General features: G+C 34.7%; 8 protein-coding genes and 2 pseudogenes across 9 annotated transcripts; 7 read left to right on the top strand and 3 right to left on the bottom strand.

The window, feature by feature from the left end:
• The first annotated feature begins 12,266 nt into the window (after nt 1–12,266).
• LOC110665757 (glutamate synthase 1 [NADH], chloroplastic) lies at nt 12,267–24,603 on the top strand. 2 transcript variants are annotated; one of them, XM_058132777.1, is made up of 22 exons: nt 12,267–13,353; nt 13,465–13,584; nt 13,877–13,990; nt 14,117–14,269; nt 14,628–14,728; nt 14,832–14,928; nt 15,424–15,533; nt 15,632–15,735; nt 15,851–16,030; nt 16,127–16,470; nt 16,567–16,637; nt 16,726–17,195; nt 17,299–18,168; nt 18,450–18,604; nt 18,865–19,026; nt 19,665–21,257; nt 21,591–21,809; nt 21,975–22,243; nt 22,488–22,793; nt 22,933–23,200; nt 23,564–23,821; nt 23,973–24,603. In XM_058132777.1, exons 1-22 carry the CDS (start codon nt 12,964–12,966, stop codon nt 24,264–24,266), a joined length of 6,648 nt encoding a protein of 2,215 aa, XP_057988760.1. In that variant the 5' UTR covers nt 12,267–12,963; the 3' UTR covers nt 24,267–24,603. The 2 variants fall into 2 exon arrangements, with proteins under 2 accessions (XP_057988760.1, XP_057988761.1); XM_058132778.1 differs by lacking the exons at nt 12,267–13,353; nt 13,465–13,584; nt 13,877–13,990; ... (1 more) ...; nt 14,628–14,728; nt 14,832–14,928 and adding an exon at nt 14,997–15,139.
• A 921-nt stretch (nt 24,604–25,524) lies between these two features.
• Nucleotides 25,525–33,842, bottom strand: LOC131171976 (uncharacterized). Its single transcript, XM_058132776.1, has 3 exons — nt 33,670–33,842; nt 26,750–26,883; nt 25,525–25,726 (listed from the first exon to the last, which is right to left on the bottom strand). Exons 1-3 carry the CDS (start codon nt 33,743–33,745, stop codon nt 25,709–25,711), a joined length of 228 nt encoding a protein of 75 aa, XP_057988759.1. The 5' UTR covers nt 33,746–33,842; the 3' UTR covers nt 25,525–25,708.
• Nucleotides 33,843–33,974: 132 nt separating this feature from the next.
• On the top strand, nt 33,975–34,576 carry LOC110665760 (uncharacterized). The gene has a single exon (XM_021826003.2). It carries the CDS (start codon nt 34,089–34,091, stop codon nt 34,467–34,469), a length of 381 nt encoding a protein of 126 aa, XP_021681695.2. The 5' UTR covers nt 33,975–34,088; the 3' UTR covers nt 34,470–34,576.
• Nucleotides 34,577–36,737: 2,161 nt separating this feature from the next.
• On the top strand, nt 36,738–39,913 carry LOC110665756 (putative RING-H2 finger protein ATL21A). Its single transcript, XM_021825998.2, has 2 exons — nt 36,738–37,463; nt 39,288–39,913. Exons 1-2 carry the CDS (start codon nt 36,764–36,766, stop codon nt 39,713–39,715), a joined length of 1,128 nt encoding a protein of 375 aa, XP_021681690.2. The 5' UTR covers nt 36,738–36,763; the 3' UTR covers nt 39,716–39,913.
• Nucleotides 39,914–42,758: 2,845 nt separating this feature from the next.
• LOC110665755 (rust resistance kinase Lr10-like) lies at nt 42,759–45,150 on the bottom strand. Its single transcript, XM_021825997.2, has 3 exons — nt 44,358–45,150; nt 44,165–44,191; nt 42,759–44,091 (listed from the first exon to the last, which is right to left on the bottom strand). The coding sequence occupies exons 1-3, from the start codon at nt 45,055–45,057 to the stop codon at nt 42,980–42,982; spliced, it is 1,839 nt and encodes a 612-aa protein (XP_021681689.2). The 5' UTR covers nt 45,058–45,150; the 3' UTR covers nt 42,759–42,979.
• Nucleotides 45,151–45,787: 637 nt separating this feature from the next.
• On the top strand, nt 45,788–67,281 carry LOC110665770 (rust resistance kinase Lr10). Its single transcript, XM_058132774.1, has 5 exons — nt 45,788–46,169; nt 64,816–65,356; nt 65,657–65,680; nt 65,805–65,834; nt 66,022–67,281. Exons 1-5 carry the CDS (start codon nt 45,924–45,926, stop codon nt 67,152–67,154), a joined length of 1,974 nt encoding a protein of 657 aa, XP_057988757.1. The 5' UTR covers nt 45,788–45,923; the 3' UTR covers nt 67,155–67,281.
• A 110-nt stretch (nt 67,282–67,391) lies between these two features.
• On the bottom strand, nt 67,392–68,980 carry LOC110665769 (rust resistance kinase Lr10-like; annotated as a pseudogene).
• A 452-nt stretch (nt 68,981–69,432) lies between these two features.
• LOC110665754 (rust resistance kinase Lr10-like) lies at nt 69,433–72,950 on the top strand (annotated as a pseudogene).
• Nucleotides 72,951–74,438: 1,488 nt separating this feature from the next.
• Nucleotides 74,439–79,015, top strand: LOC110665768 (rust resistance kinase Lr10-like). The gene is made up of 2 exons (XM_021826009.2): nt 74,439–75,156; nt 77,904–79,015. Exons 1-2 carry the CDS (start codon nt 74,439–74,441, stop codon nt 79,013–79,015), a joined length of 1,830 nt encoding a protein of 609 aa, XP_021681701.2.
• A 9,065-nt stretch (nt 79,016–88,080) lies between these two features.
• Nucleotides 88,081–104,243, top strand: LOC110665752 (L-type lectin-domain containing receptor kinase SIT1-like). Its single transcript, XM_058133185.1, has 7 exons — nt 88,081–88,474; nt 88,832–89,084; nt 94,111–94,174; nt 94,421–94,494; nt 101,118–101,150; nt 101,735–101,764; nt 101,928–104,243. Exons 1-7 carry the CDS (start codon nt 88,081–88,083, stop codon nt 103,033–103,035), a joined length of 1,956 nt encoding a protein of 651 aa, XP_057989168.1. The 3' UTR covers nt 103,036–104,243.
• Nucleotides 104,244–113,030: the final 8,787 nt, after the last annotated feature.

The following is a 113,030-nucleotide window of genomic DNA, read 5'->3' as shown; positions in this document are numbered from 1 at the left end:
ATTTGCTGCGTGTTTGGTCGCTGGTCTGGCTTGTATGTTTTTGTTATGAATCCCAATCAAGCGTTTTCTTTTTAATGCCAATTTATCTATTTTAATTACTAGATGAAGTTTAATTACACTCACAGCCTAGTGAAATTTGATCTATGCATTAGTCAAAATGATTCTACCACTATTATTGGATGCTCCTTTTGTATATATGTTTGTCTAGATCTCTAATTTCCTTTTGGGACTGAATATTGGCTATGAAATAGTGGAATTGTTTTTGGTAAGTTTACACAAGGTTTCAATCGAAACCAGAACTTTGACCGAAGTAAGGAAAATTTCACACATTCTTAGACTCGTTATGGCTGCATGCCTGTGTGCCTGCTTATGCTACTTTGAACTGAATTTATTTTCGACACCCTGTTTAAAAGGTGCCACTAACAAATTATGCATATTATTATTGGATAACAAATCAACACTCTATGGAATTTTCTTTTTCTTCAGGAAAGGGAGCTTTCCTCCTATCTTGAAGATGTTGGACACTTGCTGCTAGAGGAATATCTGGAACAGTGTTCCTTAGGACTGCCTGTGTTGGGCTTGCCTTGCCAATTGCCTGGAACCACTTAACACAATTGAATTTGAGAGTTTCCTACGCTTGTGGCGCTTGAATAAGGAAATGCATATTTAGCAAATATATTTTTTCCTTTTCCAGGTTTTTCCCCTGTGGATCAGGTTGTTAACATATTTGATTTTTGCAAGTTACCAATTTCCATAAATTTCAAACTTTTTTTGGCTTTTCCGTTCCCAGTTCAAGAGCTTCAAGTAGAAGTCCCTGATGTTGATCTTGTAGAATTGATTTTTGAACTTTTCAATACTCAACAATAATCTAAGCATAGTTTTGGCCCATAGTTTACACTTGATGATATTCCTCCATCAAAATGGAGAGATCAGTTAACTGAGTCCAAAGCGTGGTTAAAAGTCCAAATGCTCTGTAAAAGAGCTGACTCTCGTGTTATTCTAAGGAAATTTGTGTCTGAACTATTGGCTCTCTTCAATATTAGTTTAATTCTCCTTAATATGTAAATGCTTTTTAAAAAATATTTAAAATCATATCAATTAAAAATAAATATTAATATATTAAATTATATAATATATTAAACACTAATTCCCAGTTAAATCGATTGAACTGTGATTAAAAAAAATGATAAATCGATTGAACCGGAACAATCTTGTGATACTCAGAATGCCCAATCCAGGGAATGCTGTAGTCTGATAAGTCTTGTACTGCGGTCTGTGATGGCCCAAAATCTGGGAACATGCCCAACACTATGTGGCCTACAAGGAAAGCATTACAGTAGCCTTGGAATCCAGCTAAATGTCTTACAAATGGGCTATCCATGCTTGGGACTTTCTTGTGTAGTTGGGCCTTTAGCCCGTGAAAGGCCGAAACTACTATTTGGTTGATTCCAGTATGGCTAAATCTCGGAAATAACGGCCAGTATTGTCACTTACAGAAGTCAAGACGGGAAGGACAACAAATATATATGTGTAAAAAGAAGAGTTGCTTGGGCCATAAGAGGACGCCGACGATATGACAAAGACGTACATCTTTTGTCCTACCTTGGAGCAGTGAAGGTGTAAGAAGTGAGAACCTTACACCAAACGCATGAGTGGATGAAATCCAACACTCAAACTTACTATACTACCTTAGTGGCAGCTACCTACCACAGAATCTTGAACCACCAAACTTATAGCCCAAGTTCACAAATAGTAGCACCTACTTATATCGTATTTAAAGCAGATGGTCAGTCCTTGTCTCCATCATATGTGAGACCATCCAATTGCTCCCACCATGCCCTACATGAAAACTGCTATTTGTGACCATATCTATAGTGTCTTGTAAATCTAGATTTGACACCCACATGGTGCAAATGCTCTCTTTATGACCCCTTTGAAAATTCACCTTGAAATTGATATGATGCTGCTCTCTAGAGCTCAGTCAGGAGTAGTGCAGCTCCAGCATTGGTCCATTAATGAAGCTACAAACAAAGCTGAGAATTAGAAACCCAACAGTTGTTGTTTAAAGTTTAATTAAACCCAATTGCTATTAATAATTAAAACCGATCGAATTGGTGATAGAAAAACAAACATCACAATAAATGATGACGGATTATGCCAAAACACCAAAACTCCTCCTTTTGCAAGATTTCTTATAATGTGGACACAGATGAAATAATTAAAAAAGGTTTGGTTTTGACTAAGTGGATGGTTAAAGCTTGACAAAAATGAAACTAAAGGGTTGGTGAGAGATAGCAACGCATGATGATCATATGATAATTTAAGAGAAAGAAGCTGGTGAACACAAGCTTGAATGAACATTCATCCCCTTCTATGCATGCATTCCCAACTACCCACTACCAGTGGTTTGCGGGCTACCTATTGGCATTGAGATTTAGGGTCTATTTGACACTATTATTAAAATTATTATTTAAAAAATTATTAATTTAAAAATTTATTATTTTAAATATATTAATCAGAGAGTATTAAATAATAATTTAAAATTAATTTTGATAAATTTTAAATATAAAAATACTAAAATAATAAAATAATTATTTTCAAATTATTTTTTTAAATGATATCTAAAATGATATTTTTATTTATAAAAATAATTTTAGACCTCCAAATGCAATGCCAAACAGACATACCGTGGAAAAAAGCATTCTTCAAAAGAAATATTTTAAAATTTATTATTAAAAATAATTTTATTATTTTGCAATTATCACGATCGAGATATATTAAATTTAAAATTAAATTATTTTTAATATTTTTAATTATTTATGAGAAACAACTTTTCATTTTTTATTTTCATTTAAAAAAATCTCTAAATTTTATTTTTTATGAAAAATATTAAAAATATGTCCACCCATTAATAATAAAAACAATTTGTAATTTGCAAAATGGAAATAAATTATTTATATCCTTTATAATAAAAAATCATTAAAAAAATTGTTTCAAATATATTTTATTTTTAAAAATTTATAATATGTGTTATTTATTTATTTTATAATAATATAATTACTGTGAATAAATATTGTATTAACTAATTATTTAATTGTAGTTATATAAAATTTAAAATATAATTTTGGTCACTGAAAAGTTATTATTTTTTATTTAATAAATAGTTAGAAAATTTTTAATTGTAAAGAAAAATAGTTAAAAACAATGTAAAACTACTTTTTAAATTTTTTAAAAAATTAATAATTGTGTACATAAAACTTTATTTTTTAATCTTTAGAAAATATTTTCAAATTAAAAAAATAACCCCAATTTCCACAAGTGAATATTTGGCACATCAAATTAAAACATTTTAAATGAAACGTGCCTAAAAATTTATATTTAAAGAGTAGAGAGAATTATTGAATATATTTGAAATATGAAATTTTAACATTCTTTACATTCATATAATAAATTATAAAAAATAAATATTATATTTATGAGTAACAAAATAAGGAAATAAACTCAATTTATGCTCTGTATATTTTAAGAATGTCAAATTTAATTCATTTTTAAGTTTTGATTTAATTTAACCCTTCTATTTTTTATTTAAGTTCAAATTGACTCAATTAATATACACGAACCAAAATAAGCTCAATTTGCCATTATACTTTTTAGGTATGTTCAGTTTAATTTATTTTTAACTTTTGAGTCCAATTTAACTTTTTTACATTTGGTTTAAATTCAAATTACCCCTTTTTATTTTTTAATATTAAAATTTTATTTTTATTTTTTTAATTAATTAAATTAAATAATAAAAATAATATTAGTTAACATTAATAAATAAAATGAAAGTATGAAAAAAATATTATTTTATATTTTCATTATTTAATTAAAAATAAATGAACCAAATTGAAAAATGATCATTTTTTAATGTTAATTAAATAATTATAATTAGTTAAATTTTGTTTATTTAAATTTTTAATATTCATTAATAATATGGAAAAAATAATATTTTATATTTTTAATTTCATTTGATTATAATTTTCTAATTTTAATTAAGAAGATAATATAAAATATTATTTTTTATTTTAAATAATTAAAATTAGTTATAATTCATAATTTTTAATTTTAAATTAATTATATGAAAATAAAAATATTTTTTACACTTTCATTTTAATTATTAATATTAAATAATATTATTTTTATTATTTAATTAATTGTAAAAAAATAAAAATAACATTTTAAAATTAGAAAATGATAAAATGGGGTAATTTAAACTTAAATCAAAAGTATAGTGATTAAATTGAATATCCTTAAAAAGTACAGAGAGCAATTTGAGCTTATTTAAAAAAAAATAACAATAACTCACACGCCAAGTGATACGTTAGTTATATATTGAGCCAATTTAAATTTAAATCACAAATAGAATGATTAAATTGAATTAAAAGTTAAAAATAGATTAAATTAGATATCCCTAAAATATATGGGGAGCAAATTGAGTTTATTTCGTAAAAAATAATCTCTTTAATGTATTCGATAATTTGTTGTTGCCTCGTTGCTCAAGTGAATAAGCACCACATGTTAAACATGTAGTTGAAAAGTGATTGTTTATATCGCCAAAAATATAAGAATATTGTCGTTTTGATAAAAATGTGTAGAATTAATGAAAGAGCATTAAAGCTAACGGTGATTGGGGCATGTTGACCACAAACACCGATTTGTGTTTTTTCCATATGCACATACTTAGTAACATTTGATTCTATATTAATTATTAAAAATATTAAGAATATTAAAAAATAATGTTCATTCTCTTACAATAAAAATATATATTTTTATAATATAATAAATAAAAATTATATAATTATAAAAAATAATATATAATAATTTATTGTCTTTGCCATATCATGTAATAGTTTTGTGATTTTGTATCCCAGGTGAGGCAGCTAAATAACAATTTATATATGCTAATCCATCATTAAATTAAGTGATTATTGAGTTTCTACATCCAACTAGCGGGCAACCAACTTAACTATATATTTATAAATTTAATTTCATTGGCGTAATCATGGCATGACCCACTCAACTACCAAGCCAATTTTAACACAAACTCCTTTTATTTTATTTTATTTGTATTTTGATGGTGTTCACATATTTTAATTAATTCATTTTTTTTATATATATTTATTCATGGTATATAAAAAATTAGCAACCATGGAATTAATTTATAGCTCCAATGATCTGGTTTAATTGATTCCTTGAGCTTTGTAATTTAAAATATGGCCATTCTATAATTTTAAACTAAGTTTTGGCCAATTGTGCATTTTTTATAATTAATTAATTAATTAAGAGCGGAGCTCACAAAATTAAATTTGGTGTATGAGACGCTGGCTTTTTTTTTTTTTTGTTTTTTCCTTCTTTAATTTATGGGTTGATGAAAGATATGTGATGCATGGTTGGAATTAGTTTCCAAACCTAAGTTCTGATTCTAGGTTCGGATTGGGTGAAATTAACTTTTACAGCCCACCCATATTAGGTATGGCCAAGGTTTGGTAAGCCGTGAGGTTGGCAAGCAGAATAGTTAAATATTGGGCGGTGGTTACAGATAACTCAAAATTATATGCATAAATTTATTAATTATTTATTAAATTTTTATATTTAAATTCATGTATCATATATATATATATATTTAATTTATTAATTATTAGACATATTTTTATGTGGTTTATTCTTAAATATTAGGATAAATTTTAAAAATTATCTCTGAACTTATCTAGTTGTAACATTACAGTCTCTCATTTTAAAAATATAACATAAAATCTCATCAACTTTCAAATTTTACACAGTAAAATCCATTTAACCTCTAATTATTAGTTTTTCAGTTAGACGTTGGCCTGGACAGTTTCAGCGTGGAGTTTAGTCAGTATTTTCCTTTTCTCTCTCAAATCATGTGTAAATTGAGTCTTTTTTCTCTCAATATACAAAATAATTTTTTATATGTAAATAAAATAATTTTATACTTTGCATAAGAGATAAGAGAAAAATATTGACTAAGTGTCATGCGGGAGCTATTCACATTAATTTCTAACTAAAAAATCAGTAATTAAAAATTATAGAGATTTTACTGTATAAAATTTGAAAGTTTAATAATTTTATTTTATATTTTAAAGTTAAAAGACTATAATATTACAACTATATAAGTTGAAGGACAGTTATTGAAATTTATTTTAAATATTATAATTTATAAGTGCATAAATAAGATGCACAAATTGTAGATTCAGGTTCAATATATATTAAGATTTAAGCTCATTAAACATGATTAAGAGAAGGCCAAAGAACCAATTTGACCTATTAATAATTTAATAATAGTCTATTATTTGTTGATTTTCCTTTAGGTTAGCTGAAAAGTTGCAGGTCCAATGAATGCATGAAATCTTTCTCATATATTATGTTTATGTTTTTATTTTATTAAAAAGAAAAAAGTAAGATGCCTTTATAATATACCCTTTATTATATTTACAAATCAATCAATTTTTGCATCGACTAGGGCATTCCTCAATGAAGAAAAGGAACAAATGCATGAATAATTAATTAAAATCTGAATTAAAAATTTCTCATTCAAACATCAAATCAATCAGAAATTTGGGTTTGATTTACCCCTACAAAAAGAGCCTATAAATTAAAATTGAGTAATATATATAATGTCTTTATATAAATTGAAGAATAATAAATAAAATTTAACTATTATAAATTAATTCATAAATTAATAACTAATTGCAGAAATTTTAAAGACAATTAAATTAAAATCTAATAATTTTTATAATATAAATAAAAATAATTATAATTAATTATTATAAAAAATAAAAAATAATAGTAAAATATTAATTATTTTCTGATACCTAATGCATTGACTTTAACCTTTTAAATATTATTTTAATAAACAAAGACCTAATTTTGTGTTTTCCCTCCAATTTTTTCACTCCAACCAAACTTAATCACCTATTAAAAAAAATTTACTTTTTCATAATTTATTATATATTCAAAATATAAATATATAATAAAATTTATATATATAATAAATAAAATTTTATATATTTATTTTTTAAATTTATTATAAATTAAATTTAAATAAAATTTTTTCTAAGTAAATTATGTAAGAAAAGTCAATAATTGCAGCAAATAAAGAAAACCATTTCTAGAAGAAAAAAAAGACTTGAAAACAAACTTGTTCTTGGTTAGAAAGTATGCTTTAAGATGAAGCATATATAATTTGACATAGAAAAAGAAAGATCAAATACTTATACTTTGTTCTTAGATTTTGATATTGACCCAACGAAGGAATTAAACGCTTTCTTTTGTTCTTTAATTTTCAAGAATTATGATCCCATGTGTTTTTCTTGAGCAATTGGGGTTACATATCCCCCTGCAATTATTTGTTTTGGACTGCTTCATTATTAAAGAATAGCACAACTCCAAGAATCATTCCATTTTTATTTTTCTTTTCCCACAAGCACATTCTTAATATTATAAGCAAAGAATATCCATCTTGTTTCGATCAAAACAGGGAAAATGGGAACAAATGCATCCAACTAGTGTCAATAATACTCCATTCCACAGTAAAAGTTTGAGATATTTTATTTAAGAATTTTTAGAATAATTAAGAAAAAAATGGTGGTAACTAATAAATTTTAATTTATAGACGTTAAATTATTTTTTTTTAAATTATAAAATTTTCAATTGAAGTTGTAATAATATATTTTTTTGAAATAAATAATTTTATTAATAAAAAAAGTTGCCGCTGACAACATCTTTGTCGATTCCAACTTTCAAAATCTGTGATGTCCCCTTCAATTATTGTCAGCTGATTATTTTCATGCACAAACAGACAAATTTCATAAATTTTTTTTAATTGATTAATAAGATAGCTCTTATCCTTCTAGATATCTTCCTTGTGTTTTTATTTTCATTTTTTTTTAGTTTATGAAGTTATTTTTTATTAATTATATCTATTTATTATTATTAATTACAAAAATTAAAATAAAAATATTAAAACAGTAAAATTATTTTAAATGATTTTTTCAACAATTTAAAAATATTAAAAAAAAAACATTTTTCGCTAAATTTTCCAAACCATTGAAAAAAACAATGGCGTTAAGTTTTTACATATGGATGACATCAAAATGACAATTAGTGATGAGAAAATCATGATTAAACAAATTAATCAATGTGTTTTTCTTTGATAAGAAACTTGATTAACCAAGAAAGAAATAATTGGCCACATGGATTGGCTAATCATCATGTCATTGTCTTATCCCTTGAATAATAAGCTCAATCATGGAGTAAAGGTAACAAGAAGTCAATAAATCCAAACACAAGGGCTGGGCTGCAGCCATGTATTTGTTTTTCTCTTCCTGTTGGGACCTTTCATTGCATTGCAAGAACTTTGACAGGTCAGACCATGCTGGTCAATTTCTTCTAGTTATAAGCCTAAGTTGGCCATACCCATTAATTTAATTTGTTTCTATATAAAATAAATTGCAACTAAGAGCACTAATCAATCGACAAGGATGAGCTTTTAGCTCAGTTTTATTTTACTGGTGAATTTCTAATTTATTTTGAATATATTAAATCAATACGAGAGAGTATATTCTTAAAATCAACTTATCATTATTGATATTAGGTATTTAGTATATAAAATATTGTATTAGATGCAAAAAAATTAAAAATGTCATTACCCATCATCTTACATGGAAATAAAATAAAACAATAAACTATTTACAATGATAATTTTTTAAAAGGAAAATCGAATAATTTCATTTATTTATATATTTTTTTTAGATGAATTACAATTTAGTTAATATATTTTAATAAAATTAATTATTTGGTCATTGTATTTTAAAAAATATACTATTTAATTTTTATATTTTACTTTTATTAAATTATATAGTTTATTTATTAAATTTTTCATTATTTCATACTAATTAAATTACTATTTACTCTCTTTATTTTAAGATAATTAATTAGTTGATTATAATATTTTAAAAATTATTATTATTTTCTCTCCTTATTTTATTGAAACTAATTGGTTGATTTATATATTTTAAAAATATAATATTTTAAAAATATTTATTATTAGATAAAAATATAAATTTTATTATATGGAGATTAAATATAAATTTAAATATTTTTAAAAAGTTTCTAATTTATTGGACATCATTTTTATATTTTTTTTACTGAAAAATTAATTTTCTTGATTATTTTAAAATTTAAGAAAAATAATTAATTTTTTTGTGTAAATAATTTATACTATTTTTATTAAAAGATAAAAGCAAAGAGAGAATAAGAGTAGAAGATTGTGAAAAAATAAATACGAAAAAAAGAAATAAAAAAGAATAAAAGAGAAATAAGAGAAGATAATTAGAATAATTTAGGTATAAAGAATAATAATAATGTATTTTTATAAAATATAAGTACTAACTTATTAATTTTAGTAAAATAAAGATAATAAATAATAATTTAACTAGTATTTATTAATAAAAAAATTATGAAAATAAAATATAAAAATTAATATATATATATTAAATAATTAATTTTATTAAAATATAAAAATTAAATAATAATTTTGTAATTCATCATTTCATACAAGATTTTTAAATAAATTATGATTTTATAATATAATATATATATATATATATATTATATTAATTAATAGTTAGATCCATTTTTAAAATTTTTGTACGATTTAGTCGTGTTACTATATACTTAACATTCCCTTGATATTAAATGTATTAATATAATATAAAATTTAAAAAAGAAAAAAAAAAGTCTTCATTGTTCAAATTTTTTTATGAAATAATTTCTGTTAAAAATGAATATTTTATGACAAATATATATATATATATATATATATATTTTTTTTTTTTTTTTGAAGGCATGATGGGTTGTGGGGACACAGACTACCTGTTTCAAATCATTGACCTTAACCTGCACCAAACAATTCTCCACAGTTCATCATTGAGTTAGGTGATTACATACCAACTCGTTTTTCTAGTGGTTTCACCTTCTTTCTTTCTTTCTATCTTTTTTTTTTTTTAATATGTATAATCTAAAATTAGATCTAAGGGCCACGTGTCAGTCAGTTAAAGCCACAAGACCTGAAAAGCGAAAGGAGCGGTGAGTTTAGCCTATTCGGAAATGGACACGAACGCCGGGTCTGTGTTTCTTTAACGAGGAATGCAGAAAGAGTCCGTCCGTACTTTTCTCTTGAAAACTTAAACTTTGATACTAAGGATTCCTTATAAATTTCTTTACAAAACAGTACCTTGACTTCTCCTGAATTTCAATTTTTACCTCAATTTGATGCTGTTTTTTATTGAGAGAGACATGGTAGTAGGTGGCAAGGTAGATCATGTGGGTTTTCAACCATAAAACAATTGATTAAAGCATTTGACCTCATATTTTGTGGGCCACATGTAATTAATTAAGCTTACTTTCCCTTGAATTATTACTAGTAACTTATAAAATATATTATTAATTATAATTATATTGATTTTAATATTCTATATCTATTAAAATTTAAATTGAATTTCAATTGAGATCTAAGCTGTTTCACTGATTAGAGAAAAAAAAAATCATTACTGTACCCCTAGTTAAGCACATGGGGATGATGGGGTTGATGGCCAACTGCCCTGGATGGAGAATCAACATAAATGACATAATTAATGAGGAAGAAATTACTAGTGATTGGAATATACTAATTTAATATTTAATAAAAAACTTTAAAATCATAAAAGGGAAAAAGCACAAAGTATAAAGGTAATAACTTTACAGTTAACATGAAAATTCCACGCATTCAATTTATTAAAATATTAATTTTAAAATTAAGTAATAATTGATAAAAAAAAATTTAACTATAATTTATATTAATTGGCTTAAATTTTCTTTCAATTCTTGTGAAAGTGGGTTAAAAGTGAATTATGTTTCTGTTTTTTCCCCTTTTGACCCTTGAGTGAAGTGTTGTAATATGAAACAAATGAATAAAAAAATTATTATATTAAATAAAAAAAATGCGGAGAAAGTAAAATATTGGTCAAATCTGTATTTGCGTATGTGGGGGGATAATGCCCATTTGGCATGGAGAAGGGAGAGTCCCTATGTAAAGTCCTAAAGGTTAGTTAAGATTGGTTTGCTTAAAAGGGCACACACCACTCCCTTTTATCTTTAATCTAGAAAAAAACAACAAACAATGGGTGCCGCCATCAGTTTTCTTTCATTTTCCATGTGCTATCTTTGTTAATCGCTGCCAAGATAATCTCTGCACTCGAGATCTGCCCAAAAATTTCATTTTCTTAACTTAATTTAAATTCTATCTCTTCTTAACTGACGTAAACCACAACTTGCTAACTGTTGGCCGCGTGTAAACCCGCCGGCGATACTAATCACGTTTACAATTGGCCGCGTACGAATGCCATGATTTCTACTAGTTTCTTTAGCAGCTCGTTTCGTCATTCCTCGCGTCAGATTAAGTGGTCAACTACCCCCCAAACGACAAAACGTTTTTACCTCTTTTGGATCCTGCAAAGCTTTCTGTCATCCCTTTGTGGCCGCCTTAACCCAAGTCATTAATAATTAGAGCAAATAATTATTTCTAATTTAATAAAAAATAAATAATTTAATCTGAGATTTTTTTTTTGCTTATGTGTAGCTATTGAGTCGTTTAATTTTAGAATGCCTCAACGGATTACAAAATATCTTATCCCAACTAAAATAACTGATAAAGAGTTTTTCGTTGAATAATTTCATAGATTTTTTTTTTTTAAAAAAAGAAAATTTGTAGAAACGTGATTGTAATTTACACGCAATTAGGAAGGGCAAATTTGTCAGTACTGGCGAAAAAAGTCCAATTACTAAATACTCCAAAATTTAACCCGTGTAGGATTTGAAGTACAAATGGAAAATTACCGGTAGACCCAACGCGGAGGCCTGGAACCGAGCCTAAACGAGTTTGGATAAACATGAGCAGCTTAGAGCGGCAGTGTAGGAGATGGAGGCTGGTTCGTTCGTGAGTGTGTGTTTATACTTTCAGACGGGGCCCACCATGAGCGGCTGTCGCGTGCCGCATAGAGCCTTTGTACACGTGGCATTTCTTAAATTCCTAGAGCTGTCGCGTCACCTTGCGATGGTGGTGAGATCGCGGACCTTTGGTTAAAAAATTGTGGTCCCCACTTTCTTATCTTTCTTCCATGTCTGCCCTTGCTCCCTATAAATCCATCTCTTCGTCTCCATAGAACACTACTTCTAAACCACCAGAGGAGGCTCTAACGTCGGTGCTGTTCTGCCTCTCGCTTTCCTCGGCTCTTTGCCACCGCTTCCCTCTTCCCTGCAATCAATAAATCTCCTTTGATTTCTCTGCTCTCTCTTTGGCTGGCTTTGCTTGTTTTCTTCGTGTTATTCAATGCTGGATCTTGTAAAATCCGCCTGCATGATACAAGAGGAGATTTTCTTTTGAGCAGTGTTTCATAATTTCGGAGAAATTCGGCTTACATACATGTTTATATATATAAAATCTTAGAACTCTTTCTTTATCCAAATTATTGTTTAAGATCCAGTGTTTTTCCTTCTAAATCAATCAAACTTTCTTCTATTTATATTTTGAATTCAGAATCGCTAGATTTGGCTGCGAAGACACACTGAATCGCTTCAAAATCTCCTAAAAGCTGTAGATAGATAAAGAGCTCTTGCAGATCTCTGATATAAGGTTTCTGATCTGAAACTCTGTTTCATATCTGCTGGAATTTCATATACAGAGCTCAAAAAACAGAGTTCTGATTGATAGAAACAAATTTCTATAAGAAAAAAAGAACAGTTGTTCGAACCCGTAAAGCTCGCCAAATTTTGGGGCTTTCATCTCTATCTATTATCTTTTTTTTTTTTTTAAAAAAAAAAAAAAACCCGGAGCATTTCTGTTAGCCTCCTGGTTAGTTAATAATGTCGACGACATACAACTCTCTCCTCAAGCCCCAAGCTCACTCATCTGCTCTTTCAACCATCAGTAAACCTTCCATTTCGCTCAAATTGAATGTTATTGCTCCCTTATCTCGCCGGAATAACAGAACTACAAGATGCTCCGCTGCCAAGAAATCAACTGTGGTGGAGAAGCATTTCTTCGGAACTAAACTGTGGGCTCCTGGAACGGAGAGGCTTCATTTATGGCAATCGGATGGTCCCGGACGGTCCCCAAAGCTTCGCGTTGTGGTTCGTTCCGCATTGTCCGGAGTGCCGGAGAAACCCCTTGGTCTTTATGATCCGTCATTTGATAAGGACTCTTGTGGGGTCGGATTCGTGGCTGATTTATCCGGTGACAGCAGCCGTAAAACAGTGAGTGTTTTACATAAAAATGGAAAGAACATATGTATTGTGTAACAAAAATAGACCAGGACATCAGGTGGTTTTGGATCTGTATTTTGAGAGCATTTTTTCTTGTTGTAGGTGACAGATGCACTGGAGATGTTGACACGCATGTCGCATAGAGGTGCTTGTGGGTGTGAAACGAATACCGGTGATGGAGCTGGGATTCTTGTCGCCCTTCCTCACGATTTCTACAACGAGGTATCTTTAATTTTAATTTTTCAACTTATTTTTGAATCTTATTATTATTATTATTATTTTTTTCTCAATTTGATCCTGCCTGGTAATTTTGGTTTTATAGCTTCTACATAGTTTTTTTTTTTTTTTTATTTGTAAAAGTATTCGGGCTTTTCAAAATGGAAATTGCCTTGTGTTTAATGGAGAAAAGATTAATGGAAACAGCTACTTCTGATAATATATGCAACAGAAACCGGTTTTTATCGTGTTTAGCTGAGCATCAAGGTGGTACTTTTCGTTGAATTTCCTTTGACAGGTTGCTAAGGATATTGGGTTCGAACTGCCGCCACCTGGGAACTATGCAGTTGGCATGTTCTTTTTGCCCACATCAGACAACCGAAGGGAAGAAAGCAAAAATGTGTTTACCAAGGTAATTTTGAGACGAAAATCTATATTAATGCGAGAGTATTTGCTCTTTTTACTTCATTCTCTTGATAACGCTGGTGAGAAGTGTTTTTTTTTGTTTTTTTAAATTTTTAATTTTTGTGTGTTAAAGGTAGCGGAGTCTCTTGGGCATACAGTCCTTGGCTGGCGACGAGTGCCGAGAGACAACTCAGGATTGGGCAATACTGCTTTGCAGACTGAACCTGTGGTTGAGCAAGTATTCCTCACACCTACTCCTAGGTCAAAAGCTGATTTTGAACAACAGGTAGTTTTCCATCTCTGATAAGTCACGAGAGTTCAAATTGGGACCAAAGATGCTTGTGCATTAGTTTATGATTGTGTAATATCTGTCGGTGCATGGTGATCCAACAATATCTTGTGGGATTGAATTTGATATATGTACACTGACATTTGGGAAATATGTGTTGGTAATATGTAGCTAGATAATTGTGAATGTCAGACCAACTGATTCTAAAAATAGAAAATGAAGGGATCTGTACAAAGTGAATCAGCCGGAGCTTTGTAATTCCCTTACTGTTAGCATCTATCTTATAATAGCATTTTATTTTTACTTCTCAAGTTCTTCAGTTTCATAATTGATGCTTCTTTTCGCTTCTTTGCAGATGTACATATTACGAAGAGTGTCAATGGTGGCTATCCGAGCTGCATTGAACCTTCAGCATGGTGGAGTTAGGGACTTCTATATATGTTCTCTTTCCTCGAGGTTTGTACTTCAGAAATGTGTGTGGCCTTGTTTCTGGAAATTTGTTATCTGTGTCAATCGCATGCATCTATAAAATTGTTAATTTATTTGCTGGTATGTGCAGGACTATTGTTTACAAAGGTCAATTGAAGCCCATTCAATTGAAGGATTATTATCATGCAGATCTTGGCAATGAAAGGTTTACGAGCTACATGGCCCTGGTAAATATATTATCCATTCACTTTACTTCTTCTCCACTAACTTATACTTCAACAAACAGCATGGCAACCACCAGTAACTGAAGATATGCAAGGTTGAGGAATGACTTCTGAGGCATTGAAGTTTGAATGATCTCTTAAGTTCTTCCACTCCCTTGAATTCTTTATGAATTTGGATGCTGGATTGGATACCAACCTTGGTTGAGTTGAGTTGGTAAGGAACCTCATTGTCAAAAGTAAATCATATTTGCAGAAAATTACTGCAGTGCTCTATGATCAGTGGTTTTAGGGTGGAAATCCAGTTGGTGGTTGAATGGAAATTTTTTTTTAGTGAAGGTGCCTTAGGGTTTGCATGCTTCTTTGTTTGGCACATTAGTACAAGGTCTGCTGAAGGGCCTTGAGGACAGTGTAACATGTGTTGTTTCCAGACCATTTCCTCTATTGTGTGTTTAGCGGATTGAATTGTAAAGTGACTATTTTGATTCTTTTTGAGTGCAGATACACTCTCGATTTTCTACAAATACATTTCCTAGCTGGGATCGTGCTCAACCTATGCGTGTCTTGGGCCATAATGGGGAAATTAATACGCTTAGAGGCAATGTGAACTGGTGTGTTGCTAAGCAACTGAGAGATGGTTGTTTTCCATTAGTTTTTATTGGTCATTTTTGTGGTAAAAAAAATTTTAACTGTGAATGTTGCCTGTCAGGATGAAGGCACGTGAGGGTCTATTGAAGTGCAAGGAGCTTGGTCTGTCCAAGAATGAGATGAAGAAGCTTCTACCTATTGTGGATGCTAGTTCTTCTGACTCAGGTGAACTTTTTAAATCCTAAGTTACAGAGGATTGAATTTGCTTTCAGAGTGTATTTCACCGTCGTTTCTTCATTGGCCTGTTTTTCAAATGTTTCTTTTTTTTTTTTTTTAATAGGGGCTTTTGATGGTGTACTTGAGCTTCTAGTTCGAGCTGGGAGAAGTCTCCCTGAAGCTATCATGATGATGATCCCTGAAGCTTGGCAAAATGATAAGAATATGGATCCTCATCGGAAGGCCTTGTATGAATACTTCTCAGCCCTTATGGAGCCATGGGATGGGCCTGCACTTATTTCATGTAATTGTCTATTATTTCATACATGCTCTTTCAGTACTATTATATGCAAAAAAAACCTAGTCTCTAGCTTTTTTCTCATGTGGATGTAATTTACAGTTACGGATGGCCGGTACCTCGGAGCTACACTTGATCGCAATGGACTGCGGCCAGGTAGGTTTTATGTTACGCGGAGTGGACGGGTTATTATGGCTAGCGAAGTTGGTGTTGTGGATATTCCACCTGAAGATATCCTCAGGAAAGGAAGACTTAACCCTGGAATGATGCTTCTGGTTGATTTTGAGAAGCATATGGTTGTAGATGATGAAGCCTTAAAGCAGCAGTACTCCCTAGCAAGGCCCTGTGGGGAGTGGCTGAAAAGGCAAAAGATTGAATTGAAGGACATTGTTGGCTCCGTTCCAGAAACTGATAAGACTATTCCTTCTATAGCTGGAGTTGTTCCTGTAAGTGTTGTATACACTTCCGTGTAATTACTTCCTTTTGTTTCCTGTTTCTTTCTATTAGTAATTCTCATTATGATGTGAACCTTGTAACTTCAGACATCTAATGATGATGACAACATGGAGAACGTGGGCATTCATGGTTTACTAGCACCTCTGAAAGCTTTTGGGTATGTGAAGCAGTACCTGCTTCAAGTATTTTGGAATCAAATATTTCATGAATGTTATATGACAATTTACCTGTCAAACTGTATGCAGGTATACTGTTGAAGCTTTGGAGATGTTGTTGCTTCCCATGGCAAAAGATGGGACTGAGGCTCTTGGTTCGATGGGAAATGATGCTCCCTTGGCTGTTATGTCTAATAGGGAAAAGCTCACTTTTGAGTACTTCAAGCAAATGTTTGCTCAAGTGACAAACCCCCCTATTGATCCTATTAGAGAGAAGATAGTCACTTCCATGGAGTGCATGATTGGACCAGAAGGTGATCTGACAGAAACAACTGAGGAGCAATGCCATCGTCTCTCACTAAAAGGCCCTCTCTTATCTATTGAGGAAATGGAAGCTATTAAAAAGATGAATTATAGAGGTTGGCGAAGCAAAGTCCTTGATATAACATACTCAAAGGACTGTGGTAGGAAGGGATTGGAGGATACATTAGATAGGATTTGTGCTGAAGCACATGATGCAATTAAGGAGGGTTATACTTTATTGGTTCTTTCTGACAGAGGTATGAAATTCTAGTGGTTTGAAATTTTCTTAGCCTCAAATAACTTAACTGAACGATAAATTAATATATAATTTATTTGTTGGTCATGCCTATATGTGTGTAGCCTTCTCATCAAAGCGTGTTGCTGTAAGCTCACTCTTGGCTGTTGGTGCTGTCCATCATCATCTGGTTAAAAAGCTTGAGCGCACTTGTATAGGTTTGATAGTCGAATCTGCTGAACCACGGGAAGTGCACCATTTCTGTACATTGGTTGGATTTGGTGCTGATGCCATATGCCCATATTTAGCCATAGAAGCTATCTGGAGATTGCAGGTTGATGGGAAGATCCCACCAAAATCTACCGGTGAATTCCACTCAAAGGATGAGCTAGTCAAGAAGTATTTCAAAGCAAGCAACTATGGAATGATGAAGGTTCTTGCTAAAATGGGGATTTCAACTTTGGCCTCCTACAAGGGTGCTCAGATTTTTGAAGCTCTGGGCCTTTCATCAGAAGTGATTGAGAAGTGCTTTGCAGGAACTCCCAGCAGAGTAGAGGGAGCAACCTTTGAGATGCTTGCCCGTGACACACTTCATTTGCATGAATTGGCATTTCCTACCCGGGTCTACCCTCCTGGCAGTGCTGAGTCAGTAGCACTTCCCAATCCTGGGGATTACCATTGGAGGAAGGGTGGAGAAATCCACTTGAATGATCCTGTTGCTATAGCAAAGCTTCAAGAAGCTGCTAGAGCTAATAGTGTGGCTGCCTATAAGGAATATTCTAGACGCATTCAGGAGTTGAACAAAGCCTGCAATTTACGTGGGCTTTTGAAGTTCAAAGAGGCAGAGGTAAAAGTTCCATTAGATGAAGTGGAACCAGCTAGTGAAATTGTTAAACGGTTCTGTACAGGAGCTATGAGTTATGGATCAATATCACTTGAGGCGCATACGACGCTGGCTATTGCGATGAATAAAATTGGAGGGAAGTCAAATACAGGTATGTTTTAATTTAACTTATTCTTGACCCTTCTTGTAGTCAGATCAATAGTTGCTACGATATCTGGTTGTTTAGCAGTCTAGGAATCTTTTACTTTAATTATTCATCATATTTTTCATTTGTATTTTTTTGATGAAAATTATTGTATGTTGTTTGTAAATTTCCTTTTAATGACTTGTAATGTTTGAGTTTTATAATTTTCCATGTTTAATTTAGTCTTTTTCTTCATTTGCTTTATATCATATATTTTTACAATTAAAAGTTTTTCATTATTGCTGAAGGTGAGGGAGGTGAACAACCATCTCGCATGGTGCCTCTTCCTAATGGTTCAACTAATCCAAAGAGAAGTGCAATCAAGCAGGTTGCAAGTGGGAGATTTGGAGTTTCAAGTTATTATCTTACAAATGCTGATGAACTACAGATCAAGATGGCTCAGGTATCTTTCAAATACATATATATGGTTCTGCTGTTGATGCTTGTCTGTTCCCATTTAGCCCCTGACTTCCTGTTGGAACAGAGGTTCCTATTGTTTATGGATTTATGTTCATGGCAGATGATGCTGTGTTGCAAAGCACCTGTGGGTGCATTTGCATCTTTAACTGATACGTACTTTGGCATTTGGTGAGGTTAAATATAAATTGAGTTATTTATTAACCTATCAATTGTTTTCATTCTAAGTATGCTCTTCCTTTATAGGGGGCTAAGCCTGGGGAAGGTGGTGAGCTTCCTGGCCACAAGGTCATAGGAGACATTGCAGTTACCAGAAATTCTACAGCTGGGGTGGGACTTATCAGTCCTCCTCCCCATCATGATATCTACTCAATTGAAGACCTTGCCCAGTTGATTCATGACCTTAAGGTATGAGCATTTACTTCTGTAGGTATTCATGAATGGATGACATGTGATCCACAGTATGCTTTTTAAGTTGTTGCAGTTTCTTAATTATTATATCCCAGTTGTGAGGAACTGATAAGAGCAAAGAACTAGCAGATGACAGTAAAGGAAATAAAGATGGATGGAATGAGAACGTATTGGATTAACAAGTTCTGTTACAATGAGAACTACAAATTCATAGCCTATTCTCACTGCCCATGGGCCGCAACAGAACCACAACCAGGAATATCTTCACTGGCACACTGAATAACTAACTTCCTCACTGCCCTCTCTATTCTCACCCAATACTTATTTATAGATTCCCATTCCTTGATTCCCGCTGCTGCCATTGCTACTCCAGCTGCTTGTGTGCCTTCTCCAGCTCATTCACTCTCTAGAAAGTACAAGCAGCGATGCTCCTGGAATGTTCTGGCTTTCAGCTGCCTGCCTTCCTCTATGCCTTGTGTGGATCCTTAATGGTCTCGGCCCATGATGATTCTCCTGCTGGCCTGTTTTCATAACAGGAACTATATAGTCTTGCTTTCTTAGGGACAGTTTGAGTTAGATATCAATTTGTACATTTCATTGCTCGTCTTCCTAAAGTCTCTTACTTCATTTTGCAGAATGCGAATCCAGGGGCTCGAATTAGTGTCAAATTAGTATCTGAGGCTGGTGTGGGGGTGATTGCTAGCGGTGTGGTGAAGGGGCATGCGGACCATGTGTTGATCTCAGGTCATGATGGAGGTACAGGGGCTTCTAGGTGGACTGGCATCAAGAATGCTGGGCTCCCTTGGGAACTAGGTTTGGCTGAGACCCATCAAACTCTTGTTGCTAATGACCTTCGTGGCCGCACAGTTCTTCAGACAGATGGCCAACTTAAAACTGGAAGAGATGTGGCCATTGCTGCACTTCTTGGTGCAGAAGAATTTGGCTTCAGCACTGCACCCCTCATAACTCTTGGCTGCATCATGATGCGAAAATGCCACAAGAATACTTGTCCTGTTGGCATTGCCACTCAAGATCCAGTTCTGAGGGAAAAGTTTGCTGGAGAACCTGAGCATGTTATTAATTTCTTCTTTATGTTGGCAGAGGAGCTGAGGGAGATAATGTCTGAGCTTGGTTTCCATACTGTCAATGAGATGCTTGGTCGCTCGGACATGCTTGAAGTTGATGAAGAAGTCGTTAAGAACAATGAGAAGCTGGAAAATATTGACCTCTCCCTGCTACTTAGGCCTGCTGCTGACATTCGGCCTGAAGCTGCCCAGTATTGTGTCCAAAAGCAGGATCATGGATTGGAAATGGCTTTGGATAAAAAATTGGTAACACTTTCCAAGGCTGCTTTGGAGAAAAGTCTTCCTGTGTACATTGAGAGTTCAATCTGCAATGTGAATCGTGCTGTTGGAACAATGCTTAGCCATGAAGTTACCAAGCGTTACCACTTGGCAGGGCTTCCTGCAGATACTATATATGTCAAGCTTAATGGAAGTGCAGGGCAGAGTCTGGGAGCTTTCCTTTGCCCTGGCATCACCCTAGAGCTTGAGGGTGACAGCAATGACTATGTTGGTAAAGGGTTATCAGGTGGCAAGATTGTAGTTTATCCTCCAAAGGGTAGCTTATTTGATCCAAAAGATAATATCGTTATTGGCAATGTAGCTCTATATGGGGCCACCAGTGGTGAGGCATATTTCAATGGGATGGCGGCTGAAAGGTTCTGTGTACGTAATTCAGGGGCCAGGGCAGTTGTAGAAGGTGTTGGTGATCATGGATGTGAGTACATGACAGGTGGAACTGTTGTTGTACTTGGGAAAACTGGCAGGAATTTTGCTGCAGGTATGAGTGGTGGTATTGCTTATGTTCTTGATGTTGATGGGAAATTTCATTCTCAATGCAATCCTGAGCTGGTAGATCTTGATAAAGTTGAGGAAGAAGAGGATATTATGACTCTGAGAATGATGATACAGCAACATCAGCGTCACACAAACAGCCAGCTATCTAGAGAAATACTAGCTGATTTTGAAAATCTTCTGCCAAAATTTGTCAAGGTCTTCCCCAGGGATTACAAGCGTGTTCTTGCAAACATGAAACAAGCAGCAGCCCTAAAGGAGGTTGCTGTTAAAGAAGCCGAGGAGCAGGATGAAGCAGAGCTGATGGAGAAGGATGCTTTTGAGGAGCTCAAGAAGTTGGCAGCTGCCTCTTTGAATGAGAAATCCAGTCAGGTAAATTCTCATTCTAATTATGGTTTGCTGTAGAGCAGGCGAGTCTGTGAGCATGTGGGGGTGGGGGCAAATGGTTAACTTTTCCATTTCTTTCTTTTTGTGGCCAGAGTATTTACAATTTTTTTTTTTCTCTTGATGAAGATTTCAAAAGCACAAATTTGGGGTTGAATCGGTAATTACATAAGAGAATAAATGAGGTTAGAGTTTTGGTTATTAGGATTCTTGCAAGTGTTGATCACAAATTGTCAATACAGTATTGATTGTCCAGTAGTTTGATGCACAAAACAAGTACGGATTTTCCAATAGATTGATGTGAGATCTTTTAATTTGCAGAAGGTAGAAGATGCTGAAACAGTGAAAAGGCCTACTCTGGTTAATGATGCTGTTAAACACCGAGGCTTCATTGCTTATGAGCGTGAGGGTGTTCAATACAGGGATCCTAACATTCGAATGAATGACTGGAATGAAGTTATGCTGGAATCAGAACCTGGCCCACTTCTGAAGACTCAGTCAGCTCGTTGCATGGACTGTGGTACTCCTTTCTGCCATCAGGTGAGAGTTGGTGCATCTTCTTCCCCCTCCCCTCTCTCTATCTCTCTCTCTCTCTCTCTCTCCTCTCTTTTTAGTTTTAAGTTTCTTCTCTTCTATTCTCTCCTTGATTTTAATGTAATACTCTGATTAAATGCCTGAACATTTTATCTCAATAAAATGATGCAGGAGAACTCTGGTTGCCCTTTGGGAAACAAAATACCTGAATTCAATGAATTAGTATACCAAAATAGATGGCACGAAGCATTACATAGGCTCCTTGAGACAAATAACTTCCCAGAATTCACTGGCCGTGTGTGCCCTGCACCTTGTGAAGGTTCTTGTGTTCTTGGTATTATTGAGAATCCTGTATCTATCAAAAGCATTGAATGTGCCATCATTGACAAGGCCTTCGAGGAAGGGTGGATGGTGCCACGACCACCCCTCAGGAGAACTGGGTATGATTTTTTCTTTTGCTAAGCAATATAACTACAGCCCGTTAATATCTTTCAGCATAGCATCTCTTATACAATTATGATATCTTCGATGTCCCTGTTATTGTTTGGAAAATAAGTTTTTTTCTGGGCCAACATTGACTGCAATGGACATATTTATTAGTTACCCCATGGAAATGTCTCAAATTTTTCAGAATTTTTCCCCAGATGTTTGGGCTTGAAATAATGCAGCTGCTTTTGCTCACAGGAAAAGAGTTGCTATTGTTGGAAGTGGACCAGCTGGCTTGGCTGCTGCTGATCAACTGAATAGAATGGGTCACTGGGTGACTCTGTATGAGCGTGCTGATCGAATTGGAGGACTGATGATGTATGGTGTTCCCAACATGAAGGCTGACAAAGTGGATATTGTTCAACGTCGTGTTGATCTAATGGCTAAAGAAGGCATCAATTTTGTGGTCAACGCTAATGTTGGAATTGATCCTCCGTACTCTCTCGATAGGCTTCGAGAGGAGAATGATGCCATTGTTTTGGCAGTAGGAGCCACAAAGCCGAGGTAAGAGAGGAAGCAGTCTATTTTCATTTTAATGCTTGATCCATATTGTTAGGATCCGGCCCAAGGAAATAATGTGGAAAACAAGAGCAAAACATGGTCACATTGCCTTTTTTTTTTTTTTTTTTTTACTTTGCTGCAGGGACCTTCCCGTACCAGGACGTGAGTTATCAGGTGTCCATTTTGCCATGGAGTTTCTTCATGGAAATACAAAAAGTTTGCTTGACAGCAGTCTAGAGGACGGTAACTACATATCTGCAAAGGGAAAGAGAGTAGTTGTCATTGGTGGAGGTGACACTGGTACAGATTGTGTAGGAACATCTATCAGACATGGTTGTAATGGCATTGTAAATCTAGAGCTTTTACCAGAGCCACCAAGAACCAGAGCGCCTGGGAACCCCTGGCCACAGGTTTGACATTTTGTTTCTTTTTTTCCAAATGCTGCTTGTTAGAATGACGATTTTTGTCACTTTTTTTTTTAAAATGTCAGTCAGTAGTCGGGTATTGGCTTACTCATGATTTTCAGCTGAAATATTCTTGAACTTTATTTGTTTTATTGGATTTGATTGTTAGATTCCTTGAACTGTGCCTTTTGGGACTTCGAATCATGATCTTATGTAGATATTTTGTGTAACCATACAACATCTGTGTAATAACCAATGTGATAATTTTTCTGTATTTCATGTGTTTATGAAACAATTGTGATTTATGTTTGTGCCCATTTGGTTTACATGTCATATTTTAATGATTTTTAATACCTTTCTTTTTTGCAGTGGCCTCGTATATTCCGTGTAGATTATGGGCACCAGGAAGCTGCTGAAAAGTTTGGCAAGGACCCAAGGTCTTATGAGGTGTTGACAAAGCGTTTCATTGGAGATGAACATGGTAATGTGAAAGGACTTGAGGTAGTACGTGTCCGCTGGGAGAAGGATGCTAGTGGGAAGTTTCAGTTTAAGGAGGTTGAGGGCAGCGAGGAAACAATTGAGGCTGACCTTGTCCTACTAGCCATGGGGTTCCTTGGTCCCGAGTCGGTTAGTAATCTATTTTCCCAGTTTCTGAAAATCATGAGAACTTCTAAATGATATGAGTTTTGCACATCAGACATGAGATAAGTGGAGATTCATATTTACAATTCTACTTGGACTAGCGGTCACTGTTTCTCTTGCTATTTGGTTTTTTCAGAATGTGGCAGACAAGTTGGGCTTGGAGCTAGACAATAGATCAAACTTCAAGGCTGAGTACGGCCGCTTCTCTACCAGTGTGGAAGGTGTCTTTGCAGCTGGAGATTGCAGGCGTGGCCAGTCCTTGGTTGTCTGGGCAATATCAGAAGGACGTCAAGCTGCTTCCCAGGTTGACAAATATCTCATGAAAGAAGAGGATGCCGCAATTAGCATGGACACCCAAGATGACCTTGTCAAGAGACATCAAGATCTTACCAGGAGGCAACAAGACAGCAAACACACAGTCGTGACATAGGTGACCGTTGCCTTCATAGTCCTTTGAAAGAAGCAGAATTGATTCACATACTACTCTAAAAAATCCGAAATTGTCACATGGATGATGCAAGGAGGGAAACAATTCTCGGTGCTTTTGTGGCCCTCGTTGATGAATAGTGTACAGTTTTGCTTCATCTTGCAATATGTTTTGGCAAGATTTGCTGGTTTCTTTTTGGTTATACTCCCCGTCCTCTTGTTTTCTCCTTTGCCTCTCAGCACAACGTGAATAAGCTTTATCCACAAATGAACTTCAAGGGACGGTTGATTGAAATGTACTTCCATGGTTCTAATCGATGTGATCTTTTTATTTTTTAAAAGCATTTTACTGCCGGCTATATTATATGTCAGTGAGTGTTGGGCATTGAAAGAGTCGTATACAGAGATGAGAATGTTAAGGTGGATGAGTGGTCATACTAGACTAGACTAGATAAAGTTCGTAATCAGAGTATTAGAGAAAATGAATTGAAGATAAGTTGAGAGAAGGGAGATTGAGGTAGTTTGGTCACGTGAAATGTAAACATACGGAGGCTCCAGTTAGATAAGTAGAGCACATTAAGTTAGAGGATAGAAAGAAAAAGAGGGTAGACTTAAATTAACTTGGAGGAGAGTAGTACAACATGATCTAGAAGCATTACACATTTCTGAGAATTTAATTCTAATTGTTAAGAGTGGATGAAGCGAATTCATATAGTCCATCCCAAATTTTTGAGATAAAGACTTAGTTGAGTTGAAGTGAGTTATATTTTGATATCCTCCCAAGAGCAGTGCATCAGTACCTAAAATATTTTTTCCCATATGATATGCAAATGTCTTTTGGAGTGTAATTATCCAAGTTAAATGGTGAATATTTAAATCATCCTACGATAATTCCTCTGTTAGAAAAGCAGGCAATCATGCCAGAAGCTAGAAATTTGAGTTCTCATTTGAATTTAACGCTGATAGGGATTTGAAGCAGTCCTCGTCGAAGGCAAAAGACATAAAGCTCCTTACGAGATGGCTATTGGCAAATCATCAAATTCATAGCAGAGATTTTCATTTTCAACAGATATGTTCACGTCCCCATCCTCGTCATGATCTGATCAGCAAGCAAGACATTGGCCATTGGGTTATTCACAAATTTATGGTTGCATCTGCCAATTATGATGATATTGATCGAGCACTGAAGGAATATAATATGTTGCTTATCATATTGGGTTCTCCAGCATGTTACACCTGGAAGAGCACACTGGAGAAGTATATTCAGGAATTCTTTGGCATCATATTTGAGAATAATTAACGGTCTCCATCATTTCATTACAACAATTTCATAGATATGACACGAACAAAAGGTGAAAATCAACATTTCATACAGCAAAAGCATGGGCTCAGAAACCAGACAGGAATTTTTATTAGCACTGGCCATAAGCCATATCGGTTGCTGAGTCAGAAGCACCCACCCAGCTGCAAAAGAGAGGATGAAAATCAGCATTTGGCCAGGAAATATATTTGGATGAAATGATATGCTTAAACAATTGAAACTGCAGAACTCTCATATTTTAGTTTAACCTGTACAGCATGGAATGGAAAGGCAACAGATGGCATTATCCTACTTGGGCTCACATATTTTTGAAATAATTGGATTTAGATATACTTCAAATAAATTCTCAGAAGTTATTAAATCTAGTTGGGTCTTTTGCCATGGAACATGGGTCAATCTACTTGACCGCAAAGCGGATACCCCCATTCATAGACCGTGCTAGTCTATATTAGTTTGTTCACTTGCAAGCTGAAAAACAAGAAGCTACCCTTTGGATGTCAATGTGAAATCTCATGATGAACTAAAGCAATCAATTTTTGCCAAAATGAATTTTGTTATCTACATATCAAATAAAAGCTATTTGAATGAAAATTCAATAATTAACCTTACAAAACATAAAGAAGATTGAACAAAATTGAAAATCAACTCTAAACTAATCAAAAAACTTTAATGTCAGAGAATAATGGAAACAAATAATTGCTTTGTATTACAACTTTTTGATATTACAGTGATTTGATTAGTTTAGAGTTGATCTTCAATTCTGTTCATGGTATCCGAGCTCAAGCTTCTTCGTCACTTTATAACTTAATTTGGCAATTTGCCAGATGTAAGCATCACTGTCTTCAAAAATATATTAACATTTAATATGAAAAAGATCATAAATGGTTTGTAATAAAATGATTGCATCAATAAATAAAGTACAACAATAATTGCCTGGAGTACGATAATTAATATGTTGGTTAAGTGAGAAATACAGAGTTAATGCAAAATGGAACTAAAATAAGATTTAAAACCTCATTGCAATGTCCAAAGCAACTCATGTCCCATTCATTCAGATTCTCATTTTACTTGAATTCCAATTTTCTGAGAGGGTTTGGTTTTGCAGCAACAATTCTGAATCTAGAAATATGAATTCTGACTAGGGCACAAAACGATGTTACGCTTACCAGAATGGTCTCTATTTCTCTCTCAGAGACTGGTGTACGCTTAGGCTGAAGAGAAGCTTTGCCTCCTACAGCAGTGTTAGAGGGTGGTGCCGGCACATCTGACCTTGCCATTGCATGAGATTTGGAAATGGAACCTATGCATGAGAAAACAGTGATTCTTCTTGACCATGCAAAATATGAATAAATATTGCAAGGAGTTGAGAACCAGTCTCAAAATTTTTTTTCTTTCCCCTTATCATGTATAGCTGAAATTAGAAAATTGAGAAAAACTCATTTCTGTTTTATCAGTGTAACAAATTGGTTTACATGGACAGAAAATGCATTTAAAGAGCTTCTCTTGCCTATCACTTATTTCGAAGGGACAGTTCCCTAAGAGCGTGTACAAATAAAAGTGGGGATTAGGAAAAATAAAGACCTTAAACTCAAAAGAATACTAAAGCCTCAATTATCCAGGCATCACAAGGTTTGCTTGGCATTGTATTTGTTGGGAAAAACATTATCCCAAAAATATTTATTAAGTACCTCTAAATTTTAATTTTAATCCTAAAAACTCCAAAACAATAAACTACTTCTTTTAACAGCGCCTAAAATAATACTTTTCCAAAAAAAGAGTTTTAAACCAGCGTTTTAGCTTCCCATCTGGAGCCTAAGACCACCACAAGAATTCTGTGCGTGACTCAAATTTGAAGGTGATCATCATTATGAATATATTCCTACACAAGCAGTATAGCTTTCATCCTTCAAAGATAAATACAAAACAGATTCCGACAGCAGCGACAATCAGAAATACTTGCATAAATACAGCACAGAAACTTGTGATTCCCTCGAGTTAAATCATGTAATTTCTGTTGCGCTTGGGTCCCTCCTTTGTGGATAGAGTCCATTTTGTTGAATTCCACAATTATTTTGGCCCATTAGGGCTACATATATATGTTTGCTTTCTGTTGCACTAATTCACACAGCCACAAAATCTCATTTTGAGTGCCCAAACACCAGAGAAGAGAAGTGAGAAAAACAAGGGAAACAGAGCATTCTGCAGATTTTTCAAGGAGGACAGTTCACATTTCTGAGATTTATGAGCTTGTTTACCGTTGGATTAAGCTTAAATTTGGTCTGTAGCATCTTTACATCTGGTTCTTCATTGTGAACAGTGGAGATCTTGTTTGGAGCTCTGGTTGCACTGTTTTTGGTTACTTGAGCAGCTGCTGTTTTTCTTGATTCTGTGCACAGACCAGTTCCATCATTTACCGCAATTGGAAGGCCATTTGTGGTCTGATTGAGCTGAATTTTGGTGGGCACAGCGGGGACACATTGTTATTTAATCTGAATGGTGGAGATCGGTTTTCGACAACTAGAAGGTGGTCAATTTGGATGGACAGCAACTGTGTTTTTGGTGAATTCTCTCTAAAACTTTATTATCTCTTGTTAATTCATTTGAATTGTCTTAAGATTTTTGGTTGATAATTGTTTATGGTGTTTGTAATTGCCGTAAAACTTTTTTGTGATAGTGGAGTTGTTTCAATTGGACCAAGAGAGGTCCCGTGGTTTTTATCTTTCACATTGAAGGAGTTTTCCATGTAAAAAATTACCTTGTTCTTGTGTGATTGATTTATACATCTTTTGAGCAGCCTATTATGGTGATTATTTGCTGCATATATACTCAATTGTTGTTCTTCAAAGGTTCACACAAGTAGGAAGAATTTGTTAGTTTAAATTGTTGTCCATTTACTTCCTATCAAACTGGTATCACAGCTTGGTTGCTTGAGTGATTGCCTACTGTAGAATAATGGAAGTTAATACAAATAGAATGATTTCTTTGAATGGTACAAACTATCACTTGTGGAAAATAAAATGAAAGACCTTTTATTTGTGAAATCACTGCATTTGCCTATATTTGCTAGTTAAAAGCCAAATTCTAAAAGTGATGAAGAATGGGATTTTGAGCATGAGCAAGTATGGGGGTTTATTTGGCAATTTGTTGATGATAATGTTTATAACCACATTTGCAATGAAAAACATGCTAGAACCTTATGGAGTAAGCTTGAATCATTGCATGCTTCAAAGAGTGATAATAACAAATTATTTTTGCTGAACAAAATGATACAGTTGAAATTTAGAGAAGGTAGTTCTATAGCTGACCATTTGAATGAGTTCAGGGGAACTGTAGATCAGCTATTTGGTATGGGCATAAAATTTGATGATGAGATTCTTGGCCTCTGGTTGCTCAATACTTTACCTGATTCTTGGGAGACTTTTCGAGTATCACTTACAAATTCAGCTCCTAATGGTGTTGTCTCCTTCAAAGCTGCTGAGGGAGGTGTTCTAAATGAAGAAATGAGAAGAAGCTCTCAAGCTTCTTCATCACATACAGACGTTTTGGTTACTGAAAACAAGGGAAGAAGTAAAAGCAAGAGTCAAGATCAGAATAACAGAGTTAGAAGCGGGAGTAAATCAAAGTCAAGGTATAAAAACCTTGAGTGTCATCACTGTGGCAAAGCAGGGCAAATCAAAAAATATTGTTTCAAGTGGAAAAAGAAGAATAAAACTGACAAAGGCAAGCAAGAAAGGAAGGGCAATGATGATAATAATGATCCTGTCAACACTACTACTTCAGATGAATTGGTTGTTGTTTATCATGAAAACATGGTTAATGTTGCCATCAATGAAGTCAGTTGGGTATTTGACAATGGTGCTTCCTTTCATGTTACATCAAGGAAGGAATTCTTTACATCTTATACTCCAAGAGATTTTGGGGTCTTAAAGATGGGTAATGATGTAATGTCAAAGGTAGTGGGCCCTGGAACTGTTTGTTTGGAGACCAACACTAGAACAAAGTTACTGCTTAAGGATGTCAGACATGCACTAGACGTTCGATTGCATTTGATTTCTACTAGTAAACTTGATGATGACGGATATTCTGGCATGTTCAATGATGGGCAATTGAAACTCACTAAAGGTTCACTAGTTGTGGCTAGAGGAAAGAAGTCTTCAAGCTTATACTGGTTACAAGCTTCAATCTCTACCAATCTTATGAATGCAATTGAAAGCAATAGTTCTTCAGAATTATGGCATAAGAGGTTAAGTCACATTAGTGAAAAAGGGCTTGATTATCTAGCCAAAAAGAATCTGCTTTCAGGATTGAAAGGTGCAAAGATAAACAGATGTGATCATTGCTTGATTGGGAAGCAAAGAAAGGTCTCTTTCAAACATCATCCTCCTTTCAAGAAAAAGGATTTGCTTAAGCTAGTACATTCAGATGTTTGTGGCCTTTGAAGGTAAAGTTATTTAGTGGTGCACTTTCTTTTGTAACTTTTATTGATGATTGCTCAAGGAAGCTTTGGGTTCGTGTCTTGAAGTCAAAGGATCAAGTGCTTGGTGCATTTAAAGAATTTCAAGCTTCTGTTGAAAGAGAAACAAGAAAGAAGCTGAAATGTATCCGAACTGATAATGGTGGAGAATACTGTGGTCCTTTTGATGTATATTGCAGAGAACAAGGTATCAGACATCAGAAAACACCTCCTAAGACTCCTTAGTTAAATGGTTTAGCAGAAAGGATGAACATAACATTAATGGAAATAGTCAGATGTTTGCTTTCAGATGCAAAGTTGCCTAGATCTTTTTGGGGTGAGGCACTGTACACTGTTGCACATGTAATCAATTTAACTCCTACTGTTGCATTGGAGGCTGATGTTCCTGACAGGTTGAGGTATGGTAAGGATGTTTCCTATGACCATTTACTTGTTTTTGGCTGCAAATGCTTGTGCATGTCCCCAAAGATGAGAGATCCAAGTTAGATGCCAAGACAAGGCAATGCATCTTCATTTGATATGGTCTAAATGAATTTGGCTACAGGTTTTATGATCCAGTTGAAAAGAAACTTGTCAGAAGCTGTGATGTGATCTTTGTAGGGGATCAGACCATTGAAGATATTGACAAGGCAGGAAAGTCAAAGTCTGAAACTGATGGCTTGATTGATTTGGATCCAACTCCTACAACAGATATGCCTAATACAGTTGAGGTTGATGTGCAAAATGATACTCAAAATAATGAAGCTGAGGGTGAACATGAAGTTACAAATGAGGTAGATTCTCCTATACATGAAGTAGTTGATGATCAACAACAGACACCTGTTGTGCAACCTGAAGCTCCACTTAGGAGGTCTACCAGAGACCGCAGGGCTTCTACTCGGTACTCTTCCAGTGAGTATGTATTGTTGATAAATGGAGAGGAACCTGAATGCTACCAAGAAGCTATTGAGAGTGAGCAGAAGGTAGAATGGGTTACAGCCATGAAGGATGAAATGCAGTCTTTGCTCGATAATCATACTTTTGAACTGGTTAAGCTTCACAAAGACAAAAAAGCCTTGAAAAATCGGTGGGTCTATAGGGTGAAGCATGAAGAAAATTCCTCATCTCCACGATACAAAGCTAGATTGGTTGTCAAAGGCTTCAGTCAGAAAAAAGGGATTGATTGGTCAAAATGTCATCAATTCGAGTTATTTTGGGTTTAGCTGCAAGTCTTGACTTAGAAGTTGAACAAATGGATGTGAATGGTGAACTAGAGGAGGAAACTTACGTGGAACAGCCTAAAGGTTTAGTGGTAAAAGGAAAAGAGAATTATGTCTGCAAATTGAAGAAGAACTTGTATGGTTTAAAACAAGCGCCCAAGCAGTGGTATAAGAAGTTTGAGTAAGTTATGGTTCAACAAGGCTATAAGAAGACTACTTTTGATCATTGTGTCTTTGTGCAAAAATTCCCTGATAATGACTCATTTTGCTACTATATGTTGATGACATGCTCATTGTGGGTCCTAACTCTTTCAGGATTGATAGTTTGAAGAAAGAGTTGAGCAAGTCCTTTGCAATGAAAGATTTGGGACCAGCGAAGCATATTCTCGGCATGAAGATCATCCGTGACAGAAAATGGAAGAAGTTATGGCTATCTCAAGAAAAATAGATTGAGAAGTTACTACAGCGGTTCAATATGGCTAAAGCTAAAGCTATAAGTACACCTCTTGCCATATCCTTTAAATTGAGTGACAAACAATCTCCTTCTAGTGAGCAAGAGAAGGAAGACATGTAAAAAATCCCTTATGCATCTACAGTAGGGAGTTTGATGTAAGCTATGGTTTGCACTAAACCCGATATAGCTCATGCAGTTGGTACAGTTAATAGATTTCTATCTAATCCAGGAAAGGATCACTGGAATGCAGCGAAGTAGATATTGAGATATCTCCGTGGTACTTCTAGTTTAAACTGTGTTTTGGAACTGACAAACCTATTCTCACTAGTTATACAGATTTTGATTTGGCAGGTGATATTGATTCAAGGAAGTCTACTTCTAGGCATTTGATCACCTTTGCAAGGGGGCTGTGGCATGGCAATCCAAATTGTAAAAATGTATTACATTGTCTACTACATAAGCTGAATTTATTGCAGCTACTGAAACTTGCAAAGAATTGCTTTGGATAAAGAAATTTTAAATGAGCTTGGATTCACACAAAAGAGGTATGTCTTATTTTGTGATAGTCAAAGTGCTATTTATCTTGGTAAGAATCCTACTTTTCATGGTAAATCTAAACATATTGATATGAGGTATCATTGGATTCGAGATGTTTTGGAGTCCAAATTGCTTGAACTTGACAAAATACACACTAATGATAATGGTTCTGATATGTTTACAAAAGTTCTACCAAGAATAAAATTTGAGACATGCTGTTTGATTGACGGTTTGGCAAATTGCTCCGCATAGTCGGGAGGGGGAGAATTGTTGGGCTTGGGTCCCTCCTATGTGGAGAGAGTCCATTTTGTTGAATTCCACAAATATTTTGGCCCATTAGGGCTACATATATATGTTTGCTTTCTGTTGCAGTAATTCACACAGCCACAAAATCTCATTTTGAGTGTCCAAACACCAAAGAAGAGAAGTGAGAAAAATAGAGAGGAAACAGAGCATTCATCAGAATTTTTCTGCAGATTTTTCAAGAAGGACAGTTCACATTTCTGAGATTTCTGAGTATGTTTACCGTTGGATCAAGCTTAAATTTGGTCCGTAGCATCTTCACATCTGGTTCTTCATTGTGAATGGTGGAGATCTTGAATGGACCTCTGGTTCTACTGTTTTTGATTACTTGAACAGCTGCTGTTTTTATTGATTCTCTGCACAGACCAGTTTCATCATTTACAGCAATTGGAACGTCATTTGTGGTCTGATTGAGCTGAATTTTGGTGGACACAGCGGGGACATATTGTTCTTTAATTTGAACGGTGGAGATCGGTTTTTGACAACCAGAAGGTATTCAATTTGGATGGACAGCAGTTGTGTTTTTGCTGAATTCTCTCCAAAACTTTGTTATCTCTTGTTAATTCATTTGAATTGTCTTGAGGTTTTTGGTTAAGAATTGTTTATGGTGTTTGTAATTGCTGTAAAACTTTTTTGTGATAGTGGAGCTGTTTCAATTGGACCAAGAGAGGTCCCGTGGTTTTCACCCTTTACTTTGAAGGAGTTTTCAGCGTAAAAAATTGGCTTGTTCTTGTATGATTGATTTGTGCATCTTTTGAGGAGCCTATTGTTGTGATTATTTGCTGCATATACACTCAATTGTTGTTCTTCATAGGTTCACACCAGTAGGAAGAATTTATTGGTTTAAATTGTTGTCCATTTACTTCCTATCAATTTCTCGTCAGCATAGTCATGTTTCCAAATAAACTTTTCTTATCTCCTTTGGTGCCCTAACATGTCTTCCGAGGTTTTCAATCCTTTTAAGCACCAAATACATCATAAATCCATATAATTGCTCATGGGTTTTACTCATTAAATCAAAATTTTAGTGCATACAAACAGAAAGCATAAATCAATAAATAAATAAATAATAACGGGGCAATCAAATAAAAGAAAAACAGAAGAATAGAAAAGTGATACCAGAAGATGAAGATTTCGGGTGTCTTTGTGGGAATTTAATCCGTGGAATTCTCCTCATAATATGCTCTCCGGCCATTTTATCGCTTCCAAGTTCCAACTTTTCCTTCCCCGTTTCTGATTCCGCCAGAAGAAACTAGAAAGATATCAAACACTTGCATTTATTGTTGGGTTTGGAGATAACATTTTTAGCCTAACTCAAGCGGTTAAGCCCACATTTTCAGCTGTGGCCCAATTCCAGCATTTATGCTTAGCAACACATTTTTGGCAAGTCGCAGTTTCCAGCCGAAACGACATCGTGGCAAGTCATTTGACAAACGTCGCCTACTTCCGAGGCGGTCCGCTTTTTCCTATTAACTCGAGTGTTGTGTGGTCGTAATAGGGTTTTCCTCTGGTTTTTTTTTGCAGATCCAAGAGAAACCATGGCGAGAAGCAATCTTGGCCGTCTATTTTCAACATTCTTCTTAAATCCCTACAACCCCAAATTAGCAATGCCCTACACCAGATCCATGCCAGTGAGTCGTTCCGTTTGCAACTCGATAAGTCGATTCATAAGCTCATCGGGTCACCAACAGCAACAAAAATCTGAAGAAGGCCTCAAAAGGAAAGAAGAAATAGAAAACGCAATCAAACAGAATCCTGAAATCAAAAGCGGAGAGATTGAAGAAGAAGAAGAAGAAGAAGAAGAAGATGAGGATGGAGTTCATGTGAATAAAGAGACCGGCGAGATCGGCGGGCCCAGAGGACCCGAGCCAACTCGATACGGCGATTGGGAGCGAAACGGTCGCTGCTCTGATTTTTGAGTCTGTTTGAGATGAGAGTTGTTCCTTGTCTACCTTTTGTTTGATATTATGAAATGATAAATTAGGGTTTTATGATGAGAAAGAAATAATTATTTGTGGGTTTTTCATTTGATTTGCATTGAATTATGAATCACCAACATTATTATCCACCATTTTCATCTGTGTCCCTTATCATGGCTCCCAATAACGAATATGGAAAATAAATTCTTCTTCATATTATTTATGATGAGGTGTGTGATTCATGAAGTGAATCATGAGCATTTCGGATGCCAAACATCATCCTAATCCCACCATTGCGATTGTTCGAATTCATTGTTATCATTGATTACCATAGAATCTATAATTATTTTAGCCTGATTTGATCAGTCGAATTGTAAAATCTGTGAATCAAATCTTTAGTTCATCCTTAAAATTTATGTGCAAAGTAGAAATGAATTGACCCACTCAATTTTTCTGAAAAGAACATATATATATATATATATATATATATAGAGAGAGAGAGAGAGAGAGAGAGAGAGAGAGAGAGAGAGAGAGAGAGAAATTCTCCCTCTGTTATTGATTGAAGTAAAGCTATGTCTTCATGTAGATATACATCGAATTTTCACACTATCAAAGAAAATTGAATTTCGCATCAAGGGCTCATAACATGTATTTATATATTTTTTATTACTATAATAAATTTTAAATGCAAAGACATTTTTCTTGGATTTTTATTCATAGCACATTTTGATTACTAACAAAGTGACCATACAATGTTTTGCAAAAAATAAAACTCGTCTTAATTTAATATTATAGAAAAAATTTATTATTTTATAAAATTATTTTCTTTTCCATTCAATTATTATTGTATATTAAAAATTTACATGCATTATTTTTTTAGTAAATAGTTTATTATTGTGTATAATACTTTTTTTTTATTAAATTAAATAAAATAAAATTTTATGACCCCACTAGATTAATTTTCTAATTCCACCTATGCTTGTGTGACATTAAAATCGGCAAAACATGGTCACATGTTCAACTTGTTGTGGGTTGATGGTTTGAGTAGATTATCATTATTCTTATTCGCCTGATTTCATAAAAATGATATAGTTTTAGGGAATTTAAGATTATGCAATTGAATGAGGCTGATTTTCATGCAGAGAAAAAAATTGTAAATTGAATTTTCGAACTGAAACAGTCGTGGCTTGAATATTGAAACCGTAAGAGTTGGGTGTATATATACGCTAATCCTATGCAATTATTTCTAAAAAAATGAAATTAAAAAAAGAATAAAAATTATTGAAAATAAAATAGAAAAATATTGGATACATTCAAAACCTACTTAATTAATTAGTGACTCTTAGCCATTATGTCTCGATCTGTTTAATCCATTATTCTAGTTAAAAGATAAGTATTGCTTGGAATTTGGCTTGACATATATAATAAATTGGTGATTAATAAATGGAGTTATTGTCTGCCAATAGAATGAAAAGTAAAAGATATATTTCTAATAATTATGTTATATTTATTTTTTTAAATAATTATATTATAAAAAATTATTACTTATTGATATTTATATTAAATATAGTGATTTGTATTTAATAATATATGTGGTGATTTGATTTAATTTCAATCATTTTATATATTTATTAATCTTTAAATCAAACTGAGTTTGAAAACCATGATAAGATATAACAGTTATATTTTAAAATTCTCATAATTTATAAATCTAGATGGGTTAATAGCGCTTTTGCAATTAAGAATTGGACTGTAATACGTCAACTTGCTAGAAAATTAATTAAAGAAATAAAATTATGAGAGTTTATGCGGCAATAATTAAGGACAAGCAGTCCTACGCATCCTAATTTGACACCTATATCATAAATGAGCGATTGCCTATTGGTTATGGTGGGGATAGGTTGAAGCATGAGACAATATGTGTCATTTGGCTGTTTCGACTAAAGTTCTGCTTTAGTTTTGATTTTAATTTTATTTTATTAAATTTACTTATTAATTTTTTTAAAATTAAAATTAAATTTATCAAATTTAATCTAAATCAAAATTAATTTAATTTTAAATTAGATGAATTCAATTGTGATTTCAAACTTAACCAAAACCATACGTCCGATGACTTGACTTGTATGCCATGTGGTTTCAAAGTTCAGGATGAGGCGACAGCATATTCAAACGTTTCCCATACTTAGTGGAGCCCTACACAGCATATTCAAATGCTTTAAATACGGCAGCCACCTTGTCCAAAATAAATATATAAATTAGCTTCTCATATCAGTCAAATCTACCTTGTCTACCAAATGAATATCGTCAACCTCTTTTCCTCCTTCCTCTTCATCTTCTTCTTCTTCCTACAAATCGCAGATACCCAAAATTTTTGCCTCAACGCTGCTTGTGCTCGCAACGAGCCAGTCATCCGATTCCCTTTTCGGCTCCAAAATCGCCAATTCAAGTCATGTGGGTATCCAGGTTTCGACTTATCTTGTGATGCTAGCACCAACCGGACACTACTTGAGCTTCCTTTTTCAGGGAAATTCAGCGTCGAAGCGATAGACTATGTTACCCAAGAATTATGGATTAACGATTTCAACGATTGTCTCCCGGAGCGAATTCTCTCTCTTAATCTCTCCAGTTCTCCCTTCGCCGGCAATTTTTATCAAAACTTCACCTTCTTTAATTGTTCTTTGGCCGATTACACCAAGTATCGGCTGAACCCGATTGCTTGCCTGAGTGGTTCGACTTATACAGTTTTTGCGACGTCGTCTTTAAGCGTTATTAGTCTTTTGTCTCAACCATCATCATCCTGTAGGTCATTTGCAACTAAGGAGGTTCCAGTGGAGTGGCCATTTTACGGGCAGATACTGTCCTCGGACCTCAGTGATGATCTCCGTCTCACTTGGGGTGCCCCCGCGTGTGGAAAGTGCGAGTCTCGTGGTGGACGTTGCGGTCCCAAGAGTAATTCTACGCCTGAAATTGTTTGCTCTAATCCTACTACACACGGTAACTTGCTTACACACCCTCTCCTAATTTCAGGATTCAAGATTAGAGTTGTTTTGTTTGACGAGTTTTTTCGATAATGATTGACAAAACATGATGAGTTCTATTATAAATATAATTTCATAAATTTTAATTGATTGAATATATAAAATAATTTATATCTAAATTTCAAATTAATGAACTAATAAGTTAACATAAAAGGGTATATATATCACAGTTTTTAGTGGAGTTTTTGGGTAGATTTCCTTCCATTCTTAGGGAATAATTATGTTGGATACCTTGATTAGGTCTGCCCTGTACTCTTGTTGTTATACCTTATAAAGTATATAGTCAGGGTGATGGTGGCATAGTGTAATATATTAATTTTTAATTACAAATTGACATCAAATACAGAAAGAGGAAATATAGAAAAGGTTATAGCCAAGAGAATGACATTTAGTTAAATACATATATTGAATATTTATATTTAAAAAAATTGATCAAATTTTGAAATTTTTATATAATAATTCATTTATTTATTATCATTATATCACCGTCATTGTCATCATCATTATTGTGATGTTTTCTAAGCTCATATATGCTATATTCTTATCTGCTAACTTAGGAAATTTCTAATAAAAAAATCATAAACAGTAAAGAAGCTTTATGAATGATGGGGTGGCCTATCTTTATTGACTTTATTCATGTTGGTGTGGCTTATTTTTCTCTTTTTTTTTTTTTTTTTTGAGCAAAATGTTATGATTTACTTTAATAATAGTGTTAGCTAGTGATGTGAAGGAAACCCTCGAGATAAGAGTTGACTAAAGGAATCATTTATTATTTGTATGTCTTCAAATATTGGGCCAATGACAAATTAATTTTGACTATTTCCTCACATAGAGTGCGCCCGATCGACCCTTTCCAAATTGTAATCATAGCTTCTTGTTGGGTTGACTTTGACATTCCTACAACTTTAGATGTGAACACAAAGGATGGGAGGTGTAACATTGCAGCTCCACTCCCTTGGTCAGTTGGTCTAGACCAATAACCCGCCAACCCTAATGTGGATTTGGAGCAAGATGGTGCTTGAACACTATATAGCTCTGCCTGTAGTGATTAGTGAACGTTGAACCACTGTAGTCCTTAGCAAAGGAGAGTACTAGTCTCATTGACATTTCAGTAGTTTGAGATTTTCTTTGGTATAAAGACGACACCGTGTATTATTTTCTTAGTTGTTGAAATTAGAGTACAAAGGAGAATAAATTAATCTCGTGATGAATCCAATAAATTATTAATATCTTATTTGAATTGAGGGAAATGGAGAGAAGAGGAAAGAAAAGAAATTTGATTTCTCTTCGTTCCCTTATTTGGATATTAAGTAAAAAAAAAAAAAAAGATGAGAAATAAGAAGAAATGAGGAGAAATGAAAATATCTCCTCTCCTTTGTAGTCAACTCACACCAATTCTCATTCTCTCCAAATTGATGGGAAATGAAGAGAAATGGAAAGAAATTTATAATAATATATTAAAATGTCATTTTACAACATAATAGACATAAGAAAAAAATAATGTAATAGTTATTTGCTCTCTCTACTTTTAAGGGACCAAATGTATTTATCTCTAATTCTAATAATCTATTAAAATAATAGAAACTAAATTAAATTTATTTTCTCTTTATTTTTCTTGTTTAATTTCTCTCCAATTTCTTTGCACAATTAAGACTTTTTTCCTCTTTTCTTGATGAAATAATGCTGCAATGTGTTGATATTTTGGACCGGATTATCAAATCAAATGTATCAATTAACAATCCGTCAGAAACTAAAAGTGTATATATGTATATATGATCAGGAATTCCAAGAAGCGCACGTTACATCATGGTGATAGGCGCTGGAGTACCAATAGCGTTGTGTGTGCTGGGTATATTATGTTTCCTCTGCAGCAGGCTCAGGCACTGCGCTAGGAGAAGGAGCCACCCTCTTCCAGAATTTGCTTTCATAGTTAATCCACAACCCACAGTCAGTGCAGGCCTGGATGGACCCACCATAGAATCCTATCCCAAAATAGTCCTTGGAGAGAGCCGACGCTTGCCCAAGCCTGAGGACAACATTTGCTCAATATGCTTGTCAGAGTACAAACCTAAGGAGACGCTTAAGACTATTCCTGAATGCCAGCATTGCTTCCATGTTGATTGCATTGATGAATGGCTTCGATTGAATGCTACCTGTCCCATTTGCCGGAACTCGCCTCAGCGGTTGCCGCCACCTCTTCCTTCTTGATGAATTCATTGCGTTGCAAACTTTTTTTTCTCTTTTTTTTTTCACTGAAACATTTGTACATATAAAATTTTTATAAGTTGTAGGTTAGTATTTTTTTTTTTTTTCCTTCAAATGTGAGGCACCAAATTGTCGCTATTTTTCCAAGATTCTTAATGTTTTTTAAAAATGAATTATGTCAAGTTTACAAATTTAGATATTATACATATTCATAATTACATAATTCAGTGAATTATTATTTATTTTAAAAATTTAAACTTTTTTAAATAAAGTAATATTAATAAGTTTTGATTTAGTAGTGCTGGAGTGGCATTCGAAATATTCTAATAAGAGTCAATTATATATTAAAAAAAAAAAAAAAGTTGGAGCTCCGTCAGTCAAAGCTCTATATTAAGTTTAAGATGGTCTGTGATAAAGAATCTACGTATCCAGTTGCCTCACCTTCTGCACCTTTATCCCCATCTTTTTGGAATTAAATTTGGTCCCTTCAAGTGCCTGGAAAGATTCGAAATTTCATATGAAGATGCTGTCGCAATTCTCTTGCTACTAAAGAAAACTTATTCAAACGGAAGTGTTCAGACTTCCCTAAATGTCTTTTGTGTGATTGCCCTATTGAGACACAGAAGCATATGCTGTTTTCATGCCCCCATGCAAGAGCATTGTGGTTTGGATCTCTATTCGGATTTTCCCCGACAGATGATGTTGGTTCTCCTATTAATTGGTGGCAATTTCTTTTGGCTAATTTCGGAATTTCAGATCAATTTCATATCAGATTTGCTAGCTTTTTGTGTTGGCATATTTGGAAATGTAGGAATGCTGCAATGTTTCAAGCGGTGGACGCAAATCCTCTTTTAATTATTAGGACAGCTCATAATGATTTTGATGACGTGAAGTGTCTGTCATCTCCACAACGCCATTCTCTGCCTCAATTCAGAATCACTCTAGGGAAAATCTAGCCAATTGGATCTTTCCTTCTCTCAAAGAACTGTTATTCATTTGACTCATCATCAGCAGCAGTAGGAGCCTACGGGATTCTAGTCCGAGACTTCATGGGAAAGCTTCTGGATGGGTTTGAAGCTTTTTTTGTTAGTCATTCCCCCCCTTGCATCAGAAGGAGTCGCTGTTGTGTTTGCTATGTCCAGAGGTTTCAGCCCTTGTGTTATAGAGACCGACTCTCTTCAGTTGTATCAGTTGCTTGTTTCTCCTGTAGCTCCCATCCCTTGGGAACTAGATGTTGTCATTCATGATCTTAAGATATGTCTTCGGCACTTTCCTTTTATCAATACTAGTCATGTATCCCGATCTGCTAACAAATATGCAGATTGGGTTGCTAAAAGGGTTAGATTGAGAACTTTGTTCCTGGGATAGTTTAGCATTGCTGGGCTTGGAATTGAGCAACTATTTACACATTCAGGCCCATCTCTATTTTTTGGTGACCTCCAAGAAGTCAAGCTTGGGCACTATATGTAGGAATTTTTCCCCCTCTGGGCTGGTCCATGTTTTTTTTCTATTTTATATTTAGATCCAGTTATTCGTATTAAAATTTATTATAAAAATTATTTTTTAAATTACTTCTTTTTTATAACTTGAAAAAATAATAATTATTAGAATATTAATAATATTTCTTAAACTATAAAAATTATATTTATAAAAAAAATTACTAGAGTAGTTTTGAAAAATATTTTTTCATAATGTAAAAATTAAAGAGTCTAATAATAATTAATGGCTACATATAGGGATGAAAACTCTTCTCAAACTCTTTTGAGGTGGAACGAGGGAGCAATTCCAGTTCTTAATCCACCCTAATAGGCAAGAATTTAAAAAATTCTTAAATTTTGTATTTTTAAAAATAGAAAATTAACTAAGATATTTTTCTGATGGATAATTTTAAAGAAATATTAAAATAATAGAAATTAGTAATTAATGGGAAGGATAATTGTGAGGATTTAAATCTTGACTTGAAAAAAAAAAAGGAAAAAAAGAAGGAAATATCAAGCATGTGATTAAGAATTTCTCTATAAATAAGGGGCAGTATTAAGTTTCATAGCAATTTCCTCATTATGAAAAGAGAGAGAAAAAAAAAACATTTTACAGCAATTAATATAATAAGAAAAAGAAGACGGGATAGGTCTCACAAAAAGGAGTAATTTTAGTCAACATATTATATATTACATGAAATGATAATATAATTAAAGAATGATAATTAAGTTAAAAAAGTAATTATTATTTAAAATAAATTAATTTTAATATATTTATATAACCGTATTTTATAAAATTTATTATTGCTTGTGTGATATTTTATTACTGATTTATCATTTCACTAATTAGTCGGTTGGGATACAACTTCTCCACCAAGAAAAGTGAAGGCACTAGGCAGAAAAATCTAAAGTATTGTGGGGGCCATTCATCCCCAGGTCGCTGATTGAAGTCGACGGTCAACGTTGATAAGAGTTCCGAAGGAGCCAAGAAACTGCGAAGTCTGCTGCTTCGGTGACCATCTCTTCCTCTTCAAATTCACGCATCTTATCTATTGTCTTGTTGAAAAATTCTTATTGATATCGAAATCAAAATGTATAAACACCAAATTAATAATATATATATATTATATAAAATTTATTATAATTTTAAATAAAATAATAATTATTAATTAATTGAATATATATATTCGAAAAGTGTAAATAAGAATTAAAATTAGAGAAAAATTAAATATTTATATTTACGGGTCGCTGTTTTTTATTGCTTTCATTGTATGCAATAATTTTCCCCAAAGATAAGATTCCATTTCCCTTCAATTTCAACCAACCAATTGAAGCTTTGTGGAAGATACAAGTCTGATAATTTGGAAGGGGAAGGATAAGCCTCAACACTTGCTTTAATTATCAATGATTTTCTGGTTGATATATATATATTTATGATAATTAGCTAAACAATTTTAAAGATAATTTTAATACTATAAAGATAAAACCCATTAATTGATTAATAATTGCTACTTTTTAATATTCAATGTGAGTCCAACCATCACATGCAAACAAAGTGTAAACGAAAATTTCTCATCAAAACACAAACTCGTACTTTATAGCATTAATGGCATTTGAGTTATAACTTAGAAGCAAGTAACTGGGTGGAGGATATGGCACTCTCGAATAGTTCAACATCAAACTATTAATATGCAACTGAGAGAGAAGAATTTCCTCTCTAGTTGGATTAATGCAATTACACAAATTGGCTGGCACAACATGATATACTGCAGACAAGTTGCACGCTAGCTCATTCTAATTCAGAGATGACCCCTAATTCCTGGTGCGGGAGTCTTCCAGGCATTGCATTTGTTCTCTTGGTACTTGTAGAGGCGAAAGGGTTGGGAGGAATGCTTAAAATTTCTCCTTCTTCCAACATGTGAACGACGACTTTCATGGAAGGACGCTGGATTGGATGCCACTGAATGCACCAGAGCCCAACAATTGCAAGTTTCTTTGCAATGTTTGCATCTTCCTCTTCTTCAATATAGATTCTCAGGTCTTCTCCTCGCTCTAAGAGATTATAGATCCATTCTGGAAAATAGATCTGGCATGCATTCTCTGCTGTAACTTCTACATTCTTCCTTCCTCCAACCATTTCAAGCACTAATACTCCAAAGCTATAAACGTCTGACTTATGAGATACATTCCCAAAGTTCCTAGAGAACACTTCAGGTGCAATGTAGCCCTTTGTGCCCCTAGCTGCTGTCATTGAAACTGCACTTTGATCCTTGGAACACAACTTAGCCATACCAAAATCTGAGATTTTCGGATTCAGGTTATCATCAAGCAGGATGTTATGTGGTTTGATATCAAAATGTAGGATTCGTTGATCACACCCCTGGTGAAGATACTCCATCCCTTTTGCTATGCCAAGAGCAATATCTTCCAGCTTCTTCCAGCCAAGAAAACTATTTTTGTTGTCCGCAGAAGAGATGAACTTTTGAAGTGAATTTTTTGGTAAATACTCATAAACTAGAGCTCTTCGAAATCCATCAGCACAAAAACCAACCAAGCGAACTACATTAACATGGTGGATTCTACCCATTGTACCTACTTCATTCATAAACTCTTCCCCATTTCCTATGGAATTATTGAGCACCTTAACAGCCACTAGAATTTCATTGGATAACTTTCCTTTGTATACAGTTCCATAAGCTCCTTGACCCAGCAGGTCCTTGAACTGATTGGTAATTCTCTTAATATCAGCGTAAGTATACCTTGTGGGCTTGAGAGCTTTGTAATCCTCTAAAAATTTTTTTATTCTTTTTTGATTTTCCTTTTCGGCTTCATCTGATCTATGAACATAGTAGAGTGCAATAACTAGTCCGAGCAAAAATGAGCTCAGGGGCAGGACTATACCTGCAAGATAAACAATCATTGTTAATATGAAGATATGTTCAATAACAGAGAAATTAACATGAATAAATTTTACCTATGATCTTCTTTCTCATTGATGCACCTGTAAAGACAATAACATTAAAAACCAATAGTCAGTATATCTACATGGGGTTTCTGGAAGAAACGATGCTGGTTGTATGGAAAGTTGGAAAATTGTAAATCAACAAATAGCCCCTTTTTTTCTGAAAAAAATAAGAAAAATAAGAATCACAAAATATAATATACACCTCTATGTTGTTTGGAGATATCTGAGCACTCAATTTCAGGTTCAGAACTAATCTGCTTCAACTTGCATAACTTTCCTTCTGCTTCGCACTTTCTACAATTTGGTGTGGACCAGCTGAAACTAAGATTTCCGTTTGGAAGGAGCATGTGATAGGGGACTGAAGAAACGTTATACAGCTTGCTGCAAGATAACAGGGACGGCGAGTTTCTGATTGAACGATGAGAATTGAGAGCAATAACATGATTGTCAGAATCATTATCTACGCAGGACATATCGTATTCTGACCACATCCGAGATTCTGTTCTCGAACAACTGAATACTGTAAAGTCTTCTAGTTCTAGATACCTGTATCCTAACTGGAATCGAGAAGCTGATAAATTAAGGTGTGGAAGATGTTTTGGAAGGCAACCATTTGGGTCATATGCAAGAAGCATTTGTGATTTGTAATCAATTATCGAGACGAAGAGCTTCACTGAAGCTGGCAGCTCGAGCACCGTCTCGTTTGTGCTGGTGCAAGATAGATCAAAACCGGGATAGCCACAATCAGGGTGGCTATTTTTTAGACGGAATGGAAACCGGATTGGTGGTCCATGACCATTGCAGTTTGCAGGGCACCCTGTGCCTGCTCCAGGGGCTGCAAACATTACCAAGAACAAAATACAGTAGGAAGAGACCACCATATCCTTTGACCCAGTAGCCATGTCCTTGAGCGCTTTTCCTTGCTCTGTCTTTTTAATTTGGCCCCTTTTCCAACAATAATAATGGAATGAGATTCTAATGTATTTTTGTAGAATGCAAAAAGCCGTGGATTGGAGCTGTAATATAATAGCAACCAGCATTTTTTTTATTTAGACTTAATTTATATGAATAAAAAGTAAAATATATATTATAATTCACTTATTAAATATATAAATCTCATATTTTTTATTTGATCTAAATAAAAATTTTCCGAACAACTAACCTACATGGTAACCCTTTAGTACTGCTAAGTCAATATGAAAAAAAAGGAATATTAAAGAGACATTGAAATGGAATTCAATTCGCGTAATTTTATTCTACTAAAATCTTATATATAAATATATGAATAATTAATTCTTATTTGACAAAAAATAAATTAATTCTAAAATCAAAGGGATAGTAATCCTATACGTAATCAAATCTCCCAACACGCGCCTTGACAGATTCAGATTAATATATTTCTACATTATTTACTACCACAGGTAATTAATCAAGTTGTAACTTGACTGTTAATTTGTCTTTCTAAAAGAAATTATTTTCCAACTCTAAAGTCAATGATCAATACTTTGCAGAGTAAGTCTTGCAGATCTAACCAATCAACAAATGACGTATTAATTAAATTTATGATAGCTCTAAATAAATGTATCTTTTTGATTTTATATCATATTAGTTGACTGCGCTGGTGTCCCTTCCTTTCTCGTGAAAAAAGGAAATTGCTGGGATGTTACACTAACCAGTACACTGCCAAAACACTTGGAGGGGAGAAAAAAAAAAACAGTAACCACCGTACCTGTTTTGGAGAAGAGCCTCTCTTTCTCTCCCGGTCGCCATGTTCAGGGTCTTCTCTGCAAGTTATCCAATCTCTTTTTTTCTCTTTCTTGTTAGTGTAACTTGTTGTGCTAAGAAAATCCATCGCTGTGATAAACCCCCTTCTTGCGGCAATTTACAAAATATTTCCTATCCCTTTGGAATAGAAGGGGACCCAAATAATTGCGGCGACCCTAACTATCTTCTGACCTGTGAGAACAATAACACAGTATTAAAGTTCTCTTCGGGAATATACTACTACGTGCATGTTAGAATTTGCTATTTTGTTTTAGTCAATAAATCCCTATTGCTAAGGGATTTTCAAGTTGTTTTGATTTGCTGAATTATTCTACAGATTTTTAGCTTTTGCTGTTTTTGTAAGGCTATATAAAGCCATCTACTGCAATTCAATATATTATCTTTTTCTCTCATCTGTCTTCTATATTTCTTTTCTTTGTTTTTTAACATTTGGTATCAGAGCCTCCTTGAGAGGTTAGAAGTAGCAATCTTCTGAGATCTTATTTTCAACATGACGGAATCGTCTTCTTTTGTCCAACCAGCCATTCCAAAATTTGATGGGCATTATGATCACTGGTCAATGCTTATGGAGAATTTTCTGCGTTCAAAGGAGTACTGGAGTTTGGTGGAGAATGGAGTCCCTGCAGCAGCAGAAGGAGAGACTCTGACAGATGTACAAAAGAAGTCCATTGACGATCAAAAGTTGAAAGATTTGAAGGCAAAGAATTTTCTGTTTCAAGCACTTGATCGCCTTACATTACGAAACAATTACAAAAAGGATACAGCAAAGGACATATGGGACTCAATGAAGCAGAAATATCAAGGTACAACTCGGGTTAAGCGAGCACAGTTGCAAGCTCTTCGCAAAGAGTTTGAAGTTCTCCAAATGAAAAATGGAGAAACAGTAAATGAATACATTGCCCGAGCTCTTTCCATTGCTAATAAAATGAAAGCAAATGGCGAAGACAAGGGAGATGTTGCTGTGGTTGAGAAAATTTTAAGGTCCATGACTCCTAAATTCAATTATGTTGTTTGTTCCATTGAAGAGTCTAATGATACAAGCAAACTAACCATTGATGAGCTGCAAAGTAGCTTGCTTGTACATGAACAGCGTATGAGCACGCAAATTGATGAGGAACATGCCTTAAAAATTTCTCATGGAGATCAATATGGAGGACGAGGTCGCAGTAGTGGACGAGGTGGTCGCGGAAGAGGACGAGGCCGGCAAAATTTTGACAAATCAACAGTAGAATGCTTCCGGTGCCACAAACTTGGACATTTTCAATGGGAATGTTTGCAGAAGGAAGTGAATTTTGCCGAGGGACAAGAAGAATTGTTGTTGATGGCATATACAACTACAGGTATTGCCAACAATGAAGACACATGGTTTCTTGACTCCGGGTGCAGTAATCACATGTGTGGAAAGAAAGAATATTTCTTTGATTTTGATGCAAATTTCAGAGATTCTGTGAAACTTGGCAACAATTCCAGCTTGCTTGTCAAAGGCAAGGGCAACTGATGCACATATTTTGCATAGTCATTTAGGTCTAATTTCACAATCATTTTATTTGGTTATTAGTCATTTTTAGCTAATTTCATTAGTTATTTAGTTAGTTTTCCATAATTGTCAACTTTGGATTAATTTGTAATTTTTGCTTTGTTTTGTAGGAAAAATGGTGTTTTTGAAGGACTAAAGAGAATTTTGCCATTGAGGAGTGTCTTCTCTGAAAAAGATGCCAAAAGCAAGTTTTCAAGCTAAAATATGCATAGACCAAGCATGCATAACTTATCGCATAAGCTATGCGATTCTGCATAAGGAGGAAGAACAACTGTTCCGAACCAAATTAAATGTGCATAAGGAGTGCATAGCTTATGCACATTCTCACCTCCCTTATGCAGATTCACGAAATTGTGCATAACCTATGCACTAAGTCATGCGACCGCATAAGTGACCCAGAACCAGCAAAAATCGCATAAGGGATCGCATAACTTATGCGATCCACTTATCTGATCCCATAAAGAGTTCATTAATGAGTCAAGTAAGATTCCCTTAATATATTCCTCCTAGAACATACTATTTTAGGGCTCCATGTCAGAAAAATGCTATATATAGTCCCATTTTCTCATTTTAAAGGAGGAGAGGAGCAAAGGGGGCAAGGAGCAAAGAAAGAAAGGAGGAGGCTAAGCAGAATTTGAGGAGTCATTTTCACCTTCCACACCATTTTTAACCAAGATTTGCAGATTTCTTCCTTGCTTTACATTTTTCCATATTTCTAGTGTTTAATTTCTTACTTCTTAGCTTAGATTAAAGCTTTATTTCCATTTAAACTCATCATAGCTTGTAAGCATTATGGATAGTGAGTATTTTACTTTTGATTCTGGAGTAAGGGACGTAATATTTGAGATATTTTGTGGATTTTGATTGGGTAATCCATATTTGTGGTCTTAATGAGTTTTATTCATTTCTTGTATGCTTAATGACATGCTTAATGTAGGATCCCATTGAGTAATGTTCTTAATCCATGGTTGAAGCACCGAAAGGAGAAGACCTTGTGATAGATAATCAGGAAATTGGACTTAATTAACTTAGACCTAGAAATAGGCTAAGGATTAAGAGGATTAACAGATTAATTAAAGAACTTAATGGGTCTTAATTAATTCTAAGTCCACGAAAGTAGGATTAGTTTGATTAAGGCACTCTTTGTCTCACTCGAAAGGGAATTCAAAGGATTTAAGGATTAATCTCCTTAAAACTCATAAGTTTCATAAGATTGGACAACCAATTTAAAATCCCAAAATAGCTCGAATATGAAATCCCGAACTCCGGAATCGCCTTTTTACCATTGTTAATTTCTAATCGAATTTAATCATTTGCCATTTTAAATATTGCCATATTTGAACTTGCTTATTTCAATTTGATGCAATTTTAGTTTAATTAATACATTGTTGAATAGAATATTAAATTTGCACATTTAGATTTCGTACTCCATTACCCATTAATTCATTATTTTAATTTCATAAATACTTCAATTTAGTCAACTTTTATATCAAAAATTCAATCATTAACACAACTTCTCGTGGGATCGATATTTTTCTATACTACTTGTACGACCCGTGCACTTGCGGTTGGGACGCATCAAGTTTTTGGCGCCGTTGCCGGGGAGTTGTTTGCTTAAGATTGAATTCTTGATTATTTTAGTTGTTTATAGTTTTATTTTTTTGTTATCTTTTCATTTTGTGTTTGTTTGTTCTTTTTCAGGTACTTTTAATCTTTTATGAGAAGAGCTAGAAGCTCAAGTGACACATCCTTATTGTTCAATCCTGAAATAGAGAAATTTTGTAAGGCCAACAAGAAAGAAACCAGAAAAAGGAAGGAAGCTTTGAGAGAAACCGAAATTGAAGCAGACATGGCTGATGAAAGAATTAGAATTGGTGTTGGTAATGCTGGAAATGGTCAAAATAATGAAAATGCAGCCCATGGTGAAGAAGTTGTTAATGCTAACGTGCCTAGGGGAAGTATGATGGATCATGCTTTTCCTCGTTTTGATGACTTGAGAGAGAGCATAGCAAGACCAAGGATTGATGCAAATAGTTACAAGATGGATTTTGGAGTCCTTCAAATGATTCAGAATTCTCAATTTGGGGGTCATCCTTCTGAAAATCCACACACACACCTGAAGAAGTTTGCTATGATTTGCGACATGCAAAAACAACCTGGAGTGTCTGATGATGCAGCAAGATTGAAGCTATTCCCATTCTCTTTGAAAGATAGAGCATTGGATTGGCTTGATTCTTTACCTCACAACTCCATTACAAATTGGGAGCAACTAACTGATGCATTTCTTGCACAATATTTTCCACCTGGAAAAACTCAAGAGCTGAGGAATAAAATGAGAGATTTCAGAGCAAGAGAAGATGAAACTCTCTATTATTCATGTATTAGATTGAAGTAATTAGAGAGTTTATGCCCACATCATGCCATTCCAAAATGGATGATAAATCAGAATTTCTACACAAATGTCACTCCCAATCGGAGGAATTATTGATGCTCAAACAGGAGGAGAATTTATTATAAAGCATGAAGATGAAGCTTATGAGTTATTAGAGAAAATTGCAAAGAATACTCATCTTTGGAGTAGTCCAAGAGGACCAGCTCCAACTCAGAAAAGGCAAGCTGCTGGAATGTATGATCTTGATCCATTCAACATGATTAATGCAAAGTTTGATGCACTTACAAATGTCCTTGCTAAGAAGATGGAAGATTTGAGTATGTTGGTTAGTTCAACATCATCAGCTGGAAGTTCACAACAAGTGGCTTATGCAGAGGAAACTACCAGCTATGGAGTAGATTATGGAGAACAAGCAGCATATGTTGGTAATTATGGAAACAAGCAAATGGGAATCCTTATTCTCAAACTTACAATCCAAATTGGAGGAATCATCCCAACTTTTCATGGGGCAATCAGCAAAATCAAGTTCAAAATCAGAATTTTCAACCACAATGAGTCAAGTACCATATCAACAAAATAGGCAACCATTGCCCAATTTTTGTGAGAAAAATATGAACCCTCCACCAAAACAAAGAAGAACGAAATTCCACCACTGAAGCTTTATTGCAATGATTCTTGCCAACCAAAATAAGCATGATGAGGAGATGAGAGAGGTGAAAGCAAGGCTGGAACAAATGCAAACACACAACAGAATCTTTGGAAAACCAGTTGCACAACAAGCATCTTCCTCAAGTGCCAAATCTTTTGGAAAGCTTCCAAGTCAACCAGAAAATCCAAGAGAGCATTGTCAAGCTATTACTTTAAGAAGTGGTAAAGTTATAAATGATGAGAAGAGTGAAAGCAGTGAGAAGAGAGAAAATGAAAAAGGAACAGATGAGAGTGAAAAACAAGAAAGTGCAGAAAAATGTAAGGAGAAATTTGAAGAAAAAGAAGAGAAATATATACCTCCTGAGCCCTACAAGCCACAACTTCCCTTTCCACAAAGATTTCACAAAGCCAAGCTTGATAGGCAATTTGGGAAGTTCTTAGAGGTTTTGAAGAAACTTTACATAAATGTGCCTTTTGTTGATGCTCTTTCACAAATGCCCTCTTATGCAAAATTCTTGAAAGAAATTCTCTCAAACAAGAGAAAACTTGAAGATGATGAAACTGTAGCTTTGATAGAAGAATGTAGTGCTATACTCAAAAGGAAACATCATCCAATGCTTAAGGATCCAGGGAGTTATTCAATTCCATGACAAATTGGAGAGTCTTGTTCTACAAAAGCTCTATGTGATTTAGGGGCCGATGTTAGCCTTATGCCCCTTTCTATCTATGAGAAGCTCAACATGGGAGATCTAAAGCCAACCCACATTTCTCTTCAGTTAGCTGACAGAACAATCAAGTATCCTGAAGGGATTTTGGAGAATGTGCCCCTGAAGGTTGGAAAGTTCTATATACCTGTTGACTTTGTCATCTTGGACATGGAGGAAGATTCCAATATTCCAATTATATTGGGGAGACCCTTTCTAGCTACAGCAGGAGCATTGATTGATGTGAAAGGAGAAAAGCTTACTCTTAGGGTTGGTGAAGAGCAATTAATTTTCAATATTAATAACTCTATGAAGAAGCATCATTCTGAAGCTGATACTTGCTTGAGAGTTGATATTATTTATAAGATTTTTGAAGAACACTTCAGGAAGAAATATCCAGAAGATCCACTTGAAAATTGTTTGGTTCATGGAGGAGGCATAGACTATGACAACCCTCATGAAGCTGCATATACTCAACACTTAGAGGGAAGTCCACCATTCATTTCTGCTCCAGTTTTTCAACTCATACAAAAGGAAAAAGCAGAATTTAAGCAATCATCATTCAAGGAAGAAGATGCACCTAAGGTAGAACTTAAGCAACTTCCTTCTCAGCTCAGGTATGAATTTCTTGGCACTAATAACACTTATCCAGTAATTGTAAATGCAAACTTGAGTACTTTAGAAGTTGATAAGTTGTTAAGAGTGTTGAGACAATTTAGGAAAGTTTTGGGATACACCATAGATGACATTAAGGGAATAAGCCCACACTTTTGCATGCATAGAATCAGTTTGGAAGAAAATTGTAAACCATCTATTGAACATCAAAGGAGGTTAAACCCAAATATGAAAGAAGTTGTTAAAAAGGAAATTTTGAAGTTGCTTGATGCAGGGATCATATATCCCATCTCAGACAGTACTTGGGTGAGCCCAGTACATGTTGTCCCAAAAAGGTGGAATGACGGTGGTCAAAAATGAAAATAATGAATTAATTCCCACCAGAACAGTGACTAGTTGGCGAATGTGCATAGATTACAGAAAATTAAATGTTGCCACTAGAAAAGATCATTTTCCACTTCCCTTCATTGATCAAATGTTGGAAAGACTAGCTAGGCATTCTTACTTTTGCTATTTAGATGGATATTCAGGTTTTTTTCAAATCCCTATCCATCCAAATGATCAAGAGAAAACCACTTTTACTTGTCCATATGGAACCTTTGCTTATAGAAGGATGCCATTTGGGTTGTGTAATGCACCGACCACTTTTGAGGTGCATGATGGCAATCTTCTCGATTTCATTGAAGACATAATGGAGGTTTTTATGGGACGATTTTTACGTTTATGGATCTTCATTTGATATATGCTTGGCTAACCTTTCTAAAATTTTGCAGCGATGTGCAGATACTGACCTTGTGTTAAACTGGGAAAAGTGTCATTTCATGGTTCAGGAAGGGATAGTGCTTGGACATTTGGTGTCTAACAGAGGAATAGAGGTTGATAAAGCCAAAGTTGAAGTGATAGAGAAGATGGCTCCTCCTACCAATGTCAAGGGAATTCAAGTTTCCTAGGACATGCCGGGTTCTCTGACAGACGCTTTATTAAGGATTTTTCTAAAATAGCTAAACCTTTGTCTAATTTGTTAAGTAATGACACACCATTTGAATTTGACCAAGAGTGTTTGGATGCCTTTTGCGAGTTGAAGCAAGCTCATCATCAAGCACCAATCATGCAACCACACGATTAGAGCCTACCTTTTGAAATTATGTGTGATGCTAGCAACTATGCAATTGGGTGTTCTTGGTCAAAGAAAGGACAAAAGGCTTATGCTATTTATTATGCTAGTAGAACACTGGATGAGGCTCAAACAAATTATACAACAACTGAAAAGGAATTTTTGGCAATTGTCTTTGCATTGGAAAAGTTCAGACCTTACATTATTGACTCAAAGGTAGTTATATTTTCAGATCATGCAGCCATCAGGTATTTGCTCAGTAAAGGAGGCCAAACCGAGGCTCATTAGGTGGATCTGATGCTACAAGAGTTTGATTTGGAGATTAGAGATAAGAAGGAGGCTGAAAATGTAGTTCTTGATAATCTTAGTAGGTTGAAATTGGATGGTGAAGAATTGGATGAAATCCCTATTGATGAGTTTTCTTGGATGACCAACTTTTCTCTCTTGTTGCTAAACTACCTTGGTATGCACTTTGTGAATTATCTATCTTGTGGAGTTTTACCTCTAGGTATGACATGGCAACAAAAGAAAAGTTCTTGCATGAGGTGAAGTTTTATAGATGGGATGACCCTTTACTCTTTAGGAGGTGTTGTGATGGTCTAATTAGAAGATGTATTCTGAAGAGGAAATCCAGTATTTTGCATCATTGCCATGCTTCGATTATGGAGGACATTTTGGCATCTCTAAGACAGCTAGTAAAATTTTGCAAGCTGGTTTCTTTTGGCCAAATCTTTTTAAGGATGTGAGGAAATTTGTGTTGGATTGTGATAAATGTCAAAGGAGTGGAAATTTGTCAAAAAGAGATCAAATGCCCCTAAATAATATTCTTGAAGTGGAATTATTTGATGTTTGGGGAATAGATTTTATGGGGCCATTCCCTCCTTCATATGGTAATAGATACATCTTAGTTGGGGTTGACTATGTGTCAAAGTGGGTGGAAGCTATTGCAACTCCAACTAATGATGCTAGAGTGGTAGTAAAATTTTTGAAGAAATTTGTCTTGAGCGATTTGGAGCTCCTAGGGCTATAATTAGTGATGGGGGTTCCCATTTTTGTAATAAGCAATTTGAGAGCTTAATGAGGAAGTATGGTGTAGTGCACAAGATAGCTACTCCATACCATCCTCAAACTTCAGGACAAGTTGAAATTTCTAACAGAGAGCTCAAGCATATTTTGGAGAAAAGCAGTGAACAACTCTAGGAAAGATTGGTCTATCAAACTAGATGATGCTTTATGGGCATATAGGATCGCCTACAAAACCCCTATAGGAACTACTCCCTTTAGGTTGGTGTATGGTAAGTCTTGTCATTTACGTGGAGCTAGAACATAGAGCATATTGGGCCATTCAAACCTTGAATTTTGATCTTAAGCAAGCTGGTGAGAAAAGGTTGTTACAACTTAATGAGCTTGAGGAATTGAGGATGGATGCTTATGAAAGTGCCCGTATTTATAAAGAAAGAACTAAAGTTTGGCATGATAAGCATCTGAGGAAAAAGGAATTCAAAGAAGGTGATTCAGTTTTGTTGTTCAACTCAAGATTGAAATTGTTCCCTGGAAAACTCAAGTCAAGGTGGACTGGTCCATATAGAGTTTCTAAGGTTTTCCCTTATGGAGCAATAGAAATTTGGAGTGAAAAATCTGGGAATTTTAAGGTCAATGGGCATAGATTGAAACATTACATAACTGGAGACCCAATACTAGGAGCAAGCCGTTACAAGCTCTCCAATCCCTCACCTCTTTTCAGTAAAATTCATGAAGAGTCCAGCTAAGGACTATAAATTAGCTCTCTTGGGAGGTATCCCAAGTCCTTTTATTTTGCTTTTGTTGATTTACTTTCATTTTCATTAATTTTGTTTTTATCCTAAATCTCCCCAAATTTAATTTTTGACATTGTTAAATTTTGTCTCTTGTAGATGTAATTCACTGAAGAAAGGCTGGTGAACTATTGGGAAAGTAATTCTTAACTTGAAAAAAATTTTGTCCTTCAAAAGAACTGATAAGTTTTTCTTTGCATAACTGTGAGGCTGCGATCAGTTTATGCAGAGGAATGTACATTCTGCAGCAAAATGGCTTATGTTTTTGATGAAATTTGGATGTATTTAAATGGAGGAAGGTTGGTGAATCGTTATTGCAAAGGAAAACTAAGTACATTCTGAGAGCGAAAAATAGAATCTGCAGCAGAATCACTTGTGTTTTTGGTGAGGTTGGGTGAATAATTTTCTAATATTTGTGCTTCAAATGATATTATGGTGGTAAGTGAGTCATTTTTGCGATTTGAGCTCCTTTGGGGTTGTAGGATTCAAGGTAGAAATGTTGCATTTTTCTTGGCAAATCTTGGAGACTTCATTTCATCATGTGTGGTTAGATGCAACTTCATCAGATTTTTTTTTTTTTGGAGTTTTATGTCTTGAATGTTGATTTGCGAATTTGAGTCAAAATGGCATAGCTCTCAAAGGTCTTTTACGTAAAATCCATTTTACATGCTTGTGTGATGCACTTTTGATGAACTTTGAATATGTTGATGTGTTTTTGATGAAAATTTCTCATGGTATGTGTTTCCTAGAATTATATTTCATCATTCTCGTATTTTTCACACTTGCAATTCATGTTCTATTGCATTCTTGATTTTGTTGAATTGCGCATAAGCAACTGCATAGCTTATGCGATCCTACATAACCAAAATTCTTGCCATTTTTCACCTTTATTGCAAGTGCATAAGGAGAGTGCATAGCTTATGCAACTCTGCATAACCTCATTTTGTCAAATTTCATATCTGTTAAAACTTGCATAAGGTGAGTGCATGACTTATGCATACGCATAACTTCAATTCCTTCATTTTCTCTCTGCCAAGCTTGCATAAGGTGAGTGCATGACTTATGCATACGCATAACCAAAAATCCAAAACTCCAATTCTGAAGGTTGCATAAGCGAGTGCATAACCTATGCACTACGCATGACCAACCCAAAAATCATTCTTGCCGAGGGGTGCATAAGGAAGGTGCATAAGTTATGCACTTCCGCATAACCAAGAACTCCAAAAATACAACCTTGCCGAGACCTGCATAAGCAATGTGCATAGCCTCTGCACTTCTGCATAACCAAAATTCTGAATGTCAAAACACGTGCAGAGTGCATAGCTTATGCACATCCGCATGACCACCAACCCAAATTCAAAAAAATTGCGCGAGTGCATAAGCGAGTGCATAGCTTATGCACATCTGCATGACCCAATTTTCGAAAAACCATTCTTCGAGAGATGCATAAGGAGTGCATAACTTATGCACTCCGCATGACTTCGCTCCTCACCATTTCGAAGTCACCGAAACATGCATAAGGGCGATTGCATAACCTATGCACTTGTGCATAAGCATTTCTCTGAAATTTAAATCCTTTTGAAACATGTACAAAAGTGCACAAAGTTATGCATAAATCATTTTCCCCTTATGCGTCTCCTACAACCCGATTCAAATTCATTTTCAAAGAAAGAACATTCCCACCACCTCCACTTCCCGACTCTTGAACCCCACGACCACCCTTCAACCTTCATTCTTTCCGGCATTCTCGCCGTCTCTCTCCCATCTTCTCCACCAGCGCTCTCATCACAAAAACCCTAAATCCCCCTACATTTTCATTTCCCCCTATCTCTTCTCCAATCGGCCATGGATTCCCCTCCACATTCACGCCCCGCCTCTCCTCTCGAAGTCTCTCCATTGTCTTCGATACACCCCCCTTTCAATCCTCCACCACAAACGACACCACCACCACCTCCACCAACCACATACAAACGCAAAATTAGGTCCAAATCCGTGCGACCCATGTCCTCTGCTCCTCCTCTGTCCAAACGCAAAGACCCACCCACCCCATTTTCGGAGCCACCTCCTAAAAAGCCAAAAGCTCCAGCCTCTACACCTTCTTCCAGTAAAAAGACAATTTCAGCAGCCCCATTTGTATCAAAGCTACCCTGGCCTCTCCCTGATACAATTCAAAAAGCCGCTTTCAAAAGACTCAAAGATAGAAGGGTACAACCTACTAGGTATATATCTGCTGATGCTCTACAATCTCTGGGTTTATTTGACAATGTAGTTGCATTACTTGACGGTATGGGTTGGACAGAATTTGTGCATAAGCAAGAGGTAGTTTATCCAATTCTAGTTTTGGAGTTTATTTCTTCATTCTCTGCTACCCTCAACTTGCATGATGTAGACCATAAGCCAATTATGACATTTAGATGCTTGGGGCAAAATAGAGAGCTGTCATTGGATCAATTTCATAGCATTTTTGGTTTTGCAATTGATGGGTTCTTTAGAGTACCACATACTGGAGTAGAGGTAGCCAATAAGGGCATCTGGAATCCTGCCCAATTTTGGAGAATCATAACAAACCAACCTCAAACCTTCTCTGCTGGTAGGTCCAAAACATCCCAAATCCTTGACCCTGCACTTAGGTTTATTCATAGGCTGATGGCTAGCACCATATTGGGCAGAGGGACTAGTTCTGGTGCTGTGGGCAAATCTGAACTATTTATGTTATGGTGTGCATTTCACAAAGTTAGGGTGTCTCCGGGTTACTTCTTTTGCGAACATGTGCATATTGCCACCAAATCCATTGGTGACATTGTTTTGGGTGGACTCATTACTGTCATAGCCAAGCATTTTGGCTTTAATCCTGCAGAGCACTCAATCCCAGCACTTGAGGACACTTCCTATTTTGATGCTGCACACTTAACCAAAACAGGGTTCCATTTATCATATTTTGATACTGGCCACCCTGCAGCAGAAACTGAGCCTATTGCACAACCAGAAACCCAACCTTTCACACCAGTCCCACAGCACCCTACTACACCTACCCCACCTCCATCACCTCCTCCTGCACCATCATTTTAGCAACATCCTTGGACAAAGGAAAAACAATAGACATAGATTAGTGTTTAGTTTACTTTTGTTCAATCTTGTAGGACCTTTTCTTTGTAAATATGTTCAAACATTTATAGTTTGTTTTGGATTTTGTTGATTTGTTCTAAATTAGTTTCTTTTAAATTCTGTTTCTTTTGAAGTTTTATTGAATAGCTATTACATTAGTCTTCTTTGATTTTTATTGCACTTATTGCCTTTTTGTACATATTTGCCCATACTCTGTCTGTATTTCCATACTTTTACTGCTGGTTGTACATTTCCCCTTGCAAATTCCCATGCAGACTTTTGTATACACTGCATAATGAATTTCCTCATGCATAACCTTTGCATAGCACATGCAACTCTTTCTGCTACTTGTTGTATTTCCCTTATGCAACTGTCCTGCATAGCCTATGCAACATCTATTGCCTCTTATGCAGCACCGCATGGCTTATGCACCTTACCTATGCACATGTTCTGGACAGCACTTAACTCTGCATAACACAGTTTTATGCATCCCTTTAACTTGAATTCTCATACGTAACTCTTTCTTTTTGTTCTTATTTTTAAAATTCATGGTCAATATTATTTGCTTTGAGTTTAGGATATCTACTGTTTGAGACATTGAGGACAATGACTAATATTGAGATTTCGGTAGAACATTTTGATTTTTAGCTTTATTTTTCACATTTTGAGTATAAGAGCATCTCATCCCATTTCATTTACATATATTGTAAATATTTTACATATACATCCATACATACATATTCATTACACATTTACACACACATTATACATCACTTAGAAATTGTACAAATTGCATACAAATAGGCTTACTCCATTTAGTTCATGCATTACTCATTTTAGGAATCATACACCATGCATTAAAATCTTTTGCCAAATCCCTTGAGTATTGAAAATGTGCCTATGAGAGTGATTTGACTCACCTTTTAGTTGGGTTTGTGGATTGAAAGTTTCCTAAAAGGTGCAAGGTTTTGAAGTGTCTATCCCTTGCCTATATCTTCTTAGCCAAAAAGCCACCCAACTAGTCATTTGGAGATGGAAGTGTTTAGAGGGAATTATTGGATATAAGGTAGTCAAATGATGTCTCACCAATCCTAGAACAAATTTTCTAAACCTTTCAAGGCGAAATACCAGCTTGTACTTGAAAAGAGAGATGATTAGGCATTCTTTGATTTAAACCTTCTCATTTTAAACCTTTGGCCCTTTTTCCCAATTAAAATTTATCCTTGCAAACCCCTTTGAGCCTTTTTGTCCCTAATTTTTCTTGAAACCCTTATTACTACCTAGCCAATGAACCAAACACTCCAACCCTTTTCATGAGAATAATTATTCATAATATTAGGAATATGAAATAAAAAAAAAATACAATAAAAGGGAGAAGAAATACTTGTCACCTTGTAAAAGTGCTAGTATATGTGCTTTTCACTATTGCCATTCAAAGTGAAAGAAATCCACCCAAAGTATTAAAAGAAATAAGTTTGGGGGTGGCATTTTTAGGGACAATCATCAAAAGAAAATACAAAATACAAGTTAAAGTATCAAAATGTCCCTCCATTTTTATGTGTTTTGTAAACTATGCTAGCACTTGACAATCCTCATTGTGTATTCTTCTCTCCCATATAAAAAAGAGAAAAAGAAAAAAATATATAATAAAGTGTACCTTATGTTTAAAAATTGAAAATATTCTCATGCTTTGAATCCTTTTTACCTATCTTTCTTCTTAGTCTCATTTTGAACCCCATGGCCCCACTACATCCCTAAAAAGACCTTTGATCTCTTGATAGTACTAGCTACATTAGTGGAGATAGGAGTAGGGAATTTGCCTATGGGATTGAAAAATTATTCATTCATTCATTCAATTCCATCATTCCATATGGAGACACTTTGACTATTGATTGTTCTAGAATTCCTTTTGAGCATGACTCTCTCTTTTGATTGGTTGGTTTGGGGATTTGAATGATAATTGACTTGATGGCTAAGCGGTGAAAGCTTGGATAAGCATTAAATTCTTTGCATTTTGAAGGATGGGTATATGGATTGTTGGTATGGCTAAAGGTGTGTTAAGTTACCTTAATGAGTGATTTTCATAACTCTTTGGATAAGGCACCCTTAAAAACTTTGCACCACATTTTAAAGTTTGCTTGAGGACAAGCAAAGCTTGAGTTTGGGGTATTTGATGCACATATTTTGCATAGTCATTTAGGTCTAATTTCACAATCATTTTATTTGGTTATTAGTCATTTTTAGCTAATTTCATTAGTTATTTAGTTAGTTTTCCATAATTGTCAACTTTGGATTAATTTGTAATTTTTGCTTTGTTTTGTAGGAAAAATGGTTTTTGAAGGACTAAAGAGAATTTTGCCATTGAGGAGTGTCTTCTACAGCAAAAGATGCCAAAAGCAAGTTTTCAAGCTAAAATATGCATAGACCAAAGCGTGCATAACTTGCATAAGCTATGCGATTCTGCATAAGGAGGAAGAACAACATTCCCAGAACCAAAATGTGCATAAGGAGACTGCATAGCTTATGCACATTCTCACCTCCCTTATGCAGATTCACGAAATTGTGCATAACCTATGCACCAAGTCATGCAGCTTCGCATAAGTGACCCAGAACCAGCCAAAAACTGCATAAGGGACTGCATAACTTATGCAGTCCACTTATGCAGTCCCATAAAGAGTTCATTAATGAGCTGGCAGAAGATTCCCTTAATATATTCCTCCTAGAACATACTATTTTAGGGCTCCATGTCAGAAAAATGCTATATATAGTCCCATTTTCTCATTTTAAAGGAGGAGAGGAGCAAAGGGGGCAAGGAGCAAAGAAAGAAAGGAGGAGGCTAAGCAGAATTTGAGGAGTCATTTTCACCTTCCACACCATTTTTAACCAAGATTTGCAGATTTCTTCCTTGCTTTACATTTTTCCATATTTCTAGTGTTTAATTTCTTACTTCTTAGCTTAGATTAAAGCTTTATTTCCATTTAAACTCATCATAGCTTGTAAGCATTATGGATAGTGAGTAGTTTACTTTTGATTCTGGAGTAAGGGTTGTAATATTTGAGATATTTTGTGGATTTTGATTGGGTAATCCATATTTTGTGGTCTTAATGAGTTTTATTCATTTCTTGTATGCTTAATGACATGCTTAATGTAGGATCCCATTGAGTAATGTTCTTAATCCATGGTTGAAGCAGAAAGGAGAAGACCTTGTGATAGATAATCGGAAATTGGACTTAATTAACTTAGACCTAGAAATAGGCTAAGGATTAAGAGGATTACAGTTAATTAAAGAACTTAATGGGTCTTAATTAATTCTAAGTCCACGAAAGTAGGATTAGTTTGATTAAGGCACTCTTTGTCTCACTCGAAAGGGAATTCAAAGGATTTAAGGATTAATCTCCTTAAAACTCATAAGTTTCATAAGATTGGACAACCAATTTAAAATCCCAAAATAGCTCGAATATGAAATCCCGAACTCCGGAATCGCCTTTTTACCATTGTTAATTTCTAATCGAATTTAATCATTTGCCATTTTAAATATTGCCATATTTGAACTTGCTTATTTCAATTTGATGCAATTTTAGTTTAATTAATACATTGTTGAATAGAATATTAAATTTGCACATTTAGATTTCGTACTCCATTACCCATTAATTCATTATTTTAATTTCATAAATACTTCAATTTAGTCAACTTTTATATCAAAAATTCAATCATTAACACAACTCCTCGTGGGATCGATATTTTTCTATACTACTTGTACGACCCGTGCACTTGCGGTTGGGACGCATCAGCAACATACGGTTAGTAATGCATGGAATAGCACAAATCATCACAAGTGTGTTTTTTGTTCCTGAACTGAAAAATAATCTACTGAGCATTGGACAACTACAAGAGAAGGGTCTTGCCATTCTATTTCAACATAACAAATGCAAGGTTTATCACTCTGAAAAAGGCCTAATTATGGACACAACAATGTGCTCCAATCGAATGTTTCTTTTCAATGCAGTCACTCAACCTGTAGACTCTGCTTGCTTCAACACAATTACTGAGGATACAACACAACTTTGGCATGATCGATATGGGCACCTAAGCTTTCAAGGCTTGAATCTTCTTCAACAAAAAGACATGGTTCATGGCTTACCACAGTTCAAAACTCCTTTAAGGCTATGCAAAGATTGTCTAGTGGGCAAGCAACACAGAGATCCATTTCCAAAAAGGAGTAATTGGAGAGCTTCCCGAATTCTACAACTAGTCCATGCTGATATTTGTGGGCCAATCACGCCAATTTCCAACAGCAACAAGAGGTATTTGCTCACTTTTATTGATGATTTCAGCAGAAAATTATGGGTGTATTTTTTGATTGAAAAGTCAGAAGCTCTTGATGTTTTTAAGAAATTTAAAGCTAAGGTTGAAAAAGAAACAAATCAGTTTCTTCAAGGCTTGCGCACTGACCGTGGTAGGGAATTTACATCTCAAGATTTCACTAATTTTTGTGATGTTAATGGTATAAATAGACAATTAACAGCTGCATACTCGCCGCAACAAAACGGAGTCGCTGAACGGAAGAATAGGACCATCATGAACATGGTTCGCAGTATGCTTTCAGGAAAGGATATTCCAAAGAATTTTTGGCCTGAAGCTGTTAATTGGGCAGCACATGTTTTGAACCGGAGTCCAACCTTAGCAGTGAAAAATCAAACACCCGAGGAAGCATGGAGTGGGGTGAAACCTTCAGTTGAGTATTTTAGAGTTTTTGGTTGCATTTCACATGTTCATGTTGCAGATAATAAAAGAACTAAGCTGGACAGCAAGAGTTTTCCTTGCATTTTGTTGGGTGTAAGTGAAGAATCAAAGGCTTACCGCCTTTATGATCCTACTTCAAATAAGATCATTGCAAGCCGTGATGTTGTGTTTGAAGAAGACAAAAGCTGGGAATGGAACAAGAAAAATGAAGAAATTGTTGTACGTGATTTGGAATGGGCGTTGATGAAGAGGAGCTCAATGATAACACGGTGATCCTATTTTAGGAAGTGAATCGATCCTAATGATGCGATTTACTCTCGATTCGAATCAAGTAAGAGCAAGGGTCCCACCGATCTGGATGAGAGATTATGAAGCAGTGAAGGACTTTACGAAGGAGAAGGCGATATGGTCATGTTTACAAGTTCCAATAGCGTTGACCCAATCCATTTTGATGATCTTTACAAAATGAGAATTGGAAACAAGCTATGGATGCAGAAATGGCGACAATTAAAAGGAATGATACTTGGGAATTAATAGATTTGCCGAAGGGAGCAAAAACAATTGGGGTTAAATGGGTCTATAAGACAAAATATTCTGAAAATGGAGAAGTTAATAAATACAAGGCCAGACTTGTCGTGAAAGGCTATGCCCAACAACATGGAGTAGATTACAATGAAGTATATGCACCTGTGGCACGAATGGAGACAATTCGATTGATCCTGGCACTTGCAGCTCAAAAAGGGTGGCCCATTTATCAGCTGGACGTGAAATCGGCATTTCTACATGGTGAGTTAAATGAGAATGTTTTTGTAGATCAACCTTGTGGGTATGTGCTGAAGGGAGCTGAACAGAAGGTGTATAAGTTGAAGAAGGCTCTTTACGGGCTAAAACAGGCGCCACGTGCCTGGTACAGTCGAATAGAAGCTTATTTTTTAAAAGAAGGCTTTGCTAAATGTGATTATGAACACACTCTGTTCATCAAAAGGGAGACTAATGGTAAAGTATTGATTGTCAGTTTGTACGTAGATGATCTTATTTTTACCGGAAATGATGACATGATGTTTGAAATTTTCAAAAAATCCATGAAACAAGAGTTTGATATGACAGATCTTGGGAAGATGAGCTATTTTCTTGGTTTGGAAATTTCACAAAGCTTAAGAGGAATTTTCATTAATCAAAGGAAATACGCTCTGGACATTTTACGTAAATTTGGTATGGGTGATAGCAATTTCTTAATCCCATTGTTCCTGGTTCCAAACTTGTGAAAGATGACGATGGCATCAAAGTGGACAAGACTTATTACAAACAGATTGTCGGTAGTCTTATGTACCTCACAGCGACTCGACCCGATATGATGTTTGTAGTTAGTCTAATTAGCAGGTTCATGGAGAATCCTACACAGCTCCATTTACAAGCTGCAAAGAGGGTGCTGAGATATTTGAAGGGGACAACTGATTTTGGGATTTTTTATAGAAAGGGAGGAGATGATGAGCTTATTTGTTATAGTGACAGTGATTATGCGGGAGACTTGGAAGACAGAAAAAGCACTTGAGTTATGTTTTTATTGAGTTCGAAATGTGTCTTGGTCCTCAAAGAAACAACCTGTTGTCAGTTTATCTACTACCGAAGCGGAATTTATTGCAGCTGCCTCTTGTGCTTGTCAAGCTGTCTGGTTGAAAAGAGTGTTGGAAAATCTGGATTTGGTTCAAGGTAGAACTATTATTGTTCGTTGTGACAATAGTTCTGCAATCAAGCTCTCAAAAAATCCAGTAATGCATGGGCGAAGTAAGCACATTGATGTGCGTTTTCATTTTTTGAGAGAGCTTACTAAAGAAGGCACGGTGAAGCTGGTTCATTGCGATTCAAAAGAACAATTGGCTGATTTAATGACTAAGCCACTCAAGATGGATGCTTTCTTGAAGCTACGTGAGCTCTTAGGAGTTTGCTCCAAGTCTGATATAAACTATGTCGTAAGCCTTTAGTTTAAGGGAGGAATTGTTAGAATTTGCTATTTTGTTTTAGTCAATAAATCCCTATTGCTAAGGGATTTTCAAGTTGTTTTGATTTGCTGAATTATTCTACAGATTTTTAGCTTTTGCTGTTTTTGTAAGGCTATATAAAGCCATCTACTGCAATTCAATATATTATCTTTTTTCTCTCATCTGTCTTCTATATTTCTTTTCTTTGTTTTTTAACAGTGCAGGCAATCCATTACGATAATCGAACCATCCGTGTCGTTGATGCTGGTTTGCAACAGGGAAATTGCACCTCTCTTCCTCTTTTTCCTTTTAAGTTTGATGACTTTTCTTATTATATAAATAGACTTCATTTGTACTATCCTTATGAGTGGTGGTCGTCAGAAAAGGTGACGTTTATGAATTGTGAGAATCCAGTTAACTCTCCTTTCTTTTTGAAGACAGCCCCTTGTGTTGATCAAGTTTTTACTTCGAATTATTCATTGGCCTCCCCCAACAAGAACAAGCATTCATATTCGTATGTTGTGTTTGGGGACGTGGAGTTGGCAGAGATTCCAGATTTGTGCAGGGTGGACTTGGCAGTTGCAGTGTCGTCGATAAATTGCGACAAAAACTGTTCATACTTAGACATCTTCGAGGAGCTGCTATATGGGTTTGAATTTTCATGGCATGATATTTATTGCAAAGAGTGCGAAGGAAAGGGCTACTGCATATTTAATCACGATTATTCCGAGGTCTCAGGATGCTCTGCTTCCTTCAATTTTCTGTGTAAGAATTTTCTGATCCATCTTTCTCTCTCTCTCTCTCTCTTTATTGATTAAACTTGAAGCCCTGCCTGAGTCTAAGAGCAATTTTTAAAATATTATAATTTATTGCAAAAAAAAAAAAAAAATAGAGCTGGCTTTGATTAAGATCAACAGATTATATTCTCATTGGAATAACACAGTGAGTTCATCCCTAGCATAGTTGTCCCTAATTTCCATTTATTGCTTTCTGAGTTTATATCCCTTGCTCTCAGTTTAATTCAATTTTCCCACAAATCGCTGATATATTGCATTTCTTGTGCAGATATGATGCTTTACCTGGCCTACAGTGAGTACTTTCATGTCTTTTACTAATCTCATTTATAATTTATTGAAATAATATGCCTTTTCAAATGATTCATTATATTCTTGACAAAAAAAAAAATATTCATTTCATTTTTTTTTTTTTGCAGTTTTGATTTTTTATGTATTTCCCATCCTCGGTAAGATCAGCTGTCCTTTCTGATTTTTATAGCAATAATCCTTGTATTTGGCATTAAAATATAAACAATATTTGTTTTTTAAAAATACGATTCTAAAAAGCAGTTTATAATTTTAATTTAATTTTTTAAATTTTAATTATGATTAATGTAAATATAAATATTCTACGATTGCACTTCACCTTTGCAGTGTTAAGATGTATATGTGGGACGCCATGCATTGCTACATTCTTAATCATAAAATGGCGAAGGAGACATTTATCGATGTATGACAAGGTTGAAGATTTTCTTCGAAGTAACAATAATCTCATGCCCATCATATACTCTTATTCAGATATCAAGAAGATGACTAGAGGCTTTAAGGATAAATTAGGTGAGGGAGGCTTTGGTTCAGTATACAAAGGGAAACTTGCAAGTGGGAGAACTGTAGCAATAAAGATACTGGGCAAGTCCAAAGCTAATGGACAAGAATTTATCAATGAAGTTGCCACGATTGGGAGAATTCATCACATCAATGTAGTGCGGCTTATTGGATTTTGTGCTGAAAGATCCAGGCGTGCTCTCATATATGAATTTATGTGTAATGGATCTCTTGAGAAATACATCTTTTCGGGGAAAAAAGAAGTTGCTTTGAGTTGTGAAAGAATGTATGAAATTTCTTTAGGCATTGCTCGTGGAATTGAATATCTTCATAGAGGTTGTGATATGCAGATTTTGCATTTTGACATCAAGCCTCACAACATTCTTCTTGACGAGAATTTCACAGCAAAAGTCTCAGATTTTGGGCTTGCAAAACTGTATCCAACAGAAGATAGTATAGTGTCTCTCACAGCACCAAGAGGAACAATGGGCTATATGGCTCCAGAATTGTTCTATAAGAACATTGGAGGTATATCTTACAAAGCTGATGTTTATAGTTTTGGAATGTTGTTGATGGAAATGGCAGGAAGAAGGAAGAATTTGAATGCATTTGCGCAGCATTCAAGCCAAATTTACTTCCCTTCATGGGTTTATGACCAGTTATTGATGGCAAAAAACATAGAAATTGAAGATGCAACGGAGGAAGAAAAGAAAATAATCAAGAAAATGATGATAGTAGCATTATGGTCCATACAAATGAAGCCTTGTGATCGTCCCTCTATGAACAGAATTGTAGAGATGCTTGAAGGAGAAGTTGAGTCTTTGCATATGCCTCCCAAGCCTTTTCTATCTCCACAAGAGCCGCGCCAACTGGATGCTGAAATCAACCTGAAAGCACCAGAATTACCAATTTCACCGAAGGATAGTGCGGATTCTAAAAATTCAGCTGTAAATCCAACCTGAGAGATCTTACATCAGGGGAGTGCCTTTATTAATATTATCAACCAAAGTTCAATTTTCCAATGCAATTTAGGTAGTTACTTGTTTCCTGCATTTAACAAGAATAAATTCCCTCTAGTTTAACTTAGTATTCAATGCTATATCTTTACCGGTTGTTCTTAGCTTAATAATAAATTCATGTTATAGTAGTTGTCTTTGGCAGTTCCGTGAACCGTGAACAAAGAGATTAATTTCATTAAATTAAATATCAATTTTACACTTCTGAGATAAATGGTAATCCTTGCCTGGTTGGTTCCCATGCATAATTGTGCGAGTTCTATGAGAAGTTGTGGAGGCAAAGGGATTAGGAGGAATTGGCAAATTGTCTCCTCCTTCCAACATTTGAATTACATTTTTCATTGAAGGACGGTTCACTGGGTGCCAATGGATGCACCAAATGCCCACAATTGCAAGTTTCTTTGCAATTTCAGAATCTACCTCTTCCACAATGGAGATTCTTAGCTCTTCCCCTTGTTCCAAATGATTATATATCCATTGAGGAAAGTAGACTTGACTTGTGTTCTCCACTTCTACATCAATATTTTTCCTTCTTCCAACCATTTCTAGCAGCAACATCTTATAGGACACATTCCCAAAGTTTCTTGAGAACACTTCAGGGGCCCATTGTCCCCCTAGCTGCAGTGCTGCAGTAATGGATACAGCACTTTGATCTTTGGAACACAACTTGGCCAATCCGAAGTCGGAGATTTTTGGATTGAAGTTGTCATCCAGCAATATGTTATGAGGTTTTATATCGAAGTGGAGGATTCTTTGTTTGCATCCTTGATGAAGATACTCCATCCCTTTGGCCACACCCAGAGCAATGTTCAGAAGTTTCTCCCAACCAAGAACATGTATGTTTCCTTTTGTTGAAAATATGAACTTTTCGAGTGATTCATTTGGTAAAAACTCGTAAACTAGAGCCCTTCTGAACCCATCAGCGCAATAACGGACCAAGCGAGGCACATTGACATGATGAATCCGACCCATGGTCGCCACTTCATTGAGGAATTCTTCTCCATTTCCTTTGGAATTGTTCAGGATCATAATATCATGTGAAAGTTTTCGTTTGATAACAGTTCCATAACCTCCTTGGCGCAATTTATCCTTAAAATCCTTTGTAATCCTCTTAATATCAGCATAAGTGTATCTTGCAGGCTTAAGGCCTTGTAATCCTCCAAAAACTTTTCAATCTTGACTTGATTTTCTTTATCAGCTTTATCTGCCCTGTATACATAGCACAGTACAAGGACCACTAGTACAATAAGAAGGGAACCCAGGACTACACCTGTAACCAATGGCCATTTTGTTGCATCTATTAAGAAAATGTAAATACAAGATCTTTAAGCTTGTCACGTTCACAAAACCTATATTCAAGTAGTATTACTGGAAAGAAAAGGAATGTTATATCCTTTGTATCCCAAATCAATGTTTCTTGGCGTGCAATTGAAGAAGGTATACTCCCAACGGCGATTTTGATTGAATTGGAAAGAAGAGGAAGATAAAGATAAATTGAGGACTGTGAGATATCTTGGCAGACAACAATCGAGGTCATAAACATGAATCACCTCTGACTTGTAATTAATTTCCTTGACAAAGAATTTCACTGAAATTGGCAGGTCCAAGAGAGTCTGCCGGCTTTCTGTGCAAGATAGACCAAATCCAGGGTAACCACAGTAGCTTGGCTGGACAAAAGGGAAATCGGATGATCGGAACATTCTCGCCGCAACTTGTTTCGAAGCGCTCGCCTTTCCCAGCTGCAATCTCTGCACAGCTCATTGCCAAAATGAGGCTGAACATATATGTGAACGTGATCATAATTTCGTAAGAGTTATCCATCTTGGACCTCTAGGCTACTCTATTTGAAATTAGATTAGATGGCTAGTTATTATTAATCAGGTTTAACTCTGGATATTAATATAAAGGACAATATTTATCCTAGTTTTAACCAAATGAATTTCCCTCTTCCATTTGGTACGTTCTTGTACCTTCTACAAAGACATAAACGAAATTCAATACAAAAACAAATTAAAATATAGGACGCATGGAACTCGACAATGAAGTCGAACAATTTGGGTTGGCTTGCCGGCCATTTTCTTATCTAATTTGTGAGAAGGGTAGACAATCCAAGAGCAAAAGAACAAAACAGGCCATGTCAGACAATTACATCCTTGAACATATTTATATTTATTAGTAGATATTATGAATTTATTTCTTAAAATACATTTTAATCATAAAAACTCTTAAATTGTAAAAATAATTTCAAATAAACACGACAATAAACCAGTGGTGGAAAACAACTCCCTCAACCATCACCATGTTCTGGAAAAGACTTGTATTTGCAGGCTATTCTGCCCTTGTTATGCTCCTCGTATTCCAAGTACCCTGCAGCGCCAAAAGAACTCATCGCTGTGAAAATCCTTCTTGTGGCACTCTCACTAGCCTCGCCTACCCTTTTCGAATTAAAGACGATCCACCAGAGTGTGGTGACTCTAACTATGAACCGGTCTGCGAGAACAACCAACCCATTCTGAACTTGTACTCTGGAAAATACTACGTTAAGGCCATCAATTACAATAATTCAACAATCCAGATGGTTGATGTTGGTGTTCAGGATGTGAATTGTTCTTCACTTCCTCTACATACTCTGAACCATTTCAACTTCAACCATGAAGATCCATATTCGCCGTCCTCCATTTCACAGGATGTCATGTTTCTGAGTTGCAAAACTCCTGTGGAATTGAGTGATTACGTGGATACTGCTCCATGTTTCAACGGAAACCACTACCAATATGCTATGGTTTGGGCAGCATGACAGCTTCAGCACTGGAAAACTGGTGTACCATAGATCTAATGTCTATGACAAATCCGCCGGACCAGTTTAGGAATCTTTCATATAGGGACATCCATAAAGCCCTCGCGTTTGGTTTCGAGCTCTCATGGTCTCCCATTCAGTGCAAAGAATGCAGGGGCCAAGGCTACTGCTTTTTTGATAATACTACCTACGTTGTCGAGTGCTCTGAGGCCTGCAGTCCTAATCACATATCGTCCTTCCTTTGTGCGTAAGCTTTCAATATTCTTCTATCAACTTTGATCATAATTGCCTTGAGAATTCGTGTTTCGATTCAACCACAAGCTACTCTGCTTTATATCATACAATGATACTTGCTTTTCGGCCGCCTTCGATTTCAATGTGTGTGTGTGTGTATATATATATATATATATTATTTATTTATTTATTTTAATTGAATGACTTTTATCATGTGTATAATGTAGGTGCCATGATTATTGCAGTCGAGGTTCTAGTCTGTAAGTATTCTCCCCCCATCATAATCATATTCGTATATACTTGATTCATAGAATATAGAATGTGGAATAAATTAAATAGTTATTCCACTTAAAATAATTACTTTCCCTTTATTTCACATTTTAAAATGTGAAATAATTCTTCCATGAAACATCCATTCCACCATCTTTTTTTTATATAGGAAAGGCATCTATTTTACAATCTTAACTTGAAATTTTCTAATATATATATATATATATATATATATATTAGTTGAAATTTTAAATGTATAATCAATCTGGGTAATTAAGGAGGACCGATAAAGTCTAATAGCCTATAGCAAGCTGATCCTTTTGAGGGATTATTGGGTGCTCTTAGAGCATATGCTCCCTCGTGAAAAACATAGATTTCACTTTCTATTAACAAGGAAAAGATGAATATTAGTATATAAGAAAGTACTATTTTTTAGTATTCCAGATATATTTAATAATATAAGCTGTTTCTTCTACTTAAATAGAGAATTTAAGATAACTGGATTCCAATCCAGGCACAAACTTATTTTGGATAACTGGATAAGATTATTTTCTGCTCGAACTGAGACTGTGCTGAGGATAATTAGTTGGTTCATGGCTTGTCTCTCTCTCTCTCTCCCTAGGATACAAATACAAAACATTTCTACCGTTTCCTATCGTTTATAAATTGTTTTCATAATTACATTTAACTGATAATTAGTTGGTCTGATTTTGTTCTTCTTGTGTATTTTTCTTACAGATCTGTTATATTATGGATCCCCTCTAGTTGGTAAGACTCATTTTCTTGTTCATCATCAGCTCTTTAAATATGATTTTATATTGAATGTATAGGCATAATGGCACAAATATGGGCACTTTATTAATTAAATTAAAAAAAAACTTTATTAAATTAATTATTCTGAGAAAAATGCAGGCGCAATAGTACAAATATATGAAAGAAATGAAGCAATTTGCATTAGAAAGATTCTCTCTTGATCCTGCTAACTTTGCAATGCAGCATTACTTTTTGTGGTAAGAACTCTCTGCGGGGCTCCGATTGTCCTCATTTTTTTGATTTACAAATGGAGAAGAAGACATTTTTCAATGTTTGATTCCGTTGAAGAGTCTCTACAAGGTCACAACAATCTCATGCCAATACAATACGGTACTCCTACTCACAAATTAGGAAAATGACTAATGACTTCAAGGACAGATTGTGAGAAGGAGACTATGGTTCTGTATATAAAGAGAAGCTCCGATGAGGCAACCTTGTTGCAGTTAAGACGTTAGGTAAATCTAAAGCAAATGGGCAAGACTTTGTCATTGAAGTGGCTACCATAGGGAGGATTCATCATGTTAATGTCGTGCGACTAATTGGGCTTTGTGTTGAGCATTCAAAACGTGCTCTTATATATGACTTCATGCCCAATAGATCCCTGGATAAATATATTATTTCTCAAGAAAATTCTCTCTCTTTAATTTGGGAAAAAATGCATGAGATTTCTCTAGGAGTGGCTTGTGGCATTGAATACGTACATCGAGGTTGTGATATGCAGATTCTCCATTTTGACATTAAACCACACAACATCCTTCTTGATGAAAATTTCACACAAAAAATTTCTGATTTTGGTTTAGCCAAACTGTATCCAACTCATGACATCATTGTATCTCTCACAGCAGCAAGAGGAACAATAGGATATATAGCACCAGAATTGTTCTATAAAAACATTGGAGGCGTCTCATACAAAGCCGATGTTTATAGCTTCGGTATGCTGCTAATGGAAATGGCCGGTAAAAGAAAGAACAAAGCAGTAACAGAAAATTGAAGCCAAACCTACTTTCCTTTTTGTGTTTATAACCAAGTTCTTGATGGGAAGGAAATAGAGATTGATGATACCACAGTAGATGAAAAGAAAATTGTAAAAAAGATGGTTATGGTTGCATTGTGGTGTATACAAGTGAATCCCATTAACCGTCCTCCAATGGATGAAGTTGTGAAGATGTTGGAAGGAGAACTAGAAATCATACCAATGCCCCCTAAGCTTTTTTTATTTCCTGAGGAAACATCGGTAAACAATGCCGGAGACGATACAAATCCAAACTGTTCATCATCTGCATCCAAGTGAGATCTATGGTAAGTTTCATTGCTAATGGAACATAAATATTGAAATCGCAAATTGGTTTGCTCCAATGCAGAAGCACTGGAATCTTCTTGTGAACTGGGTTACCATGTGAAAGCAAAGAGCTTTAGTTGGAGAGGTCTTCTTCAACGTACCATATGGTATGCCCTTTAGATTCAGAGCCTATATATATCACTTTGTAGATACAGGAACTAGACCAAAACCCAGGCAGCTTAACTTGAGCCATTTGATCAAGAGGCCAGCCAGTGTATTTTTTCTTTAACTTGTCAATGTACTTGTATAATTAATGAAGTAGTCAAGGGCAGCCAAGGATTATTTAGTGTTTTAGGAGCTGATACTCCCTCTATATAAATACACTAGTTAAATACTTGCACTGTATAAAAATTAATAAAAATTAAATTTGATATCTAATTTAAATTTTAATATTTCATTTTTTATTAAAATCATTTTTAATTTTTTTTATATAATCTAATTATTAAATTTATAGCATGTAAATATAATACTCTCACTTTAACATCTTATTTTTAATCTTTATATATCCAATTTAGATTTTTAATTAAATTGCATTTTTTTAACATTTTTTAATCTATTTTCTATAAAAAAAATTAATTAAAATATATAATGAAAATATATCATCACTCATAACAGTAAACAAATGAAAAAAAATTAAAAAAATATAAAAGCAGTAGATAAATAATAAACAAAAATAAAAAATAAAGATAAAAATAAACCTATGTAAATATAAGAAATCAAGAAAAATATAAAAAAAAATTGAGATTTGAGATCAATAAAATTTAAATAGAAATAACGAAAAATAGAACAAATAGAAGAATAATTTGAAAGCATTCAATGATACAAAAAAAGTTTGATGATTCTCAAATTATACAAAATACTTACTATTTATAGATAAGATGATAAAGGAAATTTTAATTGAAAAAATTCTGTTACGCCATAATAGCAATAAGTTGCAAATAAAAACCAATAAATGTGATTGAAATTGTGTCCAAGATAACACCATTTTTTTTTAATACTTTATGTTATAATTTTCCAAAGTTTAAGTTACATCTGAATTGAGCAAACCATCCAAAAAATTGTTGCTCAGAGTATGAGAGAGGATTAATTAATTATATTAATTAAGGAAAATATAGTGGAATTAAAAAGCTGGTTTTGATCTGTGTATACTCGCGCATCATCATGATGCAAATCACATCAGAAAATGGGGGAAAATAATTATGGGGAAGTCTTCAGTCAACCAGCTGATAATTACATATTTACTACCATATCAAAAAAGGATATGGAGAGATCCTACAGTCCAAATCTTTTACTTCCAACGACGGAGCTCCAGTCGTCCTTCAAATACAAGAACACAAACCGTGACTTCCAATAAGGAGAACAGTCTAAATACACCTTACTTTGCAGGAATAAAATATTCCACAAACTGTTGAATTGAACAGTTCAATTACTTGTTTCTACAAAGTTAGAATAAGCATTTTTTTATTTTTTTTTTATTTTAGGTCGGAAGGAGTAGATACTTCAAAACACCAAAACAGGGCATGTCAGACAATTACTACATCCCTGTTATTGCCGATGACTACTTTGAAATCCTCGTAAATATGCTTTTGAGAGTAATATTCTCTTGGAGATTGCTAATCACCTTGAGCACATTTATATTAATTAGTAGATATTATTAAAAATTATTTTTTATAATAAATTTTAATCATAAAAACTCTTAAACAGTGAAAATATTTTCAAATAAACTCGACAATAAACCAGAGGTGTAATTCCTCACCTCAGTCCTGATACCTTCACCATGTTCTGGAAAAGACTTGTATTTGCAGGCTACTTTGCCCTTGTTGTACTCCTCGTACTCCATGTACCCTGTAGCGCCAAAAGAACTTATCTCTGTGAAAATCCTTCTTCTTGTGGCACTCTCATAAACCTCGCCTACCCTTTTCGATTTAAAGACGATCCACCAGGGTGTGGTGACTCTAACTATGAACTGGTCTGCGAGAACAACCAACCCATTCTGAACTTGTACTCTGGAAAATACTACGTCAAGGCCATCAATTACAATAATTCAACAATCCGTGTAGTTGATGTTGGTGTTCAGGATGAGAATTGTTCCTCACTTCCACTATTTACCTTAAACTATTTCAACTTCAGTAGTCAAGATCCATATGAGCCGTCATACATTTCAGAGGATGTAATGTTTGTGAGTTGCGAAAGTCCAGTGGAATCGGCTGATTACGTGGACACTGCTCCTTGTGTCAACGGAAACCATTACCGATATGCTCTGGTGGGCATTATGGCAGCTTCAGCACTTGAAGACTTGTGTACCATAGATCTAATGTCTAGGACAAGTCCGCGAGGGCAGTTTAGCATTAGGAATCTTTCATATGCGGACGTCCATAAAGGTCTTGCGGTTGGTTTCGAGCTTTCATGGTTTCCCATTCGATGCGAAGAGTGCAGGGGCCAAGGCCACTGCTCTTTTGATAATACTACCAATGTTGTCAGGTGCTCTCAGCCTTGCAGGATCTATCACATATCATCCTTCCATTGTGCGTAACACATATCATACTTCTCTGCTGCCTTTGATTTCAATGAATATATATATATATATATATATATATATATATATATATATATATATATATATAGGCTTTTAATCGTTCCAGTTAATTATTAGTAGTTTTTCTTTTGAGAAAAATTAGTAGTAGTTTCTTACTTCAAAAATTCATAATAAAGTTTTGGCATTCAGTTCTCTCTCTTCTTTTTTTTTTTTTTTAATAACTTCCATTCTAAAATTGCATCTTTATAAAATATTTTATTGCATACAAACTAAATTGTTTCATCTCAACTCTTCAAAGCACTAAGATAACGTACACAAAATATCTCAAAATTTGTCACATTATTATTATATTTTAATGACTTTTATCATGTGTATACAATGTAGGTGCCATGATACTTGCACGCTATCATGCATTATGTAAGTATTCTCTCACCATCGTACTCATATGATACTTGATTCAAAGAATATATAGAATTTGGAATAAATTACATAATTGTTTCACATAAATAATTATTTTTACTAACCCATGAGTGAGCTCAATGATATTTCAAGTTTTAAGTAAATGTTTAGTTTATTTTTAGGTGCAGCTCATAACTGATAGATACGAAACATGTAAATTAAGGTGAATTAAGGTATTTGAGAAATAGAGCTGATAGCTGATAAGTAATTAATGGGATATCAATTAGCTATAGTTTGTATTAACTCTATTTTTAGAGCCGTTTTTATAGCTGTTTTTATTTTATTTTTTTATTTTGATTATAATATCCTTGCAAAAAAATTATTAATTATAAAATTTTATGTCTTTAAAATAATTTTTTATACCAATAAATTTTTTAAAACTATAATAAATAATAAATGCATATAAAATATTATAAATATAATAAATATAATGTCATTTTTATATATACTTAAAATATATATATATATATATAGTAAAAGCTAGACATAGTTTTACCTGACGCTTAGAATATATCAATTACAATCAGCTACCAACTATCAGTAAAAAGGCTATCGGCTATACGGCTATAAATTATTAGTACCCTAAGTCTTTCTTGTAGTCAAATTAATAATAATAAAAAACCTTTAGTTCATAATTAATTTAAAATGTGAAATAATTCTTCCATGAAAAATCTATTCTACAGTCACATTTTTTTTGTACATAGGAAAGGCATCTATTTTTACAATCTTAAGTTTTAGTTGAAATTTTAAATGTATATTCATGGGAAGCTGATTCATAGTTACATTTAACTGATTTTTTGCACTGTCTGGATGGCTAGTTGGTTTGATTTTGTCATTAATTCTTGTGTATTTTTCTTACAGCTCTGTTAATTAATGGATCCCTTCTGGTTGGTAAGACTCGTTTCTCATTCGCTCTTTAACTATGATATTTTGTATTGAATATACATGAGATGGAAAGAAAAAAATAAGACAGAAATAATATTAAATTTGTTTGGTATTGAGGTTTTGGGTAAAAAACCGTTTTATAAAAAAAACACCATTTGAAATACGGTTAAAAAAAAAATAGTTTAGGGAAAAACTATTTTGTTATTTTGGAATTATTATGACTAGAACATATCAAATTTAATTTTAAATCAATTTTGAATAGCTCTAACTAATATTTTGGAAAAATATTTTTCTTAACAACAGTTTTAACGATAATATCAGACAGACCTTAAGTAACCAACTACTTTTAGTTTAATAGTACTATAGTTGTCTACTAGGCTATGAGATCTCAAGTCTGAGCCTTATCAGTGGCAAAACCAGAAATTGACATTAGGGGATGAAGATTTATATTTTTTTTTTTTCTCTTTTGAAAAATGAGCAATCACTTCAATTAGAGTTGAAAAAATAGCTTCTAAATTTAAGAACCTCTTTTCATAAAATACATATCATGATAATTTTTATTTTACTCATGGTGTCAATTTTTTAATTTTATTAACTTAAAATTTTATTAATTCACCATTTAGACTGTGAATTAACGACTTTATAAGTTCACAATTTACACATGAATATAATTAATAAAATAAAATACAAGTTGTTAAAAGTGAATAAAAATTTTCACCAAAATTTTCATTCATCTATAATAAATATCAAAGTTTAATAAAAATCCTACAAATAAACTTATCAATTTTAATTATGAAATAGAATGAAAAGGAAAAAAAAAAGTAAATAATAGTAATATAGAATGGATGAGAGAGAGTTGATTCTTAAGCCTTTAAGTTTTTAAGGGTATATATATATATATATATATATATATATATATATAAGAAGCAGTTATAATTTATAATTTTGATAAGCTATTTATTTTGATGGGTTAAAATGTTTATTTAATTAAGAGTTTGAATCATAAAGTGACCTAAGTTAATATTATGACAACAATTGAATTTAAATAGTGAAAAAGAAAAAAATTGAGTTGAATTAAGAGTATAACATTAGTCCAACTGGGGGAGGGGAGAAAAATGAATTGACACGAGAACAAATATAATAAGCTGCTTATTTATTTTATTTTATTTTTTTGCTAGGGGGCAAATGGCCCCTATTGGCTCCCTAGTTTCACCGTTGAATCTTAGTCGAAGCTAATTTTACCAAAAAATAAAAGAAAATACTTCAAAACAAATGTAGGCACAAAGGTACAAATATATAAAAGAAATGAAGCAATTTGTAGTAGAAAGATTCTCTCTTGATGCTGCTAACTTTGCAATGCAGCATTGCTCCTAGCAGCAAAATTTCTGTGCGGGGCTCCAATTGTCTTCATTTTTCTGATTTATAAATGGCGAAGGAGACATTTATCAATGTTTGATTCTGTTGAAGAGTTTCTTCAAAGTCACAACAATCTCATGCCAATACGGTACTCCTACTCACAAATTAGGAAGATGACTAATAACTTCAAGGACAAATTGGGAGAAGGAGGCTATGGTTCTGTATATAAAGGGAAGCTTCGAAGTGGCAACCTTGTTGCAGTTAAGATGTTGGGTAAATCTAAAGCAAATGGGCAAGACTTTATCAACGAAGTGGCTACCATAGGGAGGATTCATCATGTTAATGTCGTGCGACTAATTGGGTTTTGTGTTGAGCGTTCAAAACGTGCTCTTATATATGACTTTATGCCCAATAGATCCCTCGATAAATATATCATTTCTCAAGAAAATTCTCTTTCTCTAAGCTGGGAAAAAGTGCATGAGATTTCTCTAGGAGTGGCTCGTGGCATTGAATACCTACATCGAGGTTGTGATATGCAGATTCTCCATTTTGACATTAAACCACACAACATCCTTCTTGATGGGAATTTCACACCCAAAATTTCTGATTTTGGGCTAGCCAAATTGTATCCGGCTAATGACATCATTGTATCTCTCACAGCAGTAAGAGGAACAATAGGGTATATAGCACCAGAATTGTTCTACAAAAACATTGGAGGCGTCTCATACAAAGCCGATGTTTATAGCTTCGGTATGTTGCTAATGGAAATAGCTGGTAAAAGGAAGAACAATCCAGTAACAGAAAACTCAAGCCAAACCTACTTTCCTTTTAGTGTTTATGATCAAGTTCTTGATGGGAAGGAAAGAGGGATTGAAGATGCCACAGAAGATGAAAAGAAAATAGTAAAAAAGATGGTTATGGTTGCATTATGGTGTATACAAGTGAATCCCATTGACCGTCCTCCAATGCATGAAGTTGTGAGGATGTTGGAAGGAGAATTAGAAAGCATACAAATGCCCCCTAAGCTTTTTATGTTTCCTGAAGAAACATTGGTAAACGATGCTGGAGATGATACAAATCCAAACTGTTCATCATCTGCATCCGTGTGGGATCTATAGTAAGTTTGATTGCTAATGGATGAAGTATTGAAATCGAAATTGGTTTGCTCCCATGCAGGAACTCTGGAATCTTCTTTTCAACTGGGTTACTCAGTAAAATCAAAGGGCTTTAGTCGGAGAGGTCCTGTTACACTCATTTTATATAGACATTTTAGGGTAGTTTTGCATCCATTTTGTCCTTATATTTTAGTATATTTTATATTTTTAGCTTTATTTTAGCTTATTTGTTAACTTTAGATACTTTATATTTGATTTTTGTAATTTTGTTATTTTTGATAGGATTTTGTGGCAAATCGAAGACCAATGAGTGCATTAGGAAGTGATTTGAAGAAATTTGGAGTTCTTTAAGCACAGAGGAAAGTTGAAGAAATCAAGCCTTGAAAGAGCAAACCAGCCGAAATTTGCTTGAGACCTTGCTTAAGGTCATGCTCAGGGTAAAGCGGCAATGCTTAAGGTGCAACACAAGTCAAGCATGAGCAGAAAAGTCCATTTTACTATAAGTCTGCCGAGATTTCTTTGAAGGTCCGCAACCTTAAGCGCATAAAGCGTCCAGAGGCTAAATTTGCTAAGAAGCCGCTTAGGGTTAAGCCGAACCCTAAGCAGAATGCCCAGAACGTGAAAGTGCTGCTGACTTGGATAATTTTACACCTCATTTCCTATCCACTCCTTGTCTTTTATTTACTTTTAGGGTAACTTTTAGGGACCATATAAATTCATCATTTTCCTTATTTTTGCTATAAGAGGAAGGGGAAGAAAACGAAAAGAAAAGAAAATCTGATAGAAAGAGAGAGAGGAGACGCCATTTCCCCTGGGGAAGGAGCTGCTGCACCAGTTTTGAAGCTCCAGAAACCAGAGGCTTTGGTTCTTCCACCTGGGTTTTTCTATTTCAGTCCTCTTATCATGTTTTCCTTTACTTTTCCATCTATATTTCTTGTAAATACCATAATGAGTGAGTAATTTCCTTAGATTTCAGAGTTGGGAAATATGTTTTAGATTAATTTGTGGATTTGGATTGGGTATTTCCTTATTTTATATGAATATGAGTTTTGATTCCTTCCTTGTGTGCTTGATTTACTTGCCTAATGTTGGTACCCATTGGGTATTGTGTTAATCTTTGATTGAAGGACCGAAAGGTGAAAGTCATTGATAGTTAATCAAGGATTGGAACTTAAAATCACCTAGATTTAGAAATAAACTAGGACTTTAAGAGGAATTAATTATTGGTTACAAAACTTAATGGGTTTTAAAGTAATCAAATACATACGAAAGTAGGTTTGGTTATTTTAGAATACACTTTGATATGCTTGAAAAAGATATTAAGGGGATTTAGAATCAATTTCCTTCAAATTCTATTTTTTCCCTAAAAAATTGGAATGCCCAAGACAAATCACAATTAATTTATGCATAAACCCCCAACTCTGGGATCACTTTTACCATAATTAGCCTTTCGTTTAAATTACCCATTGTCAATTTCAGTTTAATTGCGAACTAGATTTAGAATTTATTTGTTTGCTCTTTACCCATTTCAATTAGATTAATCAATTTACCTTGCTCATTTACATTTACCTTTTATTCATAAATCATTAGCCCAAATAATCGCTTCATTCATAGTTTAGTAATCAAACAGCAAATCCTCGTGGGAACGATACTTGATTCATCACTTTATTACTTGAGACGACCCGTATACTTGCGGATTCACCACATCAAGTTTTTGGCGCCGTTGCCGGGGATTTGATTTTTGCTTGATATTGAACGATTGTTTGTTTGGTTAATTTGGGCATTTTATTTTATTTCTTTTTACAATTTTACTTTGAGAATTTGTTTATTTTTGTTTTTCAGGTGGTTTATTTTATGAGAAGGACAAAAAGTGAAGAAATCAATCTATTCTTTGACCCAGAAATAGAGAAGACAGCAAAGGCTTTAAGAGCAGAATCTAAAAGGAGAAAAGCTGAAATTAAAGCTCAACAACAACAAGAAAGAGCACAAGAGCAAGTACAAGAAGAAATGGCTGACAATAACAACAATAATAACAACCGCTCTGTGAAGGATCATGCCTATCCTAACATTGGAGATTTCATGCCAAGTATCACAAGACCAAGGGTAGAAGCTAATAATTTTGAATTGAAGCCTGCACTTTGTCAAATGGTACAACAAGCACAATTTGGAGGAAATCCAAGTGAAAGTCCACATGTGCATCTGGCACACTTTCTTGAGATCAGTGATATGTTGAAGATAAATGGAGTTTCTGATGATGCAATTCGACTCAGATTATTTCCTTTTTCTCTGAAGGACCGAGCTAGAGAGTGGTTACATTCTTTGCCACCGGGTTCTATCACAACATGGGATGAACTTTCTCAAGCATTTTTGGCTCAATATTTTCCACCAAGCAAGACAAATAAGTGAGAAATGAGTGACTTCTTTTAAACCTAGAGATGATGAGAGTTTGTATGAAGCCGGGGATAGGTACAAGGATTTGCAAAGGAGATTTCCACATCATGTGATTCATAAGTGGATGCTTTTTCAACACTTTTATAATGGAGTTTCACCACTATTAGGAGTACAATTGATGCATCTTCGGAGGTGACCTTATGGAGAAATCAAGATGAAGCTTTTTCTCGCTCTTGATAAAATTGCTTATAACAACTACCAATGGAGTTGTGAGAGGAATGAGATCAAGAAACCAGCTGGTATGTTTGAGCTTGACGCCATGAATATGATCAATGCTAAGTTTGATGCTTTGACAAAGAAGATGGACAAGTTAAGTATGAAAGTAGATTCTTCATAGGAGGTTCCGTAATACACTAGAAATTGAGTCGCAAATGTCAATTGTGCACAGATTTTTCTGCACTTAATCAAGATTTTCAAGTGAGCAAGTGGATTATGTGGGGAACTACAATCAAAGACCAGTGGTAACCCATTTTCTACAACTTATGATCCAAAGATGGAGAAACCACCCAAATTTCTCTTGGGAGGTAGACAAGGGCAAAATCAGAATTTTCAAAGAACCTTCCGGATATCAACAAAATCGTAACTTTCAAGAGAATAGAGGTCCTCCTCCTGGAATTTATAAACCTCAAAATGTACCTGCTCCACCTCTACCACAACAAGCACAACTAGACAAGACAGCTAGATTGGAATCTATGATTGAAACTCTACTTGTGAGCCATCAAAGTCAACAAGAAATGATTTCTCAATTAGCATCTAAAGTGGATCAAATGGCAACACACAACAAGATATTAGAGAATCAAATAACTCAACAAGCTAGCTCTTCAAGTAACAAAGCATTTGGGAAGCTTCCTAGCCAACCGTAAAATTCAAGGGAGCATTGCAAGGCTATTACATTGAGAAGTGGAAAAATATTGGAGAATGGGGATAAAAATATTGAAGAGAAAGTTGAAGAAAAGAAAAGGAGAAGGAGATGAACAAACTGAAGTTGAAGTTAGAATTGAAGCTGAGAAAGAAAATTCAGTGGAAGAAAAAGGAAGTAAGGAGAGGGAGAGCAAAGAAGAGGAGCCTAAATATGTTGCACCTAAAGCCTACATGCCACCTTTACCATTCCCACAAAGGTTTCAGAAAGCAAAATTGGATAAACAATTTGGGAAGTTTTTGGAGGTATTGAAGTCTTTGCATGTGACTATTCCTTTCACTGATGCCTTAGCACAAATGCCTTCATATGCCAAATTTTTGAAGGAGATTTTATCTAACAAGAAGAAATTGGAGGAATTTGAGACTGTAGCTCTCACGGAAGAAAGCAGTGCCATTTTGCAAAATAAGCTTCCACCCAAACTGAAAGATCCTGGGAGTTTCTCCATACCATGTCACATTGGGGATATCAGTATAGATAAGGCTTTATGCGACCTTGGAGCCAGTGTTAGTCTGATGCCATTGTCTATCTATGAGAAAGTGAAGATTGGAGAAATGAAGCCTACTACCATATCACTACAGTTAGCAGATAGGTCTATTAAATTTCCAATTGGAGTAGTTGAGAATGTTCCTCTGAAAGTTGGGAAATTTTTTATACCAGTGGACTTTGTGGTATTGGAGATGGAGGAGGATGTACACATTCCTATTATTCTTGGTAGACCTTTCCTTGCTACTGCTGGAGCTGTGATTGATGTAAAAAATGGGAGGCTTACATTAGAAGTTGGGGAAGAGAAAGTTGAATTTAATTTGTTTCAAGCAATGAAAAAGAAAGATGATTCAAACTCATGCTTGAGAGTTGATGTGATAGATGAAGAGGTTAGAGAAGTGCTTAAAAGCAACATCCTAAAGATCCCTTAGAAGCTTGTTTGGTTCATAACATCAAAAAAGGGGATGAGATTGAGGAAGCTGCAGAATATGCTACAATTTTGGAAGGAAATCCACCATTGCCTATGGCTGATATTGAAAAGATTGGGAACTTGAAGCGAGAAACGACTTCATCATCAAAGTTTGGAAAAGGTGAAGCACCTAAGGTAGAGTTGAAACCTCTTCCAACAAATCTCAGGTATGCTTTTCTAGGGCAATATTCTACATATCCTGTGATTGTTAGTGCTAAATTGACTGATTGTGAGGTTGAGAAATTATTGAGAGTTCTTAGGAAGCATAGAAGGATAATTGGTTATACCATTGATGATATTAAAGGAATACATCCTTCTGTATGCATGCATAGAATTTTGTTGGAAAATGACCATAAAGCCTCTCGAGAATCACAAAGGAGATTGAATCCAAACATGAAAGAGGTTGTGAAAAAGGAGATCTTGAAATTGCTTGATGCAGTATCATTTACCACATTTCGATGACAATTGGGTAAGTCCATTCATGTTGTACCTAAGAAAGGGGGCATCACAAGAGTTAAAAATGAAAATGATGAACTAATACCTACAAGAATCAGAATCGATGGAGAATGTGTATAGATTATAGGAAATTGAATAAGGCAACTAGAAAGGACCATTTTCCATTACCATTTATAGATCAAATGCTTGAGAGACTAGCTCATCATTCTTATTTTTGCTACTTGATGGCTATTCGTGGTTCTTTCAGATCCCTATTCACCCGGATGATCAGGATAAAACTACCTTCACATGTCCTTATGGTACCTTTGCATATCGAAGGATGCCATTTGGACTATGTAATGCCCTGCTACATTTCAACGATGTATGATGTCCATATTTTCGACATGATTGAGGGTATTATGGAAGTGTTCATGGATGATTTTTCTGTATGGTAAATCTTTTGATGAATGCTTATCTAACTTGTCTAAGGTTTTGCAGAGATGTGAAGAGTTCAATTTAGTTTTGAATTGGGAAAAGTGCCACTTTATGGTACAAGAAGGAATTGTTTTGGGCCATCTTGTGTCAAACAGGTATTGAGGTGGATAAATCAAAGGTAGAAGTTATTGAGAAAATGCCACCCCAACATCCGTGAAGGGAGTGAGGAGTTTCTTGGGGCATCTTGGATTTTATAGGAGATTCATCAAGGATTTTTCTAAGATTTCTAAACCTCTTACCAATTTATTGAGTAAAGATGTGGAATTTAATTTTGATACTAATTGTATGAATGCTTTTGCAGGATAAAGGAAGCTTTGATATCTGCTCCTATTATGCACCACCCGATTGGTCATTACCTTTTGAGTTAATGTGCGATGCTAGTGATTATGCCATTGGGGCTGTTTTGGGACAAAGGAAAGATAAGAAGGTGTATGCAATATACTATGCAAGTAGGACCTTAGATGATGCTCAAATAAATTACTCTACTACAGAGAAAGAGTTTTTGGCAGTAGTATTTGCAGAGACAAATTCAGTCCTATCTTGTGGGGTCTAAGGTAATAGTGTACACGGATCATGCAGCTATCAAGTATCTCCTTCAGAAAAAAGAGGCTAAACCTAGATTGATAAGGTGGGTGTTACTCCTTCAAGAGTTTGACTTGGAAATTAAAGATAAGAAAGGAGTAGAAAATGTGGTAGCGGATCATCTGTCTAGATTAAGGCAAGAACAAGGAGACAACTGGGAAAAGAGCCCCAATAGATGATTATTTTCCGATGAGCAATTGTTAGCAATCATGAATGCAAAAACCCCTTGGTATGCAGATTTTGTGAACTATCTAGTGTGTGGAATCCTTCCACTGATTTAACATGGCAGAAAAGAAGAAATTTCTCTTTGATGTGAAGGATTATGATTGGGAAGAACCATTTTTGTTCAAGAAATGTGGAGATGGGTGATTAGAAGATGTTTAGTGATGAGGAGATAGGGAATGTTATCAAAGATTGCCATTCTTCACTTTATGGGGTCATATGAGTGTGACAAAGACTGCAGAAAAAGTTCTTCAAGCGGGTTCTTTTGGCCACACATGTTTAAGGATGTGAGGAAGTTTGTAAATGCATGTGATAGGTGTCAAAGGATGGGTAATATCTCAAAGAGAGATGAAATGCCCCTCCAAACTATATTGGAAGTGGAATTATTTGATGTGTGGGGCATTGATTTCATGGGACCCTTTCCATCATCCTTGGGACACAAATACATTTTAGTTGGAGTAGATTATGTGAGCAAATGGGTTGAAGCTATACCATCTCCAACTAATGATGTAAGAGTTGTGATTAAATTCCTTAAAAGTTCATTTTACAAGATTTGGAACTCCACGTGCCATTATAAGTGATGGAGGATCTCATTTTTGCAACCATCAATTTGAAAGATTATTGCAAAAATATGGTGTGAAACATAAGGTTGCAACACCCTACCATCCACAAACTAGTGGTCAAGTGGAGATTTCCAATAGAGAGTCAAAAGAATTCTTGAGAAAACATTGAATTGTTCGAGTAAAGATAGGTCACAAAAGTTAGATGATGCTATTTGGGACTATAGAAATGACCTTTAAAACCCCTATCTAACTACCCCATTTAGATTGGTTTATGGGAAGGCTTGTCATTTACCTTTGGAGTTGGAGCATAGAGCATATTGGGCCATAAGGACACTGAACTTTGACTTAAAAACTGCAGGAGAAAAAAGAATGCTGCAACTAAATGAACTTGAGGAGCTTAGATTGGATGCTTATGAAAATGCCAAGCTTTACAAGGAAAGAACTAAGAGATGGCATGATAAGCATATTAGGAGGAAAGAATTTCAAGAAGGTGATGTTGTTCTCCTATACAATTCTAGGTTAAGGTTATTTCCAGGAAAATTGAAGTCAAGATGGTCAGGGCCCTACACTGTTATAAAAGTATACCCCTATGGAGCTGTTGAGATAAGCAACGAAACCTCAGGGACTTTCAAAGTTAATGGGCAGAGATTAAAACATTATATTGTTGGAGAACCCACGCAAAAGTTTGTAGAGGTTTCATGGCTTGGTTCTCCAGTCAGGGATACTTAGGAGAATTGGAGTGGAAGGTCAAGCTTAAGACCTTAAACAAGCGCTTCTTGGGAGGCAACCCAAGCGTATCCTTTTATAGTTCATTAATTTTCCATTTCATTTTCATTTTAGTTTTCACCCTCATTAATCTCAAAAGTGACATTTGTTTATCTTTTGTAGGTAATTCATGAAGATTGGGCAAGTTTACACTTGTTGCAAAAACAAAGAATTAAAGGGAAGCAAGTATAAGCAACATTCTGCACTTTATGCAGTGCCTGTGAACAGTAACACCTTTAAACTTGTGCTAAATTGCTCAAATTGATCTACTTGATAGCATATGTTTGATTTTGTGTTTTGTGTAAATTCTGTGAAATGCAACTTGAATGAGGATCAATTTTGATATTTAGGACTGATGAGAGCTTTATTGAAGTGCAAAAATAATGTTTGTTAAGTTTCACCTTTTAGTGTATATATAATTTTGTAGTCTGATAGGAATTTGCATGCTTTTGTTGGAATTGCTGCTAATTTCTGCAATCTGCAGATTTTTGCTACTGTTCATGCTACTGTTCATGCTGCTAAAAAGGTCAATTTCTACATTTTTTCTGCAATTCTTGGTTGATTGGAACTTGTCTAAAATGCTGCTGAAAATATGCTTTTGGTATAAGTTTAGAAAGGAGACCATTTCATTTAAATGTGCAAAAATGATAATCACAATTGGTGCCTAAAATGGACAATGATTGCAAAAGCTAAATGAACATGTGCTATGCTTAGTAAGTTCTGAGAGAGATGAACTGAAATCCCTAAATTTTATGGTGTTTGTGTGTATTTGGTAACTGCTGAGGGTTGCAATGGCATTCCATAACTTTTGATCGATTTTGGTGAGCAAAACCACAATTTTGCCCAAAACCTGCCGAAACTTGCTGATGACATTGCTTGTCAAGCAAAGTCTTAAGCAACTTCTGCTGAACCTTATGCCTAACCCTAAGCATGACCCAAATTACCACATGTCTACCCCACATTTTAAAAGGCCCAGCATTTCCGCCAATTTTCCAAAAATCTCGCCAACACTCCCGATAAACCTCGTCGACTTCCTTCCTCACGCCATTTTTTTCCGGTAATTTTTGCAGGAAGCCGAAAGGTTTCATCCTTTTCATTAAAATGACAAGAACCAAAATGTGGTCCTCTCACAAACCTAAACTCAGAGGACTTCGACATTCTGTCAAATCTAAAATGGGTACTCCATCCTCATTACCCACAAACCCTAACCCCACTCACCCGCCATTACCTCACCCCCACCGCCACAAACGCCGCCATTACCACAATCACCACCGCCTCAGTCACCGCCCCCGCCTCCAAGCCAAATACCACCTCTCATCCCGCCGACTCCCCTCTCGCCGCAATCCGAGCCGCCAAATGAAACACCAATTACCGACACCCATTCCCCAGAACCAACGCCTGACCCTGTTCCTACCCAAACAAAAACAAAAGGGAAAACAAAAAGGGCACTGGTAGACTCAAAGAAACCCTTGTCGGAAAAGGAAACGAGTACCCTCTGTCCCTTTCGACTTAAACTCTCCACCTCGATCCTCTGAACCGATTAGCAAAAGGACCAGTCCTCTTCGCAAACCCCAAGACTGGTCCAAACACCAAGAACTCCGTCTCCTTACATTCTCCAAAGACTGCGTCATCTCATGATACTATAGAGGAGGTAATTTCTCCATTGCCTTGGGCTTTTAGGGATATGGATATGAAAAAGGCCTATGAGAAATTACTTTCTAAAACCATTTTGGCAAACAAGTATATGGATGAGCAGATTTTGAAAGAATTAGGTATTTATAATTCTGTCTTTGCCTATTTGGATGTTGTTAGCTGGACTGATTTTGCTAAAATTAGGGAACCAGTATACAAGGATCTAACCCTCGAATTTTTGAGTTCCCTAAAGTTGAGTTTCAAACCAACAGTGCCTGAACATAGAGATATGATTTATTTTCGATGTGCTGGAATTGACAGGGAGTTAGATATAGGTGCTTTGAATGCCATTTTTGGTTTTCAGGATTCGGGGTATAAAAACATTGAGTGGCAGCAAACTGTTTATGACCCTGTTCAATTCTGGAAAGATATTGCACCATTTGGAGGTTATTATAGACAGAGGACTGCAAAAGCCTCTAGGATAGTTGACCATGTATTGAAATACCTCCATAGGTTCATTACATACACTGTTTTAGGAAGGGGACACGAATGATTGTGGGTGCCGGGATTTGTTTCTATTGTGGTGCATGAAGGAGAGAAAACAAGTAAGTACAAACCCATTTCATAGCTACTCATTGGCACCAAATTGTCACCAAGCATACTAAAGGTAGTATTGTTTTTGGGGGTATATAATCGCCATAGCAAAATCATTTAGCTTTGAGGTTATTCTATTTAAATTGCTGCCAGTTTCTGGGTAATGATTCATAGACAGCACCATGTTTCTGAATATGTATGTTTGTTAGAAAATAGGCCATACATATACTCACATGAAAGACCTGATACCCCAGCTACTGAACACCCCACCACTTTTGCAACTACTGAACCACAACCAACCTCTACCCCACACTTCTCAGCAGACATGTTATCCATCTTAAAATCCTTGGAATCCAGGATAACAAATTTCACTGTCCAACCATCTGCTCCCTCACCTGATACCACAGAAATTCTTGCTTCCTTGAAAAACTTAGAAATCAAAATTGAAGCCATGGGTCAAGAGCAAGTTAACCAAAAGAAGAAGCTAGAAAAGAAACTTAAAAAGAGATTTTTATCTCTTAAAAAGAAACAGAAGCAACATCAACTTCAAATGCTGGAGCTTTACAACAAATTGGCCCAATCCTACAACAATTTATATCATTGGGGCCAAGCCATGTTTCAAGAAATGAAAGACTTAACAGAAAACTTGGAAACTGCTTCTGAAGCTTCGGATCATAATGAACCTACTGCAGAACCTACAGCAGACCCTGATGCAACAACAATGGCTTGATAGCAGAACTTGATCAGTAGCAGCAGTTTTAATTTCTGTTTTAGGTTTATTTTGTAATCTGTTTATTTTAATTTTCAAACTTTGGTCATGGTTGTAATATTTTGGTACTTAGTTTTTATTATTATCTCTGCACTTCTTTCCTTTAGTTTACTTTATTTTATTTTATCTTCTGATATGGACATAAACACTCTGTGAATGTTTCTTAGTTTAATTTTGATTTAACTGTTACATTTTATTTCTTTACACTCTTTCATTTTCTTGACCATTATTTTTGCACTTTATCTTTTCTTCAATCCTAATTTTGCTGACATTAACGAGTTGCACAAACTTTCTTTGAGCCACAATTGTTTCACATCAGTTGGAGGTAACAGTTTCCCTTTTACCATTTATGCTTATGGTATGTTGCCAATGCTTATGCTTTCGCTTTACCCTACGCAACAGGTTAAGCAACATCTTAAGCAGTGTGAACTTATACATTTTGGGATACTTTTTCACATTTTTCTCTCTAAAGCTTCATTGTTAATATCATTTTGAGCTAATTTTGGAATACTTGAGCTTACATTGATTTAATCCCCAATTGTATAACTTTCAATAATTTAGCAATTCTCACAGTTTTACCCATCTTTGCATTCATTTTAAACATTGAGGACAATGTTTCATTTGAGTTTGGGGGTGAGGCCAAAATTTTTGCAAAATTTTTAAAATTTTCTTTCATTCATTTATTGCATTTCATTCATTCATATATAGATAATCCATACACTTATACATATACCACACACATATCTATACCCATATACATACATTTGCATATAGTTTTCATATAGATTACATTTAGTTTTAATTTGATTTATGCATTCATTTTAGGATCATGCATATCATAAAAACAAATTTTTACCTTGTCCTTAGAGGATTGAGAGTTGCTTTGAAGAGCAATTAAGCTTACTTTTAGAAGGGTTTGATGGATTGAAAGTCCTGGATAGGTGCAAAGTTATTAAATTCTTGCTTGAGTTTATATCTTCTTAGCCAAGGGCCACCCAATCAATTGCATTGACTTTGAGTGCTTAGAGAAAACTCTAAGGTGAGAAGTAGCTAATTGATGTCTCACCAATCCTAGAACAATCTTCCTAAACCTTTCAAGGCGAAATCATAGCATACGCTTGAAAAAGAAATGATCTAGGCATTCTTTGAATTTTAAACCCATATTTTAGCCTTAGCCAACCTCACTTCAAAATTTCCTTTGAAACCAATTTGAGCCTACATTTATCCCTCTTATTTCTTTGAAACCCACATTAATGCCTAGCCATAAACCCAAACACTTACCTACCCTCCATGAGAATAATTCTTTGAGTGATAGATACACATAAAAAAAAATAAAAAAAAAATATATATATAATAAATAATAATAATAATAACAATTAGTTGGGAGAAGTGGCTAAAGTAAAAAAAAAGCTAGCAAATTCAATTATGGTATGTAAAGTAATTCACCACTCAAATACACAAAGAAATGAGTTTGGGGGTGAATTGAAAGGGACAATTATAATTCAAAGTCAATGTTATTTATGTAGTCCCTCTAAAAGCTTCAAAATTATATGCTAGCATTGGTGAATAGTTGTACAGTTCATTCCCCCATTTGAAAAAAAAAAAAAAAAATATTTAAAAAAAAAAAAAAAAAATTTTGTGTGTCTTGATCTTTTAATAATTTGATTATTCTCATATTTTGTTACCTTTATCCTTTCTTTGATTAGCCACATTATTACCCCCTTAGCCCCACTACAACCCTTGAAAGTCCTTTTGATCTTTTGATGGTGTTTTGCTACATTAGTGGAGATTGGAATAGGAAAATTGCCTATGGGATTGTGATATCATTAATCCATTCATTTACTTCCATCATTATTTGAGATACTTTAGCTTATGGATTGCCCTATAGTCTATTTAGGCATGATTATTCTTTGTGATTGATTGGTTTGGGCTTGATAATATGGATAATTGACCCAAGGCTAAGCGGTGATAGCTTTGGTAAGGATTAAATTCTTGGCACCTTGAAAGTGGGTATATGGTGTGTTGGTGGCCAAAGGTAAGCTTGAGAGTTTGGATAAGTAATTTTCATAAATTTAAGGTAAGGTACCCCAAATTGCATTAATTGTTTTTAAATTTGCTTGAGGACAAGCAAAGGTTTGAGTTTGGGGGAATTTGTTACACTCATTTTATATAGACATTTTAGGGTAGTTTTGCATCCATTTTGTCCTTATATTTTAGTATATTTTATGTTTTTAGCTTTATTTTAGCTTATTTGTTAACTTTAGATACTTTATATTTGATTTTTGTAATTTTGTTATTTTTGATAGGATTTTGTGGCAAATCGAAGACCAATGAGTGCATTAGGAAGTGATTTGAAGAAATTTGGAGTTCTTTAAGCACAGAGGAAAGTTGAAGAAATCAAGCCTTGAAAGAGCAAACCAGCCGAAATTTGCTTGAGACCTTGCTTAAGGTCATGCTCAGGGTAAAGCGGCAATGCTTAAGGTGCAACACAAGTCAAGCATGAGCAGAAAAGTCCATTTTACTATAAGTCTGCTGAGATTTGCTGAAGGTCTGCTTAACCTTAAGCAGACAGTGCGTCCAGAGGCTAAATTTGCTAAGAAGCCGCTTAGGGTTAAGCCGAACCCTGCTGCATGCCCGTAACGTGAAAGTGTCACGACTTGGATAATTTTACACCTCATTTCCTATCCACTCCTTGTCTTTTATTTACTTTTAGGGTAACTTATAGGGACCATATAAATTCATCATTTTCCTTATTTTTGCCACAATAGGAAGGGGAAGAAAACGAAATGAAAACAAAATATGATATAATGAGAGAGAGGAGACGCCATTTCCCCTAGGGAAGGAGCTGCTGCACCAGTTTTGAAGCTCCAGAAACCAGAGGCTTTGGTTCGTCCACCTGGGTTTTTCTATTTCAGTCCTCTTCTCATGTTTTCCCTTACTTTTCCGTCTATATTTCGTGTAAATACCATAATGAGTGAGTAATTTCCTTAGATTTCAGAGTTGGGAAATATGTTTTAGATTAATTTGTGGATTTGGATTGGGTATTTCCTTATTTTATATGAATATGAGTTTTGATTCCTTCCTTGTGTGCTTGATTTACTTGCCTAATGTTGGTACCCATTGGGTATTGTGTTAATCTTTGATTGAAGGACCGAAAGGTGAAAGTCATTGATAGTTAATCAAGGATTGGAACTTAAAATCACCTAGATTTAGAAATAAACTAGGACTTTAAGAGGAATTAATTATTGGTTACAAAACTTAATGGGTTTTAAAGTAATCAAATACATACGAAAGTAGGTTTGGTTATTTTAGAATACACTTTGATATGCTTGAAAAAGATATTAAGGGGATTTAGAATCAATTTCCTTCAAATTCTATTTTTTCCCTAAAAAATTGGAATGCCCAAGACAAATCCCAATTAATTTATGCATAAACCCCCAACTCTGGGATCACTTTTACCATAATTAGCCTTTCGTTTAAATTACCCATTGTCAATTTCAGTTTAATTGCGAACTAGATTTAGAATTTATTTGTTTGCTCTTTACCCATTTCAATTAGATTAATCAATTTACCTTGCTCATTTACATTTATCTTTTATTCATAAATCATTAGCCCAAATAATCGCTTCATTCATAGTTTAGTAATCAAACAGCAAATCCTCGTGGGAACGATACTTGATTCATCACTTTATTACTTGAGACGACCCGTATACTTGCGGATTCACCACATCAGGTCCTCTTCAACGTAGTATGCATGCCCGTTAGATTCAGAGCCCATATCGCTCTGTGAAAATAGGGACTAGACCAAAACCCAAGTAGCTTAACCTGAGCCATCGATCAAGAGGTCATCCAGTGTGTATTTTTCTTTACCTCATCAATGTACTAATAATGAAAAGTATTGTGGATTTAAAAGTTGGTTTTGATCAGTATACATAAATATGCATCATGATGATGCATTATCAGTTTATCACGTCAGAAAATGAAAAAATTATGGCGGTCTTTAGGCAACCAGCTGGTAATTACAAATTTAACATTATATCAAAAAAGGATATGGAGAGATCCTACAGTCCAAATCTTTTACTTCCAATGATAGAGCTCCAGTGGTCCTGCAAATGCAAGAACAAAGAATGTGACTTCCTATTAGCCATAGGAGAAGGATAGAAACAATCTCGCATGAAGTTTTTTTTTCCCTTGTTCATAATAGCTAGCGCTTCCACGGGGCATGTTCTTCTAAGAAGTGCTGTTAGGTTCTTGTACAAAAATAGAGTGTTCCACTCGAAGAAGATGTAAAGACTACAGGGTCAATAGTCAATACTTCGTAACCAAGTTGCCCAAATTTGACATTCTTTACTTCAAATTTCTCACTTCTTCTTTCTCTTTTCCCCTCAATAATTGCTGGGATGTTATAGTAACCATTACCACAGCCAAAACACAGAAAAGGGGAGGGGGGAACACCGTATGCCTGTTTGGAGTAGAGCCCCTCTCTCTCTCTCTTCCGGTTGCCATGTTCAGGGTCCTCTCTGCAAGTTATCTAATCCTTTCTTTTTTCTTCCTATTTAGTGTAACTTGTTGAGTAAAGAAAATCCATCGCTGTGATAAAACCCCTTCTCGTGGCAATTTAGAAAACATTTCCTATCCCTTTGGAGTAGAAGGGGACCCAAATAATTGCGGTGACCCTAACTATCTTCAGACCTGTGAGAAAAATAACACAATATTAAAGTTCTCTTCGGGAATGTACTGCTACGTGCAGGCAATCCGTGTTGCTGATTCCTTCAATTTTCTGTGTAAGAATTTTCTGATCCATCTCTCTTTTATTTATTATTATTTTTTTTTTTGTTTAAACTTGAAGCCTTGCCTGAGACTAAGAGCGATTTTAAAAATATTATAATTTATTGCTAAAAAAATAGAGCTGGCTTTGATTAAGATCAACCGATTATATTTTCATTGGAATAATACAGTGAGTTCATCCCTAGCATAGTTGTCCCTAATTTCCATTGATTGCTTTCTGAGTTTATGTCCCTTGCTTTCAGCTTAATTCAATTTTCCCGCAAATCCCCGATATATTGCATTTCTTGTACAGATATCATGCTTTGCCTGGCCTGCAGTGAGTACTTTCATCTCTTTTACTAATCTCATTTATAATTTATTGAAATAATATGACTTTTCAAATGATTCATTATGTTCTTGACAAAAAATTATTCATTTTATTTTTGTTTTTGCAGTTTTAGTTTATTATGTATTTTCCATCATCAGTAAGATCAGCTGTCCTTGTTCATTTTTATAGCAATAATTTTACTGTAATTGGCATTAAAATATAAACAATATTTAAAAGAAAATACTTATAAAAAGCTGTTTATAATTTTGATTTAATTTTTTAGATTTTAATTATGATTAATGTAAATATAAACATTTTACAGTTGCACATTACCTCTGCAGCATTACTAAGATGTGTATGTCAAACGCCACGCATCACCACATTCTTAATCATAAAATGGCGAAGCAAACATTTATCAATGTATGAAAAGGTTGAAGATTTCCTTCGAAGTAACAATAATCACATGCCCGTCTTGTAATTAAATATCAAGAAGATGATTAGGGGTTTTAAGGATAAGTTAGGTGAGGGAGGCTTTGGTTTAGTATACAAAGGAATACCTGTAAGTGGGAAAACTGTAACAATAAAGATATTGGGCAAGTCCAAAGCTAACGGGCAAGAATTTATCAATGAAGTTATAACTATTGGGGAAAATTCATTACAAAAATGTAGTGCGGCTTATTGGATTTTGTGCCGAAAGATCCAAGTGTGCTCTCGTATATGAATTCATGTGTAATGGATCTCTCAAGAAAGACATCTTTTCGGGGAAGAAGAAGTTACTTTGAGTTGTGAAAAAATGTATGAAATTTCTTTAGGCATTGCTGGTGGAATTGAATATCTTCATATTAGCTGCGATGTAGATTTTGCATTTTGACATCAAGTCTCGTAACATTCTCCTTGACAAGAATTTCACAGCAGAAGTGTCCGATTTTTGGCTTGCAAAACTATATCTAACAAAAGATAGTATAGTGTGTCTCTCTCAGCACCAAAAGAAACAAATGGACTATATGGCTCCAAAATTGTTCCATAAGAATATTGGAGGTATATCTTACAAAGGTGATGTTTATAGTTTAGGAATGTTGTTGATGGAAATGGCAGGAAGAAGGAAGAATTTGAATGCATTTGCGGAGCATTCAAGCCAAATTTACTTCCCTTCGTGGGCTTATGACCAGTTATTGATGGCAAAAAAATATAGAAATTGAAGATGCAACAGAGAAGGAAAAGAAAATGATGATATGCAAATGAAGCCTTGTGATCGTCCCTCTATGAACAGAATTTTAGAGAAGCTTGAAGGAGAAGTTGAGTCTTTGCATATGCCTCCCAAGCCTTCTCTATTCCACAAGAGCTGGGTCAACTGCATGCTGAAATCAACACGAAAGCACCAGAATTACCAATTTCACCAAAGGACAGTACAGATTCTGAAAATTCAGTTGCAAATCCATCCTGAGTGATCTAACATAAGGGGAGTGCCCTTATTAATATTATCAGGCAAAATTCAACTTTCTAATGCCATTTAGGTAGTTACTCGTTTCCTGCATTTAATAAGACATAAATCCCTCTAGTTTAGTTTAGTATTCAATGCTATATCATTACCGGTTGTTCTTAGCTTAATGATAAATTCATATTGCAGTAACCGTCTTTAGCAGTTCCATAAACCGTGAGCAGAGAGAAACATAAGAGAGAATTCAAGAGGGAAAGGGATTAATTTCATTAAATTAAATATCAATTTTACACTTCTGAGATAACTGGTAATTTTTGTTCTGGTTGGTTCGCATGAATAATTGTGCGAGTTCTATGAGCAGTTGTAGAGGAAAAGGGATTAGGAGGAATTGCCAAATTGTCTCCTCCTTCCAGCATTTGAATTACAGTTTTCATTGAAGGACGGTTCACCGGATGCCACTGGATGCACCAAATACCCACAATTGCAAGTTTCTTTGCAATTTCAGAATCTCCCTTTTCCACAATGCAGATTCTTAGCTCTTCCCCTTGTTCCAAATGATTATATATCCATTCAGGAAAGTAGATTTGACTTGTGTTCTCCACTTCTAAATCAATATTTTTCCTTCCTCCAACCATTTCTAGCAGCAACATCCCAAAACTATAAACATCCGACTTACAGGACACATTCCCAAAGTTTCTTGAGAACACTTCAGGGGCAATGTATCCCATAGTCCCCCTGCATGCAGTCATGGATACAGCACTTTGATCTTTGGAACACAACTTAGCCAATCCGAAGTCGGAGATTTTTGGATTGAAGTTGTCATCCAGCAATATGTTATGAGGTTTTATATCGAAGTGGAGGATTCTTTGTTCGCATCCTTGATGAAGATACTCAATCCCTTTGGCCACACCTAGAGCAATGTTTAGAAGTTTCTCCCAACCAAGAACATGTTTGTTCCCTTTTGTTGAAAATATGAACTTTTCGAGTGACTCATTTGGTAAAAACTCATAAACTAGAGCTCTTCTGAACCCATCAGCACAGTAACCGACCAAGCGAACTACATTGACATGATGAATCCGACCCATGGTTCCCACTTCATTGATGAATTCTTCTCCATTTCCTTTGGAATTGTTCAGGATCTTAACAGCAACTATAATATCATGCGAAAGTTTTCCTTTGAAAACTGTTCCATAACCTCCTTGGCCCAATTTATCCTTAAATTCATTTGTAATCCTCTTAATATCAGCATAAGTGTATCTTGCAGGTTTAAGAGCCCTGTAATCCTCCAAAAACTTTTCAATCTTGACTTGATTTTCTTTATCAGCTTTATCTGCCCTGTATACATGGTACAGAACAAGGACCACTATCACTAGAAGAAGGGAACCACCCAGGACTACACCTGTAACCAATGGCCATTTTGTTGCACCTATTAAGAAAATGTAAATACAAGATCTGTAAGCTTATCACGTTCACAAAGCCTATATTCAAGTGGTATTATAGGAAAGGAAAAAGGGTGATAAAAACAGACGACTGTAAAGAGAAGGATACCTTTATTCTCTTCAAAATCTGGATAACATTCGGTTTTAAGTGATGTGCTATTACTCTTCAATCTGCAATTCTTGCCTTGTGCTTCACAATTAGCACACTCTGGTTTTGACCAATTCAAAAGAAGTTCGTTATTTTGGGCGACTGTATCGTAGGGAAATGACAAAATATCAAACATCTTGGTGCAAGATGAGAAGGGCATCTCCCCCAAATACGTGCTGGAATAGATTAAATAGATTTGGTATGTAGAATTCCCAAGGCAAGGAATGCTATAACCATTGTATCCCAAATAAATATTTCTTGGTGTACAATTGAAGAAGGTATACTCCCAACGGCGATTTTGATTGAATTGGAAAGAAGAGGAAGATAAATTGAGGATTGTGAGATATCTTGGCAGACACCTATCTGGGTCATAAACATGGATCACCTGTGACTTGTAATTAATTTCCTTGACATAAAGTTTCACTGAAATTGGCAGCTCCAAAAGAGTCTGCTGGTTTTCTGTGCAAGATAGATCAAACCCAGGGTAACCACAGTAGCTTGGCTGGCTATCTTTAAGCCAAAAGGGAAATCGGATGATCGGACCATTCTTACTGCAACTTGTTTGGAGGCACTCGTCTTCCCCGGCTGCAATCTCTGCACAGCTCACTGCCAAAATGAGGCAGAACACAGACGTGAATGTGATCATAATTTCATAAGAGTTACCCATCTTGGACCTCTAGACTACTCTGTTTTAGATTAGATTAGATGGCTTTGTACTAGTTATTACTAATGAGGTTCAACTCTGTATGTTAAAATAAAGAACACTATTTGTCATAGTTTTAACCAAATGAAGTTTCCCTCTTCCATTTGGCATGTTCTTGTACTCTCTGCAAAGATATCAACGAAATTCAATCCAACAACAAATTAAAACATAGGATCCAAACCTTGTGATCCGCTCGTCCCGATTCAAGATTCATGGAGATTGAAATCTAATCACAGGGTCTTCTATTCTTAATTCATTTTTTATGTGATTTGTTTTCAATTTAACTTCATTTTTTATCGAATCTAACTATTGAAATTAATTCAATTTCTTTTAAACAAAAAATTTAGTTTTCATTTGAAATCAAACCGATCAGTTTTAATTCAATTTCAACTTAGTTCAAAATTAATTTTGATTGATTCAATTTTAATCGATTTTAGTTCAATTTTAGTTTTAAGTTAAACCGATACAATTTTAGTTTCAATTTCAGTTTCAAACCAATATTTGGCCTGTTCTGATAGGATTTTCTTTTAATCTCATCTATGCAGAGAAAAAGAATTTAAGGATGTCATAATCCTGAATTTATGTCTAAATCTAATTCAGTATGAATATAAGCTGTAGTATATATGATGGACTCACTTATAAAATTTATGAGATTAAATATTTATGTTTATTTTATGATAGATCAAATTTCGATAATTTTTTAAAAAAGTTTAATTAATAATTAGGGATTTAAGGCATTAATAGTATTTCTTTTTTCAAAGCATGTCTGGAACTCGACAAATAAGTCGAACAATTTGGGTTGGCTTGCCGGCCATTTTCTTATGTAAGTTCCTTTACCCATTCGTTTTCTACGAAGTTAGGATGAACATCTTGAGAAGGGGTGGATAGCCCAAGAACTGAAGACCAAATTCAAACAATTACATCCCAGTTGTCGCGATGAGTACTTTGAAGTCCTCGTAAATATGCTTTCGATAATCATATTCTCTTGGGGATTGCTAATCACCCTGAACACTTATATTTATTAGCAGATATTATTAATTTTTTTTAAATACATTTTAACCATAAAAACTCTTAAAGAATAAAATAATAAAAATTAATAAAAAATTATTATTTATTCTTTATATTTTAACAAAACTAATATTTGATCTTTTTATTTTTTAAAATATACTATTTAGTCAATATATTTTATTTTTATTTCTATCAGTCAATAAATATTAATGCTAATCAAATTATTACTTTTGTCTTTTTTTTAAGTGAAACTAATTAGTTAATTATGTATTTTAAAAAACACATTTCAAGATAAAAATAAAAATTTTATTGTGTGAAAACTAAATTTGAAATTGTATTTTTAAAAAATTTTTTAAGCATTTTCTTCTACTTTATTAGGCATTGTTTCTATATTTTTTTCTATTGAGAAATAATTTTTCTAAATTATTGCGTCGATTATTTTGAAATCTACAAGAATGGATTAACCTTTTGTGCAAATAGTTTATACCATTTACTATAAAAGAATGAAAAACAAAAAATAGGAATTGTATGAGTGCAAAGAAAAAGAAATATGGAGAGAAATAGAAATAAGAAATGATAGGAAGGGGGGAGAAAAATGACAATTTAGGTATAAAAGAATAACGGAATGAACTAAAAAGTGAATGAAATTAAATTATGGGACTAACTAATATATTTTTTAAAATATAAAAATTAAATAATTAATTTTATTAAAATAAAAATTAAATAATAATTTGATTTGTATTAAAATACTAACCAAATTATTGGAGAGACCAAACAATTAAGGGATTAAAAATAAGAAAATTAAATAATATATTTTTTTAAAATACTGAAATTAAATAATTAATTTTATTAAAGTACAAATGTTAAATAGTATTTTTCCCAAAAAATATTTTCAAATAAACTTAGAATAAGCCATTTTGTAGAATTGCGTCCCTCCCCGTCTGAGTCTTGACACTTTCAACATGTTCTGGAAAAAACTAGTATTTGCAGGCTACTCTGCCCTTGTTATACTCCTTGTATTCCGAGTACCCAGTAGCGCCAAAATAACTTATCGCTGTGAGAATCCTTCTTCATGTGGCACTCTCATAATCGACTACCCTTTTCGATTAAAAAACGATCCACCAAAGTGTGGTGACTGACTATGAACTGGTCTGCGAGAACAACCAACCCATTCTGAACTTGTACTCTGGAAATTACTACGTCAAGGCCATCAATTACAATAGTTCAACAATCCGAATAGTTGATGTTGGTGTCCAAGATGAGAATTGCTCCTCACTTCCACTATATACTTTAAACTATTTCAACTTCAGTAGTGAAGATCCATATAAGCCGTCAAACATTTCAGAGGATGTAATGTTTGTGAGTTTGCGAAACTCCAGTGGAATCGGCTGATTACGTGGATATTGTTCCTTGTGTCAACGGAAACCATTACCAATATGCTGTGGTCGGCAATATGACAGCTTCAGCACTGGAAGACTGGTGTACCTTAGATCTAATGTCTATGACAAATCCGCCAGACTAGTTTAGGAATCTCTCGTATAGGGGCATCCATAAAGCTCTCGCGTTTGGTTTCGAGCTTTCATGGTATATCTGTCGGTGGGAAGAATGCAGAGGCCTAAGCTACTGCTTTTATGATGGTACAACCTATGTTGTGGGTTGTTCTGAGGCCTGCAGTACCAAACACATCGATTCCTTCCTTTGTGCGTAAGCTTTCAATATTCTCCTATCAACTTTAATCATAATTGCTTTGATAATTCATGTTTCGATTCACTCACGAGCTACTCTGCTTTAACCTTATACTTTCATATACTTTCTTTTCTGCTGCCTTTGATTTCAAATATTATACATATATGAGTTTTTTATTATAATTTAATGACTTTTATGTGTACAATTTAGGTGCCATGGTTATTGCAGCCGAGGATGCATACTGTTAAGTATTCTCCCCCCATCATATTCATATTCATGTATACTTGATTCATAGAATATATAGGATTTTGGAATAAATTAAATAGTTATTCCGAATAAAATAATAATTATTTCACCTTCAGTTCATATTTTGTTTATGGTACATAGGAAAGGCATCTATCTTTCAATCTCAACTATTAGTTGAAATTTTCTCTAAAAAAAAAAAAATCTATTAGTTGAAATTTTAAATCTATATTCAGTCAGCAGGCTAATTGAAGACGAATGATAAAGCTTAAAGCAAGCTGATCTCTTCTACTGAAATGTGAGTTGTCAAGATAATTGGATTCCAATTTAGGCACAAACTTATTGTGGATAACTGGATATGAGTATTTCTGTTTGAATTGAGATTATTTTTTGAGGTTAATTAGTTGATTCATGGTCTCTCTCTCTCTCTCTCTCTCTCTCCCTAGGATACAAATACAAAACATTTCTACCGTTTCCTATCGTTTGTATATAAATTGTATTCATAATTACATTTAACTGGTTTTTTGCATTGTCTTGATGGCTAGCTGGTTTGATTTTGTTATTCTTGTGTATTTTTCTTACAGATCTGTTGTACTATGGATCCCCTCTGGTTGGTAAGACTCATTTTCTTTTTCATAGCTCTTTAAATATGAAATTTTGTATTGAATATAGAGGCACAATGGTAAACATATAGGCACAATGGTACAAATATATAAAAGAAATGAAGCAATTGGCAGTTGAAAGATTCTCTCCTGATCTGCTAACTTTTCAATGCAGCTTCACTTCTTGTGATAAGAACTCTGTGCGGGGCTCCGATTGTCTTCATTTTTTGATTTACAAATGGCAAAGAAGACATTTATCAATGTCTGATTCAGTTGAAGAGTTTCTACAAGGTCACAATAATCTCATGCCAATTCGGTACTCCTACTCACAGATTAGGAAGATGACTAATGATTTCAAGGACAAATTGGGAGGAGGCTATGGTTCTGTATGTAAAGGGAAGCTTCAAAGTGGCAACCTTGTTGCAGTTAAGATGTTAGGTAAATCTAAAGCAAATGGGCAAGATTTTATCAATGAAGTGGCTACCATAGGGAGGATTCATCATGTTAATGTCGTGCGACTAATTGGTTTTCGTGCTGAGTGTTCAAAACATGCTCTTATATATGACTTCATGCCAAATAGATCACTCCATGGATATATTATTTCTCAAGAAAATTCTCCCTCTTTAAGCTGGGAAAAAATGCATGAGATTTCTCTCAGAGTGGCTCGTGGCATTGAATACCTACATCAAGGTTGTGATATGCAGATCATCCATTTTGACATTAAACCACACAACATCCTTCTTGATGAGAATTTCACACCCAAAATTTCTGATTTTGGGCTAGCCAAATTGTATCCAACTAATGACATCATTCTATCTCTCACAACAGCAAGAGGAACAATAGGATATATAGCACCAGAATTGTACTACAAAAACATTGGAGGCGTCTCATACAAAGCCGATGTTTATAGCTTCGGTATGCTGCTAATGGCAATGGCTAGTAAAAGGAAGAAAAATGCAGTAACACAAAATTCAAGCCAAACCTACTTTCCTTTTTGTGTCTATGACCAAGTTCTTGATGGGAAGGAAATAGAGGTTGAAGATGCCACAGTAGATGAAAAGAAGATACTGGAAAAAATGGTTATGGTTGCATTGTGGTGTATACAAGTGAATCCCATGAACCGTCCTCCAATGAATGAAGTTGTGAAGATGTTGGAAGGAGAATTAGAAAGCCTACAGATACCCCCTATGCTTTTTCTATATCCTGAAGAAACGTTGGTAAACCATGTTGGAGATGATACAAATCCAACCTGTTCATCATCTGCATCCGTGTGGAATCTATAGAATTAATGAGTTTCATTGCTAATGGAACATGAAGTATTGAACTAGTAAATTGGTTTGTTCCCATGCATTTTTTAGCAGTGAGATTTGTCCTAGATACTTGGGAGCTTAGTTGTTGTTGTCATTTTGTGTATTTTGATGTAAACTAGTTAGCATGTTAGTCAACTTTTGTTAGGTTCAAATTTACTCTTTAATTGCCCACGCATTACAAGGGTATGATCATTTTGGGTGACTGTATGTCTATCAGAGCGAACTGATAAAATATCATACATCTTGGTGCAAGATGAGAAGGGCATGAACCCCAAATACGTGCTGGAATGGATGACATAGATTTGTTATCTAGGATTCCCAAGGCAAGGAATGTTATAATCATAGTGTCCCAAATCATTGTTTCTTGGTGTACAATTGAAGAAGGTATAGTCCCAACGGCGATTTTGATTGAATTGCAAAGAAGCGGAAGATAATTGAGGGTTGTGAGATATCTTGGCAGACAAATATTGGATCAGCTGGGACTTGTAATCAATTTCCTTGACATAAAGTTTCACTGAAATTGGCAGGTTCAAAAGAGTCTGCTGGTTTTCTGTGCAATATAGATCAAACCCAGGGTACCACAGTAGCTTGGCTGGCGATCTTTAAGCCAAATGGGAAATCGGACCATTGAACCATTCTTACTGCAACTTGTTTCGAGGCACTCCTCTTCCCCAGCTACAATCTCTGCGCAGCTCACTGCCAAAATGAGGCAGAACATAAACGCGAATGTGATCATAATTTTGCAAGCTTTACCCATCTTGGACCTCTAAGCTACTCTGTTTTAGATTGATGGCTTTGTACTAGTTATTACTAGTGAGGTTTAACTCTGGATATTAAAATAAAGGGCACTATTTGTCCCAGTTTTAACTAAATAAAGTTTCCCTTTTCCATTTGGTTGTTCTTGTACTTTTTACCAAGATATCAATGAAATTCAATCGAACAACAAATTAAAATATAGGATCAGAACCAGAAATCCTGCTCGTTCCAGTTCAAGATTCATGGAGTTTGAAATCGGTTTGTAGGGTCTTTTAATTTTAGTTGGGTTTTTATTTTTATTCCATTTTGTTTAATTTTAATCTTAACTAAATATAGCGGCTGAAATTATCATAAAAATTTTTACTTCATCATTGTATCTCTCACAGCAGTAAGAGGAATAATAGGATATATAGCACCAGAATTGTTCTACAAAAACATTAGAGGTGTCACATACAAAGCCAATGTTTATAGCTTCGGTATGCTGCTGATGGCAATGGCTGGTAAAAGGAAGAACAATGCAGTAACAGAAAATTCAAGACAAAACTACTTTCTGTTTTGTGTTTATGACCAAGTTCTTGATGGGAAGGAAACAGAGATTGATGATGCCACAGCAGATGAAAAGAAAATTGTAAAAAAGATGGTTATGGTTGCATTGTGGTGTACACAAGTGAATCCCATTGACCGTCCTCCAATGAATGAAGTTGTGAAGATGTTGGAAGGAGAATTAGAAAGCATACAAATGCCCCCCTAAGCTTTTTCTATTTCCTGAAGAAACATTGGTAAACGATGCTGGTGATGATACAAATCCAAACTGTTGACATCTGCAACCTTGTGGGATCTATAGTAAGTTTCATTGCTAATTGAACATGAAGCATTGAATTCGCAATTGGTTTGCTCCCATGCAGGAGCACTAGAATCTTCTTGTGGACTGGGTTACTCTGTAGAAGCAAAGGGCTTTAGTTGGAGAGGTTTTCTTCAACGCAATCATATGGTATGCCCTTTAGATTGATCAGAGCTCTGTTAGGATTGTTATACCTAGTTAACTAGTTACATAACCGCAAGTGCATTGGTCGTTCAAGTAGTATAGAAAAAGATATCGTTTTCACGGAGAGTTGTGTTTTCAATTGAATTTTTTATTTAAAATAAAATATGTTAAAATTGTATTTTAATCAAATAAATAAAAGAAATTTAGGAATTTGAAGTATAAGGTATGAAAATACAAAACTAAATTCAAATAATAACTAATTTAATAATTCACAAAATAAAGAAATTGATAATATTAATAATAAAAATTAATAAAATGAGATTAAACTAAACACTTAAAAGTAAAATTCCAAGCAATAATTGATAAAAGACGATTCTGGAGTTAATGGTCCATATTTAAGTCATTTTGGGATTTTCCCTAGCTAGCCCAATCTATGAAATTTATGGGTTTAAAGAAGATTAATTTTAAAATCCTTTGAAAACTCTCTCGAGTGAGACAAAGAGTGCCTTAATTAACTTAATCTTACTTTCGTGGAGTTAAAATTAACCAAGACTCATTAGGTTCTTTAATCAATCTATTAAAACCCTATTAACCCTTAGTTTATTTATAGATCTAAGTTAATTAAGTCCAATTTTTTTATTAACTATCACTTAGTTTTCTCCTTTCGGTGCTTCAACAAAGGATTAAGAACATAACTTAATGGGGCCCTTCATTAAGCATGTGAATAAGCACACAAGAAATGGATTAAACCTCATAAATTTCATTAAATTGGGACTAACCTAGTTCAAATCCATAAAAATAACTAAAATATTACATCCCTTACTCCATAATTAAAGAAAACTACTCACAATCCATGTTTAACACAAGAAATTCTAAGTAAAAGAGGAAATAAATTATGAAAATAAACTAAAACTAAAGAAACCCGGTTGGAGAAATGTATAAAATGGTAAAGAAGAGAAGAAGAAGCTGGATTCTGCTCCCCAAGAATGAAAGTCGACTGCTCCTCTATTTTTCTGCCCCTTTTTTTTTGTCTTCCTCTCTTTCTTCTTATCACTAAAAATGAGGTAAGTGCACTATTTATACTTTCTGACAAATAACCCTAAAAATAGTGTGTTTGAGGAAGGGATTTATGTGTAAAAATTCTTCTGCCAGCTCATTATAAATACTTGCACAAGTTGTGCAAGCTTCCTATGCAAATTCTGAGCAAATTTGGTAATTCCAGGTGCTTCCTGTGATGTTGCATAAGTGAGGCATGAGACTGCATAAGTTATGCAGCTGGTTATGCAGATTTCAGCAAGTTTGGGTTCTTTTCCGTGAAGCTGCATAAGCAGGTTGCAAGACTGCATAAGTTATGCAGTTTTCCGTGAAACTGTATAAGTAGGGCGCGAACTTGCATAAGTTATGCAGGTAAGTCATGCAGATTTCGGCAGGTTTAAGAATTTGCTTCTTCTTCCTGTGCAGAACTGCACAACTTATGCAGTAGGTTATACACATTTTAGTCACTTTGCATTTTTCAACTTTCAAGCTTTGTTTTTGACATCTTTGGCTATAGGAATCATTTCTCACTGGCACAATTACTTTTTAGTCCCTCAAAAACACCATTTTCATCTATAAAATAAAAGAAATTACAATTTAACCTATAAATTGACAATTATGAAAAATCATCTAAATAACTAATAAAATTAGCTAAAAGTGACTAACAAATAAATGAAATGGCTATGAAATTAAACATAAATGACTATGTAAAATGCATGTATCAGATACCCCCAAACTCAAATCTTTGCTTGTCCTTAAGCAAACTTTAAAATAGAATACAATTTTAGGGGTGCCTTGTCTAAAGAGCTATGTAAAGTAACTTAGCATACCTTTAGCCATACCAACAATCCATATACCCATCCTTCGAGATGCAAAGAATCTAATGCTTGTCCAAACTTTCATCGCTTAGCCATCAAGTCAATTATCATCCAAAATTCCCAAACTAACCAATCAAAAGAGAGAGTCATGCTCAAAAAGAACTATAGAACAATAAATAATCAAAGTGTCTCTATATAGAATGATGTAATTGAATGAATGAATGAGTAAGCTCCAATCCCATAGGCAAACTTCCTACCCCTTTCTCCACTAATGTAGTAAGTACTATCAAGAGATCAAAGGTTTTTTTAGGGATGTAATGGGGCCATGGGGTTCAAAATGAGGTTAAGAAGAAGAAAGGTAAAAAGGATTCAAAGCATGAGAATATTTTCAAGTTTGAAAGCATAAGGTACACTTCTTATTTATTTTTCTTTCCTCTCTTTTTTTTTTCTTTTTCTCTTTTTTTTTATATATAAAGATGAGAGAAATACACAATGAGAATTTTCAAGTGCTAGCACATTTTACAAAATATATAAAAAACACTACCCCCAAACTCATTTCCTTTAATTACATACATACTAACATTTTTACAGCATGATAAGCATTTCTTCTCCCTTTTATTATTATTATTTTTTCTTTCTCCCCTTTTTTTTTTATATAGTATACCTAATATTATAAATAATTATTCTCATGAAAAGGGTTGGAGTGTTTGGTTCATTGACTAGGTAGCAATAAGGGTTTTAAGAAAAGTTAGGAATATAAAGGCTCAAAGGGGTTTACAAGGGTTAATTTTAATTGGGAAAAATGCCAAAGATTTAAAATGAAAAGGTTTAAATCAAAGAATGCCTAATCATCTCTCTTTTCAAATACAAGTTAGTATTTCACCTCTAAAGATTTAGAAAATTTGTTCTAAGATTGGTAAGACATCACTAGACTACTTTTTATCCTATAGCTCCCTCTAAATACTTCCATCTATAAATGACTAGTTGGGTGACTTTTTAGCTAAGAAGATATAAGCAAACGATAAACACTTTAAAACTTTGCACCTCTTAGAAAACTTTCAATCCACAAATCCAACTAAAGGTAAGTCAAATCACTCTCATAAGTAACTTCTCATTACTCAAGGGATTTGGCAAAAGATTTTATGCAAAAATTTTATTACATGAATGCTTGGTTCCTAAAAATGAAAAATGCATTAACTAAGAGGAAGAAATCTATTTGTATGCAATATATACAATTTTTAAATGGTTACTGTATGATGTATGGTATGTATGTATGTGTGTATAAAATATTTACAATATAAATATATGATGTATGGAATGAAATGAAGTGCATTTAGACTAAAATTCTAAAATTTTTAAGCAAAAATAAGTGAAAATCTTACACCCCCAAACTCAAAATTTGACATTGTCCTCAATGTCTAAGGTAGTGCATAGTGAAATTCAAGAAAAAAAATGAATAACCAAGTATTAGTGAAATGAAAAGCAAAGGTGAAAGGTTACCTAGCATAGGATAGTGATTTAGCAACTTAAAGTGCATAATGCATATTGCATAAGTAGATTGCATAAGTTATACAGGAGGAGTACTCTGTAAAATAAGTGCATAAATAGGCTGCACAAGTTATGCGGGTTCTTATGCAAGTTTCGGCTAAAATGAAATAATAGGAAATTGAGTAATGCGAAACTGCATAAGTTATGCACTAAGTTGTGCAGGTTTCTGCAGAAATGAGAAATAGGGCAAAAATGAAGTATAAAAACTGCATAAGTTGTGCAGTTTGCCTATGCACAATTCAGCAGAAACAAAAGTTGATAAAATCACTTTGCAAATTTGGAAATTGCAAGGGAACATGACTTTTAATGTTTAAACTTCATTAAAAATGAGAATTTTTAGCCAAAAAATTGCATGAATCATTAAAAGTTAACATAAAAATTCATCAACATATGCAAATCCAAATTAGTTGCACATTCAAGTTCATGATAGCAAAAAATTTTGTACAAAAACTTGTGAGCAATATCATTTCAACTCAAAATCTGCAGCTTGACATTAATCACATCTTAAGCTTAGCAAGAACCAATACTACTGCACTACAATCAGAAAGTTGCATTTATCCACAAAAGCACATCACGCATGCTCAGTTTTTCTAATCAAATGCAACACCATAAAATTGAATGACATAACCCAATTAAGCCCACAATCACAAAAATGAACCACTCACCATAATACTAACATTAAAGACACAGAAAATAATACACCTAGCCTCAGCTAATAAGAATAAACAGATAGTTGACAGTATATATTGCAGAATTAGCACACAGAAATTTCTTTGCACAAGACCAAAAGGATCTGCAACAAAGACAATTAAAACAAATCCATTTTGGGGAAGTAGACAATCAAAATATCAAATAAGAATAACTTCCCAACAGTGCATTAGACTCTAGTTCTTCAAAATGCATCTATAAAAGGAAAAATTCAACAATGTCAAAATTGAATTTGAGGGATATTTAAAACAAAACAAAATTAATGCAAATAAAATAAACTTAATAAAATAAAATAAAGAAACTTGGGGTGCTTCCCAAGAGCACTAATTTATGGTCCTTAGCTTGACCCTTGTCATGTTTCATGATTGCTGGAATTAGAATTTATTGCCTCTATTTCCAATAAGTGCTTCAATGAATCTATACTTCATTTTCTTTCCATCACATGAGAAGATTCTTGTTGCTTTGTCTAAAAATCCAACCATTTCTTTATTGACAACCTTTGGTGCATCTTTTTCTTTGAGAGATGGTTGTTTGACCTCACTTTTCTCCACTTGCTCAAGTTGAAAGATTGGTACCATATGACAAGGTGGATTACTCTTCAAATGTTGTGCAAATGCAGCCTCTTTTGGATTTTCATCATTGATAATCCGTTCATGAACAAGACAACTTTAAAGAGAAGCCTTTGGATAGCTCTTTCTAAAGTGCTCTTTTGCTAACTCATCAACTATATCAATTCTCAAACAAGAGTCTATATCTTCATATTGCTTCTTCTTGTCATTGCTAATGTTGAAGACTAACTGATCCTCTCCGACTCTAAGAGTAAGCTTTTCACCTTTCACGTCAATCAAAGCACCAGCTGTAGCCAGGAAAGGCCTCCCCAAAATGATTGGCATATGAGAATCCTCTTCCATGTCCAAAATGACAAAGTCAACTAGGATGTAAAATTTTCCAACCTTCAGTAGTATATTTTCCAAGATCCCTTCTGGATACTTAATTGATCCGTCTGCCAACTGAAGAGAAATGTGAGTTGGCTTAAGATCTCCCATGTTGAGCTTCTCATAGATGGAGAGGGGCATAAGGCTTACACTAGCTCCTAAATCACATAAAGCTTTTATAGAACATGATTCCCCAATATGGCATGGAATTGAAAAACTCCCTGGATCCTTGAGCTTTGGAGGAATTTTCCTTTGGAGGATAGCACTGCATTCCTCAGTTAAGGCTACAGTCTCATAAACTTTAAGTCTTCTTTTGTTTGAGAGAATTTCTTTCAAAAACTTAGCATAAGAAGGCATTTGGGAAAGAGCATTAATAAAATACACATTTATATATAGCTTTATTTCCAAGAGAGATGAGATGAGATGCCTCAACAGTCCATATTAGAAGTTGAATTGTTTGATGTGTGGGGAATTGATTTCATGGGGCCATTTCCATCCTCTTATGGGAATAAATATATCTTGGTAGGGGTGGACTATGTGTCTAAATAGGTAGAAGTTATTGCTACACCTACCAATGATGCAAAAGTTATGGTGAAATTTCTGAAAAAATTTGTTTTGACCAGATTTGGTGCCCCACGTGCCATAATCAGTGATGGTGGTAGCCATTTTTGCAATCACCAATTTGAAAAATTGATGAGAAAGTATGGGGTAAAGCATAGGGTTGCCACACCATATCACCCACAAACAAATGGCCAATTAGAAATCACAAATAGAGAACTTAAGCAACTTGGAGAAAACTATCAGCAAGTCTAGAAAAGATTAGTCCCTTAAATTAGATGATACTCTTTAGGCATTTAGAACAGCTTTTAAAACCCCCATAGGAACCACACCTTATAGGTTAGTTTTTGGGAAATCATGCCATTTGCCCGTAGAGTTAGAACATAAAGCTTATTGGGTCATAAAAGCAATCAATTTTGATTTACAAGCTGCTGGATGCAAAAGACTTTTGCAACTTGATGAGTTAGAAGAATTAAGATTTGATATGTAACACCCCTAATTTTTAAATTTATTATTTTGTGAGTAAATGTTAATATTTTATTTTATTTAAATTTTAGGAAATTATTTGAAATTTTTCGAATTTTAGAAATTGGGTTCGATTTTTTGAAAACGTAAAACTTTGATGATTTTTAAAAATTAATTTAAAGACCACGTGGTAAAACTAAAAATATATTTGGACTCTATGAATTTTTCTGAGTTTTCTAGAATTTTTTCGAAATTTTTGGGCCTCGTTTTTGGTCCCAAGGCAGAGTAAAAATATAAAAATTTTGTATCTTGAATCGGACTAGCCGAATCGAATCGGACCGGATCAGACAGATCGAATCGGACCGACCTTCTTCTCCTTTTTCTTCTCCCCCGCGCGTTCTCGTCGCCCTTTCTCTCTCTCCCATTTTCTCTCTCCTCCCTCCTCCCCACACTGCACTATTGCCACCCAGCCCTACCCACCTCACCGGTGCGCCGTCCTAGTGCCTCCCCATGGCCGGCCGACGTCCCAGGCGGTCGAAAAATGCGCGCAAAAGCCCACCTGCGCTCGAGTGTCGTTTCATCTTCCCGGCCAAAATTCAGCCGATCTGGCCACCGTTTGAGCCGGGTCTTGTGTTTAAACTCATCTACACCTCGAGAACTTTCCATAGACACTAAGAACACCAAAATCCATCGTGCGATTTACCCAATTTTTGTCCATAAAGTTTTAGCCCATTTCGATTTTTGGGCTAGATTTCTAGTAAACCGTGAACCCCACAAGAAAACCTAGAATACCAGAGTGCTCCACTTGTTGAGAGCTTTGCGAAAATATAAATTTCAAAATTTTTCGACATCGTTTTTCGGTGGGTCCCACGAAACTTCGTAGTGTTTTTTCGAGTACTAAATGAGCTTAGAAAATTTCGTAAAAATTATGTACTAACTCCCGTATTGTGGGCTTCATGTAGGTACCTTTAATTCTTAGAAATTCGACGGTTGCCCGAGTCTGTGAATTTCTAGCCAGACAGACAGGCTATCAAAAAAGTCTTGGAATTGAATCGAGATTTTGGCTACCCCACCATTGTCAGATGTCCCAAGCGCGTCCCCAGAGTCGGAATTGACATAGGTAAACCCGAACCTTGCTTTTTCTTAATTTTCTAATACTTGAATGGGATTAAAAAATCCATAAAATATTTGTGGTAGCTTAGAAAATTTTAATTCCTTTTGCATTAGCTTAGTAATGATGCTAAGGACCGCGGGGCAAAGTTTTAGAATTTTTAAAACTCATTTGTGTAGTTTTTGCAAAAGGGTTAAATTATGAGGACTAAACTGTAATTTTACAAAGTATGATTGATGACTGTTTGGATGGGCCCATGAGGGGTTGTGTGATGTGATTGAGTTGTGGGTATATGGTTTGTGGATATAGAAGTGCGTTTTAAGCCCTTTTGCAGGTTGGGTAGGTCCTAGGTATAGGAGAGATTCTGCCAGATTTTCAACACGACTTAGGACATCTTTAGTCTTTTTCTTAGCTTGTATTGAGTCAAATGTACTAAATAATTGTAATAAAAATTATCAGGTGAGCCGGAACAGCCTTCCTCCTCCGCCCAGCAACCATAGTGACTTCGGTTGAGTCTATGAGTAAAATATTAATTTTAATTGTAATTTCAATATTATTATATGTTCAAGCATGTCCATGCATCACTTATATGTATGTATCTATGTAATTAAACACTAGGCACGTTTTACATTGCATTTATAGATATTAAAGTGCCATGGATGTTGTTTGTGGTGATTTAGAGCAGTGTGTGCGCGTTGGCGTGCGTGTGGTATAGTGTTTGGATATGGACAGGATGGGTAGACACGGCTTGAGATTTTCACTGGGACCTGGTCCTTCGAGGTAGACACAGCTTGAGTTCTTCGCTGGGACCCCGTATTGGTTTATTAAGTGAAAGTATGGCTTGAGATCTTCGCTAGCAGAGGTTGGATTAAGAGGGCTGTATAGGGGATCAGCTCCCATATATTTATTGTTTGACAGTGTCAGGTGTGTGAGTGCTCCAAATTGCCTTTTTGATGTGATTTGTATAAAATTTATGACGATGTTGCATTTCACTCCACAGGGTGCATTAGACTCCACAGGTAGTTAAACACTCCTTAAGCTTCTGGAAA

Source organism: Hevea brasiliensis, chromosome 13, assembly GCF_030052815.1.
Source record: "Hevea brasiliensis isolate MT/VB/25A 57/8 chromosome 13, ASM3005281v1, whole genome shotgun sequence".
Taxonomy (NCBI): domain Eukaryota; kingdom Viridiplantae; phylum Streptophyta; class Magnoliopsida; order Malpighiales; family Euphorbiaceae; genus Hevea; species Hevea brasiliensis.
This window is presented reverse-complemented; position numbering and strand designations above follow the sequence as displayed.

What these genes read in the sequence shown, in the direction of transcription:
- LOC110665757 (XM_058132777.1), top strand. Translation starts at nt 12,964, where the DNA reads ATGTCGACGACATACAACTCTCTCCTCAAGCCCCAAGCTCACTCATCT. An exon ending in GCAAAAATGTGTTTACCAAG is followed by an intron (nt 13,991 to 14,116) that starts GTAATTTTGAGA and finishes TGTGTGTTAAAG; the next exon opens with GTAGCGGAGTCTCTTGGGCA. An exon ending in CTATAGCTGGAGTTGTTCCT is followed by an intron (nt 16,471 to 16,566) that starts GTAAGTGTTGTA and finishes TTGTAACTTCAG; the next exon opens with ACATCTAATGATGATGACAA.
- LOC131171976 (XM_058132776.1), bottom strand. Translation starts at nt 33,745, where the DNA reads ATGGCCGGAGAGCATATTATGAGGAGAATTCCACGGATTAAATTCCCA. An exon ending in CCCGAAATCTTCATCTTCTG is followed by an intron (nt 26,884 to 33,669) that starts GTATCACTTTTC and finishes TCTCATGCATAG; the next exon opens with GTTCCATTTCCAAATCTCAT.
- LOC110665760 (XM_021826003.2), top strand. Translation starts at nt 34,089, where the DNA reads ATGGCGAGAAGCAATCTTGGCCGTCTATTTTCAACATTCTTCTTAAAT.
- LOC110665756 (XM_021825998.2), top strand. Translation starts at nt 36,764, where the DNA reads ATGAATATCGTCAACCTCTTTTCCTCCTTCCTCTTCATCTTCTTCTTC. An exon ending in CTCTAATCCTACTACACACG is followed by an intron (nt 37,464 to 39,287) that starts GTAACTTGCTTA and finishes ATATATGATCAG; the next exon opens with GAATTCCAAGAAGCGCACGT.
- LOC110665755 (XM_021825997.2), bottom strand. Translation starts at nt 45,057, where the DNA reads ATGGCTACTGGGTCAAAGGATATGGTGGTCTCTTCCTACTGTATTTTG. An exon ending in TATCTCCAAACAACATAGAG is followed by an intron (nt 44,192 to 44,357) that starts GTGTATATTATA and finishes TTGTCTTTACAG; the next exon opens with GTGCATCAATGAGAAAGAAG. An exon ending in AATGAGAAAGAAGATCATAG is followed by an intron (nt 44,092 to 44,164) that starts GTAAAATTTATT and finishes TTTATCTTGCAG; the next exon opens with GTATAGTCCTGCCCCTGAGC.
- LOC110665770 (XM_058132774.1), top strand. Translation starts at nt 45,924, where the DNA reads ATGTTCAGGGTCTTCTCTGCAAGTTATCCAATCTCTTTTTTTCTCTTT. An exon ending in TGCTTCCTTCAATTTTCTGT is followed by an intron (nt 65,357 to 65,656) that starts GTAAGAATTTTC and finishes TTTCTTGTGCAG; the next exon opens with ATATGATGCTTTACCTGGCC. An exon ending in GATGCTTTACCTGGCCTACA is followed by an intron (nt 65,681 to 65,804) that starts GTGAGTACTTTC and finishes TTTTTTTTGCAG; the next exon opens with TTTTGATTTTTTATGTATTT.
- LOC110665768 (XM_021826009.2), top strand. Translation starts at nt 74,439, where the DNA reads ATGTTCTGGAAAAGACTTGTATTTGCAGGCTACTTTGCCCTTGTTGTA. An exon ending in TGTCAGGTGCTCTCAGCCTT is followed by an intron (nt 75,157 to 77,903) that starts GCAGGATCTATC and finishes TTTGCAATGCAG; the next exon opens with CATTGCTCCTAGCAGCAAAA.
- LOC110665752 (XM_058133185.1), top strand. Translation starts at nt 88,081, where the DNA reads ATGGATATGAAAAAGGCCTATGAGAAATTACTTTCTAAAACCATTTTG. An exon ending in ATTGAAGCCATGGGTCAAGA is followed by an intron (nt 89,085 to 94,110) that starts GCAAGTTAACCA and finishes ACAATATTAAAG; the next exon opens with TTCTCTTCGGGAATGTACTG. An exon ending in CATGCTTTGCCTGGCCTGCA is followed by an intron (nt 94,495 to 101,117) that starts GTGAGTACTTTC and finishes TGTACAATTTAG; the next exon opens with GTGCCATGGTTATTGCAGCC.